The sequence below is a fragment of the Neomonachus schauinslandi genome, chromosome 6 (assembly GCF_002201575.2).
Source record: "Neomonachus schauinslandi chromosome 6, ASM220157v2, whole genome shotgun sequence".
Taxonomy (NCBI): Eukaryota; Metazoa; Chordata; class Mammalia; order Carnivora; family Phocidae; genus Neomonachus; species Neomonachus schauinslandi.
In genome coordinates this window covers 138,899,534-139,043,712 of record NC_058408.1, presented here as the reverse complement: position 1 = coordinate 139,043,712, position 144,179 = coordinate 138,899,534, and the positions used below count along the sequence as shown (strand labels likewise).

Genomic DNA, 144,179 nt, shown 5'->3' with positions numbered 1-144,179 from the left:
ACTATTTTCTAACTGTTGATATTCATATTTTGAAATATACATTCTGTAGGGCAGGAAAAAAAGAAAACAACCCTGTATTTTGCAGAAAGATTACCAGCCTCACTGTGCAGAACTATTTAACGCTTTCATGAGGAAAGGATGCACTGTAAGTCAAATGAGCTACTGAAGTCATATCATGAAACTTCCTTTGATTTAAAACTGTATCCTCTATTCTTTGAAATGTCCTTCAGCCACAGAAGATTTTTTCTTTTAAAAAAATCTTCCAGAATGTAAAGAGAATATCAAGAAATACAGGTTATGGGAGAGGAAGGAAGCCTGAATATGCACAGAGTTCTTTGCGGGGCTGAGAACATCTTGGGAAGAACCACATACTTTAATCTTCAATGCTGTCATCTTTTCGTGAACCAAAAGGTTCCAAGGAAAATTAATTTGTTAAATTAGAAGGAAAAAAAAAACACAGCTTGTCACTTGAAATAATGAATGCCATAATTCAGTTCTTACGTGATTTGTCTTAGACTTGAATATGCAAATAAACCCATCGGGGGTTTTGAATTGGGCTTTTACGCTTGCAGAGCTCTCCTCTCTAAAAAGGAATGGGAAAAATATAAGACAGCCCTTTTTTCTCCCCCTTGCACAACCAATGGTACACAAACCTGCATATGGAAACACTACATTAAACAAGTCCATAACAGCTCTGGTTACCCTCATAAAATCTGCCCTAGGACCTCATTCTTCCCCTGTCACTGCAAGAACACTCAGGCAGGCCCCCGACTTTTCTGGATGCTCTTAGGTAATAAAAAGAAGTCTTCTTATCACTTTAAGCTACCAAACACAGTCTTGGTTTAATAATTAAAATATCCAGTCCCAATATATAAATGCTTTTAAATGAAATAACGTTATATTCTCAATTTAAAAGGAACATTTCTTTCCATCCCCCAGCTCGGGCCAGTGGCAAGGGAGAACCTGCAATTGCAGAAGGAGGGCAAACTTCTGGTCTGGTTTCCTGCCCAGGGGTTCTGCTCCTCTCCCGCTCATCTTGCTGGGGTCCCCAGGGTTAGAGGACAAGGAGGAAGGAGAGATAAGGGGAGCGGGGAAGTTCTTACTTGCCAGATATCCTGGTGGTGATTTAGTATATGAGTTTTCTAAGACTCAGCATGTGTTTAAAACTGACTGCTTTTGGGGTGTTTATGGGGCAGAGGGTTGTCATTTATAGAGACATCCCCAACCCCCATCACTGGGGATCTTGCCGTGTCATTCTCTCCGCAGGATGAATGAGTCCCAGTTGGTTGGTTACTTCTCCTTCAGCTCCAAAGCGACCCCCATCTTCTCAGTAGCTCTGTGTTCCTTCTTCCAGGGGCACCTCTCAGACAAGACTTACGGTGACCCCCACAAGGCTGTCCAGTGCGGGTAATCTTGACTCCACCATCAAAGCAGCCAGCCCAACTGTCTCTCCCCGTTTAGCTGAGAGTCAGGGTCCTGAGGACTATGCCCCCCAGGCAACAGTATTCCCATAGCAGGTTCTTGAAGTGGTTTTGTGAAGGGCCCTTTCCAACCACGCATAAAGGGATAGACAGACCTCCCCTAGGCTATCTCCACTGGGGGAGGGGCAGGGTTCATTCATAGCAAACCAACACCCCTCTCCAAAAATGCTCTCTTCCTGATTTCCAACTTCCACCCTTATATACTCTTATCATGGGTGAATTACTTAAGGGTTTTTCCCCCCTCCTCTCCCCAACCCCCCCAACACCTTTTTTTTAATCCCGTGTGGTGGTCTGCCATTCATGTTTTCAGTTGACAAAAACTCCTATTTTAATCTATCAATGTTCACAAGAATGTTCTAGTTCAATCCTAAGATTTCAAAGAAATAAAGATATATGTCAGGTATTGGAGGCTCCAGATTTTAATAAAAGTTACAGGTCCTCAGTATAACCCAAAGGTAATTCAAATGTGAGTCATTATAAATTCAAGAATGCAAAAGAAAAATATCAGAAAGGCAATGCCCACAAGTTACTTACGGTTCTGTTACTGTCCTATTAAGCAAAACAGTATCAAAGAAAATATGTTGGGAACATGTTCGCTGCAGAAATTATTTACTTTTATCAAACAGTCATTGTTTTCACGCCTGTTGGTCTTAACACTATATTTGCTGCCTCCCCAGAGACAGCCTAGTCAATTACATGGTCTTCCTTTCACATGTCAAGGCCAAGAGTAAACTGTTCCAAACACAATGCAACAGCCTGTTTCTTTTGAAGCAAATAAAATAGGGCCATCATTTTCAATCTTGTCTTTTTTTTTTTTTTTTGCCTGAAATGTGACAGGATAAGAATTAGGCTAAAGAGAGAAGCATGAAGAAACATTTTCTTCCAACAGGCTGAACGGCACTATCTTAATAATACACTTCCTGATCGGTAAGCAGTGAATTCTTTTGTTTACTAAAAATACCTCAATCATTTCTTTTAATGACTTTCATTGCCACTACCTACATAGCGCTGAAGGACATTTCTGTCCTGAATTGTATCTTTCCTCATGTTCTTTATTGTTCAGAACAAGCACGCATCATGATCATGTGATCTTCCTTATTAGCTGTAACTGAAGCTTAACGGATATAATTAATGGATTATTGCAACCCTCTCTTTAGTTCCTCGGTTCCTTTTATTCTTAAAGAGATGAATTCTAATAGTGGTATTATCAGATTCTAAATACAGTAGAGACAGATTAGAAGTATGAAATGCCCCTTATGACTTACCATGTGGCTTATTGAGGTAATAGAATAAATGTCCGTCCGGAGGGATACTGTTAGATTTCTAGCACTTCCCCCTTGACTACCCTTGGAAACTAGAAATCTCAGTTCCAGTATCCTCCTAAGCCCCATCCTCGCTGTCTGAGATGGGCTAGTCACTTATTCTCTCAATAATGTCATCTGTAAAATTACCCCAGCAAGAATTGTCCAGCCTAGATAATTTCTTAAGTCAATTATGCTCCCCCAAACTTTAACCTTTGAGGCTATACTGTATTCCTAACATTTACCTAGGGCTTAAAAAAAATGTCTGGTACAATTATGGGTAATTTTTATCTTATTTCTTTCTTTATCTACTATTTTCTCAGGTTTCTATAATGAACAGGAATTATAATTATAATAAGAAGAAAGTTATTTAAAACGAACAAAAGAAAAAAATTAAAAATTAACAAAAATACATTTGGGGGTCTTATCTACCCCCAAGCTTCACCCAATTATATTTTAAAATTTAAAACAGGGACACTTGGCTGGCTTAGTGCATGGAGCATCCAACTCTTGATCTTTGGGTCATGAGTTCAAGCCCCATGTTGGGTGTAGAGATTACTTTAAAAATTAATGAGTGAAAAAAAAATTCAAAACAACTTGATGTGTAGAGATTACCAAGCTATATTTGAGAAATCTAATCACAAGAGTCCAGATGTAGCATTGTATCAGACTTTAATAACATTTGTAGAAAGTCTGCATGTGGAAAAAGCAAATGAGCAAAAAAAAAGAAAGAAAAAATAAGACAAATCACATGCTATCCCAGTTCCTGGTGCACCAGACTGATCAGCAGACCTGGGCTCAACTCAGTTTGATTTAACCAACATATATTGAGTCCAAGGCATTGTGAAATGAAGAGGAATGGGGAGATGATGGTACAGTAGAAGGGATAGATACTGAAACAACTCCCAAACTAGTCAGACTGGCAAATGTGCTAAAGAGAGGCAGGCATGAGACCCTGGAAAATACTAGTTAATTCTGACTGGGGAGATCAAAGGCCTGGCATGCTCTGCTAAGGGGTTTATATTCTAGGGTGGTCTGTGTGCTGTGTTCCTGAACAAATTATTTAGCCTCTCTGGCCGTCTGTTTTTTCAGATGAAAACTAAAAAAACTGTATTTCTAAATTTCTAATCACATCGGCTGTCAACTTCCAGGAGTCCATGATTTTATAGTGTGACAATGATGAGGTTCCTTTAGCTCTTCCTTTACCTTCTTGCTCTAGTTCCCAGATCACTCACTGCTAATTGTCAGGCTCTGTAACTAAGTCCGACTCTGGGGTTATAGCTCTTCCTCTCTTTGCATTTCTTCCTGACTAAGTGAACTACGGACGCACCCAAGTTGCAGATAGAAAACCCAGTGTTTGACCTGGGTGTGTACAATCAAGCAAATTTGGTTCAGAGCTCCCCTTTCTTCATTATTTCTCTTTAAGGCATATTGATTAAATGTGAGGTGGGGCAGGAGGGAAATTTAAAAACTTGTTAAATTAGCTGTTTTTATAATTAACTGGCTTTGGCTGTTATTCTAATTTAAAGACATGCAGAGTGCTCATACTTTCTTTTTAGTCACAGTGATTTTTCAAGTTTCTGTGAATTTTACACATTAACCTTGAAGCCACATGCCTTTCTGACATTCTTTGAATTCCTTAAATAGATGTAGGGGGTTGGATTCAGGGCTGGCTTTTAATCGCATTACACTCTCAGGAAATCACAGCCACTTTGCTTTCTTTTTTAAAGAGCATTATTATGGATTCATTCAAAGGGGAAAAGCATGTAGCCTGCATTTGATGATCCACTCAAATACCAGGACAAGTTATATATGTATATGAAGCCATCTTCCTGTTATTTATTAAAACACATGTGAAAGTAATGTTTTAATTTATTCATCCATTTAATTAAAAAAATATTTATTGAGCTCCTGCTAGGTGAAAGGCAAAACAGCATTAAACAAAATGACCCATCCTTTACTGTGAATTTATTTTTTTCTTGTGACATTAAAATGATTCAGCCCTTTAAAACTTCTCCAGAAACTGCAGGGGCAAGAAGCTGTTGGATGAATCCTAAAGCTGAAAGGACAACAATTGACTAGAATGTAAAAGAGAAAAGGAAGCTTGAGCAGGATTTTTCAACTTTAGAGCTATTGACATCCGGGGCTGGATAATTTTTTGTTGGGGGGACTGTTCGGTGCTTTGTAGGATGTTTATCAGCATCCCTGGTCTCCACCTACTAGATGCCAGTAGCAGCCCCTCACCCACCCCCAACCCCAGTTGTGACACCCAAAAGTGTCTCCAAACATTGCCACTGTTGCCTGGAGTCCAATTCACTCCTGGTTAAGAACCACTGAGCTAGAATGATTCTGATCATGTGCTACTCACCAAAGTTTATTCCTTTTGCTTCTTAGGGATGATAGCAAAACCCATGCACCTCCATCTGTATCCATTTAGATTTCACATAGAACAAATTCCATTCCTGCACTGCTCACTCTGCCATCAGGAGGTAATAATAATGGGTGCGCCTTAATGAAAGGGACTGAAAAGGTGGCTACTGGCCGGAAGTCAGGATTAGAACTTAGTTTTCCTGAATGGGGGTGAATTTGTATTAATATAGCCACACTGTCTGGTGCAGTCTCTCTCATGACGGATGTGGTAGGAGTGGTATGGGGGACTGCAATGTGGTGCCCCCAGGAACTTGAAGCTACAAGTGTCTTGGGAGTAAAATTCAGAAATTAGTATTTTTATGTATTGAGTGGAAATGTGCAAAGAAACTTCAAGGAGTGGTTGTCACACTTGTAGTGTGTATAGAGATTGCCTAGTAGCTTGTTGACAATACAGATTCTTAGGCCCCGCTGGCAGAGATTCTGATGTAGCCGCTGTAGGGAAGGCCTGAGTATCTGCATTTTTAAGACACATTCAAATGATCCTGATGCATATGGTCCCTGACTTGTCTTTGAAAGACAGTGCCTTGAAGATTGAAAAATAGCTGCCAGGTGTTGACTATGATCTGATTGGAATCATTGCCATGTGTTAAGAAAGGATGAATTCGTCAGTAAGGGCAGAAAGGCAAAGTCAACTATAATCATGTCAAGGAAGGAGAGTCCCTGGGCAAAGTGGATAGTGCCCATCTAAAGTCCAAAGGAGAGAATGACCCTGCCCAAGGACTCAGCTTGTCCCTCCGTTAAGTCAACCGGTGTCCCTGTTGTGGAGAAGGATGTCCTACGGCATCTTGGCCTAAAGTCATTAAACATTGAAAATGTGTAACTAGCTCTTCTTGCCTTCCCTGGGGTATGTCCTATGGCAACTCTCCTTGCTGTAAATTAATAAATGGATATTCTGATTGCATATATATCAGTCTGTGAGCCTGGGTAATAGTCCTTCCCATAGAAATGGTTCTATTCTCAGCATGCTGACAAATCTCAGTTTCTAAGGCTGGAGTCAGAACTTGAGCTGTGGTAAATTAACAAAGGTAAGACCAGTGGGTGTGTTGGTAAATTTTTGACAGCTCTCCAGAAAAAGAAAAAAAGAAAAAACCAACAACCTGGATTTGTAGCATTGGCCTATCTCCATGGTGCAAATACACTTCCACCATGGCCAATTTCAAGCTACTGGCCCAGTGTCAGTCTCTCTGGAGTGAGGAGACAGCACACATTATGAAGTATTGTTGCATATGTATACAAGCAACGTGAATAAACTCAAGGTATAGGTGGTAAAATAATTATGAAGGGAAGAGTGTGGAGTAATTATTACCTTTGTTTTAAATTTATTTAATATTATTACAAGTTCATTTATATAACTTAATTTTAAACAGTGACTGGTTTAAACAACCAATTTACAAGATTCCTGAAGGTTTAACAGTTGGCCCTCATGAGCTGGTATGGGCCAGCTCCAGCATACCACTGGAAGCCCAATCTGTGGGGACTAGTTTGGATGAACAGATCACCTTCCCTGGATGACACCGCTGTTGCAAATGTGCATATTCTTTAGAGTTTCTATGTGGACACAAAACAGGGTCAATCTTATTACCCTCTTGAGCTTAAAAATCACCAACCCAGGCCCATTAATCTCTTAGATGTGTCTAATCCTTTTAAAGTGTACAAAGAGGGGCGCCTGGGTGGCTCAGTCGTTAAGCGTCTGCCTTCAGCTCAGGTCATGATCCCAGGGTCTTGGGATCGAGCCCCACATCGGGCTCCCTGCTCGGCGGGAAGCCTGCTTCTCCCTCTCCCACTCCCCCTGCTTGTGTTCCCTCTCTCGCTGTGTCTCTCTCTGTCAAATAAATAAAGTCTTAAAAAAAAAATAAAGTGTACAAAGAGCTGTCATACACATAATTTCAAATGATTTTTGTAACCACCTCGTGAACAGAATATAATGGATGTCTCCCTCATTTTACAAATGAAGAAACTAAACAGAGAACAGCTTCATTATTTGCTCACACCTAACCAGCTAGTCTACAGAAGAGCAGAGAAGCAAGGAAACTACCATTTATTAAATGTCAGCCTTAGACCAGACATCAACCTCTTGTTTAATCCTCTAATCAAACCTATAATGTAGACATTTTTGAGCAGATTTTAAATATGAGAAAAATCGAACTCAGTGAGATTATGTAACTATTCAAGGTCACATCCCTGGTAAGTCTAAGTCAGGATCAACTACACAGTACTTCTCAAACTCTACTGTACATCAGAATGCCACAGGAGCCTGCTAAAATACAGATTTTACAGCCCACACTCAGGGATTCTGATTCAGTAGATTTAGGGTCAGACCCAAGATTTTGTATTTCTAACAAGCTCCTTGGGTAGGTACCCATGATGCCAGGCTGGTCCACTGTTGGAATAGCCCTAAGCTGTACCATGCAGCCTTATTAAGTGCTTCCTAGGAACCCGGGTGTCCTGACTCCTAGTCCTGTCCTCTGTCCACTGCAATACATTGCACTAGTTTCTTCTAACCTCTAAACTAGCCGAAGGATGATACAGTGTATATATTTGTAAATGTTTATTACATATAATAAATCAATGTTCTCATTTATAATAATTAATGTATATTTTCTTCTAATCAATTGACAAACACATAGTGGTGCTGAGCTTTTGTATAGACTGATATTATCTGGAAAATTCAGTGGTCAGGAAAACTGTTATATGAAGTATTTTAGAACCCTCCCATGGGGCTTTATTATTAAGGTTCTGGACAGACCTAGAAACAAGAAATTTTAAGTCAAAATTTGTCATCAATAGTCCATGTAGGAAAAAAATCACATGTGTTGCAGAACCTCTGGAATCATCCATCGCAAAATAAGCTCCTCTAACTTGCATTTTCAAATTTCAGTTTTGCTTCGGGGAAAACTGACTTCTTACTCCACTGATATTTATACTTGGGAGATCTGCACTAAAGCAGTACTTCATGATAACATTAATTATAATATTTATAAGACATCCTTCCATGAGGCTCTCCAATAACTGCTGTCATGTAATCTTTTTCTCAGTGTGAGCTCAAGAAAGAGACGGGATCATCAACTCCACCTTTGAGATGACAAGCCTGCGGTCCTACACAGACCTTAGGCGTCTTGCTGAAGGTCATTCACAGATTTAGCAGTCAAGAGAGAATCAGAACGTAGGCCTCAGGAATCCTAGCTCAGGATAGCCCCTTATACAACCACTCTTTCATTTAACAGATGAAAAGTGTCTGCACAGAGGGTCGGGGGGAGGAAGGGTGAACGCTGAACAGGGAGACTCAAGCCAACCAGCTTGGTTACTTGGTAACAGCTTCGGTGAAAGGACAGGAGAGAAGGAGTCAAACTCTTGTCTAAAATTAAACTACTGGTTTGAACCACTCGTTTCTCTTTATTTCCCATTACCACAGAAAAATACGAGTTGGCATTTATTCTTTATAGCTTATCAAATCTGACCTGGGAGAACCTATTACAGCTTCTGAAAATGGATGTTTTATAAAATAGCTTCGGTTCAAAGTATCATATTTGTACATGAACAGTTGGGAGGCAATTCAAATAATAGGGGACCCACGAATGTGTACTCAATTAAGATTATCATTTAATTATCTTCTATTGTAATAGATGATTGGGGGAAATCTATTTCAGTTTTTGCCCCACCCCCTCTATTCTTCCCTTTGCCATCCTCTTAAAATACCAAGTATCCCCGCTGAGCATTCATTTTGCCCCCTGCTCAAGGGGGGTGCATCGACTCACTGTATTTCCCCAGACTGTTCATTTCACGGATGACTGAAAATAGTGACAGTGTTTTACCCCTTCCAAATGATGAGCGGCTATATGAGTTGAGGAACTTGGATTCTTTTTATGGCCCAGATCTCCATTATTATTAGAAAGCATGAATCACATCCAGAGAGTTCTAAAGTCCAGACTTTATACTGGTGGGAAGTCTCCCTATCTATCAGGCGCCTAGGCCAGTCCCTGTGGGCCCAGGAAGAGGCTGGACGCATATCCACGGGTGCAGCATTGGGTCTGAATTTGGGAGGAGGTGGAGTTGTCAGGCTGTAGTGAAAATCTCTCTTAATTCTGCTCCCTCCCTTCTTCCCCTTGACACTGAATTAGTTCAGTCTGCTCTCATATCTAAAACATGCCACGTGCCTTATACATTCAGGGGCCACCATCAGCACTCAAATGTGAATTGTTCTTGCTATTGCTTTGCAGTCTTTTAGGACCATCAAGTTTCTCTTCCTCCTAATCAAATTTCCTCTGCTCCAACATAGATGTCTTCAGGTTTCTACCCTGCTTAGAAACCTTCAATGGCTCTCTACTAGTTCCATGAATGTTTCTCAAAGTGCATTAGAATCACCTGGGTGGCTTTTTATACACCTGTACATTATCAGGCTTCACCTGAAACCTAGTGTATCAGACCCTTTAGGAGCTGGGCCTGAGAATTGCATGAGAACAAGCTCGACAGGTGTCTCATCCACTCTATTAATAGTGTGAGACTTACCAGCAGGATGGTGTCCATATGCCTTTGCATGACTTTTATTACCCCTTAAAATTGGGCTCCACTGTCTTTACAGTCTCGCCTCCTGCCACACGGAATCACTGATAGTCCCTATCAGAAAAAAACTGTGAAAGACTTTGAAATGAGAAAAAAAAAAAAATCGGGGGCATCTTGTCTAGCACACCCTGTGGGTTAGTCATGCCTCTCATTGTCATTTAGCTCTTTTACAACTCTGCCTGTTTTATAAAATTGATAATGATGCATGGAAATGCACCGGAATCATGTCTAGTGGAATATAGCTGATTCTCACTCTGTGGATAAACCTGTTTTGCATCTACTTGTAAGCTCACTTCGGCATTCCTCATTGCCTCCTGCGTGGTTCTTTGAGTTCTCCTTTGAACTAGTTGTAACATCTTACTGGTTCCCTCATTAATTAATAAATTTAAAAAATCTTGACATGTGTTCATTTCATATTTGCATGAGGCCATGATTTTACCTTTAAAAGAATTATCCTTTAAGACCCTAAACATGCTATGGTATCTCCCATGTCTCTGTGGGGGTGGTATGGTTTCCTCTGCCTCCTGCCTGCCATACCCACCAGTTTCTCCAGTGATGTCCCTCTTACCCTTCAAGGCTCCACAAAAGTTGTCAAGCATCAGCTTCTCTATCAAACTTCAAGACCAACCCATTCATCCATCCATCCCCAACCGGGCACCTGAGTCTCAGTGCCCTTCTGCTCCTTGTTCCCACCTTGTTTGAACATTTCTCACATCAGATGCCAGGTGATACTTGTGGGAACTGCTCAAAGCCTGAGGGCACAATTATGACCACTTCTCTACTCAACCCCCTCCGGACTTCAGTTTCCTTATCTATAAAATGGGGATGATAACAGCACTGACTTCATGGGGCCATTGTCAGGGTCAAATGAGTTGATCCATGCAAACGCTTAGAGAGCTACCTGGTATTTAGTCAGTTTTGAATAAATGTGAGCCATCACCATTTTCTATTATATTTTTCTAATTAATTGCTTTGGATCCCCCTTGTCTTAGGTGGCAGAAACTGCTAGCTATCCACAAAATCTGCTTCCTGGGGCTCTATTTCTCAGCCCCCGTTCTAGTTAGGTATGATCAAAAATGGTATATGCACATTTCATGTCTGGCCCATAAAAATTCCCATCTGCGCTCCTCCAAGCCATCCTCTTTCACGTGGACTGGAGTAGAGACTTCAATGACCGGAATAACCTTGGAAACCAAATGTTAAAAATGGCAGATGAGCTATCAGCCAGGTTCCTGAATGACTGCCTGAAGCAGCACTCGCCCATCCTCTCTCCCTCGTCAACACCCCAGAAAGTGCAGTCCATTCCTCTGTAAGGCTTCCTTCTCCCAAGACCTTTTAGGCTTTGCTGAGCACAAAGATGGGTCCTTTTTCTTCCAATGCCAAATGGAAACGGAGGCTACCTAGACTGCCATTTCCACAAGAGGTCACAGTCCCTTTCATGATGCCTTTTTACTCGTCTGCTCATGCCTTTTCCAGCCTAGGGGAAAGCACACATGCAATGGGTTTCTACAGGACGAGAGCCCTCTCTGTTTGGGCCAACCTTAGCCAAGGATGTTTCACTTGCTCCAAAGTTACAGCTGTTCGTGATTAGCTCTTGCAGTTCATGCACAGAGCCAGGGGCATATGGGCTTCAAGTGTGGATCTCATTTCAGTGTCTGCTACCTTACAGAACCAGATGTACTGGGCTCCCTTATCTGGGTGACCTTTACCCACCACCCTTTACCCAAAGAGTGAGGCAGATTTTTGAATCCCAGAAAATACAAAGATCTCTTTACACTTTTCTGGAAGGCTGCTCATTTACATAAGGAAGAGTAGCCATTTACCTGGCTTGTCCTTGAACCAAGCGATCTTCATCCTGGGATGATCGAGAAGCTGGAGTTTTGGGTTCAGCCTTCAGTGAGCACCGCAGTTGGATGCTGTCTTGACCAGCACCCTTTTACATCATTACTATTATGTCTTCTTTCTACAGTGAATACCTCAGCAATAGAAGCAATGCATAGCATTTGGAGAAGAAAACACAATTACTATGTTTACAGGGGTCCAGAGAGGGTAGCAATTCCTGGACACCCTTATTGGGTTTTGCTCCATACCCACTCCCTTCTGATAACTGTGAGGACTAGATGTGATTATACAGTAAGGCGCTTCGATTAGCCCTTGGCACATGGTGAACCCTCAGAAGATGTCACCTTCTGTCATAATCGTGGGAGGAGAGACATGACCTGCAGTCCTTCTCTTCAGCATTGTCAGAGTAGGAATACGGACCACTGTGCAGGGTACATTCTCAAGAGTCTGTGTAGGGATAAATGTCTCAGCCTTAAGGGCTTCCTCTAGTCCCTGCAATAGGTCCTTATGAACTTCTGCCAAGTTATTTCAGAGCAGTTACCAAAGCGGGGGTAGATTCTTTCTGTCAGCCAGCCTGACTTCCACATATATTTCTTCCCCCATCTTCCCTTCAGGGGACCCTGCCCACGCGTGCTCGTCACCACCCCATCCCGCCCCCCGCCCGAAGCTGTGAGCACTGGGGAGAGGAGAGAAGACTGCAGTTTTGCCAACCCTTGGCAGGAATCTTTCTATCTTATTTTGTTTAGAGGACAGCTTCCACCAGGGCCTTCAGCTGTGCAAAGATATCGGCATAAAGCATTGTCTCCACAATTACGAGCCAGGCTAGTCAGCACAGTCTTCATCAAAATGAGGTGTCTTTCCAAGAGGTAAAGAAGCAACTCTATTACTATTGGCAATGACTGTGTGTGTGTGTGTATGTGTGTGTGTGTGTGTGATGGAGAGACAGAGGCAGGCAGGTGTGAGGGGTAGGGAGGGGATAAATGAGTGTTCTCTGCAATGATTACAGAAAATTTAAGCCCCTTTCAATATCCAGTTCTAGACCTAAACACCGTGTTACGAAAAGTCAGGCTTTCTGTGTTTTGTTTTTTTCTTTCCCCCTCTGTGAGCATTTTATTTCCTCAGGCTGCTGGGCAGTTACTTAGAGAGCACTTTCCAGAAAGGATGATACAGCACAGTAAATGGCCCAAGGGACTGCTCTGTTCAAACCTAAATCAAAAGTCATTAACACTGTCTGATGGCCATTTGGCAGTCTCGGGAGAAGGGAGTTCACAGCAGCAGCTACCCACCTCCTCGGCTCCCGACAGCTCCGGCCCGCTGACCAGGTCAGGACTGACCCAGTCCCGTGCAACCAGCATCCCATCCCTGTGGCCGACTCAGGTGCCACCTGCCAACCATGGAGAGCCACAGCTCCAGAGACCACATGGTCTGAAGGGGACCCGAGGCCTGACATGCCCAGGCCGGGACAGTGAGCTGGAAGGGCTAGATATCTAGGAACAGAAGATCGCCTTGTCATCACACATATTTGGCCCTCAAAATGTCTACTTTAAATCTTTTTTAGATACATCCCTAGGTAAGAACAAGTGAACAAATACCCTTGCTCTCTTCATACCTAATACAATTAAAATAAACTTATCAACACAGGATGGACCATAAATGATATATAATTATCTGGAGTAACAGGTCTGATATCTATGAACTGAGTTTAAATTACCAGCTTATGTTAAAGATTTTTTTTTTTTAATTTGAGAGAGAGAGAACAAGAGAGAGAGAGAGCACATGAGAGGGGGGAGGGTCAGAGGGAGAAGCAGACTCCCTGCCAAGCAGGGAGCCCGATGCGGGACTCGATCCTGGGACTCCAGGATCATGACCTGAGCCGAAGGCAGTCGTTTAACCAACTGAGCCACCCAGGCACCCAAATTACCAGCTTATGAAGACTTGCAGTGAACGAGGGGGACAGGAGGGAGAGTGTACAAATAGCTACATTTTTAAGCAAATATAAATGTTGGTGAGTGCTAGAAGGGAGTTAACAGGGTACAGAGAGTGAGAGGAAGGGGGGGCCTCACCTGACCCTGGGCGAGGAGACATCTGGGCTGAGTCCTGAAGGACGGGAAGGAGGCAGGTTTGCCAAGAGGTGGGACAGCAGGTGTAAGGACTTGGAGGCAGGAATGGGTTTGGTCCATTAAGGACCAGAGAAAAGGCCCCGGGGTGGCTGGCACTCGTTAGTCAGGAGGAGGGGGGTAAGGCAGAAGGGGAACACATAAGGGAGAGATAGGGGAAGCCGGGGCGAGCAAGCCCCTCATCACCGCAAGAATGGATTGAAGGTACATGAGCACCATGTGGAGAAGAACTTTCCAACAGTTTGAGCCATCCAGATGGAATGGGCTTCTCTGGCAGACAGAGAGACAGAGAAGTGCCCAGCCACCAGAGTTCATCTCCACTGTTCTCAAAAATGTGCTACTCGATTCCTCCAGTCTGGAGTTCGGCTTCACGATTATCCTTATCACATATCATCTTGTTAGATTCAGTCCCTCCCTCCGGCCTGACTGGCTCTTTCCAGATAAGCATGCCTCCGGTGTTTTCATCTGGAAGCCGGGGATGAAAATGTCAGCTAGAGCAGGGCTGAGGACAGCGGGCCGCTAAATCCACCCTCCAGCAGAGGGGAGAGGCTGTTCTTAGGGATGAAATGCAGAGGGTTCATTAGGCAGGGAGCAGATGACCTTTACTATCTGTGACTCCTGACCGGGTCTATGAGATCTGTGTGAATACATCACAAAGTATAACACACATTCTGGCACAAGTGGGTTTTTAGGGGAACGTGTCTTCATGAAGATTCAATATGTAGATATGGGGAGAGCACATTTCTTTTTGGGGGATAGTATTTAAGTACAACATTTTTATTATCATGAATCAATTATTTCTTTTTATGCCAACAACATATTTCTGAAAAGTGTCCCGTATGCCTGGTATCTTGTCTACGATTGCTTCAGCATTCGGCCCCTGGGGGTGGAGGCCAGCCAGCCATCTGCTCATCGCCCAGGGGGAGGAGTGTGTGATAACCATTATGCCGCGGGTCCCTTTTCAACTCAGAAGACGTTTTCATTTTTTTTTTTTTTAAAGATTTTATTTATTTATTTGAGACAGAGAGAATGAGAGACAGAGAGCATGAGAGGGAGGAGGGTCAGAGGGAGAAGCAGACTCCCTGCCGAGCAGGGAGCCCGATGCGGGACTCGATCCCGGGACTCCAGGATCATGACCTGAGCCGAAGGCAGTCGCTTAACCAACTGAGCCACCCAGGCGCCCAAGACGTTTTCATTTTTGCTACCATTAGAACGTTCCTATTTAGGGAAGCCAGGCTTTCAAAACCAGCATTTTGAAGAACCGCTTACCTTAAGCATTGACGCGCCGCAGGCAGAACGAGTTCTTTCTGGCAAATGCAGAGCCTCCAGCCACAGGTCAATATTTTGCACTGTGGGCAAGTCCACCTTCATTCCCACTGCTGGGAATCACCCGGAGATGGGAGCAATCTGGCTTTGGTAACTTGTTCCCCTAAGTGCAGATGTTTATGCTTTGGTTTCCTTGTTTATAGAATTAGAGACATGAGATTCATCTCATAATAAAAATACTAATTTTTTTTTTTTTTTTTTTAAATCCCGTCTCCTGAAAACACAGAAGAGTTAGAGGAGGAAGCTGCCGGTGTGCCCATCTGACCATACAGCGCAGACACAGTTCTGCTTTGGAGGAGACTTGTTATTGCCATTCTGGGTTCTCACTGCCTGTTCCTGAAGAGGCTCTTGTAAGCAGAAATCCCAGAAAAAGACCTTCAACACAAGGCCTTAGAATCTCCTTCTCACATGTTAGATATGCCAGGTAAGAAATGGGATGTGGTCAGAGCCACTTCTGTGTGATTCTATTTCTCAAAGCCTGGTCTGCAGATCACCTGCATCAGAATCACACGGGGTGGGATTCGGGAGATGTTTGTTTGAAGTGAAGATATCCTGGATTCTAGCCCAACCTAGTGAGTGAGAATCTCTGAGGATGGAACCCAGGAATTTGCTTTATTTGCTCAGTTATGCATGTGATTTTTAGACATACTAAAGATTGAGAACCACTAGTATTGCTTTTCTTGGATGGACTTTTTGGTCTATTTTTAGTCTAGTAATTAAAATAATGCCAGATAGTGCTTCTTCTGTGTTAGTCATTGCTCTAAATACTTCTATTTATATATGTATTAATTGGACCCTTACAGAACTTTATGACATAGTCTATTATAATCCCCATCTTATAAGAGTGAACAGAAACACAGAGAGGTTAAGTAAGTTGCTCAAATCACACAGTCAGGATTCAAACCCAGGCAGAGTCTGGTTTCAGAGTCCACACATTTAACCCTAGACCAGGCAATTTTATACCTTGGTTTCCTATAATATGACCACATCCCCCTATGTCCCACCTATCTGGCAAACACCTCTTCTTTCAAAACTAACTTAGCATTTTTGCCTCTGGGAATCTTTTTCCTTCCCCCCATGAGGCAGAATACTTCCTCCTACTGTGTGTGAAAGGGAAGATGGGAGCACAGGCAGGTAGCAAAGCTGCTCTCTTGCCTCTTGGCCTTACCCTTGACACTGTGACATCTACTGCTTGTTAGTATTGGCATGAAAACCACAGTTCTTGCGTTGTTAAAAGTGACCCTACCTCACAGCATTCATTGGCATTGAGTTTGCCTGCCAATCAAACTGCGAAAACCCATGCCAGATTTCCTAGGCGTGAAGTAAAAGTTCCCCTCATTTACTAATCAGAGCAGCTCCATGTGAAAGGCTGACTCTTGTCTGTTGAAGGAGTGAATGAATGAATGAATGAATGAATTCTGTATGACTACGTCATTCTCTGGTGTCTCATCAGTGCCCTGGGGGATCAAGCTTCCTGTCCTTATCACACCTCCTTTCCCTCCAAGCCAGAGGTCCTGGTTTGCTAAGGAGGGTCATTACCTTTCCTTGGCAACTGGAAACGTGCTGATCCACATCGTAATGCCTCATATTACGTAGTGCTTTTATCCGAAGTAGACTGCAAATCCTTTTGAATTGTCGGATCCATCCTACAATAGAGCTGGGACTTGGGCATTATTATCATCCTCATTGTGTATGCAGAACCAGTAGGAAGGAGGGAAGGTTAATGACTTGCCCAAGGTCACCACACGTGAGCCACTCAGCCAACGTCGGAAGCACCTTCCTCACCCACAGGCTCACCCTTCTGTCCTGTGGTCCTTCCTGCTCTCCTGGACTCCCACTGCCATTTGCTTCAGCGTCACCCGCAAGCTCTGGTCCCTTGTGCGTTTCCTGGTATCTGATACTCTTTCACTCCCAACTCTTTCACACACATTTCCAGTGTGACAGTCGCTCCATCAGCCACTCAAAGCAGGAGCATTTGAAAGGAGGTCGGCTATTTTCCATGAGTACAATTATTTATGTGCACAAATAATCGTGCACATAATTGGCTAATGGAGAGTGCAATCGGCCACATGTGGGCATAATTAGCCACTTGCCCCTCATTTGGAGGGTATAATTATCAAAGCAGGCAATTTTATATCTGCGGGTAATTGTACATGCAGAAGAGAATGGTGGATAGGAAATCCGGTCCTTAATTACTTTTCATGTCGTTATTTCCAGAATAGCATTTTAAGATAAAGGTAACTTTCTGTTTTCAATTGCCTGCTGGGATCAACTGTCAGATCTAGTCATGAGGAGAAGGCAGGGAGCAGGGCATAGGAAAGAAATGCGCCAGGATTTTGTGTACCAAGCTGAAGTCTGAAGCTTCCTCGCCAAAAAAACCCCAGCAGCCAATTACCCTGGACATTACACTGAGGCCCACCTAGTGGTCAGCCATCTGCCTATGCAGACAATAAAGCTCAGTTTTTATCCTTCTCCATTATTGTGTATCATTTTTCTTTAGCAGTTTTAACGTTTTCCTCACTTTGTGGTTTTATAATCTCAGAAACGCCAGTTGGCTTGGCACAGTAAGTGATTTTGTTCGCTGCTGGAAGTGGGTCATTTAAAATGCTTTAACAATACCTTTAACTAGTCATTCATCTGGGGATGTACATAGAATAATAAATTGAGAACACGTCTCTTTGTGGTTTTTCCAAGACGTTAGATGACAGAGATTTTAAAGTCTCTGCTGTGCCCCCTGCATTCTGGTTTAAACAGCTCTGCAAAACTTTCCCACTCTCCCACTCAATCACACAAAAATACACTTGCTAACAGCAGATCCTAAAAATACATGTCACATGCGAGCACAAGGGAAATTATTTCTTAACATGAATTGACTCTTTAGGAATATGCAAGCTGAGTAATTTTTTAAAAAGAAACTCCAAATCTCCTATTACACTCTCCTTCATCTCCATCAGAGCCTTGTCTTTAAGGGGGAGAGGGGCTAGTACGCACAGTGGTTGGGGGACAGGCTTTTTGGCATCAGAAAGATGTGGGTTTCAAGCCTGACTCTGCCACTTGCCAGATGTGTGAACTTGGATAAGTTATTTAAAATTTCTAATTCCATTTCTTCGTCTATTAAATATATTGTTCTGAAGATTAAAAGGAATGCAGGTAAAGTACCTAACAATGCTGGGGACATTGTAAGGGCTCAAATAAGTGGTATCTATTATTAATATTAAGAGCCTCATCTTTTAATCTATAGCGTCCCTCACATGTACCAGTCACATGACACTGTATTTCGTGTGTCCAGGCCTCATCTCCCTACTAAATGGATAGGAATGTTGTCTTATCTGTCTTTAGAGTCCACACAGCATCATGCCCATAGAAGATGCTCAATAACTGGCAATGGACGATGGAGCATAACATCCCGTGACTTTTATCACTGACCTTGAGCCAATGTCACACTGCCTTCCATGGCTTCAGGACCTAGATCATAAACTCTATCCTCCAACCCCTTCTCCACAGTCGCCCTCTTAGCTGGAGGGCTCCTTCTAATCTCTGTGTGCACCTCTCCGGCTTCAGGACCTCTGCCATCACTCCTCGAGCCACTCTTTAGACTTCGCTACCCCTCATAGCTGAGGCACCCCTGGATCTTGAGTTTCCTTGGACCTCGTTATGTCCCCTTCCCTACCTTCCACCTTGCGGGGGCCCAACCGTGCACATCCCTTCCCGGCTCTGCTTTCAACGCCTTCACGTCGATAGCTTGAAACTAGTCACTGTGGGAGTATTTATATCGCATGATAAGCAAATGCTACAAATCAAGGCTTCCCCCCACCCCAGGAGGGCCAGTGGTTAGCCATTTTCCAGTATAACATTGTGCATGTTTACATATATCTATAGCATAACCCCGGATCCTTTCCCACCTCATTGTTGTCCATCATCCCCTATTGACTTTTGACTTTCCTATTTTGCATTCCAGGGTCATCTCTTCCAATACACATGCCATGTCCTCTGATGGTCTGTTTCTTCCCTTTTCTAGACTCTCCTTGGGGTAACTCGAACCTTCTCCTCGGATCCCATTCATTCCTTCTGTTACCCATCTCTCATTAACTCCTCATGTGCTCCCCTCGGCTGACATTCTTAACCTTCAGCTCCTGACGCCTACATCATAGGCAGTGTTTTAAATATGGTAAGGCACTGTCTGTCTGCATTTATTGTTCTGATATTCACATTATCTCTTTAAGAGAAGGAGAGAAGGGGTGCCTGGGTGGCTCAGTCATTTGAGTCCTGGGATCAAGCCCCAGCCCTGCATGGCTCCTTGCTCAGCGGGGAGCCTGCTTCTCCCCTGCCCTCTCCTTGCTGCTCCCCCTACTTTTGCTCTCTTTCTTTCTCTGTCAAATGAATAAATAAAATCTTTTTTTTTTAAAGATTTTATTTATTCATTTGAGACAGAGTGAGCATGAGTCGGGGGGAGGGGCAGAGGGAGAGAGAAAAGCAGGCTCCCTGCTGAGCTGGGAGCCAGACATGGGGCTCCTGGAGCTCAATCCCAGGACCAGGAGATCACCTGAGCCTAAGGCAGATGTTTAACCATCTGAGCCACCCAAGCACCCTTAATTAAATAAAATCTTTAAAAAAAGAGAGGAGAGAAAGATAGAGGGGTCACACGCAGGTCTTTTAATGGCTGGCCCACTGGTCCCTTTAGAATTTTTTAACCCAGTTTTAACACTAATGTAATGTTTCTGGCAGTGACTTTCACGTGGCATTTGACGCTGTTTTCACTCATTGCAGAATGGAGTTCTCTACTGTGCATCTTCATACAGCGCTAACCCATGTCAGCCTCCAAGTGCTTACCAAATGGATACAGCTCTCCCCTGAAAGAAGAAAATCATAAATATTGCCTTTTTAAAAAAATTGCAAGTCTACAGTGAGGTGCTTACCCCAGAGTAGTGTTGCTCAAGGTTGTTTATACTGAGCCCATGACCGATGCTCTGTGTTCCTCTGGAACATCTGCTGAACCCGAGCCTGGGCCAGAGGGGGCTGGGGGAGAAGAAAGGACGAGGAAAGCTGTGGCAGAGGATGAAAAAGAATGATTCTGAAGGGCACTGCGCCCTGCTCTCTGGGACCGCTCTGCACATGGCTAAGTGGGAGACAGCAAACTGGGCTGGGTCCATTTGGCCTGCACAGTCCTTTTGAGGGATTTTACCCAAAAACTGAGCTTTCTGGCTTTTCCTGAGAAATCTTCAGTATTGGCCAGACTGGCCCTGCATTTCTGCATGGGAACACAATTGGCTGTCCCTTTAAAACAGGAGTGCACTCTCCAGCTGGAAACAGCCCACAGCACTGCACCCCCCCCAAACCCAAATTGTTTCACATCCAGCCAAAATCACTCATTTATGTTGTCAGCTGGGCCTCTGCAGGCATTTCAGTTTGACATCTAGCCTAAAGGAAGCCCCGGAGCTTACCTACATTTTAAACATTTCCCTACATGATGTTTTTATAGGCTAGGGTAGGGTCTCAGTGTTTCTCTCATCTATGAACCTCCACAGTGCCTGCCACAAAGTAGATGCTCAGCTAACTAGAACGAAGTGCTCACTGAATTAAATGGATTGACCACCCAGGCAGCCTTGCTGGAGCTCAGGCATGCTAGTGTTTCTGGGACATGAGCTGCAGAATGTCACTTGTAACAGGTTAGGCTTTGGTCTCTCAGCAGTGGAGGCGAAGTCCCCTCTGGAGGTGTGTAGAGGACCGCAGAGGCCCTTTGAAGAACGTGAGTGAGAATCAGTTAGTTAGGGAAGCTCCTTTTACCGGACGAATCTATTACTGGATCAAGATTTCAGTGCTTAATGAAAGGACCAGAGCGCTAACTAGTCGTTTAATCCTTAGTTTGCCACATGGGCCTCTGTTTCCTCATTAGAAAAGCAGGACTTGGTGGCAGAGTGAACATTCTGCATGATTCCATTCTGGCTTTCTCCGAAAGAGGGTGTGGCAAACTGGCCTTAATCCCAGCACCTTCACAGCAAATGTCTTTATAATTAGACTTGTTACTGACTTTAAAATAATTTTTCGAATCCCTAAATAAAATAATGAACGTTGTGTTTCTGATGGAGAAGGAAGTGGGAGACTGTGAACATGCCATTTTCTCACCACCGTGACTTGTTCTTGATAACACCTGCCTTAGGTTGGTTAGCACTCTGCATTGCTCGTCTTCCTGGGCTGTTACCTTCGGCCTAGACGCGGCAGAAGCAAAAACCCTGCACGGAAATTAATAAAGATCTCGGTTACACCGCCTTTGAAGCATCTGCCTGCCCTCAAAGTCATGCACCAGCTCTCATACTAATTAGAGCGGAACAAAATGGGTGCCTTTCCTTTTTGGTAGCAAATTAAAAATCAAGAAACTGTTTCCCCCTCTTTTGATGTAACCTGACACCACTGTGCATATGAAGCATCTCCCATACTGAAATGAGGGATAAAGAAAACACCAAGGTGCTAATTGAATTCATATCTCCTCCTCTCCCAGAAGCCAGAAAAACAGAACTAACAGAGCAGTTTCAGGTCGTAGAATCTCAATAATCCAAATGGACCCCTTCTCAAATTAAAGTCCTTTTTCAATATCTGAAATTGTAGCACATCAAATTGGATGCTGTATATTTCTATGGAGGAAATTCCCCCAAAGGAAGCAAGAATATTATTTTCACAAATAATTGGCTTACCACATAACTAATGGTATAAAATCTGTGAGGGCTTAATTAAAAATTGCCCAAAACACTCACAGCAAGTCAAAATAAGTGAACAAAGATGACTTGCTTAGATGAAGACAGGTATGACACATTTCTATCATTTCAAAGCTCTTGAATAGCTGAGAAAATCTATGTATTCCTTTTTTAAAAATTCATCGAATAGTTGTAGGACAAAACTAGAACTCTTAAATAAATCTTCACTTGCAGCTACGACTTGTCAAGTACCTACTCCAATACCAGATGCTATTCTTGACATTTTCCGTACGTTTATTCCTCACTGCAAGCCATCAGTATTCCACCTTACCTATAGAAAAACAGATGCTGAGAGGCAAGGTCATTGAAGGTCATTCAGCAAGTGGCAGCATCGGGATTTGGATCAGGTCTAACTAAACCTAAAACCTATGCTTTAAATAATAGAAAGCATTTATGATGATGAATTTGGCATTGAGCAAGCTTTGACCACATACCATAAGTTGAAAAATTCACTCTTCCTGTTATTTTCTACATCGTCTCTTAAAGTTTTTATTTCTTCCATGGCAGACATGTCTCTTAAGGTCTTAAATTTTTTTGGAATGTATGGCTGAAAGTTGTTACACTATAACATTATTAGCTTATTTTGTTTATCATACCTGTCTTGACTCTTTCCTCCTACTTGTGAAATACTGCCTGTTGAAAATCTACTCTCCTTGGTTAGGCAGTCTGTCATTTTTGTTTCATTTGGGACAGGAGAATTAATGGATGGGACTAAATAAGAGATGGTGGAGGGATGTGAGGTTTAAACAGACTAAGCAAAAGGGCGCCTGGGTGGCTCAGTTGGTTAAGCGACTGCCTTCGGCTCAAGTCATGATCCTGGAGTCCCTGGATCGAGTCCCGCATCGGGCTCCCTGCTCGGCGGGGAGTCTGCTTCTCCCTCTCCCACTCCCCCTGCTTATGTTCCCTCTCTTGCTGTGTCTTTCTCTGTCAAATAAATAAATAAAATCTTTAAAAAAAAAAAAAAAAAACAGACTAAGCAATGAAGAAAACAGGTGTTTGGGTGGGGAAAGAATGTGTAAAATGCAAGATTCTAGAGGAAGTAGCATGGCAAAGCTTTAAGAGTTTCCAGGTTTTCTGGTGGCTCTTAACAGCTATTTATAAAAATACCAAAGCATCTTATTTATTTATTCATGTGCCTGATTGTGAGAAGCAATCACTATCATGCTTCTCCAATATACTACGTCCCATATCAAACTCTCGAAAGAGCATTGATGAAATAAAGACAATGACATTTGTTTCTATGACCATTGATATGAACACCATTGCTGAATTATACTCTTTTTTCATACTTGTGGGTTTACTTTTCTGTCTGTCTGCTTCCCCAGTGAGCAACTTAAGGACCTTAGCATCTCCCGCGCCTAGCACAATGCGTAACGCAGAATTGACACTTGGTGAATTTTCATTGAGTAGAGGCACTGTCTGGAAATCCCTACTGACCACTGGACTGGACCCCAAGAATTAGTTTTGGCCCAGGTCAGGTTCTCCAAGGCCCTCTGAACACCAAGTTTAAAGCTGGGACCCCTCCCCCCAAGATGGATCCAATTCCCCAGCCCTCTCCTGAGCTCCTTCCAGCTTCCTCCTTTTCTTCCTGAATGTCCCCGCCAGCCCCAGGCACAAGGATGTATGGATTATGATACCAACTCTTGAGCTACTCTGAAGACATCCTAGATGAAGGGATGCTTGAACACTGAGTAGGGCGCCAAGTGAGGAGTGTGAAGTGAAAACCCGAGAGGCAGACAGGGGGGCAGTCAATTAAAAAAAGAACTCGAGAAATTCCCTTAGATTAATTGCTAATGAGCTTGGAGGTCACTGTCAAATCCTTGCCATGTATTTAGGAGATGAGAAAATGAAGACAGGTACGTGGATTTACTGAAAAGCTTTGGTACAGGGGAAAAGAGTAATAGGATAGTAACTAGGGGCAAAACCTGGGTCAAGGAAGATTTTGTTGTTTTGGCTTCTGTTTTAAAACATTTAAAAATGTGGAGCAAAGGGAAGACAGAGCCCCTCACCCTCAGAACTCACACTGAAGGGAGACCGTAATAATTTAAAAAGTGATCTGAAGTCAGCCGTGACATAACCTTCAAAGATTACAAGAAATCAGGAGGAGAAGCAGCCGTCTTGGAGAATGTGACCATACAGCTAAATGTCATTTTGACAGCTTCTTTCTTGGAGGTACATTTAAGATTATTTGAATTGTCATTTTCTCTAGGAAGACTTCACTTTAATTATACAAATATTGAATATTTTTCAAGATAAAGATGGTAAAGAATTTGCTTTGAAGTCTTTAGCCTTCAAACACTATCATATGAAATCCTCATTGGCAAAACAGTGAGGAATATGGAAATAAGTGCAATCCGGCCTCATAAATGAGGAACTGTGAATGTTAATGGTGCAGTTTTACCGCGAACCTTTTAAAGGGCCCACAACGGAGAGGCTTTGTTATTTCAAATATCACAGATCTGAGGGCTCCCTGAGGGAGGTAGTGATAAATATTGGTAAAATGCCTATAAAGACAGCAGGGCAGAAAATAAGCCAAAAGTTTGAGTTGGCCATTTAAAAAAGCTGCATAACCTTTCATTTAATTGCCTTTTCTCAGCAAATCAGAAATAAAATCTGAACGCAAAATGTGCTGGTTACCCCTGAACATGCTCAGAAATATCTGCCGTAAGGGGATTTAAAGTGTAATTGCTTTGCTCTCGGCTTAGGGGCAAAATTGAACTGTGGTCTGCGCGGGGCAGTGTGTATCTCTGGGCAGGGCTGGGAGTACCGAGCAGAGGGGAGTCCAGAGAGGGGCTGCTGATGGTGAGCAGCCTGGAATACTGGAAAAGGCAAGACACACATCAAAATCCCAGCTCTTCCACTCTGCAGCTGAGGATCCCGCATAAGTTACCAAACCCTCCTGGGCCTCGCTTTCCTCATCTGTAAGATGGTTATATTAATATCTAACTTCGAGACCTACAGTTAGGATTAAAAGACATAATTCATTCATTTGACAAGTACTTATTGAATACCGTGTGCCAGACTCTGTTCTAGGCCCTAGGAACACAGCAGTGAACAAATCAGGCTGACATTTTAGTGCAGGAAGACAGACAACATAGAAAATAAATGTCAGTGGCTCGGTAGGTTAAGCGTCCGACTCTTTGTTTCAGCTCAGGCTATGATCTCAGGGTCATGGGATGAAGCAGCCCTGTGTCGGGCTCTGCACTCAAGCACAGTCTACCTGTCCCTCTCCCTCCTTCTGTCCCTCCCCCTCTGCCCCTCCCCCTACTCATGCATGCACTCTCTCTAAGAAATAAATAAATAAAGTCTTAAAAAAGAAAAGAAAAGAAATGTCAGGTGAGTGGCACGTGAGGTGAGGAAGAAGTGAAGGAGGTACGGCAGGTTGAATTGTTCGTATATGGTGGCAACAATATCTCACATCCCATGGGCTCTTGTTACAATTTGGCTTTGACCTTTCTCCAATTAAGAGGTGGGTTCTTTGTTTCCTTCCCTTGAAATGGGATAGTTTTGTGACTTCAACCAATAGAATATGTGGCTTGTATGAGATGCAGCTCCCACCTCACTTGCTGGAATGTTCACCTGTGAAGCCTCAGCCACCATATTAACAGTCCACTGCCCTGAGGCCCCCATGCTGCAAGGTAGTTCAAATGATCCCACATGGAGAGTTCACCTGCAGGGACCTGAGACTGTGAAGAGAGAAAGAGAGACCCGCCCAGCCCCAGCTTCTTGAAACCTTCATTCTTCCAGTTCTAGCCACCATCTGACTATGACCAGATGAGAGAGATCCAGAAGCCAGAACCTTCCAGCTGAGCCCTTGCAGAATTCCTGACCCTCAGGGACTATGAGAAATAAAATGTTTGTTGATGTTTTAGCCCACTAAGTTTTGGGGGAGATTTGTTACACAGCAACAGATAACTGGGGCAGTGGAGAAGCAGAATAGAACAATTTTATGTAAGGGAGAAAGAAGCCCTCACGGAGAGTTTTGATTAACAAATTAGGGAAGTGAGGGAGTGAACGAAGATATCTGGGGTGCAGGTGTGCCTGGTGTCTTCAAGGAACAGCAGGAGACCTGATTGTCACTGGAGCTAGGGAGGGAGGGAGCCAGGAACAGCAGGTGAGTTCAAAGACCAGATGGTCTAGGGTCTTGCAGGCCACTGTAAAGACCAGTTTTTACCATAAATTCAGAAGCTATTGGATGGGTTTGAGCCGAGCGATGACAGGATATGATTTATGTTTTAATAGGAACACCCTGGATGCTCTGCTAAAATTGGTACCTTGATTATTACTTTCATTATAGCATCTCTATAAAAAGCAAAGGTCGGCTCAGTAAGGTTAAGTAATTTATCCTAAGTCACTAAGCTCCTAGTGGCAGAGACGGGATGCAAACCCACATTATCTTTTTCAAGATACCTTTTTCTAAGAGAATGAGTTTTACAGAAACCACACCCTACCATAATTTCAGGGCTGGAAGGGGCCCTTACCCCAGTTCCTCTTATGCTGCTGTCCCCTTTTGTGGAGGATGTAAGGCATAGTTGGACTCTGGAGACAGATGGACTTCAAATTCTGCCTTTACCACTCATCAGCTACATGACCTTGGGTATGTCACTTAACTTTCTGTGCCCCAATTTCCTCATCTATAAAACGAGGACAACTCACTTGGTGTTAACTAACTGGAATTTGAATAAAAACTTAAAAAAATAAAAATAAAATAAAATGAGGACAGGGGAGCCTTGTTGGCTCAGTCAGTTGAGCATCTGACTCTTGATTTTGGCTCAGGTCATGCTCTCAGGGTCGGGACACTGAGCCCTGAGTTGGGCTCTGTGCTGGGTGTGGAGCCTGCTTAAGATTCTCTCTGTCCCTATCTATCTGCCCCCTACCCTGCTTGCACGTGTGTGCACACACACCCTCTCTCTCTAAAAAAAAAAAAAAAAAAAAAAAAAAAAGATAATAAAAAATAAAAATAAATAAATAAAAGAATAAAATAAAATGAGGACAACTCTACTTACCTCAGAGGGATCGGGTAAGGGTTGGCAGACAGGCATCCCAGGCACTTAGCCCAGTGCCTGGCCTATAATAGGTGCTTAATCGTGTCTCACTGGCCATAAGCACAGGCCTCCAGGGGCTCCCCAAATTCTGCTCCCTCAACTGTACATTAGAAAATCACCAACCTGCCCTCAAACCCCCATCTCCTGTCCCTGCCACCCACATTCTCCTTCCTTTTTGGCTCAACAGCACCTTCCCTCACCCTACCCTAGGTAGAACTTCTAATCTCATACTCTATGTCCTGAGGAATTCACTTTTTCCATCACTGTGATTTCTAATTCCTGTCCATGACCACTTTGTCAAAACCCCTGTAGGGGAAGAGGGGACCCTAGGGGAACGCACTTTCGCCACCCCCTCAGGCTCTGCTTCCACCTCTGTTTTGCAATAACAACTGCTCTTGGAGAGTGAGTCCTCATCGTCAGCGTGTTCCACCCAGCCCCCACTCTCTTCTGCCTCTGGAACACCTCATCCTCTTGGATGATTCTAGACCCTGGGTCCTGGCCTTTTCCGCTGCTGGTGCCTTGGAAGACTTCCAGCATCCCTGCTAATCATGTTTCCCACACCCTGGCTCACAGTGGGTCAAACTCTTCACGTTTCACCACCTTTATCTTGGCCTCCTGTCAGTCACATCACTGCCATGACAGCATGGCTCTCGTGGCTTCTCACAGCTGCCTCACCTCTGTGATTGTGTTAGTCTGTTCCAGCTATTACAACGATACCTAGACTAGATGGCTTATAAACAAAAGAAATTTATTCCTTGCCGTTCTGGAGGCTCAAAAGCCTTAAGATCAAGGTACCTGCAAATTCGGCGCCTGACGAGAGCCTACTTCCTGGTTCATGGAAGAGTGTCTTCTCCCTGTGTCCTTACGTGACGGAAGGGGCAAGGGAGCTTGAGGAGTGCTCAGTAAGGGTGCTAATCCACTCACGAGGGCCCTTCCCCCAGGTCCTAATCACCTCCTGAGTGCCCCACCTCCAAATACCATCGCTTTGGGGATTTGGTGTCAACGTATGAAGTTTGGAGGGACAGAGTCCACAGCAGTGATCTCTGGGGTGGAGGAAGGAGTGCTGGCGTAAGAATCCAAAGCCTTGGCATTGCTGTGTCTGGGTTTGAGCAGCCACTTTCCCTTTCTGAGTCGTCACTGAGGAGACAGGAGCCAGGACATTGATCTGGGAGCTTAAGTCCTAGCTTATCTGTGTGACCTTGAGCAAGCCATCGAAGCTTTCTGGGCTTTATTTATTTATCCATAAATTGAGGTGGCTGGTGCAGAATGGTCTCTGATGGTTCCTACAAGCCTGAAAACTTCATATTCTCTAAGATTGAAATTCTATTTTTGATCCCCGCTCCTCCTTCCTGGTCTCCCACTTCCTCACTCTGACTGGAGCAGTTTTGTTTTGTTTTGTTTTTTTCTCATTGTGAAAATGGCCTTTCCACCTCCTCCCTATCCCCTGTGCTGAACACTTGTGGGCCCACTTACAATTACCCAGGCATCCATATCCTTTCCCTCTCTGCTTTTGCTCTTGCTGTGACTTTACTGGGGGAAACCCTCACTCATTTCTCCTCCAACACAACTCTGAGTCCTCCTTTACAATCTAGTTCACAGATGCCTCGCTGAAAGCCTTCTGGATCTCCTTGTCCCACCACCTTCTCTCCATCTTCATCACTTCCTGTTTTATCTGTCATTGCCCTCATGCCAGGAGATGGTCTATAATTATTTTGAAACCCAGTATGCTATCAGTCATTTCTGAATCCCCAGCTCCTGAAAATTGGTGAACTGCTACTCAATGAGTGGAGAGATCCCAACACAAGAGCGATCTGACAAGAGTATATGCGCCATAGGACACATGCTACCAGCTTTGCATTTTAAAGAATGACCAAACTTAGAAACTCAATCCTCTCATTTTAAAAGGCATATAGCATAAATGGGACATCTCCTTTAGAACACCTAACCAGGGTGTCACGCTCTGTATTTCCAGTGCTGAATTCACCCTCGCTCCCAGATGAGCCCCTTTTGTATCCCCTATTTTTAAAGAAGTGCTATCTTCTAAAGGCTCAAACCTTGGAACCATCTTTGCCTTCTGCCAATGTTCTTGTCTCATGCTGTATCCTCTCCTGGACTTTCCTACTGGTTTCCTGCTGGGTCCCCAATTCTCCTCTATCATCCTTGAATATACCTTACAGATTAATCTTCCAAAAGTTCAATCCTGATTGTGCCATTTTTCTTTTTAAAAAAGTCTTTGCTGCCTGATAAATAAGATTTAAACTCCTCTGGCTCTCATTCAAGCCTTGTATGATCTCATTCTAATCTCACTTTCCCAGATTAATGGTCCATCAGTGGAAGGAAAAAAATACTGTCTTCAAAGTTGTGGGTCTACAGCTGAGTCTTGAAAGACGGATGGAATTCAGCTTGGTCTGGTAGTCAGAGCTATGTAGATGTGAAGATTCTTAATCACAGTTCTGTCACTTACCATTTGAGTAAAGTGGACAGCCACTTCACTTCTCTAAATCTTAATTTTTTAAATTAAAAACAAGAGTTGTGACAATTTCCCTCGATTCTTTTAGGAACAGAAAAGCTCCCATATGACATGGGAGCACAAAGTTCTTGCCTTCATGTAGCTAATTTCTTTGGTCAACCAAATCTAATATGATAGGCTTTAGTTTGTTTTCTCCCAAGAGAAATCCTGTATAGGCAGTAACACAAAGTCTCCTTGGAGAAGACTTTTTTTTTTTTTGTCTTGTTAATGAGTTTCCTGGGTGGTTCTGTAGCTTACAAAAATGTAGGCAAGTGGGGACCTATTAGTAACATGGTACTTTGCCTCTTGTTAAAGAGTTGCCTCCAGCTGTGCAGAACTTTGGGAAGGGGAGGTGTACTTATTTGTAAGCAAGTATAGGAGCTGTTTTGGGGGTACACTGTATCCCTCCAAAAGACACATTGAAGTCCTAACTCCCAGGACCTCAGAATGTGACTTTATCTGGAAATAGGGTCATTGCAGATATAATTAGTTAAGATGAGGTCAGAGTGGAGTAGGGTGGGCCTTCAATCAAATATAACTGGTGTCCTTATAAGACACAAAGACACGGACACAGAAGGGGAGATGGTGGAGGCTGAGACCAAAGTGTTGCAATCCAATGACTTCCAAGCTTGGCCACAACCACCAGAACCTAGGAAGAGGCTGGGAAGGATTCCTCTCTACAGATTTCAGAGAGAGCGTGGCCCTGCCAACACATTGATTTTGGACTTCCAGCTTCCAGAACTGTGAGAGAATACGTGTCAGTTGTTTTAAGCCCCCCAGTTTGTAGTACTTTGTTATAGCAGCCCTAGGAAATGAATACAGGGGCCTTCTGGAAGGAAAGGAACTCCACCTCTGCTCCCCAAGACTCTAAATCATCCCTGTAGTTAATAAAAGTAAAAATATCCCTGAAATAACATCCACTGAAGAAAGAAGGTGTCAAGAAATGTAAGCCAATAGGGCGCCTGGGTGGCTCAGTTGGTTAAGCGACTGCCTTCGGCTCAGGTCATGATCCTGGAGTCCCGGATCGAGTCCCGCATCGGGCTCCCTGCTCGGCAGGGAGTCTGCTTCTCCCTCTCCCGCTCCCCCCTCTTGTGCTCTCTCTCTCTCTCTCTCTAATAAATAAATAAAATCTTAAAAAAAGAAAAAAAAAGAAATGTAAGCCAATAATCCACAGCTCCGGAGGGGGGCTAGCTCTGGAGAAGCATGTGGTCTAGGCTGGAAACTCCTCTAGCGCAGCCACTTCCACACTGTGCGGGGACTTTGTGGGAACAGGGCTGACCGTGGGCACAGAAACTCAAAAGGATTGTTTCCCAGGACCAACAGTCAGCTGGGACGCTCTATATGTCTACCAGATGTTTATAGCTAGAATTTGTACTAATTGTTTGATGCCCATGCTTTACCAATATTTAAATATTTCGCTATCACACTTGCTGTAAGGAGTAAGTTATTTATTTATTTATTTTTAAAATTTTTATTGTTATGTTAATCACCATACATTACATCATTAGTTTTAGATGTAGTGTTCCATGATTCAGTGTTTGCGTATAACACCCAGTGCTCCATGCAGAACATGCCCTCTTTAATACCCATCACCAGGCTAACCCATCCTCCCACCCCCCTCCCCTCTAGAACCCTCAGTTTGTTTTTCAGAGTCCATAGTCTGTCATGGTTCGTCTCCCCCTCCGATTTCCCCCCCTTCATTCTCCCCCTGTAAGGAGTAAGTTAAATGGGACATAATTGCAGCCTGAGCAAGAAGCTGGCTTGACAAGGTCCACAGATCTACCCAGGACCAGTTTTTGAAAGTGACATCTTATGCAGATGACCACGGTTCCAATCTTTCTCTCCCTGATATTTAGATATAAGACTGACACCTTACAGACCACGTACTCAGTCTCCCAGATTGGGAAAAGGAAGTTCTCAAGAAGATACTGGACTTCCTACTGATGAGGGAAAGTGGAACTCAAACAATTAATTAGAAATAAAAAAGGAATTTTATTCTATCTGTTCTTCAAGTTGAAAAAGTGGGTCATAATGGCAAACACAGAACACAGCGAACAACAAAACTATGTACATGCTTGACTGTGAAGGATAAAGTGTTCCAGAAATAACAGAAGAGAAAATCTATTATTGGAAGGTTCAAAAGAGACTTTTTTCTGAGACCTGTAGTCCAGTTTGTTGAACCAAATCTCTCAATGGACTTCAAATAGAATCTTTCTTCTACAGAAGGGAAGTGATTACTCAAAATCAACCAAGAGCAAAAGAGCCACATTACAGCAGTGGAAATTGGTCAGCTGTTCCCATGCAGAACCGAATTCAGAAAAATATTCATTTTCTCAGCAATAGCTTGTCATTAGCTATAAGTTCTGCTTGGAAAAAGCCAAGTGATGTTAACAGCACAACACTACATGGATATAAAATGGATGCAGTAGCCACTCCTCCATGAGCAAAAGAGACAAGCCAGCAAAGAGTGATTAAAAGAATCATTTGCATCCCCCGAGGACTCAAGATTGGCAGGACAGTGCTTAGCTCTTCATGCCACCTGCTTCAGCTGGGTTCTTGGTGGCATCTGCTGAGAATATTGGCACTGTGGATTTTCTGTATTAAAGTGGGAGCTGTGTGTGTATATAATGATACACACTCAGTAAGTGCTCAAAGAACACTAACTTGATGTTTCTGAGTGTATAAAGGGGGCTTTAAAGCAGCTATTATAATACTAAGGATGGTGGGGAATAAAAATGACCTTCCTATACACAAAAAAAGATCATAAGTTTGGGGAGAGTGACAAAACGTGAAGAGTCACGAGCCGGGAATCAGAATCCTGTAACTACCACCTCACAGTTTATACTGTATTTCTATGTCATGTATCCTGTTTAAGTCATTGATGATCTGAATTTCCCCATTTATACAACGAACATGGCAGCCCTTCTATCTCCAGGGCTACTGGAAGCGTTAACAAGTTCACGTCTGTTTTGTGACTTCAACAAAACTAAGGTGCAAAGAAAGTGAACTAAATGCCAAGTGAAGAAAGATTATTACTTACCTTTTTTACCTTCTTGGGTCGTACTGAGTAAGTAAGAAAGTATGCTTTGTCTACATATTATTCTTTTTTCTTTTTCTTTTTTAAGATTTATTTATTTCAGAGAGAGAGAACATGAGCGGGAGGGGCAGAGGTAGAAGGAGAGAGAATTTCAAGCAGACTCCATGTTGAGCCCCAATCTCATGACCCTGAGATCATGACCTGAGCTGAAGCCAAGTATCAGACAGTTAACAGACTGAGCCACACAAGAGCCCTTCTATGTATTATTCTTATTTGCCCTTCCTTTTCCTGGTTCCTCCTTTTCTTTTCTTTTCTCTCTTTTTTTAAAGATTTTATTTATTTGACAGAGAGAGACACAGTGAGAGAGGGAACACAAGCAGGGGGAGTGGGAGAGGGAGAAGCAGGCTTCCCGCTGAGCAGGGAGCCCGATGCGGGGCTCGATCCCAGGACCCTGGGACCATGACCTGAGCCGAAGGCAGACACTTAACGACTGAGCCACCCAGGCGCCCCCTCCTTTTTTTTTTCCTCTTGATCCTTTTACATGGATATTTACAGAAAACTGACTGTGCAATTTTTTTTTCCTCTTTTTGACAGGAACTCATACAGACCCTTTCAGGGCAAGACCCTAGGAAAACATATTTGCCCAGCTATTCCACACATGCCTATCCATTGCTTTCTATAGATAAGGTACTATGTTAGCTACTGTGGCAAATAGAAAGTTGTTTAGAACATCCTCATTGCCTTCAAGGAGTCTAAAACTCCTTCAGGGCATATAAGGCATGAATACAAATAACAAAATCAAGCAAATATTGTAATAAGATCCTAAAAGATTCGTGCAACCAAGTTCATAGACTTTCAGGAAAAAGGAAAGCTCTTTTTGGAATATGAACTAGCTTTTAAAAGTTGGTTATAGAAATCGACATAAGAAGATGAGTCCATGGGAAAATTCTACCTTTTGAGGAAAGAGGTGTGAGCAAATGGTGTGAGCAGAGACATGGAGAGCTGGTGTACTTGATTTCCACTTTCTGACAGTCTGGTTAAAAAGTGGACTCCCTGTAGCTGGCTAATAGCATATTAGGCTGGAGAATCATTTAAGGTTTGATTGAGGAGGGCATTAAGTGTAAGGCTAAGCCTGAAACAGTACTTTTAAAAACTTGTTTTTAGCTTTTAAAAAAATTTTTTTAAAAATTTAAAACTTGTTTTAGTTTAAAAAAAAAATTATTATGAAATGGTAGCCAAGCTCGTTGGGCTGTAGGGCTTCCTCCCGTTACGCTCACATACTTTGGTGTCTTTAAGGAACGCCATGGAACCCTTAGGGCCCTACAGAGTACCCTGTATTTTGCAGTAGGCAAAGGGCAGCCATAAATGTTTGCAAGCATGGAGATGACAAAATCGGAATAGAATATTCTGAATATATACCTGGCTCACCTTTAAATTAATCGGCAGGGATCAGACAGGAAAACAAAACAAAACAAAACTGTGCTGGTAGAATGGCATGCAGTAAGCATTGGACAAACATTTGCTGAATGAATGAATGAATGATAATGAATGAATGATAAAATGATAATAGGAAGGACCTATAGAAAGATATGGTGAAGGAATGATTGATAGATTAGGGGGACCAGAGAGAAGTTGTGGTGAAAAACGTCAAGGTTTCAAGTCTGAGCTCCTGGAAGAAGTGTGGTAGTACGAACAGGAAACAGGAAGAGCTTAAGAAGAACCGATTTGATGGGAGACATTATATATTAGATTTTTAGCAGGTTAAACACATTGGAGAGATATTCAAGGGGAAATGTCTAGGGACATTTGGAAATAGGAGGGTGGGGCTTAAGAGAAGGACCAGAGGGACTGACACAGATATAATAATGTAATAGAGACCAGTGTAGACAAGATAGCTTCGAGAAGTCAGAGGTGAGGCAGATTCTGGGAAACAATGACATTTAAGGGGAGGGGAGGAAGGAGGAAAGCTAAAAAGATAATGAAATGGTTGGAGAGGGAAAGCATTATTTTATATCATAAAAGCCAAGTGAGAGGCACTTTATTATTTTTTTTAAGATTTCATTTATTTATTTATTTATCTGAGAGAGAATGCACGTGCAAGTGGTGGGAGGGGCTGAGGGAGAAAGAGCGAGAATCTCAAGTGGACTCCCCTCCCCACCATGCGCTAAGCGCAGAGCCTGATGCAGGGCTCCATCTCATGACCCTCAGATCATGACCTGAGCCGAAACCAGGAGTCAGACGTTTAACCAACTGAGCCACCCAGGTGCTCTGAGAGACACTTTAAAGGAGGGAATCACCAACACAGTCAAACACCCCAAAAGCCTAAGAAGAACTGAGAAAAGGTCACTGTACTTGGCCACCCTCAGAGAGACGTTTTAAATAGCAATGAACGGGCCCTGATTATCCTGGATTAAGGAATAAAAGGATGAGGAAGAAGTAGAAATAATGACAGAGTCCAAACCTTCGAGAATTCCAGCAGCGAACGGAATCAGGGAATCAGACAGTAACTAGACTGTAAGAAACTGTTTTCTTCACTTTTTAAAGCCTGGGAGAATCCTGAGCACGTTTATAGGCAAATAGGCAAAGAGGAAAGAGTTGATGGAGGCGAAATTGATGGTGAAAAATATTATAGTCATGTTAAATTTTCTGAGTGATTGAAGCCCTACTTTTCAAAGTTGGAGATACAATTAGTGAACACAGAGTGGCTGAACTGTGAACATAAGTCTCGTAATTGGACAATTATTGCATATGAGGCTGCAGCTTAAGAAATCCCATGATATATGCTTTACCTGGAAGACTGCTCCCGTGCACCCAATTAGTCATCTGGTAGGAGAGCAAGCAGCAGTTCTTTGGGTTGGCACAGAAAACAGAGCTGTTTACTACCTTGAAACACTGTTATGAGCCATCATCACATTAGGCTGTTTGTACAAGCGCTTGAAAATATTGAGCTGTAATGCTTCAAGGAAAGTGCTAACGTCCTCAGACTCTGCAGAGAGCAGATTAAAACCCAGTCCTAGCCAAGAGGAGCCGAAGGGACATGAAAACCAAAAGTAACGTGGTGTCCTGTGGCTTCCTGGAGCAGAAAATGACGTTGGTAAAAACTAAGGAAACCTGAGTAAGGGATGCGCTTTAGTTAATAATAATGTATCAGTATTGGTTCATTAATTATAACAAACGTACCACACTCGTGTAAGAAGCTAATAATGGCGGACATTGGTGTGGGGTATATGGGAACTCTCTGTACTGTTTACTCAATTTTTCTGTAGCTCTAAAACTGTTCTAAAAAAGAAATCTTACTGTAAAAAAGCAAAGAAACTCTGTCCTAACTGGAGGGCCTAGAAACCACACCTTAACTCTAGCTATTTTTGTTCGGTAAGACATTAGAGCATAAATGCATGGGCCACCTGGAAAATGAGTCCAGTTTTATTATACATGAATACACACGAGCAGAGATGTTCATCCTGACGCTCTATTTCTCTGCCTTGGGATTTTCTTTTTAAAGTAAGGTCTGATCACACTTTCTCTTTAGCTATTGGAAAATAGAGTCAGATTTGTGGCCCACCTGTCAATATTGATAGCACCTGTATTCACTTAGGGCAGCGACGGAGAACGTGGACTCCAGATCAATGCTTAGGTTCAGATCTCACCTCCACCACATGTTAGCTATGAAATTGGGCCAGTTTCTCAGCCTCTCTGGGTCTGTTCCTCATCTGTAAAATGAAATGACCATAGGGTCTGGGGGTGGGAGGAGGAGAAATGGGGAGAGGGGTACAAAGTTATTTTTAAAAATAAAAAAAAAACAACTGTGTTACAGATATATGACACAATTTCATTAAAGGGAATGGGAAAATTCGCCTACAAAACTTAGATAATGAGTAGAGACTATAAGACTAAGGACTGAAAGAACTATATAGAAGCACTGGACGGTAGTTAATAAAGTTGTTTCCCATGAGAATACAGGTTAACATTCTGACACCACTATACATGTATTCTGGGATTGAGCAAATAAGCAAACAGAGAATGGACAGTGGTAAAAAAGAAGAGAGAAAATTAAAACAAAATAGAAATAAGTACAACTTGAACCCTTCCTTCATCCTGTGCCAAAAACAGAAGAGGAAACAAGATTCAGCTTTTCCTATATGGTCACATTCCGCTATATATTTTTTTGCTTTCATACTTGTTCTTCCCACTCTGCATAGTCTTTTCTGCTTAATCTACTGAATTAATTTGTACTCCTCAAAAAAAAAAAAAATAGTGCTTACCTCAGAGGTTGCTAGGAGGATTAAATGAGTGAATATATGTAAAGTGCTTAGGCCAGGTGCTTCATAAGAGCTCAGTGAATGTCAACTATTAATTTGTGGGTTTTTTGTGTTAGTCTTATCCTTTGCTTTATTCATTTCCTAGCCTTCATCTTGCCTGTACCCCAAAGTCCTTATTTATTGACTATTCCCTTTATTCTGTCCTTTTGTATATATTTCAGTAGGCCACTTTGAGTCTTTAACCATGTTATTCTTCCCTCAGGTAATTGGGATGACTGATTGTGGAACTGTTGATATTTTTCTTATTAGTAATTTTCTCCATTATTTTTACTGTAGTAAAATACACATTGCATAAAATGTACTTAACCACTTTCCAGTGGCCATGAGTACATTCATCTTGTGCAATCATCACCACCACCCATCTCTAGAAGGCTCTCATCTGTAAAACTGAAACTCTGTACCTGATAAATAATAACTCCCCATTCTCCCCTCCCGCTCCCCATCCCTGGCAACCACGGTTCTACTTTCTGTCTCTGATTTTGACTATGCTAAGTTCCTCAAGTAAGTAGAATCATACAGTATTTGTCTTTTGTGACTGGCTTATTTCACTGGCTTATGTCCTCAAGCTTCAGTCATGTGGTAGCAAATGTCAGCGTTTTCTTACTTTCTAAGGTTAAATAGTATTCCGTTATATGTACAACATTTCGTTCATCTACTTATCTGCCGATGGACCCCTGGATGGCTTCCACGTTTCAGCTATTGTGAATAATGCTGCTGTGAATGTGGGTGTGCAGATGCATATGGTAATTCTATTCTCAATTTTGCTGGAAACTACCATACTCTTTTCCACAGCAGCTCTTTTCCACAGTTTTACATTCCCACCAATAGTGAACAAGAGATCCAATTGCTCCACATCCTCACCAACACTTGTTATTTTCTGTTTTTTCTTTTTCTTATAGTATCCATCCTACTGGGTATGAGATGGTACCTCATTGTAGTTTTGATTTGCTTTTCCCTTTTCCTGTGCTTACTGGCCATGTGTGTGTCTTCTTTGGAGAAATGTCTATTCACTCCTTTACTCATCTTTGAATTGGGTTGTTTTTTTGTTGTTGACTTTTAGGAATTCTCTATATATTCTGGTTGTTAACCCCTTATTGGATACATGACTTGCAAACATTTTCTCTCACTCTGTGAGTCGACTTTTTCACTTGTTGATAGTATCTTTGATGCACAAAACTTTTAAATTCTCACTAAGTCCAATCTGTCTTCTTTTTTCTTTTGTCACCTGGGCTTTTGGTCTCATATCCAAGAAATCATTATCAAACTATTATTAGTAATTTTTTAAAAGATTTTATTTTTAAGTAATCTCTACACCCAACATGGGGCTTGAAGTCACAACCCTGAGATCAGGTGTCACATGCTCTACCAACTGAGCCAGCCAGGTGCCCCCTAACTAGTAATTTTTGAAACACGAAAGTACAAATGTTACACATATGGCTGGTGTTAGGATATAGTTTTGTGTCCTGACATTTGGGACTGAATTTTAATATAATTTGAAAATGCATTTGTGTACATATTTTTTTAAAAAACTAAAACCAGCCTGTTGAATAAAATAGTTCATCTTTATCAAAATCAAAATTCCCAATATAAACCACATCTGTTGGTTCAGTAAACAAGTTTAATCATAAAAGTCTCTAAACAGGTGTACTCTACTAATTTTACTTTGTGTTAATGGATGTCAGAATTCGTTCAACCTTAACTGTGTTCCCCTATGCAAAGTACTACCTCCTGCTTTACGTAAGGTTTAGGGGAACTGTGTTCCCCTATGCAAAGTACTACCTGATGCTTTACGTAAGGTTTAGTTTTCATGGAGCCAAAAGGACTAGTCCACTTATTTTTTAAATATAAAAGGCTTCTACACTGAGTGGGAAGGTTGAGTTCATCATTTGATAAGCCAAGTCCCATGGTAATGCTCCTTCAGAGAGTCAATGCAGAATTTATTAAAAATAAAATTATTTAAAAAATAAATATGCTTTGGAAAAGTGGGTCTGTTTTACAGTTCTGCATCTTTATTTGATTAGTGGCATGGTTGGGTCCAGCAGATATTCTAAAAAATTTTTTTCAGTATATTTAGCATACACAGAAATCTTATATCCGTCTCTATTTAGTATAAGCACTTAGGTAGGGCATAAGCTTATTTCTTTCCCAGTGACCAGCCAGTTATCTCAATACCAATTCTGGCATGAACAATTTTCCCCCACTGGTTCGCCATGTTACCTTTATTTTACATTAAATTACCTTATGCATTTGAGTCTATTCCTGGACTTGATGTCTGCCTCACTGGTCTGTTGGCATATTCCTGCAGCAGTTTTGATTTAATTACTGTCAGTCACTTCATAATGCATTTTAATATTTTATACTTTCCATTACAGAAATTTGATTTAATGTTTCTTAGGATTGGGATCTTTTGCTATACAACACTGGGAAGGATTTAGAATGGTGGAGATGGTTCAAGAGCACATTTTAAACTTTTTATAGCACCAAGCTTCTCTTTAACAGAGTGGTTTTGTTCTTTTTTATCTAAGACAGTTGTGATTTGGGGGAGTGAATGGGAAGAAATCACGAGTGTTCTGCCAGTGAACTGCTTGCCTGCTCTTCCCCCCATTCTGTCTTCATAATATCTTCATTATATTAAAGTTGAACCAAAAACTCTTCATAGTTTGGAGGAGCTGGGCAACCACTCTAGGGGGGCTCAGCACCTGCCATGGTTTTACACTTCTTTGAATCTCCTCTTAATTGTACTCACAGCTCTGATTACTCAGAAATGATCATAAAACATCTCTCTATAAATTTTATTCCATAGAAATATACATGAGTAGAAACAATATCTATTTTCTCTGATGTTGCTTTTCTAAAAATAGGTCGTCTAGGTTGTTTTGTTCTTTCTTCTTTTTCCCTTTTTCCCCCTGTCAGTTTTTAAGTATCTTTTCATTGCTGCTAGTATCCTACCTAACTTGTGCTTTCATTTTTATAATCAATATTTAGCTTTTACTTCACTCAGTAAAAGGTAAGTGATTTCCATGTCTTTCCATTTCCAAGAGAGAAGAGGGAGAGACAGAAATCATAGCATAATTAAAATAGGTCCTGAAGGTACAGAGCCCAGAAAAAGGGAGAGAAGGAAGGGAGGGTGGGATGGACTGACAGACGGATAGATGGACAGAAGGAGGGAATGAGGAAGGTATTTATGCCTTTCCTGTTAAGCTGGTTGCCAGGAGGGGTGTCAAATCCTTCCAGGTGTCAGAGAGTCTATCTGCCGCAGGAAGAAGATGAACTTTCATCTGCCCTCTCCCTCTCCCTCCTGCTAGGAAAGGCCCCTGTGTCTTGCCTTGTAAGGATAGGATGACTTTCCAGTACACTGTGTGCTCCAAACTCTGATTCTAAGAAAGAGAAAGAGAAAAGTAGACCTGGCAAAGATGGAAACATCCATGGGCCCCTGGAGTCAGAAGGCCTTCTCATAAAAATGGTCAGGATGGACTGAGTGGCCCATGGGTCCTTCCAGTGAACCAGTCTCTGAGTAGGTGATGGTGACAGCCCTTTCCTAGGATCCCGTTTCCATGTTGGTATTACTGCTCTGCAAAGAGGATCTGACATCTGTAGGTCCCTGAAGGGGGTCAAACTGCAATGTCAATGAATGGATGTGGGAAAGCTGCCCCAGAGAGCCAGAAGAGCAGACCTAGAGTTTCTCCATCAGCTAGCAGTTCAGAGGCTGCTTCCTACAGGAAGCCTCCTCCACCCCAATGTGGCTCAAGCTTCAGCAGGCATGTCTTTCCCATTGCTCCTCTATGCTTCACGCTCACAACTCGGTCTATTTCACCTCAGGACCTTTTGGAGACTAGGTCCAGTCTCCATCCATTGCTCAGGTCCAGTGGGGCCTCTTTCCTCCTAATTTTTGCTATGTCCATGTTGGTTGGGTACTACATGATTTTACTACTTTCAGGAAGAGAGGAGTAGTCAGCATGCAGTGTGGAATATTATAGAAGATCAAAACAGTTAACAGTCTGTTGTAACTGGCATGTCATCAAAAGATAAGACATATTAGAAAAAGAAACTGTTAGAAGCTCTTTATTAGAATAGCCAATAGACCTACAAGGTAATAGGAGACCCGAAGCTTGATGACAAGAAGTGAAGACTGGTCAATAAAAATTAGATCTGTGGCTCTAAATTCCAAGTTAGAAAAATGAGTAACTTGAAAGAAACACAGTATCAGCTGTACTGAATATATTTTTGCAAGAATAAGAAAGGAACCAGAGAATATTTTGAAGATACTCAATTGCTGAAAATCTTACTTAAATGTACTACTTCCAAAATGAATAGATAGAAATGGAGGCTTGAGAAACAAAATATAAGATCTGAGAAAACATAATCAAATACTTCTCTAAAGAATATCAACACTGAAGCAAGCTCTCTTGTCACACATGGAAAAAAAAAAAATCTCCCTATGTTGGGTTTTGGAGCATTTTCATGCAGTATGATTTGGAAGTTTCCCCGGATATAGTGCTATGAGTGCAATTGTTGACAAAAAGTTTTAAGAACAAGAGCACATTTATTCTACCAGATTCATGCAGGAATAGAGACACAAAGTCCAGCGCTTGAGCTATATCCACACAGGGGTTTATATTCTGCACGAAGAGGAATCAAGTTTTGCACAGTTGTGATCCACAGTCAGAGCTTCCAGCCTCTGGTGCAGGCTTGGGTGGGCAGCGCTCACTGACAATCCCAGCGTCTCTCCATCCCACCTAGGCCACTGAAGACGTGGATCCTGCTCTGAAGCTCAGAGTTCCTCTGATGTCCTGTTGGAACCACGAAGCTTGGGCCTGGGCTGAGCATACAATGTTCAAGAGGCACTGAAGCCCTCCATAAAATGTCTCTTCAGAGAGAATGGACACAGATGCCCAGCGCCTTGTAGTTCCTTTGTCTTTGGGTACTAGGTGATTCCAAAGAATCATTTGCTGTTTGACCCAAAGCAACATGACTGCCTGAGGGAAGGAAAGAACTACCATTGAGCTGAGATCAGCAGTGTTTAAAGACCTGCAAGAAGCCACCAGCACAGCCTGAGTATGCTGAGCGAAGACTGCCTGGCTATTGGCACATCCGTATATCACTCTGTTGAATCCCCTGTTGTCATTCTGACTCGTTTCACTCAGTTTGGGATTACTGCCAAAACTACAGTACCCTGCTCCCCTGCTCCTGGGTTGTTGGTAAGATCAAATGAGATAATGCACCTAAAGCGCTGCATACTAAACCCGGCATGTCATAAGCACCCAGTGAAGAGAGAAAAATCATGGAACATTCTGCAGCAAGTAGAAACAATAGATTAGAAATACACAGAGCAACAAGGATAAATCTTAAAAACCTAGCTGAGTGAAGAAAGAAAGAGAAAGATCTATAGTGCAATGCTATTATATAGATTGATCATACAGGTTGGCACAGTTTGTAAGAATACATGCAAATAACTAAATACACGTGCATTAGAACAATTACCTGTGGGGAGACAGGGTAGCAAGGGGAACAGTCAGTGAGAGAGCAGGCATGAGGAATAAATACATGAAAGCACAGCAGGGACTGGAAAATATAACAGTACAAATGTGCCACGAACTGAGGAGTGTAATTAATGCAACTTCCTGTATCTGAGCTTAAAAATAAAAGATGATAATAGTTATTATTAATAATACCCCTAGATCTTCCACATCCTTTCAACTGTAAAATGTTGGAATATCCTTCAGATGGCACCCTTCTTGAACTTGCTCAGGCAGGGGAGCATTTCCCTCCAGCTTTCTGGGTGATTTAACACATCAGGGAAACGAGTATATAAAAAGGCATGGTGCTCTCCCGTGTAGCCATTCTGGACTTCAGAGCTAAATTGCAAAGTCGGCTCTACACATGTGATTTCATCTATGAAATTAGGGCAAGGTGGGAAACTGACACAGAAAAAAGGTGATTTATTATATTGTTACTATCCCTTACAAGTAGAGGGTCAGATGCCTCTTTTTGCCCATTAGTTTAAGGCCAGATCAACTTAATGCGGCTATTATCACATCCCTCCAAAAGCCCCCCTCTGGTCCAATGTCTACAGTAGCCGTGCACATTCCCCACCTGCACAGACAGGGACACAGTGAGTAATTGTGGCATCTTGATGGTGCAAACTCTCGCACTTAGCTTGATCAGTGCTGACACAGCAGAAAACCATGGATCGAAAAATGTTTGGATTACAAAGGTAACAGAAAGGAGTTGGAAAACAACTACGGGCCAAGCCTGAGAGGTTTGGCGGAGCCTAGTGCAGAACTGTATCTTTCCGCTGACAGCTGAAAATGAGCCTGGCTTCAGGGGAGCTTTTTCCCTTCCTTCCTCAAGGTTACCTGCAATTCTAATGATCAGTTCTCTCGGGAAAGCAAGAAAATGGATTTGGGGGTTGAGGTTTATTGTTTTTCTATCATCCGTTAGAGGATGGAAAATGTGCTTCCCCCACCAAGTTTTCTGCTTGTCACAATACTCTTTTCCTGACACTGCTGCATATGCCCTGGTGGTGGTAGTAAGGGGAGCATGGGCTTAGCAGCCCCCAAAGGAATCGCGTCCTGCCACCTCCAACAGTGTGGCCACTCTCTCCTTGGATAAGACATCTCACCTCTGGTGCTTTGCTGACAAAGTCCTATCCCTGTTCCCCATTAGTCTCTCTCCATCTCTGATTGCCTCTCTCTTTAATGGCTCATTCTGTTTGACTTTCTCCTCCCACCGGTCACATCAGAGACATTCGTGTGTGTGTGTTTTCAGTCTGTGTATAGATACATGTCAGAATCTGGGAATGGACATAGAATTTGAAACCAAAGCAGGACTTTGTCCCCTTTCCTTGATTTCAGTCACAATCTTTAATATGACTTGGATTGGGCGCCTGGGTGGCTCAGTTGGTTAAGCGACTGCCTTCGGCTCAGGTCATGATCCTGGAGTCCCTGGATCGAGTCCCGCATCGGGCTCCCTGCTCAGCAGGGAGTCTGCTTCTCCCTCTGACCCTCCCCCCTCTCATGTGCTTGCTCTCTCTCATTCTCTCTCAAATAAATAAATAAAATCTTTAAAAAAAAATATGACTTGGATTATAAATAATATTCAAGGGAGGATATTAAGTCTTGTGCTCATCAAAGGGGAGGTGAGTTTTTAAGAGTCTAAGAAACCTGTCTCTGTTTGCATATAATTTTAAGGTTTAACCCCCAGCCAGTGAAAAGTTCACTACTTCTGCTGGGCGGGGGGGGGGGGGTGTTTTCCTCACTCTTACTTTCTGATTTCACCTGCTCTGACAGCTTTCACTTTTACTCCCATGTGAACAAATCCTAATTCTCCAGTCCAGAGGCATGCGTACACTCTGCCATTGTCTTCTGTGTCAGTCTAGTAATTAAGAGCGTGGGCTCTGGAGTCAGGCTCCCTGGGTTCAAATCCCAGCTCTGCACTAATCAGCTGGTGTAACCTTAGGCCAACTACTTAATTTCTGGGCCTCAGTGTCGTCATCTGTAAGCTGGGGACGATGGTACTGAACTCGGAGGGTTTCTGTGAAACTTCAATGGGAGTAATACAGTGCCAGGCAAGTAGGAACCGCTCAGTAAGGACTTGGTTTTCTGGTCTCTCTTGCACACACCCAACAAATCTTGCATATAATTTTAAGGGGTTTTCAAGATTGCTAACAAACTCAAGTTCTCCAGGTCCAATGACCACCTCTCTGTCTGGTCTTACTAGTTCCCACAGCAGTGGTGACCAGTCCCCCCTTGAAGAACTTTACCCCTCCAGTCTCAGGATTCCATTGTCCATGGGCTTTCCTCCTACTGCATCGGACTGACTTGGAATGACTAAGGACTCAGAAGCGGTTGAGCCTCTCCATCTATGTGCTCCCAAGACTGACAACCTGATCCTATCCCATGGTTTTAAACACCTGTCATACACCAGAATCTCAGCTCTTCAGCCCCCATCACTCCCTTGAGACTCATCTGACTGCCAACTCATGGATATCTAACACTTCTAACACTTCTCAAACCAGCTTATGCACAACAGTCTTGCTCTCCTCTACATTTTCACACCTGTTTCTCCTCCAGTCTCCTCTCTGCCAGTTGTGCAGAGAGCAGATTTGCACAAGAGAGAGAAAGGAACCCATTGCAGGAGTCAAGAGGCGTGTGTGGCTTGGACTGAGTTGTGCAAAGGAAAGATGAGCAGTGGGCATATCCCCATATCCTCCTGGCAAGTGATGGAGTGAGGAGGAAGGTCTCCCGGAGCCGAGTGCCAAAACACAATGCACGTGACACAGGCAAGGTTAAGAGAGAAAGGCAGAGGACATCAAAGGCTGTTAAGGACAAAACAACAGGGAATGTCCTGGGGGCCCCAAAGAATGTGTGTTTGGCTGCCTATGATTGAATAGGTGTGTGAGAAAGAAGTCTCTTTTCGTAAGACAGGTTTTAAGAAAGCCAAGTTACAGGGAAGGTGGCAGAAAGGGGAAAGTCATCACAGATCGTTGTAACCAGATGTGATCTCCCAGTTCTCTAAATCTTCATGGTACTATATAGACATAGATCCCTTTTGAGATTTTTTTTTTTTTTGAGTAGTCTCTATACCCAACATGGGGCTCAAACTCATGAGCCCCAGATCAAGAGTCCTGTGCTCTTCCAAATGAGCCAGCCAGGCACCCCCAAGATGTTTTTAAATTATAAGGTATTTCAAACATGCAGTTAATTATTATAGACTAATGTTATAGGTATCTTTATTCCTACACCCGGCTTTAATGTATGTTCATTTTTAATGGTACCTGCTATGTAGTACCATGCTTTTATTTATTCACTTTATTTCCTTGTATTATAGAAAAGTACCTTGAGGGCAGGGGTCATTCTCCCCTTTGCATTTTAGAAGCACCTTACGCAGTGACTTACACACATTAGGTCCCCCGAATATTTGCTGAGTTGAATTGTGTTCTTGAAAGACCTTAGAAACCTTCAGGAAAAAGGAACTTGTGGCAAGCAGCACATACCATTCTTACAGATTTGAGGAGCTGCAGCTATTTTAAGGTATATGAATTCAGAAGGAATTACTGTAAGTGAAAATAGGACAGTGGCTGCATCTCGTGGCATATAACAGTGAAAACATATTTCATTTGCTGACATCCTTGGCTAATGTTTCTGATTCTGGAATCAAAGCCATAGGCAACCCAAATCCCAGCTCTCCCAGGAGGCAGTCAATTTCTGTGCCCTCCTCCATACTAAGTGCATCTGATTTATTAAGAAAGATGGTTACCCAATAATAATTTACCGTCAGCTGTAGCGGGTTTATTAGACTATGTTTACACCTTTTGTTAAGTCCCAGTTGCTTTGTCTTCTGCCCTAACATGTCTCTCACCTGCTACAAATCCAGGAAGTATTGTATTGCCCGATGTGTTAGAATTCCTACCGAATCACTCCCTGACGCAGAGCTGCATCAATGACTTACCCAAACCCCCAGAAATCCCAGAAGAATGTGCTGTATATCACGGTAAGCGAGACCTTAACTTAATGGGAGTGGCAAGCTTCCCAGTTCGGGTGACAGTGGCATCGGGTTTGCCCTGGATGGTCCCAGTTTCCAAACTACTGTAGATCAAGTGATGTCTCTTAATTATTTAGCGGTCCCCTCTCACTCCCTGGGTTTAGATGGTAAGTTACATGGTCACCCTATTGATCTCTCCACCTCAACGTTTCACATCACCGGACTGCCTTATGTGGATGGACTTCCATTTTTCTTATCTGTGTGATGTCCTGACAGATGGGTGAAATAACACCCTCTGGTTGTGAGGGAGCCGCACTAGACATCACAAACAAGGCTCCATTTCTGGCAAGCTTTCCCAATGTAACACAAACTAAAATAAATCCGTTCCCCCAGATGTAACCATCCCGAGTTGTGCTGACACCACCACTGCCTTCCCACAGGGAAAGAGTAAACCACCCCAAACAGTAGGAACTAAAACTTCAATTACACAGTAAAAATGTTCAGCATTGAAAGTGCAGGTCTCTGCTGGCTGAATTTAAGTCAAAACCAGCTTAGAATTTTAAAACAACAAAATCCAGAGGGAGCTTTTTATTAGACACAGGATCTCTCCCTCTTTTATTTCATCTGCATCGCTCCAGAAAAGGAAAAATAATACAACATTAAAATAACATGGAGTTAGAACTATATTTTCAGCCCAGCAATTTCAGTCCAATTTCCAGAAGAAATGTTCATTAGAATCAAACATTTCCTAGATGGTTTAAAAACACAATGAAAAGCTGGCACTTTGGGAGCTTATGTGAATACAGCTTTAACTTCTTATTTTCGAAGAAAAATGAGATTTAACATTAAAAAACTAAAGCAATGTCCCTAAAGCTTCTTTAAAAAAAAAAAAAACTCAACTTGCTGTACACATTAAATAATTCAAATCAATGATCCTTTTAAGCCCTTAGCAATGCATGAACCAATGGGGGCAAACAATCTAATACTTCATGCATTTAGGGAACTGCATTAGAAGGACTTTTAGTCTGTTTCTGCTTTTATAAATGCAAATGTATGCAGAGCAGACAGATTGGGATCTGTACAATTTAGCAATGATCAAAACTTGTAATTTTTGAAAATGGGACAGATGTCCAGACTAGTTTTATTAAGATGCCTCTTATTGAGGAATAAACCAAACAAACAATCCAATTCCACCTCCTCCTTAAAAAGGAAACAAATAAACAATGATACCACCAATTAGGATAAGGACTTTTACATATCATCTTGTTTCTTTCATAAATTCATAAAGTTGAGAGGAGAGGCAGCTTAGGGTAGTGGAATAAATATCTCAAGCATGTATCACTGCTCATCCTTAATCATCCTTCTGTCCCTAAGACACAGAAATGGGGTGGGGGGGAAATATTTCTTCATTCAAGGACCAGCAATAGGCTCAAGGTTAACTTAGAGGTCAGCTAGATCTCTGGTTCTGTGTATCATGCTCTCCTTGAACTACAGACAGGAAAGCAGCCTGGATAAAAAGTAAACAGTCAGTAAATATGTGCTGAATAAATGCCCCTTACTTTAGTCACTCAAATTTGTTGAGCGCCCATCATCTTCCCATCCTTGGAACACCACAGCTCCCAAGGTTTATCTGATGATAATGAGAGCCTAGAATGTACCAGGCAGTGGGGAAATAGAGATGAAAACATAGTATTTGCCCTCAAAGGGCCCACAGTTCTGGTGGGGAAAGTGGGTATGATTAAAATGGGGTGCTAAGTATGGTAATGAACGTATATATGAGGTGCTATGACAACCAAGATGAGGATGGATTCATTCTGACCGGGCCATCAAAAAAGACTTCATTATTATAAACTTTAGGTTGAGTCTTAAAATTGCTGGGTGGACAAGGGAAATAGCCACCTTCTGGGCAGAGATTAAGTACAAAGGCACAGAGAGGCAACTGGGAGAGGAGAGGCATTGAGGTTGCATGCATTGGATCAGATCTTCATTAAAGAATGTCTACATGCCAGGCAAGGTGTGAAGCACCAGGCAAATAGTAAAAACTAAAATATGGTCCTTGTCATACTTTATCCTATAAGTGCTAAGAGTTTAAACAGAGCAGCGACACAATCAGCTGTGTTTCAGAACAGCCACTCTGGATAGGAAGGTGGAGGATAAAAGTGTAAGGAAGAGACTGGAGGTAAGGAAGTCCAATTATGGCAACTGCAATGGCCCCGGTAAGAAATGATAAGGGCCAGACAGTGACCCTGGGATAGAGAAAGGATGTCTGGTCATGGGATGGACTCAACCAAACATGTCCACCATTTTCAGACAGCCCCAGTGGTTACAGGGTCCATCTTTAGGCTGAGCTGGGATCAGCTTCATTCCAACTGCCATGGGCTGGCCTAGTTGTGCACTCTGGAAAAATTCAGACATGACAGGTCCTCAAATGCCAGGTCTGTGTTCATGCTTGATTGCTACTAGTGAAATTCAGATAAAATATTTATATTCCTCTATAAACAAAAGAGCAGAGTGAGGGCATACATTCCAAAAGCTTCCTAAATCCCCTGCCCTAAACATTCAGACCTGCCTGGAGAAGCTACGGGAGAGAAGATGGTTTAAAAAAAAATTTTTTTTTTTTTTATGCTTCAGCTTCATAGATGATTGCTAGGTTTTGAAATCTTTCATTTTATGAATTACCCCTCTTCTTATTTTTCAAACTCAACCAACAAAAGGGAAAAGTGTTTCTTCATTGAAGAGAACAAGATTTGTCCATTCCAAGGCACCTAGACCTCTGCTCAATGGCCAGTATTTTCCATGAACAAGGGACCAGGGAGGTCAGTTGTTAATGGTTCAACAATCCTACTCTCTGTTCTTGTGCCTTAGAAATTCTACCTCCTGAAGTTACCACTAGAGACCTACAAGTAGAATAATTTTCTTGGATTTCTATTTACAGTTGCAGAGTCCTTCAGCGCAGCTCAATCTCCAATGCCAGAGCAAGATGGTGAACAGAGGCATTTATCCCTACATTGCAGGTCCTGGTAAACCAGAAGTCTGCCTGTGTGGCAGGAAGGCTTTTCTATTCAGGGAGGCCAGGGATTAATATGCTACTGAGTTTTGTTCAGGAAAATATAATTTTTTTTTATTATGAAAGTTTTCAAACATACATAAAAGCAAAGAAAAAAAGTAAAATGAGCTCACACGTTGCCTTCCTTTAGATTCAACACTATCAGCACTTTGACATGCTTGCTTCAACTCTTTTCCTTTAATCTTTTTTTTCCCCTCCCTCTCTTCCTTCCTTCATGTTCTTTCTTCCCTCCTCTTTTCTTTGCTGTAGTATTTTTAAGCATATCTCTTACATCATGTGATTCTACCTTTATATTTCAGAATAATTCTTTTTTTTTAAAAAGATTTTATTTATTTATTTGAGACAGAGAGAATGAGAGAGAGAGAGCACATGTGAGGGGGGAGGGTCAGAGGGAGAAGCAGACTCCCTGCCGAGCAGGGAGCCCGATGCGGGACTCGATCCCGGGACTCCAGGATCATGACCTGAGCCGAAGGCAGTCGCTTAACCAACTGAGCCACCCAGGCGCCCTATATTTCAGACTAATTCTAAAAAGCGACATGTTCTTGTATAACCACAACACCATTATTACACCTGACCAAATGAATAATAATATTCTCACATCATCTAATTCCCAGTTTCCAGGAAAGTTTCAGAAGTCATAAGGCTTGAGATTTCTATTGCTTCTCTAGAGAAAGGCTGTGCCACAGATTGCCTTAATCAATTATCAAGCAATTTTTCTTTATACTCAGCTTAAATTTTCATCCTATTACTGCATATTATACTCCTGTATCACGCTAAGTAATTAATCTTCCTTTTTAATGTTTACACATTTCAGATATTTGTATACATTTAGCTTGTTTTTCCTTAGTCTTTACTTAGCTGAGCTATACATATTTAATTCTTTTAATCTTTCCTTATTAATCAATGCCATCAACCTCTTAATCATTTTGGAGCTTTGCTTTGAACCTCATCCAGCTGGTTTCCATAAGCCTGGTAATGAGTAGCCCAGAACCAGATGCAGCGCTCCAAGAGCAGTGTCACCCAAATCAAACTGCTCCCCATTTCTTCTCTGAATGCTCAATCCCAAACCACAAGAGCCTTATTTTCTGTCACATTATAACAGAAACAAATGTCTTGTTTTCTGCTTTCATGCCCAGTTATTTTTTGGCATTACAGCATGTGTTTCATTCCTCCCACTAAACATCTGTGCTTCAGATCACTTTTCTCCAGATGTAATATAAACAGTATTTTGGAACCAGAAGAGTACAGAGACCCAGCTCTGCCACGCTGGGTATGCAACTCTTGGCAAGTCACTTCACCCTCAGCGCCACTTCAAGTTCTTCACCTAAATGACAAGTAAAAACTGATCCTTCCTACTTCCCAGGATTGCTGGAGGGTCCAATAAGATGATACAAATGCAAAAGGTTTACTAACTTGAATGGCACGTGTGTTTGTGTGTGTATGTGTAAATATATAGATTTAATATACACTTAATATACAAAAGGTAAACATCTACATTCTCCAAAGACTTTTCCTACTTGCATCAATAGCCTATTGCACCATTTAATCATCTGTACTGTTGGAAGTTCTCTGTTTCAGCTCAATTCTTCCTATCAAAACAGTATCTTACAAAGCATTTTTTGGAATGTATACTTTGAATTCATAAGCCATGAGAATTTCAGGTTTATCCTTCTCTTACATAGAAATCAGGTATATGGCATTTGTTTCTGTTTATTAAGTCCTAAATCATGCTAAACACTTTACCTGAATGGCCTAATTTAGACTTCACAATTCTATGAAGTAGACGCTATTAACATCCCCACTTCACAGATGAGGAAACTGGGGTTCAGAAAAGCTAATTAACTTGCCTAAAGTTAAGAGTTGGTGAAAAGCAGGAGAGTTTGGAAAACCTGCAACCATGGGCATGATTAAATATTTCACATAATTATTGCGAATCCTTAACTATAGATGAAATTCAACAAACCTACTATGTGCCAGACACTGGAGAGAAGTGAGAAGGCATGGCTCCTTCCAGGAGGCTGTTTGCTCACAGAGGAGCTCATGGCTGATTAAAAAGGAACAAGGCACAATGGTTGTTGTTAGCATAGGCAATTATACCAATTACTCAACTCCCAAGAAAATACTACTCTTACACAAAAATTCAGATTCATTCCCTTTAGATAAACTACTTGATGGCTATTGCTAATCATTTTGCCCTCTAATTCCCTGGCCCTCAAGTATCTAATAAATAAATTGAATAATGTCAATTTTCCTTTAAACCGTTCACTCAAACAACCATTATCTGATGATACTCTGGTTTGGAGATTTTTATTATCTCACTCCTGGATCAGTGCACCAGACCCAGTTCTAATTGGGCTCTCTGCCTCCTGTTTCAACCTCTTCAGTTCTTGCCACACATCACGGCCAGATTAATCTCCTTAAAATAAAGCTTCCATATAAACCAGTCCCTCCTCTGAAGCTTTACTCATTTCTGGCTTTCAAGGTTCCAAACGATGTAATGCCAACCACATCTTCACGCAAATGCTCCTCTCCACCGGACTCTTTGCTCACTGCATATGCCTTGTACACTGCCCCCTTTCCTGAACTACTCTCCTCCCCGAATTCCTCAAATTTCTTAACTCTTTGAAAATTATCTATTGTTTAAGGCTCTCATCCTCTATGCACCTATCCTGATCACTGGACATCCTGTGTTCTCCCTCCTCTGTTCTCATTAGGAGCTTAACAGATGTTTGCAGAATTAATTATTGCTCCATTAAACATCACTAGCACTTTTTGGCAATAGCACTCACTGATACTCATGTATTGTCTTGTACCATAGTTATCTTTTTGTATATAGTCAGTAAGCAGAGTAATTAAGTGAAAGCTTTTTAAAGGCCTAGATTATGTCTTCAAGACTTCTTCTGTATGCTATACACTGTTTCCCCATGTAAAGGTACTCATATTTGACAAGTGACGTATTTAAATTATATAAAGCAAAATACCTATTCGTCACCTTTAAATCATATGGCCAATTCCAAGAGCCAAAAGATTATTAATGAATTAAGATATCTGGCCTCTAAGTTCTGTTCTTACTAAGTCATTAATTTGCAGTTGGGAAAAGTTACTTTTCTATGCCCTAATTTTCTCACCTACAATGGAAGAATCCAAAGTCAAATAATTTCAAAGCACCCTCTACACGTGAATGCTAATTTATTAAATGCCTTGCCATGAGTCAATGGATCGACAGATTATTTTCTAAGCCTATAAGATTAACTATCATGTTAGAGTATTGCAGCTCAGATACATTTCCCTCACTATTCTTTAGATATGGGGAGTTCTGTTTCTAGCAAAAACAGGGAACAAAATAGCCTCAAAACCCTTGCAACTATATATGCTGGGAAAAATATAAAAGCATCATTTAAGGTTCTGCTTGCACTTAGGACACAGATAACTTCAAAAGAATGTCAATCCCACCCTAAGAGTGAGAAAAAGCTGGATAACTTTTTGAGCCCATCTGAGAGGTAAAATGAATTCAAATGGGTGACAAGCTCCTCTGACAAGAGATGGGAAACATGAATTGCTTCACTCTTGGCATAGTAGAGAAGAGGCAGTCATCAGAAAAGCAGGTTAAAATAAAAACAACTGAAATTGTAATAAATTCTTGAAGGCCAAGAGTGACAGCTTAGGAATATAGGGAGTCCCTGACACAAAGGAAGTCACTTCCTAGTTCTTTACCATGGGTCTCCATATATTAGCAAGACTGGGGGCAGGGCAGAGACCTGAGAGAGACCCTGTGGGTGGCACAAAGGCATGAAACCCACCCCCTACATGACCCCTTCCCTCACGTGAAGCAAAAGCCATAAACTCTGGGGGGAGAGAAGAGGCCCAGACAAAGATCCATTGCGTCTGAGGGGAGTGCAGAAGTAAGAGCTGCCTGCCTCTACAGGAAGGGTCAAAAATGAACTTGGCTCAGGATCCTGCACTAATACAAAGCAGAGATCTGCTACCACTGGTGAAGGGGCAGAACTGCTGAAAAACTCCACCCCCGAAGTCCAGGAGCACAAGGCCTAAGACTGTGAGGCTGGAGTGAGAAACCAAGAACCACTTCCTTGAAGCCCACCGAGTAACAAGCAACAGCAGTTTCCCCCTGCGGGGGGTGCGCAGTGAAAAAGCGTGGGTCAGTTTCCTTCCGTAGCATAGGTAGGAAGGACTTGTTGAAATGTGAGCATGCAGGGAAAAACTGAGAAAAATCCTTCCATAATCCACGCATCCACTAAACAAAGTAGCAGCGGCAATTAGAAGGCTAGTATGTGGATAGTAAGATTAACAACAAACCCAAACCTATCTCAACTACTGACTAGAGTGCCTCAACGCCCCACACTAACAGCTAGAGAGCAGATGTGTGCCCATTTCCAGATATAAATACTATGTAGCTCAGTCTGTTTTATGCACAATATTTGGCATTCAATCAAGAAATATGAAACACACATACACAAGTGAGGAAAGACTATGTGACAAAGCAATCAACAGAACTAGATATGGCCCAGATGTTAGAACTATCAAAGATTTTAAAATAACTTTAATATGTTAATGGACCTAGTGGAAAGGCAGACAATATACATGAACGGATAGGGAATTTCAGTAGACAGACAAAAACCAGAAAAAAAGAATTAAATCGAAATGCTAGAATTAAAAACATACCAGTGATGAAGAATTTCTTTAACAGGTTTATTAGCACACTGGACTGAGGAAACAATCTGTGAACTTAAAAATAGGTCATTAGGAATTACCCAAACTGAAATACAAATTTAAAGAAAGAGCAGAGCATCCAATACCTGTGTGCCAATACCAAATGGTTGAATATAATAATTTGAGTCCCAGGAGAAAAAAAGAGAGCATGGAGTAGAATAAATATTTGAAAAGATAATGGCTGAGAATTTTCCAAAACTGATGAAAGAAGGGTGCCTGAGTGGCTCAGTCAGTTAAGCGGCTGCCTTCGGCTCAGGTCATGATCCCGGGGTCCTGGGATCGAGCCCCGCATTGGGCTCCCTGCTCAGTGGAGAGCCTGCTTCTCCCTCTCCCTCTGCCTGCCTGCTACTCCCCCGCTTGTGCTCTCTCTCTCTCTCTCTGTGTCAAATAAATAAATAAAATCTTAAAAAAAAAAAAAAACTGATGAAAGAAAACAAACTGAAAATGCAAGAAATTCAGAGGCCCAAAAGGTAAATACGCAGAAAAACACACCTAGACACATCAGAGTCAAACTGCTAAACACCAAAAAATAAAACCTTGTAGTCAGCCAGAGAAACTACACAAGTCAGAAGATAATTAAATGACATCATTAAAGTGCTGAATGAAAAAAAATGGTTAACCAACCCAGATTTATATATCCAGCAAAAATAGCTTTCAAAAATGCAGGTGAAATAAACATTTTTCAGACAAAAGCCGAGAGAATTCATTGCTGTCAGACCTGTGCTAAAAGAGATATTAGGGGTGTCTGGGTGGCTCAGTCTTTTAAGTGTCCGACTCTTGATTTCAGCTAGGGTCATGATCTCAGGGTCCTGAGATTGAGTCCTGCATTCGGCTCCACACTCAGTGGGGAATCTGCTTGGGATTCTTTCTCCCTCTCCCTTGGCCCCTCCCTCTGTTCAGGCGCTCTCTCTCTCTCTCAATAAATAAATAAAGTCTTTAAAAAAATAGAAGAGATACTAAAGGGAGTTACTCAGGAGGAAGAAGTATGATAGCAGTAAATATTTGGTTTTATATAAGAAAAATGAAGAACACTAAGATATAGAGAAATATGAAAGATTTTTTTTTGTTACAATTTTTAATCTCTTAAAGATAACTTCAGTCTAAAGCAGGGGTCAGCAAGCTACAGCATGAGGGTAAATGTATTTTATTGGAATGTAACCACATCCATTCACTTATATGTATTGTCTATGGTTGCTTTCATGTTACAGTGGCAAAAGTGAGTAGCTGCAAGAGAAACCATATACCTGCCAACTCTAAAATATTTACAATTGCATTTTTTACAGAAAAATTTGCTGAACCATGGTTTAAAGTAATAAAGTAAAAACAAAGAACAACAACAAAAGCCCAATATATTATAGGGTTTATATCATATGTTAAAGTAAGTTATATGAAAAAAGCACAAAAGATAGGAGATAGGAAATGGAAATATACTATTATAAAGTTTCTACATAATACATGAGGTGATACAATGAAGGTAATTTGCGATAAACTGAAGATGTATATCATAAATCCTACAGCAAACACTAAGACATTTTTAAAAGAGTTAGAACAAGCCAAAAATGAGATAGAATGAGTGAAATATAATGTAATACTAAAAAAAAAAAAAACAACCCAAAGCTGAAAGCTAATCAAGTGTCCATCATTCAGTAGAATCAATAAAGGGTGGTATATTCACACAATGGGATACTAAACAATAATGAGAATGAGTAACTTACAACCATAGGCTACAAGGTGGCAGAATATCATAAATGTAGTTTTGAGCAAAAGAAGTCAGACATCAAAGAGTATATATTGCACACTTCGACTTATATAAAGCATGAAAGCAAATTAATAATCTATGTTACAAGTGATTACCCTTGGTGGCAGGGTGAAGGTCAGTGGCTAGTGACTGGAAGAGAACTTTGGAGGGCTTTTGGTGGACTAGTAATGTCCTGTTTCTTGACTTGGTTGCTGGTTACATATGTGTTTGCTTTGTGAAAATTCATCAGGCTATACATTTATGGTATATGCAGTTTTCTGTATAGATATTACCAGTAAAAGTAAAAAAATGCATATTGAAACTATATTTAAATATATATGTATATTTAAACTAAAATCTGATGAAAGAACAAGACAACACACAAGAGGGATTTTGAAAAAAAGGTGATATTCTAGAACTTTTCTAAAAACACAATAAGCATTAAAATGAATATATAGGTAAACAGTACACTAAAATAGCAGAAGGAATTCATTATCTGGAAAAGATTCAAGGAAATCTCCAAGCTACAGCACAGAGGGATAGAGAGAAAATACGAAAGAGTAATTAGACACATAAAACAAAATGAGAAGATAAGACGTAATCTAATACGACAACTGGATGGAAGAGATGCAATATTCAAAGAGACGAAGGATGAGAATTTGATGAACAACATGAAAATTCAGGTTACAAGGTGTAAGTTTCTGACCAGAATAAATACACATTTATTTTGTACTCAGAAGCCTACTATTTCAGAGCTGGGAAAGTTCTTAGACTAGTCCGCCCCTTTGTTTCAAAGATAAGAAAACTGAGGCCCCAAAAGATTGAAGTGATTTGCCTGGATCAAAAAGCTGGTTAATAGTAGAGACAAAAATGATCTTAACATATTATACTTTAAGAGTTACGGATAAGAAGAAAATAGTTATTTCTGACCTCAACTTTCCTGCTGGTATCACCATTTACAACAGCAATCTGAAATATTCCTGTTCATAGAATTTAATTCAAATTGAAAATATGAAGGCATTCCTGATTCAAACGCCACATAGTAAGTGTTTAACAAACAGTACTTAATGATTAGGCCAGACTAGGGCTGCCCGCACATAATGTAAAGAAATAGTTTTAAGACAAGTGTTCTACAGATTTGACTACAAGGCCATCATAATGATTTCAATACATAAACTTTCTATTATATTCCTCTATTTAAATTTTTCAACATTTTAGAGTGCTTTTTGAATTACATTTTCTCTATTATATACATAATGACAGAGGGTAAATTACTTTCTTCCTTTAAAATAAAACTCACTATCGAAATGAACCTCTAAGTGCCCACTGTAAGTCTGATACAAATTTCAAACTGGTCAGGAGTATCAAATGTACTGAAGACCTGATATAAAGCATTCTTTATTTTATTTTACAAAATTAATCATTTCTGACGATGGATTAGTAGCCTGTATTAATTCAAGTATCTAAGAAGAAAAGATCCAGTCAGTATAGGAAAATGTGAGTTTAGCCCTTATTCAAATTTTATAATTTTGAATTAGCAGAGAGAAAATCTGTATTATTTTAATGCTCGTGAATTCTAAAATCATAAGTAAAATAATCCTAGGACCACTCTTGATGACTTTTAAGACAAAAATATTTTTCAGAAATAAAAAAACCTAAACGGTAAAACTTAAGTAATTTGGTATGTTCCAGGTTGACACATTTTCAGGAAGTTCTTTTTCTTACAAGCAAAACAACTTTATCATATGATTAAACTTTAGGCCTAGAACTACATAATGAAAAAAACAAAACATTTGATACTTAAATACTAGACTCTTGCAAGAAAACGAATTTGTTTTATCGATGAGTCTTGAACCTTTCAGAGCATCCTGATCAGTTTCAGCTATTTATGACAGTTAAGAATATTTTAAAGTTAAAAAATTTTAACTATTCATATTCATAAATCTGACAACTATAAAAGGGGAATAGTTACTAAAATTAATTTGCAAATGTAGCAAAAATGAAAAATGAAATGAAAATTAAAAACACAACAGGCCATGAAAATACTTCTACCAAATACTTACTACATAAATAACTCATACAAATGTATAAAGAAACCATTAAGACATTTATTTCTATAAATGAACAAAGTATACGAAAAAGTCACACAAAAGCAAATAAGAGCAATTTTGAACTCTTATACTTACTAAATTGCAACAACATATAAAACCCCCACCCAAAGCTGTAAACTTAATGAACTCAAATGGTGCCAATGTAAAATGTTGTAACTCTTTGGGAAAGTAATAAGGCAAACATATTAAGAGCCATAAAACTGTTCTTATTATTCCATTTAATAATCCCACCCCCAGGAACTGATCCTAATAAAACTGAAAATAACTTAAGTGTTCAGCAATAAGAAATTGGCTTAAATAAACTGAATATGAATATGATTAAAATAACTACCAAAACTAAATACAAAATAGAGTCTGACATCATGAAATGAAAAAACAGTCAATTAGAAAATCTAGGTGTCAAGACTGTAATCATGTCAACAAAAAAACAGGAAAACCGGAACATAAAATTAAAGCTCTGAGGTCACTGTATCAGGATGGTGAGGATTATGGGTCATTTTTCCATTTGGCAAAATTTCCTTCAGTTATTTTCAATATAAAAAAAGATACAATCTCTACTCTTCTCCATTAGCAAATTACACATGTCAATTTTTAAGTTGAGAAAGAGGGCACAAATGCCCCGGAATTTTCCTCTACTTGGATCTTATCGGGCAGTGCAGGAAGACATACTAGAAGCCGGGCGGTTCCAGGAGACAGAGACAGCCACCGCCACTTACGGCTGATACGAACCGAGATATGAATAAGTAAAATTGTAAACTTTCAACTTATAACTTTATGTGTTTGGTATGTTATGTTACTGTATCAAGACAGCAAACTCTTTTCCTTATAGTTTTGTGTGTCATACTTAGAATTAGTTTTAATATTTTCATTTAAAATACGTTGCCGAGGGGTACCTGGGCGGCCCAGTCAGTGAAGTGTCCGACTCATGACCTCAGCTCAGGTCTTGATCTCAGGGTCGTGAGTTCAAGCCCCGCGTTCGGCTCCATGCTGGGCATGGAGCCCTACTTAAAAAATAAATAAATAAAAATAAATAAATAAATATGTTGTCAATATGATAAAAATGCTCTACTGAAGCATATAACTTTTTATATTGAATTTATATTAGGTTAACTACAAACCAAATCACATTAGTTTACATGTTTAAATTTTTGAGTTAGAGGTTGAGACAACTACTTTTAAAAGAAAAGCAATCCATAAAAACCTAGAAACCCCTATTTATGCAATTTTCAACTATTCTTCCTTTAGAAACTATACTGATCTGAATCAGTAAAGCAGGATTTGGACATTTCTAAAGATTGGCCACATAATACATTGCTTTCCCATAACAAAAATATGAAGCACTCATTATATATGAAATTTGCCATTTTGTAACGTGACTACATTTTCAAAATAATGTTAAAAAGGGACCTGGAACTTTCGGTAAGCTATTTGAATGAAAACGTTTGAGGGGCGCCTGGGTGGCTCAGCTGGTTGAGCTTCTACCTTCGGATCAGGTCGTGGTCCCGGGGTCCTGGGATTGAGCCCCACATTGCATCGGGCTCCCTGCTCAGCAGGGAGTCTGCTTCTCCCTCTGCCTCTCCCGTCTTGTGCTTGTGCTCTCTCTCTCCCTCAAATAAATGAAAGTGATCTTTAAAAAGAAAAAGAAAAAAGAAAACGTTTGAGAATAACTTTTAAAATATTTAGAGCAGAAGAGATTAACTAGAAATGCAGGGCAGCTATCTCAACATCTATAAATAGAATTTGAAACAGCAAACTAAAAAAAAACCAGAATCAAAACAAAACAAAACAAAAAAACCACAATGTCATGGGGATTAATGCCCTGTAGAGGTATAAATACTAAAAAATAGAGAGAAGAAATTCTAAATTGAAGATACATTCTTTAGCTTACTTTTTAAAAATTATGCTATTTAATAACTTGGTACAGGGTGGTTGACTGTGTTGATGAAATCATCAGGAAAAGTTCACATAGCTGCCAAAATATAAGCCACAGAGCTGTCCTTTGCCCTCATGGTGGAGGTGAATCTAATTAAATATTCAGTCCTCTATTCACATTCTGTTAGTGGTAGCAGCAGTAATTTATTTACAAATATTTATTATAAAAGTTTATTAGTTTCCGAGATCTAAACAAACATACCTATCACCAGAGTTGTACAGCCTCATCAAATAAATGTTCTTAATAATTGTAAACTTCAAAACATGAGTTAAATAATGGCCTTTTCGAACATAAAGAATTTCAATACAACAGAGCCACTAGGAAGCCAAAATAAAGTCAAAGTAACACTAATTTACATTCACATTTGTGACACCAAAGAAACATGTAGCTCGTGTTTCTTTATTCTTTGATTAGAAAATGTGTTCAACTTTTTCAAGGAAAAGACTTTGAAGAAAGATCAAAATCAGAAGATTTGATTTTCCTGAATCCAATCTAACAACATAATAACATCCTAAAAGAACATTTCACAGTAAGGCAAAGAACTGAACAACTAACTGCAAGGCTATTTATAATGTAGAGCAGATAAATTGTACACCATAGAAACTGTAAATGATGGACATTTTTCTTCACACACACACACACACACACACACATCATGCGGGAAAAAAAAGAAATAGTTGTTTGTCTTTTGCACGTAGCTTGTCATTCTGTACACAGGATTCAAATGTCAACCAAGAAATGATGACAATCCCAAACCAATCTTAAGATGTCTTAATTACATCATCTTCTCCCTTTGTCTCACTTAGAGTTATATATTCACAGCTCAAAACTTGTTCATTAGACTCCTCAGGTTTGGATTTTTTAAGTGCCAACTCTGCTGGGAGAAGAGATGAGCAATGTTCCAGAGACTGTGCAATGTCATCAATCGTCCATCTGTCTTCAGGAAGGGCATGCTCTTCTAGCGTAAATGGTCCCTGTTTGGTTCGGGTCAGTTCTAGGACATTGGCACAGGAAGAGAGTTCTATAGCAACAAAAGGGGAAAAGAAAATCCACAGCACAAATGATTCATTATTTCATAGTCATGATCATGTTCAAATGACAGAAGATCTTGATTCAAACCTCTCCAAACTACCCCAAATGTAAAACTATAATAGTCCAATCTAAGAACCAAGAGCCTTGAGATTAAGAAATGATGAAGAAGCAAAATAATATTTAGTAACTCACCTTATAAACTGCTTTAAAGTCTACGAGGAACCGGCACATACTTTTCTTATTTAACCATGAAGCAAGCCCATGAGGTAACTATTCCTCTCATCTGCAGATGAGGTAATCTGACCTGTCCGGTGCCAGAGCTGCCAACAACTTTCTAGCTGTTTGTAAGACTGTGGCTTCCAGTTTAAAAAAAAATTTTTTTACTTATATCAATGAAAGTAACTTTTAGAAGGATAAATCTTTTTATCTTATCCCTTTGAGTTAAAATATTTTATATCTGAAATAATGTTGGTTCTTACATTGATTATTCCCATCTTCATTTCCTGCTCCTCTTTCTCTCCTGTTATAAGCATTTCACGGCAGCTGCTGATGCTGATAATTGTATGCTATAAACCTTCAATGCTTCTGAAGCTGAAGGCAGCAAGAGTACAGTTCCCTAAGGCCAGCAGTCAGAGATATGAAAAATAGAAAATTCCTTCTTCCCATCAAAAAAGAATATTACTCTCTAAATGATAATTCCTAATTCATCTTTATGCTTACCTTTGCCAATGTCACTGACCAAGCTTCTTATATAAAAACCTCCTCCACATTCAACATCTGGAATGTTAACAGTGACATGGTAAATTGCTAACCTCCTATGAAATCCACTTTACATAGAAATGATGCCCCTAAACAAATGTAAAAATGCACTATGCAAACAATCGAGTGATAAAATATTTATGCGCTAAAACATAAATTATTCATCCAACAGCATATGTGTTTGTGAGATTGAAAAGTCAGAGTGTGGAGAAAGCAAACAGCAGAAATTCATGAACACATTTTAAATTAACTGGCAAGTCACACCAACATTAATACTTCAGCCTTGTTCATTTAATAGGTTTTAAATAGTTAGAAATCTCAGCTTTGCTATTATGAGTTGTACATTTAAAAAATATTTTCAGATTTGGGGCGCCTGGGTGGCTCAGTCGTTAAGCGGCTGCCTTCGGCTCAGGTCATGGTCCCAGGGTCCTGGGATCGAGCCCCACATTGGGCTCCGTGCTCAGCGGGAAGCCTGCTTCTCCCTCTCCCACTCCCCCTGCTTGTGTTCCCGCTCTTGCTCTCGCTGTCTCTGTCTCTGTCAAATAAATAAATAAAATCTTTAAAAAAAAAAAAAAAATTTTCAGATTTGTACACCTTGTTCACTTAATTGGTTTTAAATAGTTGGATATCTCAGCTTTGCTATCAGGAGCTGTAGATTTTTAAGAGATTTCAGATTTACACACTCAAAAAATACATCAAACAAAAACCCCTTATCAGGGACAGTAATTATGTTTGGGCAAATATACTACATGGAGAGCTCAGTCTATTTAAATGTTCTCTTGGAAATACTCCTAAAGAAATCATAAAATAACTAAAATTACACAATGTTCCAGAGTGAACGCATATCTAAACATCTTAACACAGTATCTTACGTGTTTATTGGTTAAGAGCAAGACTCTGGATTATTTTTACTCATCCACAAGATATCCTGAATTTCCACACAAAAGCACTACATTCCTGCTGTTTATAGTCTTATCATACAAAAAAAAAAGTTGAGGGAATTAACCAAAACTCACTACTTGGGGATTTTAATTCTTTTTTTTTCCCCATCAGCTCAAGGCTGGGGGCCACTGCTGAGATAAAAAAATGAGCACTGGGATCAAAGCAGGTATATTAACATTCTTGCACTATATTTGACTTTGGTGAAAACACAGCTCTTTCGGCCTGTTACAACCTCCAAGTGAACAAAATAAGTATTTACAACTTAAATGCAATCGGAATAATTCAAGTTTCTCTTCCTTTCATAGATAGTATCAACTGTGCCAACCCAGCTGCTGTATTTTCATGGAATGAAGCACTTTTTAGTTTGTTTTTCTCATTATTCGTCAAACATTTTAGAGTCAGGACACTAAAGGAAAGAAGTGACTTCACTTTTTAACTGTACAAAAACCACATTCTATAGGAGCTTTATATACATTAAATAGTATGTCAAAGCAACAGAAGTTAGGGGAAAAAAAATTTTAGGAAATTATTTCTAAAGGGAATCCTATCTAGTAGGCACTGTGAAATTAAGAGCAGGATCAGTTTAAGGAAGCCTGAGAACTTAGAAGAACTACAGTTTTTGATTCTTCACAGCTCGTATATATGTTCATGACTTCAGCTACTACTTTCTGCAACTAGGAGATCATAAAATTTCCAAACCATAAAAACAAACTTTTTAGTTTTTAAATTTATTTCAAATATAGATTTATAGATAAATTCAAATTGATAACCTGAATTAAAATTTACCGCATGTCCAAGAATATATTTTTGCCTTACCCATTATTTCCATATTGTCAGGATCTCTGGCAGTAACTTGCAGGTAACATAGAAAGGGGAGAAATAATCACTCTGCTATTAGAATTTCTTGTCCAAAGACTAAAAATACTTTGTTTTAAAAGGACAAATTAATTTAAATTTTAAAACTGAATGTAAACTACCAGGTACTAGCCAAAAAGGGGGAAAACAAGCATCCCTAAGATAATAAAACACAAAATATAAATTTTGAAAGTATATACCCCTTATCTACTCTTTTCCATTAGAAATCAAAGGTATGTTACTTCCAACTTTAGAAGATAATATGATATATAAAAAACTCAGTCTATTTAGAAAAGTATTTCCGAACTTCCATGTAACTATCAGTATTTTCATTAAATGTGTTATCAAAAAAGTATTAATAAATCCTAACCTTACTTAAATTCAAATTTTAAACATCTCCAATATACTAGGGATCCATTGAACTACCCAAAAGTAGCCAAATGCGGAATAAAGGTACATGTAACTACAAATGATTTCAAATTTTTCCACCTTACCTAATGTGAAAAATGGTGGCTGGAATTTTTGAAGGGAGAGACTGTATACGGTAACGGGCCTGGCAGGTTTTGCTTCTACCACTTCACCTCTCTTCATCAAGGTTGAAAGTCTCTGTCCATCTTTCTTTAATGCAGAATAGCTTGCAAGATAAGAGAGGGAGAGAGGGAGTGAAGGAGAGAGAAAAGATTAAGAAAGAATGAGACACAATAACTTCAGATTACATCATGGAAAGAAAGGAGGACCAGCAGCCCTTAAATTGAATCTTTCTAAAACATGAACTACTTTTTTCTTCTAATCTACTCCATGATGGTACCAGGGATGGAGTTCCTAAATACCTTTGAAGCTAAAGCTCAATCTGCTACCCAGTGAACAATATTGTCAATTTTACACTTTAACCTTCCCTCTGGAGATGGTCTATTCATGTGTTCACTGGTCCTGGTTCTGGGTTAAGGGCACAAGGCCTCTGGTCACAGTGGTCTCCACTATATCTCCTTGAAACAACTTCCATTACAATAATATTCATTTTCACATAAAAGTTAACAAAATATTTCTAAAATGCAAATCTACCTAACAGATCTTAAGCTTTGTGTGATAAAATTTTATTAGACCACAAAATCCTTGGAATAATCAACAGAAAAAATTTCTAAAACTGCTCTTATAAATGGATACAAATGTGTAATTTATTTTAACAATAATGATCAAAAAATAACATTTATTCATATCCTGCAAAATTTTTTAAAACTTTCATTTGAGGCAAAATTATGAAGACACATATCCCTATAGATATTTCAGTGTTCCTGGAAAAAAAAATCAAGATTTTAAAGTAAAACATAAATACTAAATTCTAGGGATGCCTGGCTGGCTCAGTCAATTAAGTGTCTGACTCTTGATCTCAGCTCAGGTCTTGATCTCAGGGTCGGGAGTTCAAGCCCCACATTGGGCTCCATGCTGGGCATGGAGCCTACTTAAAATAAGTAAATAAATATATACTAAACTCTAAAAGAACTGTCAGTAACTTTTGACATGTAACGATTCAGCCATTTTTTTAAATAAAAAGCAATTTGCTTGAAATGGTAATGCGCACAAAAAATATGGTTAAGTGGTACTCAATATTCTTATACTTTTAATAATTTATAACTCTCATCTGTTTCATTTGTTGCAGAGAATTGTGAAGCGTAAGATTCTAGGCCTAAAAAAATGGTCCCCACCCCTGAAAAAAAGTACCAACTGGACTATGAATCACAGCTCTGACACCAATACTAGCCTGGACTGGTCCCTTCATAGCAATTCCGGGACAACTGACATCTCTGCACTCCAGAACTGCTCTGAGGTAAACAGATGGAATCAGAAAAACCGATCAACACTTGAATAGCATAGATGTCAGGCTGTGGCAACATCCAGAGACAGAGGAAACCACATTCCACTACCTCAGAGACTGTTGGAAGCTCTGCAACCTGTCTCAATCTGGCTCACCTTTACTTGATCATGTTATGTCAGATTAAAATGTGCTTCACCATACATAAAAGGAAGCCCCCTTTTTTTCTCATTAAAGTGATGTTAAACACTGAAAAATAAAAATTAAACATTTATTCAAATTTAATAATTGAACTTACAGGGGAGGTACCTGCATTATATTCCCAGTAAATTTCTGTAGAATGCCTTCAATATCTTCTTGTGTTATTTTATCTGCCAAAAATGAATTAAAAAAATGTAACACTAAAACAACCACAGAAGTACACGTGCTGTTTTCACAGCATTGAAAGTTCCAAAAATTCAATTAAAAAATTTTCTAACAAAACATATTTGTATGCCAAATTCTACCTTGCTGAGATGATAAAATACACATTAATGAGATAAAATGCCAAATTCTACCTTGCTGAGATGATAAAATACACATTAATGAGATAAAAGGGGGAGAAAGTCTTATATTGTGTAATATTAAGACTAAATTTCTTTTGCTTCAATTTTTCTCCAAATTTTCTCCAAAACTGATCCAGTCATCTTATATACATTCAGTTGGTTCTTACTACAGCCTTTAAAAGACCTGAGAAAAATGTTGCATTAGCTATAGAAATAGTACTGCAGTATCCAAAAATGAGGAGATCGGAAAGTAAGTAGAGAAATACAAGTTTTTTTTTTAAACTTTTTTTTTAGGATTTTATTTATTTATTTGACAGAGACAGGGGTAGCGAGAGCAGGAACACAAGCAGGGGAGTGGGAGAGGGAGAAGCAGGCTTTCCGCAGAGCAGGGAGCCTGATACGGGGCTCAATCCCAGGACCCCGGGATCATGACCTGAGCCACTCAGGCGCCCCAGTTCTTTTTTTTTTAAATTTAAGTATAATTGGCATACAATGTTATTATTAGTTTCAGGTGTATAACATAGTGATCTGACAATATGCATTACCTAGTGCTCACCATGATAAGTGGTGATGGGCAAAATAGGTGAGGGGGATTAAGAGGTACAAGCTTCCAGCTGTAAAATAAATTATGAGAATGAAAAGTACAGCATAGGAGAATACAGTCAGTAATATTGTGGTAACTTTGTATGGTGACAGATGGTAAGCACTGAATATCTGTTATCCACCTGAAACTAATGTAATATTGACTGTCAACTACACTTCAATTAAAAAATAAATCAATTAAAATATTTAATCAAAAAAATTCTTAAAAGAGGGGGGCGCCTGGCTAGTTCAGTTGGTAGAGTGTGTGACTCTTGATCTTGGGGTTGAGTTCAAGCCCCACCTTGGGTATAGAGATTACTTAAAAATAACATCTAAAAAAGAAAAGAAAAGAAAAGAAAAATATCCGTAAGTTGCTCAAGTTTCTCCAGGCATCAAATACTATAAACAACTTAATGCAGTATTAAAGGTTATTAAGTATTAAGCACATTAAAAACTTCACCTGCTAGATTACAAAACTGTTCTGTGGTATGGCATAAAACTGACACATTCACATTCAATTCTGTCCCCAAGTGAAGTGGTATTTACCTCTCTCCTTCCATCCCTTCACTGCTCTTAGAATTTCTCTGTTCTTTTAGAAAGACATGTATCATATGATCTCACTGATATGAGGAATTCTTAATTCCAGGAAACAAACTGAGGGTTGCTGGAGTGGAGGGTGGGGTGGGAGGGATGGGGTGACTGGGTGATAGACACTGGGGAGGGTATGTGCTCTGGTAAGCGCTGTGAATTGTGCAAGACTGTTGAATCTCAGATCTGTACCTCTGAAACAAATAATGCAATATATGTTAAGAAAAAAAAAAAGAAGAAGAAGAAGGTAGCGGGAGGGGAAGAATGAAGCGGGGGAAATCGGAGGGGGAGACGAACCATGAGAGACTGTGGACTCTGAGAAACAAACTGAGGGTTCTAGAGGGGAGGGGGGTGGGAGGATGGGTTAGCCTGGTGATGGGTATTGAGGAGGGCACATTCTGCATGGAGCACTGGGTGTTATGCACAAACAATGAATCATGGAACACTTCATCTAAAACTAATGATGTAATGTGTGGGGATTAACATAAGAATAAAAAAAAAAAAAAAAGAATTTCTCTGTTCTTTTAAACAAACACTCCCAGGAGTCTGAGTTTAAAAATAAGCCAGTGCAAAAAAGGAATATACATAGCAAGGATACCATGATTACTAAGCATTTTTTAAACAATGATTTTAGAAAATTTGAATGAAGACATAAAGCTTTCAGTGTCTGTTAGTCATGTTTTCAGCTTTTGTTTAATACTCTTTCCAACAGATTATTATTAACTATATTAACTATATTATTAACTCTAAAATATTATTACTATAATATTAATGTATAGTTCTATAATTTTAGCAAGTGAAAACTGTAACACACTGGAATTCAATATTTGGGTATTTATAGATGACTATATATATTTCATATTCAATAATTACAGAAATATTCTCTAACTTGTTTAGGTCACGGTCAATGGAAAGAAATTACAGTGCCTTTTTTTTTTTTTTTTAAGATTTTATTTATTTATTCAAGACAGACAGCACAAGCTGGGAGGAGGATCAGAGGGAGAGGGAGAGGCAGACTCCCTGCTGAGCAGAGTGCCCTGACATCATGACCTGAGAGCAGATGCTTAATGGACTGAGCCACCCAGATGCCCCATAGTGCTTCTTTTTCACTTTGTAGGAAATTTAGTTAACTTTTTATTCTAATACATACATGCTACATTTGGTTTTATTAAAAAATATTTTTAAAAACTAATGTGCTTTGAATTATTGTTGTAACACTTGAATAGAGATTAAAAGACAGCATGGAATACTGTATTCAGGTTTCAATATCAACACAAGAGTCTTAACCTCAGTGTAACCTGGATCCTCAAGTTAAACACAAACAAAAGACTAGAATCTACTAGACTCAAATAGAGAAGATCTACAGGACTCAGAATTTCTCCAACATCTAGCGGTCCATAAAGACAGATCTCAGATGGGTATTCTCTTCATACTGTTTTTCAAACAGATGTAGCTCATGATATGATGAGATTTTTCATGAAAAATTTTCATTCTACTGCAACATTAAAACAATTACTGGTGGCACCTTAGTGATGCAAAACTTCCAAATCTAGACGGCCAATGCTACCACCAAGCTGACCACTGCTAAAGAAATGTCATTGCTCATATGACCTCACTGATATGAGGAATTCTTAATTCCAGGAAACAAACTGAGGGTTGCTGGAGTGGTGGGGGGTGGGAGGGATGGGTTGACTGGGTGATAGACACTGGGGAGGGTATGTGCTATGGTGAGCGCTGTGAATTGTGTAAGACTGTTGAATCACAGGGGCGCCTGGGTGGCTCAGTTGGTTAAGCAACTGCCTTCGGCTCAGGTCATGATCCTGGAGTCCCGGGATCGAGTCCCGCATCCGGCTCCCTGCTCGGCAGGGAGTCTGCTTCTCCCTCTAACCCTCCCCCCTCTCATGTACTCTCTTTCTCTCATTCTCGCTCTCTCAAATAAAAAAAAAAATCTTTAATCTTTAAAAAAAAAAAAAGACTGTTGAATCACAGACCTGTACCTCTGAAACAAATAATACATTATATGTTAAAAAAAAAAAAAAAAGAAGATAGCAGGAAGGGAAAAATGAAGGGGGGGAAATCGGAGGGGAGACGAACCATGAGAGACTATGGACTCTGAGAAACAAACTGAGGGTTCTAGAGGGGAGGGGGGTGGGGGGATAGGTTAGCCTGGTGATGGGTATTAAAAAGGGCAGGTAACTGCATGGAGCCCTGGGTGTTATACGCAAACAATGAATCATGGAACACTACATCAAAAACTAATGATGTAATGTATGGTGATTAACATAACATAATAAAAAAAAAAGATGCCAGGAAATCATGGGGATACTGACCAGTGTAATTCAGTCCCACAGCAGCAGTTTATAAATTTGATACTTTTTAAAAATAAAAAAAAAAGAACTGTCATTGCTGAGAACACTGCAATACTTCATAACTTAGCAATACATTTTCAAAACAAGACCAAACGGCTTTCTACTTCTGCTAGGCTGGTCTCTTTACTAACATTCCTGACAATGTATACTCCTTTTCCTGCTTCAGTGGCTCTCTTTTCCTGACACTCCCCAACACAAGATGACAAGATGTGCTCTTTGTCATTCTACTTCTGCCAGTGTCTCTTTCTCTGACTTAACATCTCAGGCATTTCTGGTTTGTGCTGTTCATTCTGCAATTAATCATACACAATTTTTAACTGTTACCTACTATATGTATGCAGATATTATCTTACCAATGAAACTCCAAGCTCCTTAAAGACAAAGGCAGTTCTTATGTAATATACACAATTACAGTGGGACTCATGACATTTCTGCTGAATTAGCTGAGGAATGATAGAATGTCAAGGTCAAAGGGCATTTAAAAGTCACCTAGGCCAATCATTCATCTGATGTTTGGATCACTGGACAGAAAACCTATGCAGCAAGTTGTTTTACAATAAAAGTGAATATAATAGAATAGAATAAAACATGATTATTTTTTATCATATGATTATTATATTCACTACATGAGTATGTAGTGAAGCATGCTGGCTATCTCTAAAATGTGGTATTAGTCCAACCCAAATAATAATTAATAATAAGAATAAAGACTCAAGGCACACCTGGGTGGCGCAGTCGGTTAAGTGTCCGACTCTTGGTCTCAACTCAGGTCGTGATCTCACAGTTGTGATATCAAGCCTCATATCAGGCTCCATGCTCAGTGCAGAGTTTGCTTGAGATCCTCTCTCTCCCTGCGGCCCTCCCACCATTTGTGTTTTCTCTCTCAAATAAATAAATAAATCTTAAAAAAAAAAAAAAAGAATACAGACTCTACCTACAAAGGATTTAAAAAGAAATGGAGAATAAAATCTCTAAAGCAGTTATAGCCAATAACTATCCAAAAAAAGTAAATTTGATAAAAGAAGATGGGTATGATAAAAATGTCACAGGACTTGGGTAATTATTCTTCGTTTAGGGACTAATAAATCATCAATGTGCCAGTATTAATTTGAAATTGATTTTAAAAAGTCATTCTCATAAAATTAATATATTCAAGATCATGTCACACATTATTATTTGCTTAAAATTTGTTGGCTCTACTTATATCGTGATAGCTGGTACTTAATTGAACTATGGAGTTAAAAGCAATATTCAACCATGGTAGAGTAAATGGTACTAGACAAGCATTACCACTATAAGCAGCTGTTTAATTGGAAAAAATATATAGTACACAACTGTTTCCAAACATAAGACAACAGACAGCAAAGGCTGTAATCTCTAAGAGAAGGGAAAGAAACAGGGAAGGCCTTTCTGAGGATCACTTGCTTTCACTTGGAGATGCTTTCTGAACCATGGTGCAAGGACGGGAATCCCAAAAAAGCACTATGATCTTGCTAGAGTAGGGAGATAGATAGACATGAGCAGGAGGGGAGAAAGGAGGATGGTAGATAGGAAACTGCCAGGCACCACCCAGTCTCCACCCAGAGACCACCCCATCTCTCATAGAGCAACCTGTTTTGCAACATTTCTAGAGTGTACTTCCCCTTTGCTAAATAAAACCTTTGCTGCTTTAATTCTCTCTCAAGTCTCTCAAATAAATTCTTTCCTTCAAAAAGACAAGAGCCAAGGAATTTTACAATCCACCAACTGGTAACAATTTCACTGAATAAAAATCAGAGCTTGGGGAAGCAGCAGCAGCTGGAATTTGAGAGAACCACACAGACAAAGAGATGTCTACAGGGGTCCACTGGAGACTGGCTACATTCCAACAGGCACATAATACAGGGAGTTGCCACAAAATTAATCAAAGAACTACTACCACAGCTCTTACATGGTGGGCTCTTACAACCATCCAGAATGAAGAAACTTGTTTGAATACCCAGGGCATTTGACTGAGACCTCAGAGAAGCCACATCTGAGGAGTAGGGCTAATGTAGACCTAGAAAACTGTCCCCTTTAGATACCCCCCTAACAAGGAATCTACACAAAAGCGACTCGAATTAGTGAGTTTAGCAAGGCTAAAAGACATAAGACCAATACTTAAAAATTAACTCCATTTCTCTATACTAAGAATGAATTATCAGAAACTGAAATTTTTAAAATTCAATTCATAATAGCATCAAAAAATATTAAGGACTTAGGGATTTCATATACAAAAGAAGTGAAAGATCTACATACTTAAAACTACAAAAATAGGTTTGATATTATTTCAAAATAAAAAGAAAGGTCATAAAGGAATAGTATAAACAACTTTATACTAATAAGTTTAGATGAACAAATTCCTAGGGTAAAAATTATCTAGAATGACACAAGAAATAAAAAACATTGTTTGACATTTAATAAAGAAGCCCAATCCATAATTAAAAACCTTCCTAACAAAGAAAACTCCAGATGTCTACCAGTAAATTCTAGTAAACATTAGAAAAAAGAAATAATGCCAATCTACGCAAATTCTAGGGAATAAAAAAAAAGAAAGCGAATAGTCCCCAACCCATTTTATGAAGTCCACATAACTTTGGTATCAAAACCAGTCAAGGGCATTAACAGGAAGGAAAAATAGAAGGTAATCTTTACTCAAAGACAAAGATGCAAAAATCCTAAACTAAATCTTGGCAAACTAATTCCAACAATTTATATAAAGGATAACATATCGTGATCAATTTGGGCTTACTCTAGAAATGTAAAAGTTGTTTAATATTTGAGTAAGGAGAAAAATCAACAGATACAGAAAAAGTGTTTCATGAAATTCAATGTCTGCTCATGATTTTTTTAAAAAAATACAACAGTTGGAGTGCCTGGCTGGCTTAGTCAGTAGAGCACGCGACTCTTGATCTCAGGGTCATGAGTTCAGGCCACACGTTGAGGATAAAGCTTATTTAAAACAAGCAAACAAACAAAAAACAGTAAATTAGGTACAGAAAGCAACTTCCTTACTCTGATAAGAAAGCTATAAAAAACCTATAGAAAAAATCTTTAAAAAAAAGATAGAAAGGCTTGCTCTTTCAGATATCAAGATCTATTCTAAAACTATAGGAACTAAGATAGTTTGGTATTACCACAAGAACAGACAGACCAATGTGACAAAACAGATTCCAAACAAACCCATGTCTATAAGGTGCTTGATGTGACTAAGGAGGCAATGTAGCAGGGAGAAGGGCTGGGCCATACAGGATATCCATATAGGGAAAAAAAAAAAAAAAGGTGGATTGTAGGTGTAATGTGAAAGGCAAAGCAATAAAACTTCTGGAATATAGGAAAATATCTTCATACTTTTGGGGTAGGAATTTTTTTTTTAACTGGGCACCAAAACGACTGGACTAATCAGAAAGGAAATGACTTGATAAAGTGGACTAAGTTAAAACTAAAAACTTCTGTTTTCCAAGACACAATTAAGAGAGGTAAAAGATAAGCCACAGAGTAGGAGAAAATATCCATAAGACATATAACAAAAGAGCATATATCCAGAGTATACAAAGATCTCTTACAAGTCACTATTTTTTAAAAGGCAACTCAATGCTGGAGTGGTGGGGCGTGGGAGGGAAGGGGTGGCTGGGTGAGAGATGTTAGGGAGGGTATGTGCTATGGTGAGCGCTGTGAATTGTGTAAGACTGTTGAATCACAGACCTGTACCTCTGAAACAAATAATACATTATATGTTAAAAAAAAAGAAGATAGTAGGAAGGGTAAAATGAAGGGGGGGGAAATCGGAGGGGGAGATGAACCATGACAGACTATGGACTCTGAGAAACAAACTGAGGGTTCTAGAGGGGAGAGGAGTGGGGGGAGGGGTTAGCCTGGTGATGGGTATTAAAGAGGGCACATACTGAATGGAGCACTGGGTGTTATACGCAAACAATGAATCATGGAACACTACATCAAAAACTAATGATGTAATGTATGGTGATTAACATAACATAATAAAATTAAATGTATTAATAAAAATCAACCAAATTAAAAAAAATGACATCCAATGAACAAAAGACTTAAAATATTAACATTTCAATTTTCAGTTTTTCTTGTAGTTCGTGCTTATTGTGCAATATTTAATAAACACTGATCTACCTCCTCCCCCCCAAAAAAAGGCAACTCAATACAGAAAGAAAAAAAAACAAAACAAAAACTAAAACAAAAGAAGAGGCAAGAGACCTGGACAATACAAAAAAGAATATGGCTAAGAAGCCAAAGCACATATGATAAAATGCTGAATTTCATTAGCAATCAAATGAAAATCACAACGAAATACCACTACACACTTATCAGAATGGCCAACATTAAAAACATTGTTAATACCATGTGTTGTCCAAACAAGGGGAACTCATTTACTGGTGGTGAAAATGCAAAGTTATACAATTACTTTGAAAACTGCTGACAATTCCCAATACAGCAGGATTACCCTATGACCCAGCAATTCCACCTGGGGGTATATCCAAGAGAAATGAGTACATGTGTCTACCAAAAAACAGGTACAAAATAAACATAGCAGCTTTATTCATAAAGCCTCAAACTGGGGTCAACCCAAATGTGTATCAACAGAAGACTGTTATATATGGGATGGGGCTTGAAAGATGTCTCTAGGAATCTTCTATTTCTTGACTAGACTGGTAGCTGCAGGGAGGTTTGCTTTGTGATAGTTCACTGAGCTGTAAATTTAAGTTTCACTCACTTTTATTTGTGTAACACTTTATAATAAAAAGGTTTAAATACAAATGAAAGGCACCATAAGATGACTGATACCCAGGTACACAGCAGGCCTACTAGAGTGTGTGCCCTATTTGTTTAAGTCATAATTCGAGACCCAATTCAACTTGTCAGCTTCCTCCAGGAAGTGTGGGCAGCCAAAGCGCAAAGAGCCACTCCCATTAGATACATTAGCTACATCCACTCGAGAAGACCTTGGTAACATCTTATCTTGGGACCGGGGGGTTGAAGTGTTTAGAACAGAGGATTAGCACGAGATACCACCTTCCTTTTACATTTCTTGCCTCCCAATAAAAAAGCCACAAAAGAGAGAGAACCTATTCTTATCACAGAAGCAGTGAGGCCTTCCCAGAAGCTTGGCCCACATCTAGGACAGCCTGGGACGCCACGGCACTCATGTCCTGAGCTCAGCGAAGAGCAGATGAGCACAATGAAGCCAAGTGTCTGCAGAGATGCCAGCAACTGTGCCTGAGACTTAATACCTAGACGTGGACAAGAAAAGAGCAGCAGAAGGTAGAAAGATGCTTTGCCTTTTGTGTGACTTAGCTGCAGTCATCTCTGACATGCTTATTTATTGCCTGCCTTATTTATTCACAGGCCATGCTTTATTCTATATGCCACACATTGTCCTAGACATCAAGAATATAGTGAGGACCGAAAGCGACATGGTCTCAGCCCCATAACTTAGGGATTAACACGCAAATGTGTATTTATAAATGGTGAAAAGCTATTTAGAAATAAAAGAAGGTGCCATGAAACAGAATAAAAGGAAGGGTCCTATTAATATGGTTTGAGCTTTGAGTCTACTGAGCCAGACTCATTTTCTTATTCTTCTGAGCTTTCAGGTATCTGAAACAATAGCTAAAAATAAGAGTTTGTCTAGATAGAACAAAAATGACTGAAAAGCATCCATTTGCCATTTACTGCATCCTGCCTTACTGCCTTACCCATATGTCAGTTGTCCGCAACAGGTCAATTAAGAACTGCATTTTTTTACTGTTACAGTGAGTGGGTGGGGTAGCAGCATCAGCAGCATTTCCCAGTTGCTGGATGTCCTACAATATGCAGGATGGGACAGCATGATCAAGCGTTCTGTGTACCACCTAACTTCTGGATGTCTGCCAGATATTCATGTGGATGAAAGCCTGTTTATAATCACCTGAGGTAGAATCTAAGTCCATTTTCCACTGAAACACAAAGTATTTTTTGTACTGTTTTTCATATACTGAATTTTCCAATACTGAGTCATTAATACAACATACCTGTATCAGTCTGCCTTTATACTTGTGGCATTCATATTTGTGTCAACATCTGACTAGTTCATTACAACTTTTAGTGCAGTAACAGCTGTGAATTTACATAGCAACATACCTATTTTATTATAAATTACTTTTATTTATTCTTCATATTCTGTTTATTGTATTATATTGACTTTTTTTCTAACATGTAGGTAGGGGAGAGTATCTCTGAATTTTAGTTCAAGACAGTGAGGAGGGCATTATAAAATACTGGTTACAGGTCTCAGTATTGGGTCTCAGAGGGTTGAGAACATAGGTCCTACTTCTTCATTAGACAGAAGCTCCTTAAGGACACAGGTTAGGTCTCATACTTATTTATCTTCCCTTTGGTACCTGCTATAGCAGCTTAAATCGAAGACAAACATCCGCTAATTTACTAAAATCACACAGAAAACTCATGTCAATAAGCAAAATTCTCTGACCTTTCATTTTCTGGGACTATAAATATTATTCAGTAAACTATAGGGAAGTCTCCCTTTCCGGCCTGAAGAAAGTTACTTGGTTTCTCCATGACTTATTTCAACATATAATGAGATGATTTTAACAAACTAAGTTTCCTTTAAAGTAAGTAGTAATGTTACAAGTTGCACAATGCAAAGTAGAGTTTTTTAAAATTCCAAGATGCTTAAGGGCAGGAAGGAAGGGAATATTTAAGTACAGTTGACTCTTGAACAACACAGGGGTTAAGGGGCACGGAACCCCCATGAAGTCAAAAATCCATGTATAACTCTTGACTCCCCCAAAATTTAACTACTAATAGCCTGCTGTTGACTGAAAGCCTTGCCAATAACATAAACAGCTGATTAACACATATTTTGTATATTACATATATACTCTACATTATATATATAATATATATGTTATATATATTATACATATATTACTCTACATTCTTAGAGTAAAGTAAGCTAGAAAAAAGATGTTACTAAGAAAATCATAAGGAAGGGGCACCTGGGAGGCTAGGTCGGTTAAGCGAATGACTCTTGATTTCGCCTCAGGTCATGATCTCAGAGTCATGAGATTGAGCCCTGTGTGGGGCTCTGCACTCAGCACGGAGTCTGCTTGAGATTCTCTCTCTCCTTCCTCTCCTCCCCCTACTCACAAGCACACACTCTCTCTCTAAATAAAATCTTAAAAAAAAAAAAAAATAAGGAAAACATATTTAGATTACTCCATTGTATTTATTTTAAAACTCCATGTATAAGTGGACCCACACAAGACAAACTTGTGCTGTTCAAGGGTCAACTGTATTTTCATCACCTTGGTCTTCTTCTAGTATCCCCTACTCAATGAATTGCACCATCACGTAACCAACTTTAAAACCTAGGAACCTAGGGTCAGGTTTGACAGTGTCCTCTCCCTCACCACCCCATCCCATTGAGCAGTCTTATCAATTTTACTTCCTCACCATTCTTCTGATTATATAGGTGCTGGCATATACTTTAGCATACTCTGGAAATCTCTGACATCCTTCTATTGTCCTATGCCTCTTTAATCCCTTAAAAGCTTTCTGTTGAAAATTATGGTTGGGTTTCTATTAAGTGAGGGTCTGCTATTATTTCCTAATGACAATAATTTCAAAGATAATTCAACACCTATTTTTTTTAAACTCAAATCAATGATTTATCTTTTGATTATGTTGCTTGATTAATCAAGTAAGATACTATGTTACATATAAATGTTAACAAGACAAGTGAAGCTACTATGACCAAGAAGAAGGTTGGTATGTAATATATATTCAGGACACTCAACACAAAAACATAGGAAAGCCAGATGCTGGACTGGCTAAATTAAAAAGAGGTAACATTATGAGAGACGATGGACTCTGAAAAACAAACTGAGGGTTCTAGAGGGGAGGGGGGTGGGGGGATGCGTTAGCCTGGTGATGGGTATTAAAGAGGGCACGTTCTGCATGGAGCACTGGGTGTTATACGCAAACAATGAATCATGGAGCACTACATCAAAAACTAATGATGTAATGTATGGTGATTAACATAATAAAAAATTTAAAAATAAAAAATAAAAAGAGGTAACATTAAACACAGGCAAAAACAAAACAAGCAACAACAACAAAACAACAACAACCAGAAAGCCTACAAACAATTCACAGTTGATGACATAAATATGTAGGTGAGCCAACTGTACAGAATGGCAACTGCTGTATTGGGAAGAGCACTGTACCCTGAGAATTGCTAGGAAACCATTTCACTTATCTATCCTTACTTAAAGTAGTAAAAGAAGGAATGGTACAAAAATTAAGGTAGGCCCCCGGGAGTTCTGTTTTACTTCCAGAGAAATAGTTTTCCCTCTGTCACATTTTTTTACATACTCCAAAAGCAGAGGAACATGATTAGGTGTAAAGCACTAAACCTGCTACATTTCAAAAGCTAAGAAGTAGCTGTAAAAAAATAAGTCAATAAACAATGACAAAACACAGGTAAAATCCCTAATTCTTAGCTATAAATGTTCTTTTTGGCAAGAGAATTATCTGGAAGAACTCTGAACATTAAAAAAATTGATCACAGGAAAAGAGGCAATTTTGATAAATCTTTATTAACAAACTCATACCAAATAAGTAAAAATGTGATTAACAACTTTCAATCCTATTAACCCAAGGAAATGTACTAAGAACTGTAATAATCACTGGTAATATCCAGTGAGAGATTTATTTTAAAATTCTGAATTCACAGAAACTTTCTCTACATGTTAAAAAAGACAACTACATTAGATGAACATCATACCGTAAGGTTTTTCTTCTGTTACTTTCCCAGTAGAATCTAGCGTGTCAGTAGCTTTCCCCAGTTCTCCAATGGCAATATACCTCTAGAGGAAGAGAAGCAAGGGAGAAAAATAGGCCATAAGGTAAAGAAAAAAACTGTTACGTATGTCTTAAAGTTTTATACACAATTTCACTAATGCTACCAACTTGACACAAAATAAAGGCAAAAATAAGAGACTGCAGCTGTTTTGTTAATTTTTGATATGTGGGAAGCGCTTGTGTAAACTGAGGAGCATTCACAAACTTCCCACACAAGCCAACATGACAAAGAAAAGCCTGATTTTATTGACAATTATGGCTTATAAACACAGTTATTACAAACATATTTCTAAAACCAGTTTTATACTAGGCAGTTTTGACTCTGAAGGAAAAATTTCAAATATGAGTAGAGAGAATGGTACAATAAATTCCTACCTGGCCATCACAAGACTCAACAATTCTACCACACATACAATTAAAATTAATTTAAAAATAAAATCAGTTTACTACTTCTTACATGAAATACTAAGACTAATCTCAGTAACTTGATTAGATATTTAAACAAAAGCTAAATATGTAGAAAGTGGACCAAACTAGTAAAGTGGAGGTACTGTACTTAATATTACATGTGTTTTCTTAATAGAGAAATAGCTACTTCTTGAGTTCTCTGAAAGGAAAAAAGTCACTTTTAAGAACTGATCATTTATTCATAAGTGAAGAATTAGAGCATGCATAGTTAACTGAGGACTATTTTACTTCTCACCTCAGGGCACACTTATATTGCTTTTTTTTTTTTTAAGATTTATTTATTTTTTTGAGAGAGAGAGCACACAAGCGGGGAGAGGGGCAGAGAGAGAGAAGCACACTCCCCACTGCTGAGTGCAGATCTTGACGCGGAGCTCAATCTCAGGACCCTGAGATCATGACCTAGCCTGAAATCAAGAGTCTGACGCTCAACTGACTAAGACACCCAGGTGCCCCTGTATTACATATTCTTTATACTGCTCTCTTTTGGTCAAATTCAAGTTTTACTTGGAACATCACATGAAGCAGTGAGAAAAATGCAAGGAATATAATTCCCACTGAAAATAATCTGTAGTTATGTGGACATTTTTTTAAAGAGGAAGCTCAAAGTACTTTGCAGAAACGTAAGTTTATTAATGACAAGTTTATTACGCTAGTGAAGGAACCAGAGACAAAAATGAGGAAAATATTAAAACTTCATATTCCCATAAACAAGCATTTTATACCAGCTTAAGTGCCCACTGATGAAATCATCTTCTATTATATAGCTCAAAATAATTTTTTTATGATTTATTTATTTTTAGAGAGAGAACGAGAAGGGGGAGGAAAAAAAGGGAGAGGGAGAGACTCTCCAGCAGGTTCCGCACTGAGCGCAGAGCCCAACATGGGGCTCGATCTCAGGACCCTGAAATCATGACCTCAGCCGAAATTAAGAGTTGGACACTCAACCAACTGAGCCACCCAGGCGCCCCCAAAGTAATTTTTTAAAACAATGGGATACAGGGGCGCCTGGGTGGCTCAGTCGTTAAGCGTCTGCCTTCGGCTCAGGTCATGATCCCAGGGTCGAGCCCCACATCGGGCTCCCTGCTCCGTGGGAAGCCTGCTTCTCCCTGTCCCACTCCCCCTGCTTGTGTTCCCTCTCTCGCTGTGTCTCTCTGTGTCAAATAAATAAATAAAATCTTTAAAAAAACAAACAAAAAAAACCACAATGGAATACAGGAGGAAATGTTCCAATGTATTTGAATTAACTTTTAAAAATTTCACTAGTATTGTCAGAGAAAGACAAATACCATATGATTTCACTCATATGTGGAATTTAAGAAAACAAAACAAATGAACAAAGGAAAAAAGAGACAAACCAAGAAACAAACCCTTAACTAGAGAGAATAAACTGAAGGTAACCAGAGGGGAGGTGGGTGGGGGGATGGGGGAAACGGGTGATGGGGTTTAAAGAGTACGCTTGTTGTGATGAGCACTAAGTAACATACAGAATTGCTGAATCACTATACTGTACATCCAAAACTAATATAACACTGTATGTTAACTATTAAAATTCCATTAGTATCGATAAAAATTAGTTTCTTGTAACTAAACATTCAGTCTCATCACCCGAGATGCTCCACTCCTGCTTGCATATTTTGGAACAATCCACCTGGATTAAGCGTACCATGGAGAGAAGTACATACAGCAGGGTGAATGGGAAGAGTGTGGACTCAAAGGTTTGAATCCTGACTCCATCACATGAGTAAAGTAGGTTAAGGCAGTCTTTCCTGCTGGAGCTTTGTTATCCTTATCTTAAGATGGAGATGATAATAGTACCTCAGGAGGGCAGAGCCGAGAACAACAATACTTGGCCATGGTAAGCAACATTGAACAATACTATCATCATTATTATTTAAAAAAAAAAAAGATACAGAATGATTTACAGTAACAGTGGTTATAGTGAGTTCCCATAAGCAACAGTAAAGCAAGAAAACACTCTGATTTTTGCCTTAATCATCTATCTTGTTGCATGAGAAAAACCATGCAATCATGTATATACTATGCCTTGAAAATGTCTGCACTATCCTATGTAACAAGTTTTAACCAGGAATCTTTTAATCTTGGAACATGCTTTCCAAGTATGCAATGTTCATTCTCCACTCTGGACTCCAGGGGTTCTTGCACATGCTACCTCCCTAGCCTTGAGCTTCCTCTCTTTTCTAAGAATCAAACCCTACCCACTGTTCATCTTTCCAAGCCACCCTATTAATTCATCTCAACTTCCAATCACCTAGCTGGCAGCAAAGCTAAGAGTAGGTGCTCAATACAAGTTTCTTATATAAGAATGAAGGCCTATATCAAACCCACATCATGTATTCACTCATTCATTAGTGTGTGCTTTCATTCAATCATGTTTCTTAAGGACTGTGAATGTGCATCTTATTTTCCTAGGTGCTTGTGAGAAATACAAAGATAGATATATATTGATCCTTATCTTCTCTAATTACAAACTGCTAGCTTGGATTTTGCATTGCTGTTCTATTGTGTTTCTTACTAAATGGAAACATGGTAGCCACTTAATAAAAAGTTGATAGAATTATATACATGCTGGAGAAGTTCTTATCTGTGCAATTCTTCGCATTTCACCATAGTTTGGGACATCCAGATTGTATCTGCCAAGTTTCAAATCCTTCCAGGTTCTGTGCTTATGCTGAAATCTGGCTAAATACTGGATTTTTTTTTAAGGGAAATAATACCTAAATCAGCAATTCTCAAACATTGTGGTTTTAAACCCCTATATACACTTGAAAGTTATTTAGAAATCTTAGCACAATTTTTTTTCCATATGAGTTCTATCTGTTGATACTTATTGTGTTAGAAATTAAAACACAAAAATGTTTAAAACACCGATATACATGCACACATTCCATTAACTATCAAAGCCATGCTATCAATCAGGTAACCTCTGAAAAACTCCACAATATGCTCATCAGACTGCAAAGCTATGAAAACAGTTTTGACTTCAACAGACCCCTGAAAAAGCCTCAGAAGTCCCTGGACCATATTTTGTGAATTGCTGATCTAAATCATAGCTGTTTTCTAGCTCTCCCTTGTCTTGGCATCTAATGATAATAATCTTTTAATTCTAGTCAACGGTCCACAGGTGGGGTGCCTGGGTGGCTCAGTCGTTGAGCATCTGCCTTCAGCTCAGGTCATGATCCGAGGGTCCTGGGATCGAGCCCCGCTTCGGGCTCCCTGCTCGGCGGGAAGCCTGCTTCTCCCTCTCCCACTCCCCCTGCTTGTGTTCCCTCTCTCACTCTCTCTGTCAAATAAATAAATAAAAATCTTTAAAAAAAAAAAAAAGGTCCACAAGCTACTTAGAAAAATCCGCCCAGAGAGGTAAGCCTCCAAGAGAAACAAAACCTCACCACCAGGAAGATATGGGTTAGAAGAAAAAAGACAAGGGAATGTGTATACACACACCACCATTTTATCCTATGGGGTCTAAAGTATTTCTGTTTACTGCCCTAAATTCTACACAGAGACAGGATGCATACTTGGTAATTCTGAATTCTATTAAGGTATTCATTACAACATAATTTGACTACAACAAAACAAATGGAGGGCCTATGGAATTCCTAAAGAAGTTTCCAGTGAACTGTGTGCTCTTTGGGATTCATGGCTTCTCTCTGCTACTAGTACTACTCTACTCTCTACTCATCTTCAAGTTCCCTGAACCCCACAGCAAGTTACTAGCTAGACAGCTTTAAGAGCAAATTGGCTTCTGTACTCTTCAGGAGAAAGGAAAATATTTTTATATTACAGAAAGGATACATAATCATTTCCATCTCAACTAGGCAACTGCTTTTTCCGAGGTTTGGTTTGAAAGCTTGTGATCAAAGTTTCACAAACAAAGGAATATTATTTACGATGAGGAAGAACATTTTTTTAAAAACCTACCAAACCAAGAACATGTGACTTCAAATGTCTTCATTAAAAAAGGAATAGCTCTTTACAGATCATAAGTGTAAGCCCTTCAAATTTTCAATATAGTACTTATGAAATGTATGAATATTAATAGAGCGTAAAGACAAGGTACAAACTGGCCTAGCCTCTGGAGAAAACAACAGAAATGCACAAGTCTTGGAGAGTTGGCTTATATTTCACAGGAGCAATATGCAAGTCACACTTCAGAGTTGCCATTGACTGGTTACTCTCAAAATGCTACTGTACAGTTGGGGGAAGGTTACTGTCTTTTGAACACATCCAGGGTGGAAAAGTTTGGATACCCCAACAATAATATTTGGTCAATCGTTGGAGGGATACAAAGCTGCTTTCTGAAGAAATGCTGGCTTTGCCCATAGGTACCACTTCGGTTTATCTCCACAGAGATAGGGGAGTGGCCTTACATTTGGAAAATGCTACTTAGTCTTTATATGGCATCAGTGATTTCATAAGACATCAACCCTTCCATCTGCTCATGTGGTTTCTAAAGCACATATAAGTAACTGACTTTAATCAGCAATATAGGAAGCTAATAAAGGTAGTACTACAAAATCTCATCAAAGTTTGTTACTTCTAAGTACATCTGCTTAGTGATTGGCTCAAAGAAAGTATAATTTAGGGAAGCTGGTAGAGGGACCATGCAACCACTGCCTTCTTCTAGGTATTTAGACCAAGTTAGGCCAAAGGGACACATTAGCCTAACTTCTCTCAGAATTATCTTACCTAAGTTATATTTTATATAGATCCACTTCTATATCTGTTATAAAACTATTTTTGAGAACCACTGTCATGCAATATCCCTCACACTAAGAAATTTCTTTCTCACTTTAACGCCCAGAGAAACTGCTTCTCCCTAAAGAACTGGCAGGTGATGCTTCCTGTTTCTGATGAGTGCCATGTTTTGCCTAGGCTACCAGAAAAAATAGATAGGAAAAAGGAATGAAATTAACTGTACTCAAGGTTTCCAACAGAACTTGCCTAGGTAATATAAATGCCAGTGTCTATGGAACATGTAGTTAGAGAGATCCAATAGGCCTGGAACTCAGCAGAGAGATCTGGGGATACACAAAACACTTGGGAATAGTAGTATTACTGATACTTGAATAACATGGGTTTGAACTGTGTGGGCCCACTTATATGTAATTTTTTATAGTACAGTACTGTAAGTGCATGTTTTCTTTATGATTTTCTTAAATACCACTTTCTTTTCTCTAGCTTACTTTAAGAATACAGTATAAAATTCAAATAACATACAAAGTATGTGTTAATTGACTATATATGATATCAGTAATGTTTACGATAAACAACAGGCTATTAGTAAGTTAAATTTTTAGGGAGCCAAAGTTATATGGTGATTTTTGACTGTGTAGGGGGTTAGTACCCTTAACTTCTCATTTTTCAAGGGTCAATTCTTAATAGGATTTATCGATCAACTTCTGTACTTAAGGCATTATATAGAAAACCTAGATGCTTTTTATACACATTATAAATGTAACTCAAAAGAACATGCAGTGAAAAAAAAATGGCTCAAAAGAAACATGATCACTGGCAAAGCAAAGAGTACTATAAGATAGGAGAAGAAGTGGTGAAGAACACAGAGCGGGACTCTTAGATCACACACTGAGCTGAATCAGAAGGAATGCAAGAAAGGAGTTGGGTGGTTTAAATGGTCTCTGGTCTTCAAAGAATGGAACCAAATCATCTGATGGCATAAAGATTTTATTAAAAAGGTCAGCACTCCACCCATTAATTGGTAGTGGCTGTATGAAGTGGCATTCTGTTGAAATGAATTCTAAGGATGTTTCTTGGTTCAGCAGGAAAGAGTGTTAGGCCATGTTCAATTAGCAATGTCTCTAATCAGGACTGGATGGTGAGGGAGGGATGCTCTGTGATATGGCTGTAACGGGAACACTGAATATCTGCCATCCAAGAACAAAATAATTCTACCCTTGAGGTAACTCTACCCTACACATACTTTAAGACGAATTTTTCTAGTGGCATTGTGATGTAAATAAAATTCATCTGTCAAAGTAGAAAGTGGAGAAGGAGTAAACATTAGGTCCAATGGTAGGTCTGGTAGGTCCGTGCCTAGTTTGGAGGCTGCAGGCACCAATTTTTTTTCATGAAGTAGAAGGAAAAATATCAAGAGTACATTGTACATAGGGTTAAGGCTCTTTGACAAAATTTTTGCTTTTTTTTTTTTAAGATTTTATTTATTTATTTGAGAGAGAGAGAGAGAGAGAGACCAAGCGCCTGCACAAACTGGGGAGGGGCAGAGGGAGAGGGAGAAGCAGGCTCCCCGCTGAGCAGGGAGTCCCACCCAGGGCTCAATCCCAGGACCCTGAGATCATGACCTGAGCCGAAAGCTTAACCAACTGAACCACTCAGGTGCCCCTGAAATTTCTGGGTTTTATATGTGTATGTGTATATAGGGTCACAATGTAAAATTAATTTCTCACTAGGGGTCTTGGTCAAAAAATTTTTGGAAGCAATCTCTAAGATTCCTTCCAGTGCTAAAGACAAAATCTATTTTTAAAAATTCATTAACAATTTTTAACTACTTTTGATAAAAATGTAATATTCCAGTTAAATTTAAATGACTTAATTTTTTTAAACAGATACATAATGTAAAATTAAAAGTGTAAAAAAAACAAATGGCTAACAAGATAAAAATGCCTATTTTTGAAATGTGAAGTATCCAAGAACTAGGTTTCTGTAATAAGATGCACCTGGGATTTTCTATTTAGGATACAGTCATCCGAGGATCAGTGATTTCACTGTATGACATTCAGCTTTCCGAGCTGAATACCAAAATGGTTCGTGATAAATAAAGCTTAAACTACAGCCAATGATGTATTTACATTTCCGGTCATATTTCTGGAAATATGCCTGGAATTTATATGTAAAACCTTTCAACAGAGTGGTGTATTTGTGGTTTTGGGAGGAGGGGAGAGGTGAATAATGAATATTCCAATGAATGTCACATCTTTTATCTTGGAGTAAAAGAACAAATCCTTAATGCAAACATATCTTGTTGGTTATTATTATAAGAGTGATTTGTTCATTGTCAAGATTTTAGAAAATACTAAATAATGTGAAAAAAGAAAATAAAAATCATCCATAATTCTGCATCAATGTAACCACTGTCTATACTTTGGAAGAAGTAACAAATATTAAGAAGAAACAAATATTAAGCAAATGGCAAAACCCTGTATCAAAGAAAAACTCTAAACTCCATGTGTAAGTACTTAAGCACAATGTACAAATTTAGCAAAACACGTCAAACCCTGCCATTCTAACACAATTCCTGTATTCTGTGATTTTTCAACACCAACATTTTAAAGATTACGCAGCAAGACACAGTGAAATTTTTCCATTTATCTAAGGTTTTAAGATCCTTTCCAACTGAAAGATATAGGTTTCTATTCCAATTGATAACTAAAATGGGATGTCAAAGACAGTATGTTCTCGGGGGCTTTTTATTTTAAGAAAAGTGTACTCAGACCATTGCCACTCAAAGTGCGCTCCATGAGACAGCACCCGTGATGAGAAAGCTCAGAAAATGAGGGTGTTTAGAAACTTGTTAGCAATCTGATGTTGCCATAGCATTTAAATTATATTTTACAAGTCATTAGTCTGCAATAAGCTGGAAGTTTTTTTTAAATGGTCTTTGACCATATATACATTTTAAGAAACAATTTAGACAAGTTCACTTGACCAACTATTCATATCCCACTTAGAGGAAGGGTTTTAATTATGCTGAGCGAAATAAGTCAATCAGAGAAAAACATGTATCATATGACCTCACTGATATGAGGAATTCTCAATCTCAGGAAACAAACTGAGGGTTGCTGGAGTGGTGGGGGGTGGGAGGGATGGGGTGGCTGGGTGATAGACATTGGGGAGGGTATGTGCTATGGTGAGTGCTGTGAATTGTATAAGACTGTTGAATCACAGACCTGTACCTCTGAAACAAATGACATTATATGTTAAAAAAAAAAGAAGATAGTAGAAAGGGTAAAATGAAGGGGGGAAATCGGAGCGGGAGACGACCATGAGAGACGATGGACTCTGAGAAACAAACTAAGGGTTCTAGAGGGGAGGGGGGTGGCGGGATGGGTTAGCCTGGTGATGGGATTAAAGAGGGCACATTCTGCATGGAGCACTGGGTGTTATACGCAAACAATGAATCATGGAACACTACATCAAAAACTAATGATGTGGGGCGCCTGGGTGGCTCAGTTGTTAAGCATCTGCCTTCAGCTCAAGTCATGATCCCAGGGTCCTGGGATCGAGCCCCACATCGGGCTCCCTGCTCCGTGGGAAGCCTGCTTCTCCTTCTCCCACTCCCCCTGCTTGTGTTCCCTCTCTCGCTGTGTCTCTCAGTGTCAAATAAATATAAAATCTTTAAAAAAAAAAAACTAATTATGTAATGTATGGTGATTAACATAACATAACATTAAATAAATAAATAAAGTTAGTCCAGGAACTTGCTGAAATTCTTCTCTACCTCCTGCATAGGCATTTTCACTGGTCCTTAGCCACAAATATTATAACCAGCACCTCACTGCCAATTAGAATTCAGATATGATTGTCTCTCTTAGAGCTGCAAGAGATCCTAGAGGGGATCGAATCATTCTTCCCAAGGAAAAACTGACAGGCCCACAGAGGTTAACCCCTTTGACACACTGACCTCTGTTTCAATGCTCCTTCTACCCTGCTGTTTTGCAGGAGGGTTCTCACTGACTGCCTGAAGCTATCCACAGCTCTCCCTGCCCCTGCATAAACCTTCCTCTCTCTCCTCAAGTGCCTTAAAAAGTGCTTTTTGATTCAGCCAAGGTTACTCTCACAGATGAATGACGTAACTTATCATCCCTAAAGAAGCCTCACTTGTCTTTAGTAAACATTTTGTAACCAGTGAACATAGCAGGTCTTTTGCTGAAAAGTGTATGGGTTATAAAATGGTATTGTTTCTTTTTTTTTTAATGGCATTGTTTCTATAAAAATTCCAAGGTTTAAAAAAATCTGCCAATAGAATTTATGATCTGTAAGTTCTAGTTCATCTAAGAAATATATAAAAAGACAATATAATTTTTAAAATGATAAGCACTGCAGAGTTTTTGCTTCTATAAATCAATTTGTTGAAGAATTTCCAATTTATAGTCTCAATATTTTGAATCTCAGCTATCATGACAAATGCAATTAATACTCAGGAATAACACCTGTAAATGCAATGTACACAATTTTTTAATTGATTAAAATCCAGAACATAGGTCACTAAGAAAAACATTCAAGAGAAAAGAAGAAGAAAAGTATTCCAGTGTTCTTACCTTGGACCCTGATAACATACTGGTCAACATTTTTGTTCCCCTTCCAATTCCAACCACTATAAATCAAAGAAAGAAATATTATGACACTCTATTATGAAAACTAGATTTTTGAAATATCTATATATTTTGGTCATAATTTCCTGGCACAAGTAACATAAAGTTGGAAGGAACATATATTTAGCCTAACTAGAGGGTTCCTATTACTCCAATCGGTTGAACCTGTCATGCAACTTAGAAATTCTGAAGAGAGGATGGGAGGGACACTTCTTTTTTTTTTTCTCTCAAAGTGTTAAACATGATAGAAACCTCAACCCAGACAATTACATAATGAAAAGTTCTAGAACAATCTCAGAGAACTAACTGGAATTTTATATATGGATCAGTGAAAAATACACGGTACAATTTAACCACAGTATGATAAAGCCTTTTGATAAAGTTCATTATCAAACAAAACAAAAACCATCATCATAACTAATGAACCATTTAAAAATGATTAGTGTCCAGCAGTGTAACAATCAAGAAAACAGAGGCATAACAGATCAACCAAACACAAAGAAGAATACAAGGTAAAATGAGAGCTTGGGGAACGTATGTTCCCACAAACCACACATTAAGTACAACAATGCCCCGCCTATCTCTTCAACTTCAAACATTTTTTATCCTTATGACAATACATTTCACCAGAAGAGAATGAGAGTTTACAATCATTTCTTCACTTAACAGAAAGCAAATTTTTATAAGAATTGAAGTATTTCTCATCAATGGATACGATTTCATAAAAGAACACAGTATAAACACCACAATTCAGAATTACAAGAAAAAACAAGAAGAAATGACTGACCAGCTAAAAGAATTATCATGAATATTTATAGCAGATACCATTCATTGAGTTTACCATGTATCAAATTCCACTCTAAATGCTTTCCATTCATTAGCTCATTTAATCCTTATAACAACCCTAAAAAATAATATAATTATCCCTATTTTATAGATGAGGAAACTGAGACAGAGAGAGACTAAGAACTTTGCCCAGCATCTAACAACTAGTATATGGTGGAGTCAAAATTCAGACCAGTCTAACAGTAGACCCCCTTCCTTTTTATCCTTCTGCCACCTTACTCATCTAGGCTTTCTTCCCACTGCCATAAGCCTAAATTAGCCTAAACCACTACTAACCTGACTGTTCTACATTCGATCCCTTTCCCTTTCGATTCATACCATTTTATAACCATTTCTGATTACCTGCACAACACACTACAAAGCCCCACAATCCTCAATAGGGGCCCAATGCCTATAGTACCAACTCCCTAGTGTTCAAAATCCATCCTTCGAAACCCAGCTCAAAATCTCAACCCCCACATTAAGTCATCCCAAACCCCCACAAGCTTCTATGATAGAGTCATATTAGTTCAAAGACTAAGATAAAAACAACTGTCTGCCTTCAGTATCCTAGGATGAGCAACATACTTTTCAAATGATAGCTGCTACTGTCCAGGAAAAAAACTTTATATAATAATAACAAAGATTCAACTCAGTTTTGTTCCATTCAAGAATCCCCAGTCAATATTTCTGGAACAGCTACTATGTACACAGTCCCAAGAACAATACTTTTAATGAACAGAACATTTCCTGACTTTGAAAGAGTTTATAACCTCATGGGGAAAATAAAATACAGATAAGGGAAATGGCAAGTGCTCAAAAAAATGGTGCATGAATTAATGAGTGAATAATGCTAAATAGCAATAAGATAGTATATGGGTAAGAGTCAAAATGAACACAGAATAATTGCTGTAGGAGGTCAAAGAAGGGAGTACTCTAAATTGCTAGAGGCCAGATAATGCTCATTCAAGCATTTCAAACAGAGCTTGAGATAGGCCTTAAAGGATGTTTAGAATTTGAACATACAGAGAAGAGAGAAGCATGTTCTAAAAAAGGAACAAACTGCCCAAATACTCAGATGCAAGAATGAGCACAGTGGATTTATCAACCAGAGTGCAGGTGTCTTAGAGAGGCTGACATGTTTGACTTTATCATGGTTGAAACACTGATTTCACTGCTAGGTCAGTGATCCAGAATGATAGAATTTGAAACAAGAAGGCATTTTAAAGTTATCCAGCTTAATCTTCTCATTTTATATCCAAGAAAACCAAGGCCCACTGAAGTTAGGTGATCAGTGAAAGCAGGATTCTAGGAAGACTACTACAAAAGTGGTATGTAGAAAGATTATCTGGAGTTGAGGCCCAACCAACCAGTGGCTTTTCATTCAAGGGACAGTTTACTAGACAGAATTTTTACTCAGCTTCTTCTCATTCAATCATTGAACATTTTATTCAGTACTTATTACACAGGCACAGGAATAAGTAAGACCTGGTTTCAGCCCTTAGTGAGTTAATGTTAGAATAGAATGAAATTTTACACTAGCAACATAAAAGAGCAAAGGTGGACAGGCTACCCATGTAGGAGAGAGCATTTCAGCCAAATCTGGAAAGGTCAGTAGGATTTCTAATACTAAAGAAGACAGAGATGAGCAGTTTGTCTGAAAAGAAAGGCATGAACAGAGACACAACAGTTTGAAAAGTGGGAAGAATTGGGAGAATGAATGAATAACAGGGTTTGCCAAGCACTCTCACAGTGACTACTTTCTTTCTCCATCTCCCAAATTTTCTGTGCTCAAATGTCTCCCTGTAAAAAAATCCACTATCTCCAAACCTATCCAAATGTCCCAGTATTCTATTCTCAAATCATAAAGATAGACTTTTTTAAATGATGAAAGCCACTTCAGAACAGGCAAGGATATGACACACGTAATTCCAAAGCTTTTGCAGTTGGAAGTTTCTATTGCCATTTACCTAATTCTCTAACACCCTTGCAACCATCTTAAAAGACCTGTATCTTTCCACTTCTAGAAATCTATCTTAATAATCCAAAACCAAAAAGAGTTTTATTCATAAAGATGTTCCTCACAAAATCAGTCCTACTAACAAAACTCTACTAAGATCAATGATCTCAAATAGGGAAATGGTTAAATAACTGTATTTGATACAACTGATAGGACAGAACATTATGTCACCCTTAAAAATAATGTTTATTTCCCTCTTGGAACTGCTTTTCCTGCATCCCGTAAGTTTTGGTATGTTGTGTTTCTATTTTCACTTGTTTCAAGACATTCTCTGATTTTCCCTTTCCCATTGGCTGTTCAAAGTGTGTTAACTTCTACATATTTGTGAGTTTTCTAGCTTTCCTACTGTAATTGATTTCTTAGTTTCATACTACTGTGGTGGAGAATATACCTGATATGATTTCAATACTTTAAATATACACAATTATATCTGTCAATTATTCTTCAATAAAGTTAAAAAAAGAAAAATGTTTACCGAGAGTTCTTTAACATAAAAATGATTATGTTATGATGTTAAGTAAAAAAAAAAAAAAAGAATACAAATGTACATACAATAAAACAGCTTACTTTAAAAATTTTGCAGAGATATAAAGCTAGGAGAAAATATAGCAAAAATGTCAGTGACTATTGCTGAAGGTGGAAAATAGATCATTTTTAACTTTATTGTTTTTTATATTTTCTAAAATTTTTCAGTAATTTTATAACCTCTAAAGTTAAAAAAATAATTTTTTTGAAGATCTTATTTATTTATTTGTCAGAGAGAGAGAGAGAGCACAAGCAGGGTGAGTGGCAGGCACAGGGAGAAGCAGGCTCCCTGCTGAGCAAGGAGCCCGCCATGGGACTTGTTCCCAGGACCCTGGGATCATGACCTGAGCTGAAGGCAGACACTTAACCTACTGAGCCACCCAGGCGCCCCCCAAAATAATAATTTTTGAAGTGACAGAAACTGAGATTCCATTTCAGGTGATTTATAATAAATGGGTGTATTCGTTTCCTATTGCTGCTGCAACAAATTACCAACTTAGTAGTTTAAAACAACAAACATTATCTTACAGTTCTGGAGATCAGAAGTCTGAAATTAGTTTTACTAAGCTAAAGATCAGGGTGTCTACATGGCTGCAGTCTTTTCTAAAGGCCCTATGTTCTTCCAAAGACTCTCTCTAGAGTCTTTCTATGGGAGGTTCCTTGCCTTTTCTAGCTTCTAGAGGCTGCTGACATTCCTTGGCTCAGTGACTCCCTCATTCAAAGCCGGCAATCACAACACTCCAACCACTGCTTCCAATGCCACATCTCTCTCTTCCACTTTTAAAGACCCTTGTGATTACACTGGGTCTACCTGGATATTCCAAGATAATCTCTTTATCTTAAAGGCAGCTCATTAGCAACCTTAATTTCTTCTTGTGATAGAACCTAACATAGATTGTGATAGAACCTTCATAGATTCTGGAGGTTATGACATAGGCATATTTAGGGGGCCATTATTCTACTTACCATAGGATTTTTAAGAATCTTACAAGCCCTCTTTATAGAATTATATGTCATATATATCATATATAATATAGGTTAATAGAATTATAAACCCAAATTTCAGATTACATCTTAAATTGTCAACTAAATTCTTAAATCCGTACCATTAATATTACAAAGGAAAAAAGTCCCAGCAAAAACAGTCCACATGTTGAAAGTAAAAGTATATTTTTTCATACAGGTCCAGTTTTGTTTAAAAAAAAAAAAAAAGACCTCTATAAAGCACTTGACAGAGTATAGCTTACATCTGTAGGTTATAGATATTTCATCTGATATTTCAATAAATCTACTGAAAGTTATGGTAGATGTTACTTACCCCTTTCAAGAGATAAACAAATGGAAATTCAGAGAGGGTATAGATTTTTCCCAGGCTGTGTGTACTTAGTAAAGCTGCTAGGTTCACAAACTCATGATGATTAGAACCCAGTGTTTATTCCACCATACAACAAAAATCAACTTCTAAGTCTCCAGAATTACTAATTTAAACAATGAATACCCTTTATTCTGTGACTAAATACCTACATTTTTTTTTACCTTATTCCTCCTTGGGAACTATAGGTATTAGAAAACAAATTAATAAATGTGACATATTGGGGCGCCTGGGTGGCTCAGTTGGTTAAGCGACTGCCTTCGGCTCAGGTCATGATCCTGGAGTCCCTGGATCGAGTCCCGCATCGGGCTCCCTGCTCGGCAGGGAGTCTGCTTCTCCCTCTGACCCTCCTCCCTCTCATGCTCTCTGTCTCTCATTCTCTCTCTCTCAAATAAATAAATAAAATCTTAAAAAAATAAAAAATAAAAAATAAAAAAAAAATAAATGTGACATATGCACAGCTTATATCATCATAAAAGTTCCTGGGTGATCAAATATAAATTAAGCCTCCAAATAGGAAATTATTTCCAATGCAATTTCTTCCACTCATACAAATCTTAGCCAAATGCCAGCCTTTCATAATACTGAAATGGAAATTTCAACAAGATCCCTTAGCTGTAGGGTAAAAAATAAACTTATTTATTCACTGCCTTGAATATCACTACTTTCTGCATACCAGTGAGTAAAAACCACCAGAAATGAATACAATTCGTCTATTCATAAATAAACAGCGGACCTTATCCTATCTCTTCTCATATTCTTGGTGCTGTGCCGTGGAAAACAGTAGAACAGAATGGTTACAATGAATAGGCTTCAACTCCAGGAGCACTGAACTAATAAAAATTGTGACGCCACTTTGAGGACCAGTCACAAAGAATGCTATGACTGCTAGGTAACCCTGCAATGGGGGTGGCAGGAGGGCAGGAGGCCCAAGTATTTGCCATAACAACTTAGGGCAGAAGCTCTGGAACTGAGCAGATCTGGCTCAAAATTCTGACTCTGCCACAAACCATGACAGTGCACTCTCTCTCGGGGTCTTCATTTCTTCTGTAAAATGAGGAATAGTAACACCTACCTTATAGGTTTACAAGAGGATTAAAGTATTTAATTTATGTATGCCCTAAGCTGAAGACTTCACACATAGTACGCTGCTCATTAAATGATTATCATTAGTTACGGTAAGAAACAGTAACTTTAAGTGGTCAGAATTTGCCTATTCAAGTTCTCTAACTCAGGAAAAGGGATTTCCTTGTGTTTTTTTTAAATCTATTTAAACCCTCCGGCACCTAGGTGGCTCAGTTGGTTAAGCGACTGCCTTCAGCTCAGGTCATGATCCCGGAGTCCCGGGATGGAGTCCGGCATCGGGCTCCCTGCTCGGCAGGGCGTCTACTTCTCCCTCTGACCCTACCCCCTCTTATGCTCTCTCTCTCTCTCAAATAAATAAAAAAAAATAAAAATCTTAAAAAATAATAATAATAAATCTATTTAAACCCTCAGTAAAGCTATTTTTCCAAATGAATTAAAAACTAATTTTTGGAAGTGCACAATCATACATTGTTTCTAACTTCCTTGAAAAACAGAATTTTCTTCACCAACTTTATCCTTTTCTTCTAAATAATCATTCATTTCCTTTGGACAGCTTAGATCAGGTTTGTTCTTTGTAACTAATTTTTTAGCTCTAATAAAATGGACTGGACACTGTAGCACAGTATTTTATAAACCGTGAATCACAACCCATTAATGCATGACAAAATCATTAGTGGATTATCAACACTTAAAAAAAAATGAAATAGAATAAAGTACAAGACACCAGACCACGTAAAAAAGTAAGTATTGTCCTACAGAAGTATGTTTCTAGGATATGGGGACACGAATCCCAACATATGTATTTCTGAGACTATGGACAGAATTATACAAAAAGTTTGTAAAACAATTTAAACATCTAAAACATTTGTAAAGTATGTGGATACACACTTTAGCAGTCTGTAAACTTTAGAACCTCTACCAGAGGCATAAAAAAAAAAAAGAATAAAAAGGGATAAGTGATTTTTCTCCTGTCAGTCAATTATACCAATCCGCCTCCACAAGCAATAATGCTCACTGTACCTCTAAGAGAAAGTGTGACTTCCTCTCAGGATCCATTAGGCTCACTTTCTCAAAAGAGCTGATCTCAGAGATGAAATCTGAGACAGGCAAAAAAAAAGAGAGCCAAATACTTTGTCAGGAATCCCCAACACGACACTCCACGTTGGAAGATTCATACATGGCTAAGACTCACTACAGTGACATAGTAACGTTATATAGTAGGATCATAAAGGGAAAAAGACACTGGAGAAATCCACACATAGGTTTCCTTATTCTCTCTTCCTCCTATGACAGGGAAACTAGAGCATGCTCCTTTCTCCAACATGTAAAAAGCATGTGCAATGTTCCTACTCAGGGAAGCCTATTAGAAACTCGGTGCCCAAAGTTCTTAATTGGGGGAGGGGGGTGAGGATGGTTACCCAGACACACCTGCCCAAGTGGTAGGACAAAATTCCAGACTCCAAAAGGAAAGCAGGTGTTCGGCATATACCACACTGTTCACACCAACAGATGAGGCACAGCAAACCACCCTTATCAGATATGGAAGGGTGGGAACATTCTCAAATCCAAGTTCCCCCAGATACCTGCCAAGGGCGAGCCTTGCAAGCAGGCCTTTCTAAACATAGCAATTTCAGGCCTGCTACGTTAACTCTTTTCTTCACAGATACAAATCCTGTCTCAAAGCCCCATCCACACAAAAAAGTGGCTATTTCTAATAGCTTTGTATACCTCGTACCATTTAAGGGCTTCTTTTGAAGATGGCGTTATAAATCCAGTAGATCTGAAATACTCCAAAAGACTGAAAATGGCATGGCTTTACCTGCTCTCAATCAATATTTCTTTCTATAATATGTGGTAGTTACATCAAACTTCCATTCATATCTCTTACCCAGAACTCCTCGGGCTGCACTGTCTAGCGTCCCTCCATGTCCAATTTTCAAAGTCTGCTTTTTCCTTTTGGTCCATTCTGGAGAAGGCATTCCAGCTTCTATGAGAGTAATTGGATGAAAAATGGCAATTAGCAAGACAAATGAAGTAAGATCTACATAAATGTGGGGGGAGGGTGGATGGAGTACTCAAAACAAAAAGGACTGTACAAACTTAACAGATTAAGATAACATTATTAGCAGAGAACAGACTTAAAAATATACAGATACTCCCTAAATTACAAAGAAACAGTATTCCAAAATTAGTTGTGTAGAAAGTGGAATTCATTTTCTAAGGGGAAAAAAAAATTTTTTTAAATGTGAGCAAATATCCAGGCTAACCCTGAAAAACCTAGTAAATTCCTAGGAGTAGTGGGCTGAGAATGATGAAAAGAAGTTAGTTTTTATATAGGCAGCTAGTTTTAAAAGTTCTTGATTTCATTTCTAATTCTCTCGTTTCCTGGTATTCTTTGCTGGTACCCCCAGCTACCTAATGTCCAGCGTACCTTTCAAAAGGCTACCTCTAAGAACACTAATGTTCCAAATTATCTATTTTTGTTGCCCTTCTCTCCAAATCAAAACCCTCAATTCCTTCAAGAAGTTAATCTTAACAAAAGGTTATGTGGGAAGTAGGTAACAGTTAAGTTGCCTCTTAAACTCTGAAGCATTTAGATTTAAAAAAAGAAAATGCCGGGGCGCCTGGGTGGCTCAGTCGTTAAGCGTCTGCCTTCGGCTCAGGTCATGATCCCGGGGTCCTGGGATTGAGCCCCGCATCGGGCTCTCTGCTCGGCGGGAAGCCTGCTTCACCCTCTTCCATTCCCCCCTGCTTGTGTTCCCTCTCTCGCTGTCTCTCTCTCTGTCAAAATAAATAAATAAAATCTTTAAAAAAAAAAAAAAAAAGAAAATGCCAATCTGGGCCATCTCATCTTCCTACTGTAAAGATAAATTGAAATAATGTTATCTGAAAGTGCTTTGGAAACTACATGGCACTCAATAAGTTATTGTTATTACTATCATTATTATTGTTATATATATATCAATACATTGACAGAATATTGGCTACTGAACTTCATATGAGAAAGGAAAGAACAGCTGTATTGATCTACAACTCCCAAACCCATCAAACTTCCCTTATAACCACTGACACGGAGAAGATTAAAAATAGAGCAAAAGAAATGAAACGAGAGGACAGAGAAAAGAAGAGAAAGGAAGCAGAGCAATAATGGAGAAGCCAGAATAGATGGCCAAAAGGATGTGCTGTGTTGCCTGGCCTGACCACGTAATTACAGAACACCATCTGTCTGGAACACAGTCTTCATGCCACTTTCTGATTATATCACCGTGCGTGGAAGGGCCTGCTTTCTCCAAACTATTTTTAAGAATGCAACCATAAGGACAGGCCCAGGCTTCAAACCTTTCACCCTTCACTGGTAATTCATTATGGACCTCTCATCTATAAATTTATAGAAAACTTTTGGAGAACTCTCTGTATTTTTCAACTTGACACTCCTTGGAGTATGAAGGCCCACAAACCTGCTTCTTCCCTTTGTGTCCAAATTTACCTCTTTCAAGTTCGAAGACATGCCACCTCTACTATATTGGAATTTGGTTCATCCTATTGGTAGCATTTATGGAAGAGTATCTCTTAAGGTCTTTTCTGGCTATAAAATTCTGATATTTTGGGCCTTGAAGGATTCAGATAGACAAAGAAGAGCAAGGATTTTAGTATAGCATGAATCAATAAAGGGAAAGGCCAGAATTGTTAATAGAGGCTATGACCATTAACAATGGCATAAATCAGTGGGTGTCAAACCTGGCTGGCATCAGAATGTGCTGCCTTGAAATTCGTATCTTTTAGAACCTTCCCAGGTAGCCTGGTCTAGCTAACATAAAATATAGACTAGACAGTCAAGGCAACATAGAAATGGAGTAATGAGAATATGTGCATCTGAGTGAGAGGCTTCTAGAAGAAAGCCATGCTCAGCGGGGCAGTCTGCTTGAGTCTCTCCCTCTCCTTCTGCCTCTTCCCCCTGCTTGTACTCTCTCTCTCTCTCTCTCACTCTAAAATAAATAAATCTTAAAAAGAAGAAGGAGGAGGGGGAGGTGGAGAAGAAAAGTTCCTGGACTGTTTTTTTTTTTTTTTTGAAGATTTTATTTATTTATTTGAGACAGAGAGAATGAGAGAGAGAGCACATGAGAGGGGGGAGGGTCAGAGGGAGAAGCAGACTCCCCGCCGAGCAGGGAGCCCGATGCAGGACTCGATCCCGGGACTCCAGTATCATGACCTGAGCCAAAGGCAGTCGCTCAACCAACTGAGCCCCCCAGGCGCCCCCTGGACTGTTTTTTAATGGAAAGACAGGCCAGGGCCAAATTCAGGAGAGCCCTGAATATGTAGCAAATAGTTTTATCACCAAAGTCTGCAGAAATTTCTATGCTAGAAGCTCAGTTAAAAGACAGGATCTTTCATCTTCCCATCTCTATAGGCTAGATCTGGCTATTGTAGATGACCAATAAATCTAAGGTTCCTTGATGCCACTGTCCGAAATAATCTACTGGGCTGACGAACGGAGGGATCCTCCAGGCTTTTCTAATATTCTCCCAGTGTACATGAAGAAACAAACAAAAAAGAATGCTCTCAAATTATATTTAGTGTTCCTCAAAATGTGGTCCAAAGGCCACTTAACACCAGAATCACGTGGAGGAACAGTTTAAAAATGGTTTCCTAAAAAATACCCCAGAACCTCAAAATCACAATCTCTGGGAGGGCAGGGATCGGGAATCTGCATTTGTACAAGGGACTCTAAATAATTCTTATGTCCACTATGTGAAAATCTCTGCATTAAAGTCTTGGTTAAATGAGTAATATCTGTATCTCCAAACTATTTTAAGAATGCAACTTTGGGGGTAGAGAGCCAGTGCTTCCTCCAAGAGGGGTTTATCAACCCGAGCCAAACAAAAGGCTCCTGGGCGATCAGATTACAGAATATTAGTTTGTCTGCCCAAGGGAAGAGGTTTATTTGTGTACGTGTGGGGATTTTGTGTTTTGTTTTTTGTTCTTCCCTTGAGAACGACAACGGCCAACTAGGCTACAGGAGTTCACGTCAGGGCAAGTCCAAGCCCGAGATGCCCCAGATTTCTGTTCAGAGCTAATTCAGTGGTCATCCTCCCTTTCCCCTCCTTTTACTTCTCGAGCCACAAGCGCGCAAAAAAAGCCCATTGGCTCTCTGCGGCTTCCGCTCTCGCGGCGACCGCCTCAGCCTGGTCCCCACCCGGGCTGCAGTACCTGCTAACAGCTTCTCCTTCAGCCGATTCAGCAGCTCGGCTGAAGTGGGCCCTTTGGGCTTGTGCACGGCGAACACGCCGCTCAGGGACAGCAGCTTAGTAGCCAAAGCGGCCTTGGAGACCCTGGCTTCGGATCCGGTTCTGGCAGCGGCCGCGACGGCCGCGACTGCAGCCGTCGCTGGTGAGGCGGCGGCCGTTGCTGCGGCTGTTCCTGCAGTTTCAGGGACCAGGGCTGTGTCTGTTTCCAAAGATGACGACGATACCACCGCCGCCTCAGCAGCTGCCATACTTTAGTAGCCCAGACCTATTTGTATCTGGAGTCGCACTCTAATGACGCAACAGGAGTGCGCCCGACGTCCCTCCATCTTTCCCATACTGCGAAGTAGTGCTGGTGGGAGGGGCTGTCGCAAGGGCGTGTGGGAATTGTAGTTCATGGCCTTCTGCTGTAGGCTGCGATGGCTGTACCTTCTGAGGGTTCTGATGGAGTAGTTTTTCTCCTGGAATCCTATCTGCCTCCTAGGTCGGGTTAGTTCGATGCTGCAGGTGTAATTTGGAGTTCCAGTCCTAAACTGCTGAAGCCAAACACGAAGTCTGTGTATATATTTGGCGGGCAATCTCTTTACATCCCACCTGCCCACCCCCCTTCCAGAACTAAAGAGCACCCAGCTTCCAAAAATAGAAAACTTAAAATACTGATTTTGCTGCGGTTTGTGAAGAATCATGGCTCCCTCAGTTCACTGCTTCATTCGATTTATCGTGCCCTTGGATTCACGATTCAGAATTCCAATACACCCAAATGTAAGCTCTTTAAAGAAAGGAAACTACCTCTTCACTGCTGTATCCCCAGCGTCTTACACAGAGTAGGCGTTTAACTAAATATTTCAGAATGAATAAACGGATACGAGTTCTTCAAATTCCCAAAAGAAACTTCTAAGCCAAGCCAATGCTAAATCACTTGAGCTTAATTTGATGCATTCCTGTATACCCCACCCCCTACTACCCCCGCTGTAATTCTTAATAAGTCTTAAGATTTTTAATACTTAAAAGATTTTTAATACTAACTCTTCTGTGGATTGCATCCCTTAGTAACCCATTGCTTACATATCAAAAGGCATTATTGCAATTCATGAAACTAAACTTTACTTTCGATTTGAGACTTTCTCTCTGGAAGTTATTTATACCCCCATCAAAATTCAGGAACATTGTTCTGATCCCGACACAAGGCAGAGTGGAGAAAAAGTCTTCATTTTACTTCTGTTTCAGATACATTAAACGGTATTATGAGTATTGTGGGACAGATAAAGTTTGGCTTCATTGTTTCCCCAAGTTTCCTTACAGCCACCCTTTCTCCTCATCATCCTCTTGCACCTTAAAGCTTACTATACTAATGATGCCTCTCTGCTGCTCAAAATTCCCAATTGTGGAACTTTCCCCATTTATTCAACAAATACACCAAAAAACAGTGTTTCAAATATAGTATTTATTTCTATATTTTCATCCTTCCCCATTTTAGTCAGATCGCCAGACTCTCATTAAACCTTTAGGGTACACAACACTGTAAATGTACTTAATGCCAGAGAAATGTACACTTAAAAATGGTTACAATGGAAAATTTTATGTTATGTATATTATACTACAAAAACAAAAGCCAAAAAAATCTTTGGGGAGTTTTTGCAAGGTGGAAAGCTGAATTGGAAATGGAAGTCACTTAATGTTATAGTCTATTCTAAAAGCCTAAGCTAAATAAAAATATTATGCATGGGGGTGTGTTGAAGGCCAGAAGAGAATAGAATTGTTCTGAGAATAAAGTGAGAGAAAGTGAATGATTTGCAAGTCCCGTGATTACCTGAGCGGATACTTGAGCCTGCTTCAAGATTTTTCCTTTTCCAGGAAGGTGCCACAACTTCAGAAGGGAGGACTGCACCCTGAGAAGCAAAGCATCCGTTAGCCTCAGCACAGATTTCTGTGCTCTCCTCTTGGCGAGAAGCAGAGAGCCAGGGACTTTAAGAGAAAGTTTAAAGCAGGATTGAACAATAGCGACTTGGAGATTAGAGAGCCTTTTCCCAGGGGTCTAGACAGCTTCCCTAATTCTTTTGTGACTCCAGGATGGAGAGAGTGGTGGGAGAACAGAAATAGAGGTGAAATATAATGGTTCCATTTGAATTTTCCACAATGCCAGTGCAGAATCAGAGTTAATTTGATTAAAAGAAAACGGAAGAGCCCTGGGTGTCATATGGAAGTGAAAAATCACTAAATTCTACACTTGAAACCAATTTTACCATATATGTTAACTAACTAGATATGAATAAAAACTTGAAAAAAAAAACCAGAAAAATTGAAATTTCTTGCACATTTTATTTCTGGAATGCTAGGAAACAGAAAAATTAATTCTACTCTGCTATCAAATCTGTACTCTTGGCGTCAGAAGCATCGAGCTCTAATTTTCTGAGGTAACCCACATCTCCCACATCGATCAAGCCTTGAATGTACAAGTTATCTTACTTAATATGTCTATGAGTTAGGATTCTTTGGTTTGGAGTGACAGTAACTGATCCAGTTTAAAATGTATCAGAAGGATTTTAGAAAAAGGATTTATCAGAAGTATACTGGAATGTTAGGCAGAACCTGAAAAGTTCTCTCTCAGGTTCTCTCTCTCCACCCACATCCTCTTTTTCTGCTACTCTCTTGTGTCTTCGTGCTTCTCTTTTGCATCTAACAGGCTTTTTTTTTCTACTCCTCATTCCGCAGTCTGGGTTTAAACCATCCTGTTTTGATCTAACTCCAAAAATATCCTGGATGAAGTCCGTCTTGGTCAACTACGGAACATAGTGCTCCTCTCACTTTGTCCCTTCATCTTTTTTCACTTTCCTGCTTGATTTTTCTCCATAGCACGTTTTATGTGACATACCAAATATTTACTTATTTCGTTTAATGTCTTATTTCCTCCATCAGAACGTAAGCTCCGGATGAGGAATTTTTGTATATTTTATTCATGGCTATGTCTCCAGGGCCTGGAAGAGTGTCACACATAGCACTCAATAAATAGTTGTGGAATAACTGAATGAATAAACATGGCAGCTCCAGCAGAAACCATGTAAATACAGGAGAGTTAGTGACAGTTTCCAGAAAAGTAGAGTGCTCAATACATAAAATAATAGATGTATATTCCAAGTGCAGCCTCAATGCTTTTATCTCCATTTTTGTGTATGTATGGAACTGATGCAAAGAGAAAATATGATCACTTCATGCTATATTATAAAGCCCCAACTTTCTAGACCAGCTTCCATGCTGCCCTCAACTACCCAGTCATCTCCAAAGGTTGTTATTTAATGAGACCTAAAAGTTGATAATACTCTCAGGTTTGATTCCAAATCTGCCACTGGTTCTACCATGGTTGCATTCTTGGGGCACTTCTTTGATCCTTGCCATAGGCATGTATGCCTGGGAAAGCTGTTCTTTACAAAGGCTTCTATTGTCGCTCATTTATATAGCTTCCTATAGACAATAGAAGCATAGAAAATAGTGCTTGGGTGCGCCTGGGTGGCTCAGTTGGTTAGGCATCTGCCTTCGGCTTAGGTCATGATCTTGGAGTCCTGGGATGAACCCTGCTCTGGACTCCCTGCTCAGTGGGGAGTCTGCTTCTCCCTCTCCCTCTGCCTCTGCCCTGCACTCATGCCCTCTCTCTCTCCCTCAAATAAATAAATAAAATCTTAAAAAAAAAAAAGAAAATAGTGCTTGATGAGAACTTCTAGACCATATACTGTAAGACCCTCATTTTAAAACTGAAGCACAAAAGGGTGTTCCTGATAACCAGGAAGAGAGAGCTGGAGAGCTGGCCTTGAGAAAGGCATGTTTTTTTAAAAGTTCAGGGAACAGATGGGCATGTTTCATTACATGAAATTTGAGAGAGCTGAAAAACTCTCCCCCTCCCCCAAAAATCTTCTGTCTCTGCCATTTCAAATTATCCTAATTGAAAAGGAAATTATCCTCATAGGGAAGGTAATTAAAGAAGCCAGTGGTTGCATAAGAACCTCTGCTGTGAACCAAGTTATTTAAAGGAAATACATTTGTGTTTCTTTAGAGTTAGACTTCTTTAACAAAGTTTTATTTTCTAAGGTATAAATATTTTTAATATTTTAATTTTGATCATAAGTTTCATAATTAAGGGAAAAGAGTGGCAATAATGTAAAATTTTTAATTAAGCAAAGAATTTTTTTAAAGAAGGGATAGATAATATCACAAACATGTAGGAAGGAGTAAGGCCAGAGAAGTTAAAGTCTTAAAGATTTGGGACTAGGAAAAAAAAGAAAAAATTCCAGAGACATCAAAGGAAATTTTAAAGAAGATCAAGAAAGATCAATTTACTGCTTGAGGCCAATCAGGTGACAAAGCTCCTATTTTGCCTGACTTCTCCATCAAGGAGATGGTTTGGGGATGAAAATGGGAAAAGTCAGCCACTGATAAGAGGAGAATTAGGTCCATGAGCGGTGAAGAGTTTGGAAGAAGACATCTCTGCAGTAGTTGAGGTTAGATCTTCTAGCCCAGAAATGATATCTGGGGCCAGGGGAGAGGGAAGATATGAGCACTTGCAAAAGAGATTGCTTAAGAGAATATATATATGTGTGTGTGTGTTATGTTCTGTGCTGGCACTTTACATTTTCCTGGAATTTCTATAGTAACTCTCAAGTAATGCTTGTGGAGAAAATAAAATATAGACTGGGTCCCGGAACTTCACTACAACGTAGCTACTATAATTATTATCATCCCCATTTACGGATGAGAAAATGAAATTAAATGAGGTTAGAGCATTTGACCAAGGATATATAGCTAGCAGAGCATAAACGGATGTGTGGGCGTCCCTAAGACCAACCTCAGAATAGACTCTCTAGAAGGACTCATAGAATTCAAGAAAGCTATAATATTTATTGGTCACCACTGATTATAGTGAAAGGATACGGATTAAAATCAGCAAAAGTAAAAGGCGCTTAGGATGAAAGCACCAGGAGAAACCAGGCACAAGCTTCCAGTTATCATCTCCTAGTGGGGTCACAAGGACAGTACTTGAATCTCCAAGTAATAAAATGTGACAACATGTGTGAAGTGTTGCCAGTCAGGGGAGCTCTCCTGAGCTTTGGTATCCAGGGTTTGAACTGGGGCTCTGTCATGTAGGCATACAGTACCTGCATGACTGACCTTAGCTGCTCAGTCTCTAGCACCCAGAAAACAAATTAACATGTGGTCCAGGACCTCAGGTATACAAGAACAGGCGTTCGCCCTAAGTCTTCTTGTTAGCATAAACTATCTTGTCCACCTGATACAGTGTAGCCCAAGACCTCAGGCATCCTAAAACATTCTTTTCAGGCAGGATATGCCAAGGGGTGAGAGGTTATCTCCCGGGAGCCAGTCAAGGACTAGTCTTTTCTTTGGAACGTGCAGTATTAGCACAATAATTCATCTAATGCACATGTAAGTCGTCTAACGACTCTGAGAAGTATGAGTGGCATGTAAAGGCGAGTCAGTTAAGGCTCAAAATGAGTAAGCAGCTTGCCAAAAGTCCAACAACTAACAGTGGCAGTTAGACTTAGTAGAATCCAGGTCTGCTTGAATCCAAAGTCCATAATTTTAACCAGTATTCAGTAACCACTAACCACACTATACAAGCTAGAGAACGAAGCTGAATTGAAATTACTTTTATAGAGGTGAACATTAAATTCTAGATGTTAAAAACCAATTTTCAACCACAAGTCCTAGAAAACATGGCTTTGAATCAACCTAAATGAAAAAGTTTGGGGGATTTCAGTCTACATCGAGTCTTACATGAGTGCACTATAAACTTTACATGAATATAAAATGGCCATAAAAGACATAGACTCTTGGAAGCAATAACGGAATCATTATGTCTAGAATGAGGGAGGTGTCATGGATCCTGATAACACAGCCAACCGTAGGCAATACTTCATACTCCAGATCTTCCCCTCTCTCAGAGATTTCTTGTCCTCTCTCTTCTCAGTTCAATAACAAGGTAATCTCATGAACTATCCCTAAGAAGGTATGATGTTGAATCAAATAGAAGTACTACTTATGTAGGTCAGAACATCTGAATATCAGCAATTTTAATCTAATACTAACACCTGATGATAGTTGAAGGTGTCATTCCTCCGGCGGTATTTGCAATTTAGTGGAGGTATCCAAGAGACAACAGTCCAGATTAGGAAAGGGAGATACTTGTGAATATGGAAACGTTCTTGATGCTTGCCCATCATACCCAACCTACATTTTCCTGACAGTTTGTTCCATTAAGCTATACCAATACCTCCTCATGGCATTGTCAATTCGTGTCCATTCAAATATATTAATGTTCCCATGTCAGCTGACTCATTTGGCAGTAAAAGTTAGTTCACCTGCCAGTGCATTAGCTGGCTCACAGGACCTCTCTATCAAAAAAGCACATTTTCACAGTAATAAGCAAAAAGAAGCCACATGCCCTCCCTCCCCGCAATGTAGCAGTTTAGATCAAACAAATGTGAAAAATTTTAAGGGCAAAGAGATGGAAGAGAGAGGACATGATACAGAAAGACTTGAGATGATAGAAATATGTTACAATGTATACAATAAAAGTACTTGACATTTTCTTGCTTTTTAGGTCCATAAAAAATCCCTGTAATTACTCCTGAGCTCTCAGAACATTCATTCAAAGGGCATAATTGATTCCCTACAATGTATACAATGTTATTGAAGTACGTTAAGGACATTGAATAAATTCTCAAATTAAACCATATCGAGATACATTAAGGACATTGAATAAATTCTCAAATTAAACCAATAGACACAATTGTAAATATTGAATTTGTATCAAATGACATTAATAATATAAATATTTACAGTCTAATGTAAACAAAATGTATGTGATTATATACAGTAGGTAAATTACAAACACAATAGAATAAACTACTCTGGGATTGGTCAAATGCTATCCTTTTAATGCTGCCAAAGTAACCCAGTAGATCTGATTGTTTTTATGTTGCTTAACATTCATTTGTTCATTCATTTGTACGACGGATGTTTATTATGCATTTGCTCTGTGATAGGCACATGAAATAATGTCCATATTGACCACTGCTGCAAATAATGTCATTTATAAACAGCTTGGAGAAAGTATCATCAGTATCAGTTTTTAAGTAGACTCTGAGGATTTGGAATATTTAAAACCATTCTATATTCACATTCCAAAGATAATGTACAAATTGTCTTCATTGATTAATCTATGCTATCATAAGCTGGGGAAATGTCATTGTGTGACTTCAGTTTTCTTTAAACATTTAATAATGGTCTCCACTTGAGGACCATTTTAAGGCTGGACTCAGAGGTGATGGATGTTACCCATTAACAGGTTAAATGAAGAGCCTCTTATTTAGCCTGGACTATGCTTAGAAGCTAGCAGAGGAAGAAGGATTTACCCCCCTGTCATTTGTTATCTGAAAACTCCCGAAGGCTTCAACCTTTCCTATTACTACTTAATTGAATTTAGAAAATCATGATCTTCCTTTTAAATATTTTACAGGTTTTTAAATGTACAATTGATTTCTTTTTTTGTGGGGGGGGGGGGGCTGGAGAATGTTTGGATATGTTCCTCCTAATCTGTGATTTGGTATATATTCCACAATTTAAAAAATATCTTAATGTTTTGGCTAAGTTAGAAAATAAAAATATGTTCTCATTTTTGGAGCCAAGGCATATCTGCCTACGTTTCTTGATTATGCAGATATGCTCTGGCTCCAAAAATTTCTTGACTCTTGTGGTTAGTCTTAGGTATGGAAAAAACATTTCAGAACAAGTGAAGCTTGAGTATGAAATTCTAAAAGTACCTTTTACTATTTAACATTGAATTACACGTAATATATTATACCTTCATTACTCTATAAACTTTATTGTAGGAACCTCAAAAATAAGTTCTGACCTGCATCCACATCTTCTATCAACAATAAATGTTATTTTTTCCTATTCTACTCCCCTACTTTGAACAAACACTAGTTAACCATGAACACCCTGGTCATTCTCCCCCAAAATAAAATTTACGTCTCTTTTACAAAATTTCTTTTTTTTTTTAAAGATTTTGTTTATTTATTTGACAGAGAGAGATACAATGAGAGAGGGAACACAAGCAGGGGGAGTGGGAGAGGGAGAAGCAGGCTTCCCGCTGAGCAGGGGGAGCCCAATGTGGGCCTGGATCCCAGGACTCTGGGATCATGACCTGAGCCGAAGGCAGACACTTAATGACTGAGCCACCCAGGTGCCCCTCTTTTACAAAATTTCTGAAAGGAAATAAAGCAATTCTCTCTTAGTACAGTTAAGATCATACTCAGTGATGCTGGGCTTTGATCTGTTTCTTAAGCTGTAACACAGGAGCCTAGTTCATACCTGGTTTGTGAATTGATCATGACACCTTGTCAGTGGTTGAACTGACTTAGTTTAGCTTATCCTGCTAAAGGTTATATCCCTCCTGTAGGGGAGGAAAAGGTTTTCCTTGATCCTCTTAGGGTTGCTGGCTGGATCTGAAAATTAAACTCACAAAGTAACAGGATAAAAGCTTACAAAGTGTAGTGAATTTTTACGTGTACAGAGGGGTCTTCACAAGAGAAGAAATGCCTGAAGAAGTGGCCAGAACAGGAAGCTTTTATACCTTTTAGACAAAAAAACTAAAAATTTGTGAAAAATTGATAAGACAAAGGGATTTGGGCTAGAGGTAGTAAATAATGAAGAACTAGCTAGAAAGATAAGGGTTAGTTTAAGAAGCCTTGTTTGTACAGATTTCTCAGCCCCAAATTCCCTGTCTCTAGTGATAAGAATGTCTTCCTTCCTCTTGGTTCAGGGAGGGCACTTTTCACATGGGAGATTTATCTCCAGCTTTCAGGAAAGGAGAACGAGCAGGGGAAGGTCAGAGCAACATTTCTGCACCTGCCATTTTCTCAAATTCCTTCAGCTTAAGAAATTCAATATGCCAAGGCGCCATATTTGGGGGTAGCGTATCCTGAACCCCCTCATACCAGCAAATTTATTTTTGATAATAACTATTCCAGGGGAAATATCTCCCTCTCCCTCTTACATATAGTTTTTGGAATAATATTGAGATCCTGCTATCTATATTATACAATAAATATTCCATATTTTATCAGAAAGCCAGGGTACTTAGAGTATTCATAAAGCTGCCAGTCTGTGTAATTCATCAAATGGATGAGCACACCCAGCTATGAAATTTTAGCCTTTCTTCATTTCAGTGTTTAAAACAAGCCAGCTAGTTTTATTAAACATATGTATCTAACATTTACATATATCCTGTGCATAAATTCTATTTTCTGATTACTATGAAGGCATATTTAGTTGACACTGTGGCATATAACAGATAGCGATGTCAGGTAAGAATTTTTAGAGAGAGTGTCATTTTATTAAGAGATGCTTTCTTTTTTTCTTTTTTTTTTTAAGATTTTATTTATTTATTTGAGAGAGAGAGAATGAGAGAGAGCACATGAGAGAGGGGAGGGTCAGAGGGAGAAGCAGACTCCCTGCCGAGCAGGGAGCCCAATGCGGGACTCCATCCAGGGACTCCAGGATCATGACCTGAGCCGAAGGCAGTCGCTTAACCAACTGAGCCACCCAGGCGCCCTAAGAGATGCTTTCTTTTCTGATAAATGGCTTTGGAAGCAGCTCTAAGACTTTCCCTTTCCTCATCTCCCCCCATTTCACAGTGCACCTTTGTCAGGACACCTTTCTTTTTTTTTTTTTTTAATTTTTTTATTCTTATATTATCCCCATACATTACATCATTAGTTTTAGATGTAGTGTTCCATGATTCATTGTTTGTGCGTAACACCCAGTGCTCCATGCAGAATGTGCCCTCCTCAATACCCATCACCAGGCTAACCCATCCTCCCACCCCCCTCCCCTCTAGAACCCTCAGTTTGTTTTTCAGAGTGTCAGGACACCTTTCTAACCTGCCTGGGGAGAATTATAATCTGCAGTGTGACTTTGCCTGCCATTAATCTTTCTCCCGTTTTCGGGATCTGAAAGAAGAAATCCCTAGAGCATGTTTTCCCCTGGCCTCTGAGTCATCCTGTTAGCTTCCTTAGTCACAGATACAAGAGCAGTCTTGTGCGCTCACTGCCGGTCTCTGGGGGCAGGGAAGCTATGCAACAACTCCATAGCTCAGATTTTTCCATGAAGGATTCATGCGTATCACCAACCAGCAGAAAAGCAACCCTATCAACTTCAGTTAAGGTGTCACTATAAGCAGAAGATGTTTTCATGGCCAGGACACAGCTCTGAAAATAAGGGAAGTGACACATGCAATTGAAATCTTAAATATATTATCATTCAGGGTGTGGGGAAAGATTTCTTTTAAAAGCTTTCATAAAATAACATTTTCTGCCAGCAGCATCATTTTATCACCAGTTGCAATAACCAACTCCTTAAATGCATGACTTCCCTTAGAAGCCATGAATAAGCCAATTCTGATTCCTGGGTACATAAATTGTCCAGGATGTCTCTTCCAAGTACCGAATTATATGTCTATATTCTGCCCACAGAAGAGCCCTGAGATCATCTTATAGCCTTGTTTTAGTCCCTGAAATGCTCCACCAAAGTAGGGCAAAGAACACAACTCCCAATCAACATAATATGCAAATGGCACCACTTAAAAGTATCTTCAATGTCTGTCACTAAGTCCCATGATCAAAATTACTGGAAGGTTCACCACTATGTCAACACTCAATTCTTTCTTCACCAAGAAATATGAGTTAAAACTCAGAAGAGACTTTTACCTCATGGGTCACCGGTCACTAATTGTTCCAGTCAACATTTATCAAGTACCTCCCGAAACCTCTCTTTGTTCCAGGCACCTGCCAAGGACCTCTGGGGCAGATGTGCCCTGGAGTGGCCTGATCCTCCCAAAGGCCACGGTAACAGGCCCAGGAATCAGCTAGTGGTTTATCGTGCAGGGAACAGAAAAGATCTACTCTGGGTATCCTAGTGGTGTGTCTGGAAAATTAGTTGATTGTTTATTAATAGCAGCTAAATTTCACTTATTTATATTCACGGTGACCTAAACCAGGGCTTCTCAAACTATTTATGGTAAAGGATCAGTTTTTTAAAATGCTGAATTCATGCAGACTAACTTTGTTAAAATACAATAAAAATGAAGTACTAGAAAAAACAAACTTAAAAATATCCCAAAATAGAATGCTACATTGTATTATTATTATTATATCATCATCATTAGGATATATTATTGTATATTATTATATTACATAATTATTATCATGACTCTACCAAATTGCTATAAAATTTCTTAAATGCTTACTCCCAGTTTCTGGGTTTATCTCATCACAGACTGATAACACGGTTCACCTACTCGTGCTGGTCTGTAGATCAGGCTTGAAGTAACACTGATCTAAATCATAGCCTTTTGTGCTTTAAATATCCTTACATGCTTTAAGTGTGTGGCTTTCTGAATTGTAAGCAAACTGTGATGCAAATATTTTCAGAGACATCTCTTCGCAGAAGAGGAAAGATCACATATTTGCTAGTGCAGTGATAAATATCCCCCAACCCCCTCCCTAGGAACAGAATATAATTGTGGAATCAACATTGGCTTGGGATCCAAACAGACCAGCTTGAATACCAAACCAGTCATTTCATAGCTGTGTGACCTTTAGTGAGTTAATTAACCACTCTGAGCTTTTTTTCCTATCTGTAAAATGGGGTTGTCAGATGACCTCCTCTCAAGATCAGTGTGAAGATTAAATACAATGGTGCCTAAAACACCCCAGGAATGAAGTCCACGTGCAACAAATGGACCTATCATTATTAGGAATGGTAACTCACTAAACCGGGGGCTCCTCTGAGCAGGCTGTGGGCAAAAACCACATTTCTATGTATATGCCTCAGCAACTAGCTCAATACCCAACAATAAATGCTTACGAGAGTCAAATAGAAAGGAAGGGGCAGAGGGGGTGAGTATAAAAGAAAGAAGGAAGGGAAGAAAAAAGAAAGCAAAGGAGGAGGACACGGCCAGCAGAAGTAGATCAAGATTTCTCTCCTTTTCATGAGTTTCCGAAGGTGCTTTATTATAACATGCAGAAATTGGAATGGATGAGACGTAAATTCCTTGGTTTGTAGCCAATGAGGGTTCAAAGTAGGGTCATTACCTTTCATTTGGCATCGGACACCCACTCTGGCTAATCCACAGTGCCACTGAGCAATGTACCCAGCATTGTGCTAGGCATGCAGAGCATGAGGTGGAGTGACTTTGGAACACACCTACTTAATTGGGGGGGGGGGGGAGAAAGATGACATAACTTGATATCATCCTGAAAACTAGAAATTATCCGTAGCTTCAAAAAGAGCCAGGCTTGACAGTTTTTTGTGAACAAATACAAAGAAAGTGTGTCAGTGGTTTCTAATGTGTAACTGAAGTTGGGTATCATTATTCAGAAGGTCGATCTAGTGGAACAGAGCTTGCCTCACAGACAGAGTGGCAGTGGGGGCTAAGTGAGGTTATTTATAACCGCCACAGTTCAGGATTGCTGATGGAGACTGCAGAGTACTATTTCTTTTTGCAGATGACGTCAATTATTTTGGTGTGTGTTCTTGGAATGTGGTCTTTTCTAAATGATTGTTAACTGGCCGCAGCTGTTATAGAAATGATATTGGTCTTTGGCCTTTTGTGATTACAGTAATAAAACCTGTAACTGGGTATTAGTGTTCAATGATTTATTTTAAGACTACAGCCAGTTCTTTGTTCCTCTTTTGTAGGGAAGAATTGCCTTTGGAGAAACTACATTTTATTCCTCCAAAGGAAGAATCACCATTTCCAATATTCCCTGGAAGTATATAACACAATGTCTTTTTTTTCTTGCGCTTAACAAAAAAAGCGTTCCTGTGATTGTTTTAAGTACTTAACTTGGTACTTCCAGTAAGAGGAAGATTTTCGTTTTACTGAAGCTAATGTAAAATATTCCCTATCAGCAATGCTCTATGCTGTAAGAATACATAATATGGTATTTACTTCTCTGGATAGAATTGACAATGGCCTCTTGTCTCTGAAGTGATTCTCTTTTATTTCCAGGGATAGGTAAAGGAAAATAGATAGACTTCCAGGGCACTAAAGAATTCATCTCCATTCCTACAAGAAATTCTGATTTTTATCATGTTGAGTTTAGGAAGTTCTTTAGTTGCCTTTAATTTTGATTTTTTTAAAACATTAATTCTTCAGTTGGATAAATCTTTCTGACTAAATCCAAGAGGGTAAGTCCTAGAATTTCAATAAACGAAATGAAGGCCTTCATAAAAGTCTTCTCGGGGTGTCTGGGTGGCAGAGTTTTAAGTGTCCAACTCTTGGTTTCAGCTCAGGTCGTGATCTCATGGGTCGTGGGATCAAGCCCCATGTTGGTCTCCCTACTCAGCACAGAGTCAGCTTAAGACTCTCTCTCCCTCTGCCCCTCCCCACTGCTCTCTCTCTCCTTCTGTCTCGCTCAAATAAATAAGATCTTTTTTTAAAAAAAAGGTATTTTCCTCTTTGATGCATTAAACATTTGTAAGCATCAAAATTCTATGTGTATGATTAGCGATGTAGAATGTAATGCCTCATCTTGAATAGCTGCATCCTTCAGCCCACCAGGACAAGAAAGCAGGCAAAGCCTGACACTGGAAGAATCAGATTGCCCAGGGGAAAATGATGAGATACATTTTATAGTCCTTTGATTTCCTCCTAATTCAGTGGGTCTTTGATTCCTGGTTTAAATTTATAAGATTTATTATCATTCTACTTGCAGTAAAAATATGTTCATTTTTCAAGTAGTAATACTCTAATTAAGAATTGAGGAAGAAATTACTGTAACACAATGGAATGCAGAGCTTTAAGAGCTTTCAAAAAATTACCAGTATAAACAACTGGCTATTTAGGGTCGGTGATGGATCTTCTTTTGTTCTGGCAAGATATGAGAGAAAAAAGGGTTCCTATAGTTATTTTCCTTTGTTGGTGATAAACAAAGATGGAGATCAAGACCCATCCTGGCATGTATACATGCCATTCATAGTGAGAGTCATTTATGCAAACCCTGGGGCAGAATTTGGCTCTGTGTTGAAGCTGTGATGATCCCTAGCTGGGTCCCTTAAATCGCCTAAGGAAGCAGTGGCCTATGTTTAACATCATCTCCCAATTTTTAATGATATCTGGAGACACCCAAATCACACCCTCTGGATTTGTCTCCAGTGACCATCTCCTGACCTTTGGTCCTGATTTAAGCCTTCAAAAATGAGACACATTCCAGTTGATTTTGTATTGTGTATCCGAAGATCCAAACTATTTCTCTTTCTCTTCATTGCCTTCTGTGGCTCTGAGACAAAGGCTTTGCTGTTTCATTCTCTCAGTAAGTTAATACTTAAAGGGTATGTTTTCATACATTTTGTTTCTTTGTAATCTTAGTGCAAGGTGCTGGGAGAAGGGTGAAGTTGGAGGCTTTTGCTCTTCTCTCCAATGCTGACTGCCCCTTGTATGTTAGGTGCTGCTACCCTTGTATATCCCCTCATTCCCTAGCAAACTTGCCTTAGGATCCCCATTTATACAAAGGTTCAAATAACTGCTCACAACCTAAAGCAATGGTTCTCAGCCCACGGTGCCCATCAGCATCACACGGGGAGGAAAAATTCACCTGCTTTGGTTCTACTCCAGACTTAGTGAATCAGTATTGCTAGGAATGGGAACAGGAATATTTATTTCTTAAAAGACCTTGAGTATTCCTGATTAAGAATTACTGACCTTCCCCTGAATCTGCATTTTAATGGGTTCAAAACCTGCAACTAAAGCCACTCTGATCAACTAAAGAATTTTAAGCAGCCACCAAAGAGAAATGTAGAAAGCAGAGAATTCCCAGGACATAATGGGTGGAGGACTTTGGCTCCAAATTCCTTGCTTATAACAACTACATTTTTTTTAACAATAAAATATTTTATGAAGTTTTTTTTTTCTGACTAAAACCTGGATGTTCTTTACAGGAAACATGAAAAGAATATGAGAAAGAAAATAAAAACTCTAAGACATAGAACTTTTAACATTTTGGCTTATTTCCTTCCATTCTTTAGGCAATTATTTGCATTTTGATGTTTGATTTTTAAAAAATTGGTCTTATCTTTTTTATATTCTTTCCTGCCAGTAAACCTTCATTTTGTTCTATGAATGTATGGTCTACGTCTAGTTCTTTCTCTTTCTCTCTCTGTCCCCCTCTCCCTCCCTCCAACTCCCTCCCTCTCTCTCCCTTCCTCTTTCTCCTCCCTCCCTCTCTCTCTCTCTCTCTCTCACACACACACACACACACACACACACACACACACACACACAGTGCCTAACATAGAGCCTCTCCTATTTTATGTGCTCAATAAATATGTGCAGCCTGAATGAATTTGGTGACCCAGTTTTGGACTCCTATCTGGGCATTCACAGGAACATAGTAACAAAACATTATAATGGTGTCTATTCCTTGCTTTCTCAATCAGCTTCTAAAGAAAATATTTTCTTAGGATAATTGTGTAAAAAATCCATAATAGAATTATCAAATACAATTTGAGTGACTCTTTGATCTTTCAAAATTACTCATTGGCAATTTTTAAATTTGAAAAAAAATCTGTCTTCTAAGAAATAAGACTCTGCTTCTCTCTTAATTTCTTCCAAAAAGTATCACTTCTAATTCCATTCAGCAGCTGCAACAGTCAGGATTAGGTTTGGTTGCATATATTAGTGATCCCAAATAAAAATGGCTTTAAACAAGAAAAAGTCCAAAGGTAAATAATCCGGTGCTGGCAGGGCATTCCCATGGTCTATCAGAGACCACAGCTCCTTCTTTCTTCCTTCTTTACCATCGTTTGTATGTGTCTTTCCTCCTTAAAGTCTACCCACAGTCAAATTTGGCTATTAGAGTACCACCCTTTACATCCATATTCCTGGCAAGAAAAAGGAGGAAAGAGAAAAGGGGAAAAAAGAGAGCATCTGAACTGAGTTAGTGCCTGTTAGGGAGCAATCCTAGAAGACATGCCCATCCATTTGTTTACATCTCAGTTGAGCCCTAGCTTCAAGGGAAGCTGGGAAATGTGGTCAGTTGCTACTAAGAATACAATCATGGTTCTGTTAATAATAAACAATGGACAACAGATATTGTATAGGCAGCTAGCACATAAGAGACCACAGCAAAGTCTCTCTTACGTCATTCAATGGTCAAGATGCAAATAACAAAACACCTACCAACAAGGAGCTTAAGTAGTAAATTTTATCCTAAAAACTTAGAATGGTGCAGGGTTGTTTCAGAAGCTCAAGGATGTTATCAAGGTCTGGGCACCTTCCAACGTTCTGTTATGCCATTCAAAAATATATCAACAATGTCTTTCTCTGTAGCCAAAAAAAAAATGGCTGCATTGTGTCATCACATTACAACATCCAAACCCTCAAAAGGGCAAGTTCTCATCTGTGTCTCTTCAGGGAAGAAACCTCCCAGCTGACTAACTGGGCATCACGTGCCCATGCTTACACCAATCATTAGCAAGCGTACTGGAATTACAACAACTGGTTTATAGTAATGAGTCAGTGATTCCCTTCTGGGCCAGAGTATGTGAGAAGGTAAATACTTGAACAAAATCAGGTCTCAGCTACCAAAGAAGAAAGAAAGTCAAGGCAGTAGGGAGAATGACTTTTGGCTAGATGTCTGCCACACTTATTCTATGTTTTATAAAACACAGATTTATAATTATTCTGAGCAGTACATACTTAGGAAATTCCATGATACCTCATTCATTACTTAATTAGCATTTTCTTTCAAAAGGGCAAAATACAAGCCTGATATCAGACAATGAATCATTAAACATTAACACACAGGCACAGATTTCTCTTTCTATAGTTGGAGAAAAATAAAAGGAACGGTACTTTTTGATGAATACTATCAGTACTCATTAAGTGTTACACTTTTAGCATTACAATCGCACTGGGGAAAAGAAAAAAGTCCCAATTATTCTAAACTTCAAATAATCATCAAATAATTTGCATTTATCCCACATAGATGAAAATACATTTTTATTGGATGTTCCACTTAAACTGCTAAGGACATTAACTGATCAATGAACGTAACATTTTCTTTTATTATCCCCCCAATAATAGCATTGTCTGTGTGCCCTATTGTATGTGTCTCCACCCATTGTTCCAGATAAAGCAACCCACCTTATGTGTTGAAGATTTGAATTTCCTTAGGTCTAAGAGGAAATATTTGACTTGAATTCCTGGGGACAACTGTACCTGTCTCTCACCCATGTGGCCAATGAGAATAAAAATAGCACACTGAGAAGCACTTTCAAAAAAGTTCCTTTACTCTTTGGGCTTTCCCTTCTGCTGGGAGTGAGGAAATCATCCGGCAGCCATCTTTTAACCTGGTGTTTGGAACCCACTCACCCAAGATTGCGGGGCAGAAATAAAGGAAGTGCGTTGGTTCCTGGTGACAACCTGGAGCATTCATACCGGTTCAGGCCTGCCTCCATCTCAACTTCTACATGAAAAATTAACCCTTCTCTATTTTAGCACTATGGTCGGGTCTCTCTTTTTGGCAGAAGCATTAATATCCTAACCAGTTCATGTAACTGCCGCAACAATCTTGGGGGTATTATCATGACTGATCTCATTTTTTTTTTTTTTCATGATGACAGACTGATAAATCATGGGGTCAAAATCCAAACACAGTTTCATCTCGCCCTAAAGTACATACGTTTAATTATCCAGCTATCTGGTGAGCCAAGCTGGGATGGTCTATCTGCTTAGGCAGGGATGGGGTGGGAGAGGGGCAGTGCAGACTCCAGAGCAAAAACCAGGTCACCAGAATCCTAGCAGACGGATGTGTGTGTGCACAGTAACAAGGCCCAAGAAATAGAATCATGTTGATGAACGCAGCCCCATCTGCTTTTTAGTCCTGATCCTTGCACTTGCAGTATTTCTGGGCCCGAAACCTGAAGTCAAAATAAAACACATACCTAGCAGTTAGGTCCCTAACTGAGTTGATGCTGATCCTGGTAAGTCAAATCTCGGAGAAGAAATTTTATCTGAATTAACTAGTTTCATTGTCTGTGAAATCCAAGTTGACCAAATAATTGCAAGTTAATCCTCCCATTTAATGCTGTGTCAAAGCTCCCACTGATGGAAAGGTGCTATTTGTATTCTGGGAGTCCTCTGCCTCTATGTAACAGGTATGCCTCCTGTCACTAGCGTGGAGTACAAACGTCTGGGGACATTTGGCAATGCCTAGAGTCATTTTGGGTTGTCACACCTGAGCGATGTTACTGGCATCTAGTGGATAGAGTTCAGGGATGCTGCTAAACCTCCAAGGCACAGGACACATGCCCTAGCACGGAGAATTATCCAGGCCAAAATGTCAATAGTGTTGCCCTTGAGAAACCAAGCTGTGGTCAAACAGTACTTAGTGAAGGGAGAACTAGGCACTTTAACCTGTTAATGACACTCCAATCAGTGATTTCTGGCTCCAAAGTAGTATTTAAACCTGGCCTCTTGATTCAACAAATTAAGCAGCTAATTGATCATACTCTATTGCATGTTTTCCATTGTAGATGCAGCCAGAAAGTGTAGCTGATAGGCTTCTAAAATCCTTCATCCTTTCTGTTTCAAGTTTTAGTGTTTACTGGAAGGTCATTAAGTTGCTTTGCTTTTGAAGTCCATTTATTACTTCTAAATCTAGTGCAGTCTATTTAGTCCTTTCTTAATGCTGTCTAGTGAAACATTAATGAGGAGCTCACGCATAGTCATAGAATTTGTCTGATTATCTCATTTATTTTTAATGAGCTTGCTGCTTACACTTCAGGATAACCTAACAGAAATTGGATAATGTAATTCTCTTTAGGTGGAGTGCCCCTAAATTTGACTCTAAATTATTAATCATATGCTGAGGACATTAAAGAGTCTTTTGCCTATAAATTTACATAAATCTTTGACTACATAATTCTATCAATATAGTCTCTTCCCAGAAATGTCTTTTAACCAATTATTGTGGCTGAAAACATTCAATTTTCTTCAGCGTGGAGTCCTCAGAATTCAAAATCTGAAAAAATTGAGCTCCATCATAAGATCCAAACTCGAGCCCACTATTAAGCATTACAGTCACATCAGTTTCCCAAGAAGAAAAGTGAATCGGTATTTTAAATATCAATTTGTGGCTTTCAGAATCAAGGTAATATCTTTAATTCAATCTATTTTTGTACCTAGATCACCTAGGCTTGTTATATATGGTTTTAAAATTCTCACCTTATGGATTCGGACACAAAGTTTCATTAATATTCTACTAGTTTTACGGCTAGTGAGTACCCTAAGTCCCATGGTAACAATGATTGTAAGATCACTCAGCCAGTAAAAGTTTATTTGACAACTGGAAACATCTTAGCACAAAAAAGATTACATTAGTTGTCTTTATCAATAAACCCCAAACTTCTGTAACCCAGCCCTTTTCTAAGAACGGTAGCAAATACATCTTTCCAATAGAGCAAGAATAACGTTGAAACTCAGCCTGTAAATGTTACAAAGATTCCTATATAGTCCTGACTCTACTGATCCTAACTCCTCCATCCCAAAACAACCACAAACTAATGCTGTCAATTCATGGCAGCTACAAATCAATTCAGGCTGTGTTTATCCTAGAATCATTACAAAACATGACAAAAGAAGCCTTCTACTGAATTAATCAGCCTCAGCTCATCAACACAAGAGGACAATGAGGATGACCAATACTTCCCAGACTCTCCTAGTCCACCAACATTTCTCTCAGCCAAAACCAGTTGGTTTGATTGAAAGCTGGAGCGATAATGTTGCAGCGAGTATATCAACTCTGTAGGACAACGTTAGTGGAAACACCACAAATAGGGCAGTCATGCTGGTCATTTTGGTCATGGAGATTCACGTATTAGGGCTCCAGTGGACTAATTAGTCTTATTCTTTTGCTCCAGTGGACTAATTAGTCTTTATTCTTTCAGTTCAGAAGTAGACCCAGAAGTCAAATGAAGATCAAAATATGAAATTTATTGCCAGTAAAGCTGGATTAGAGTTAAGCTGCTAGCACCTATGACTAAGTCAGACTTCTTGTTCTTTCCTGAGCTGCACACAGAGGGAGGACCCTCGGCAGGACAGGGATGCCCTTGTGCTTGTCATCTGAGGTGAAGAGTATGTAGCCCTGGAAAGGCTAGTTGAGAAAAGATGGATGCCAATAGCTCAACACTCTTCTAGCAACCCCGCAGTGGAAGGAGCCAGCAAAAGAAGGAAGGCAAAAGCTTCTGCCCAATACTTCCAAGAGCCTGGAAGTTCTTACTTTATGAGCCATGGCTGGAAAGCCAGGACAAGGAGAAAATGATCCCCTATGACCCCCAAATCTCATTGCTTTGCAAAACCAGGGATTGAATCTTTCAGCTTCCAGTAGCCCGTCTTTAGGTATAGAAATAGAAATAGTCTTTATCCTTAAAACAGAGTTTGCTTTTACGATCCTATAAATACACTATGGAATTGATGGCTCAGTGTTGGATGAAATATTTAATTTCATCAACCAGTGCTGTTTTGTATGGAGATGACCAGATTATATTAACTTCAATTATTGAGCAAATCTCTAGTGTCTCCTTGATGACAAGGTTAAGATTAGATACTTAAATAATAGTGTGGTCCTCATGACAAGAAAAAAAAATTCTTTGTAACTATGTATGGTGATGGATGTTCACTAGACTATTGTGGTGACCGCTTTGTAATATATTCAAATAGCAAGAATCATTATGTTGTACACCTGAAACTGATATAATGCAATATGCCACTTGTACCTCAATTTAAAAAAATAGCCACCTGGGTGGCTCAGTTGGTTAAGCATCTGCCTTCAGCTCAGGTCATGATCTCAGGGTCCTGGATCGAGTCCCGTGTCGGGCCCTCTGCTCAGCAGGGAGCCTGCTTCTCTCTCTCCCTCTGTGCTCACTCACACTCTCTCTCTCTCAAATAAATAAAATCTTAAAAAGAAATAGCATGGTAAAGGAATCTTGGAAATAATTTCGAACAGTGGTTCTTAACACTGATTGCACATTCGAATCACCTGATGAACACTAATAGATAAACATGGATGGCAGTCCCCGTTCTCAGAGGTTTTGATTGAATTGATCTCAGGTGTGGCTCAGACATCAGGATTGGAAGAGTCCCCAGCAGGGCTTCCAAATTTGTAAAGGAGTCTCTCCTGGTAAACGCCGCCCAGAGCCAGGAGTCAGGGCTTGGCTCAGGCTGTGCTCTCCACCTGCACCCCTCAGCAGCACTTTTCTGATCATTATAAAGCTGCTTGAGTATTCATATTGGCCCTGTTCCCAAGTTGAGGAAATCTGGAAATTGAGGGGGAACTGACTTGAGGACAGCCATTAAAGTATTGAATTAGAAGCAGCAACCCTGGGGGGCTAGTCTGAGGTCTAACCCTTACAAACTCCATAACCTCAGAGACGTCTGCCCTCTGGGATTCTGTGCTCTCCTGTTACAAAGTATAACAGGAGTGTGGTTGAATCTCTGTTTCAGCTACAGGAACTCTCTGTTTCAGCTAGAGGAACTCTAGGGCCCATTTTGTTCCATCTCATGCAAGTCCTAATACAGGGAGTGTATTAGACTAGGAACTAGTTTTCTACTTCCGGAGGAGGCGTCAAAAGCAGCTCATCCCCCTAAATAAGTGGCTTTTTACCCAGAGACATATTCACAGAGCAAGGATAAAGCAAAGCAAACTTATTACTGACTCTCATCCCCCTAAAACCCATTGGGCAAGAAAGGAGGGGATCCCTGACCAAATCTGGGGATTTATGGGGTACAGAATCTCACCACTCCTGGCAGGATTTGGGCATGCCCAAGGTGAAGGGAATGTGGGGCTGTTCTGCTTGGTCAGGATCCACAGGGAGACGTGCTCCTTTGCTCAAGAACAGAACTGCATCCCTTTGGCAGATCTCTGGAAACAGAACTGGTAACCAGACTGGGGCTTTAGCCACTAATTCTCAAAAGTTAGCATGCGTCAGAATGACTTAGAGAAAGTGCTAAAACCCAGATTGCTGGTCTCTGTGCTCCCATTGCCCCCTCCAGAGTTTCTGATTTATTAGGTCTGAGATGGGGCTTGAGAGTTTGCTGCTTCTGCTCGTCTGGGGAGCACACTCTGAGTACCATTGCTATAGGCCATCTTAGAGCCACTAGGCTCCCCTTTCTGCAAGGCAGTCACATGTGTTTGGGCCACTAAAATCCTCTGAAAACCTCTGAATCCAGTTGTATTTTTTGTGAAAGATATTTCCAAACTTTAGGTTTCATCAGGATTTTTGTACAATATCGTCGTTAACCAAAGACAAATTTGTTATTCCATTAAGTTGGAAAGACAAAACACGCACAAATGCACACGCACAACTTGACCTTCTATTTGACAGATGAACATCACAGATAAAGATCACATTGAGATTTGTTTCTCCATATCTTTTTTGATTGTTTTAAAAGTTCCATATGGTGACTATTAGTAAATATGCCCTTTCGTCCACTTGTAGCCAAAAGACTGTTTAACTTTCTTGCTCTTATAAATAACGCCACAGTGAACATTATTTAAGTATAATATTTCCCCCCAGCATTTTGGATTGCAAATACAGCTACTGTCACACGGAGTGAAATTATCCTTCATGCATTGTATTAGCCTGGGTTCTCCAGAGAAACAGAACCAACAGGATATAAAAGGAGATTGAGTAAGAGGAATTGGCTCATGCAATTATGGAGGCTGAGAAGTCCCACCATCTGCCATCCGCAAGCTGCAGACCCAGGAAAGCCAGTGCTGTAATTCAATCTGAGGTTGAAGGCTTGAGAACCAGGGGAGCTGATGATGTAAATCCCAGGCAGGAGATGAGATGAGATAGCTCAGCTGCAGAAACAAGGCAGAAAAAAGGGGAAAAATTCCTCCTTCCTCTGACTTTTGTTCTATTCTGGTCCTCAACAGAGTGGATGATGCCCAGCCACATTAGGGAAGTCATCTGCTTTACTGAGTCTCCCAATTCAAATATTAATCTGATCTGTGGGCACCTGGGTGGCTCAGTTGGTTAAGCATCCAATTCTTGATCTCAGCTCAGGTCTTGATCTCAGGGTCGTGAGTTCAAACCTCATGCTGAGTGCCATGCTGGCTATGGAGCCCACTTAAAAGAAAAAAAATTTTTTAAATACTAAACTGATCCAGAAACACTCTCTTAGATATGTCCAAAAATAATGTTTGACCAGATATCTGAGCATCCTCTGATCTAGTCAGGGAGACACATAAAATTAATGATCATATGCACATTTAAAAAATTCCTATTCCCAGCAAATGGTTCTAACTATCCCCTCAACTTCCAGTCCTGGGGCCTTGTTGGATTGTGGTTGCACTAAGTATTTAGTCACTCAAACAGTATTTATTGATTCTATAGTTCTGTGCTAGAAGCTAGGAATACAGTGGTAAACAGGACCAGTTATGGTCCCTAGTTTTATGGAGCTTACATTTTTTTTTAAAGATTTTGTTTACTTATTTGACAGAGAAAGACACAGCAAGAGAGGGGACACAAGCAGGGGGAGTAGGAGAAGGAGAAGCAGGCTTCCCACTGAGCAGGGAGCCCGATGCGGGGCTCAATCCCAGGACCCCGGGATCATGACCTGAGCTGAAGGCAGATGCCCAACGACTGAGCCACCCAGGTGCCCCTGGAGCTTACATTTTTGAGAGAGACAAAGAAGAGAGAAAGAGGTATATGTGTGTGCAGAGGAGGAGATAACAAGTAATTGCAAGTTATAGTACCTATGATGAAAGAAAAAATGAGGTGCTAAGATCAAGATTAATAGAAATGGGTGGTTGCCAAGAAAGGCCTCTCCAAGGAGTCATTTGAGCTGAAACTTAGGATAGGGCTTAGCTAGCCATGCTGCTGTAGGTAGGAGATTCTGGCTTAAAAAAGTTGTAAGGGCAAAGGCCCTGTGGTGGGCAAGAGTACCAGGTAGAGAAACTGAAGGAAGAATAGTGCAGCTAGAACCAAGGAACAGTAGAGAGAAAGAAAAAGAGGATACAGCAGTAAAATACTTGGTAAGCCATTGTAAAAAGTTGGGGTTTTATTTTCAGTGAATGGATAATTTTAAGCAGGGGAATTATATAACCAGATTTTTGTTCTAAGAGGATCACTTTTGCTATCAAGTGAAGAATGGATTAGAGAAGGAAGACTAATTAGAAGGTCCTTGTGTTGTCCAGGCAAATGATGGTACAAGGGACTAAGAAAACTGGTGAGTAAAGGACAGAGCCATGGTAAAGGAAATATATTTAGAGATAATCCATCCAGGATTTCCTGATACGTGGAGATGAGACAGTGAAGGAAGGGGAAAAAATTGAGGCTGATACGTAGATTTCTGGCTTGAGAAATGGAGGGAGTAGTTATATAAGTTACATCTCTGGCTAAGACTTGGGCAGGGAAGAGAAGGTTGCCAATGAGGTAAATGAAGTGACAGTAGGCTATCCCACTGAGGCATTCCCGAGTAGTTTTCCAGGACTCCCCCTAAGGAAGCCAGCCAAGTGGGAGACTATGAGGCAATACTCTGTTTTCTCTTCCAATCTCCATGATCTCTTTCTTTTGGAAATCTTCTCCCCAAACCAGGCTGCAGTGTGCAACTGTCTTTCCAGTTTCCTAAATCTCAGGACCAGAGCCCCTCCCATCTACTCTCTCTTGCTACTTCTGTAGCTCTTAAGGATTTCCCTGCTAATTACACACACACACAACAGGTATTATGAATTTTTAAGTTCCAATTCCTGGTTCCCTTCTTGCATCCAGTCATGATAAATGGAAGCCCAGATGAGTTCCTCGCTCTGAGATTTTCCTTCTAAGAGGGGACTTCACCAACTTCTCCATCTCAAACCCTCTTGTCCTCAAAGTTCTCCTTGAACCCAGCCTTAGTTCTGATAGACTGTTTCCTCCTGGAATGCTTCACTTCAGACACCATGGGCTTCTGAAGCCATTAGGTACTCTTTCTTAAATATGTGTATTATCACCTAGAGGGGCCATAGCAAGTTACCACAAACTGGGTGGCTTTACAAAAAGGAAACTTATTCTCTGACAGTGCTAGAAGTTCAAAATCAAGGTGTCAGCAGGCTCTGGGGAGGGACCCTTCTTTGCCTCTTCTGGCTTCTGATGTTCCCTGCTTGTGACAGCGTCACTCCAGTCTTGCCTCCATCTTCACATGGTGGTCTTCCCTCTGCATCTCTGTCTATGTCCAAATTTTCCTCTACTTATAAGAACACCAGTCATGTTGGATTAAGGGCCCACCCTATTTCAATATTGCCTCCTTTAACTTAACATCTACAATGACCCTATTTCCCAATAAGATCACATTTTGAGGTACTGGTGTGGAGCTTCAACATACCTTTGGGGGGGCACAATTCAACCCATAACAGTGTGCAATTTACATTTCTTATGAGTACAGACTGTGCGACATCTCTCTCTGGAATTTTTCCACCTGCCAGGCATGGTGGACCACCGTGGGTTGTCCCATTGAGGCATTCCTTCCATACTTGCCTGGTAGCCTCAGAAACTTCATGGAGATACAGAGGTGATGTGCCTGTAAAGTTTGCTCCACACTATCATATAATCAGGGCACCTGATTATATATTTTTAATATGAAAAATAATCATTAAACACATTGAATATTTTTGTTGACCTGATCAATGCATTTTTTCCATGTACGCAAGCTGCATGGGGAATCAAGTTATCAATTGCTTTTCGGCCTTTTGGCTAAGATCAAGCGTGGAAATCAAGTTATCAGACACTTTTTGGAAAGAATGGAATAAGCTGGGTGGTGGGGGTGGGAGGCAGAAATTTTACAATTTGGGCATTTGGTGGCATCCACCCAAAACTACAATAAGAAGGCAATTAGAAGGACCCCATCTATAATCTGTGTTTAGATGACACAGCTATTCTTATCTCTTGACAAGTGATTTCCACCTCCTTGGCTGACAAAACCCTCCCCTGTCCTGATTTGCAATCAGATTAACGTCCATTCTTGCTGCCTTCGGAACCATTTGGTCCTGTTAAGGTACTTAATAATCTCTGCACTGACCCATTAGGAATTCATTTAGTTTAACTCTGAGAGGGTAACTTTATTTCCAAGATTTTGAGGGACACAGTGACACCACACTACAGGGATTTTGTTTTCCTTTAGTGTCTTTGCCTTCACAAGAGCAGAGAGAGTATATTCAGATGGGTCAGAGGGAGGAAAGGTAACGGTCCCAGTGAAGGGGCTATCTTGTACAGTGCACTGCAAACTCTCGGGAATGCAGGAGGATAATAGGAAGACCCTAAGGAAATGAGAGGCGCGTAAGAGTGAAATGAGAGTGGAAACTGACCTCATCTTTGCAATTCTCCCGCAGAGCCAGTTCTGACAGTATCTTCCTACCCCTTTACAAAGAGCAGCCAGTGAAAACTGAGATGACAACAATGTGGGTTTTTTTTTTTCCCTTGTAAAGCTGGGCTCAATTTGAGATGGAATATTAATGGCAAAAGGCTCAATATCTCATTACCAATCCCCATGGGCTTATAGTCCCCGGAAAAGATAAACATTTGAATAGATGATAATAATGTGTATGGTAATTTGTAGTCAGCTTGCCACATGCATTTTCATCGAGTCTTTTATTTTAAACTAGTGCTTCTGAGTGACATTTGCAATAATTATATACATATATATTTTGAATTCTGAGCTCAGGATTTGATGATCATTAAGCCCACACAAGCCTTCGAAAAAGAGCAGCATTCCTATTGATTTACCCAGGACAGGCAACACATTGTCTAGAGTCTTTCCCTTTTTTCTTTCAGTTCATTGAGTAAAAATAGATTGAGGCTTACACCAGTTTCCTCAAAATTTTGTTTGAAGGTGAACTTGAGGTCACCTTAATAGCTATCAAAACCCTTCTTATTGTCAAGCTTGGAAAACTTTCCACAATTTTCTGTTTGAAATGTTGTCTTTGGGGGAACTTTAACCTTCTTCTGACTTCTAATTAGCTTTTCTTCAATAACAAGAGTTCAGTGGGAAGGGAAAACAGTCAGAGAGGTTGCCTGGGGCACACAAGTTGCAAAAGTAATGGGACTCCTTTCATCTCTTCCTCTGAAGCAATTCCAAGGATTAATATTGTTGTCTTTAAAGTATGCTTTGGAACCAAGCCTCCCAAAGAAGGTATTGACATATACAAGCAGACACAATTCCCAGATGAGCCATTGGTTGATTTATGCTGATCCATGCTTCTACACTGTCACAGATTTGTCTTCAGTGACAACTATTCAAGATGAGTCATTCTTCCATGGACCCTTCATAGACAGCCTATTATAGATCCTTCCAAATCCCTGCAGTCAGTGCATTCAAGAGTCAAGTACTTTTCCATGAGATGGGGAAACGGTCCTCAAGGGGAAAGGGAATCTTCCATTCATTTGGACGTGGGTAAGGATGATTGGTCAAGATGCTTTGTCTCAAAAGTCTCTATTCCAAAAGTTCCTTGCTCTATTTTCACATTACTAAAAGACCCAGCCAAATGATTTTTTAAAATAAAAAAGAAGCATGTTCTCAAGTATATATGTATTTATCCTTTGATTCATTCAACAAGTATTTACAATGTACCTACTGTGTGTCAGGAAAAGGTGCTAGGTTTGAGGTATAACTTTAATCCTCATAGAGTTTACATTCTATTATGGAACATGGATAATAATCAAGCAAAACACAAACAAGCCTAGTTGTTTCCAATAGTGATAGTTTTTTTTTTAAAAAGAAGTGAAGAGGGTAATTGGAAGGTAATTGGGGAAAGAAACTTTATATAGGGTGATCATGGATCACCTGGGGAGGTGACATTTTTGCTGTAACCTGAAAGATGAGACAGTCATCAGAAGTGAAAGAAGAGTCTTCCAGGCGGTGGGGGGGGGGGGGGGGGTTGACTATCAAGAGCAAAGTTCGTGAAGCCGGGAAGAATAGAAGTGAAATTTTTAGAACATGACAAGCCAGCCTGCCTGGCTGAAGTTAGATGAGAAATGAGAAGTATGGGAATTTACTGCGGAAGACCTGGGAGACTGAGGGAGACTCAAGTCAAGAGTCTGGTTTTCTCTAAGGCAATGAGAAACCATTGGGGGATTTCAATCATGGTCTGACTGAGGTGACCCATTCAATAAATTTACCCATTGACCAGAACCTTGTTTTAAAAAAATTATTTATAAAGTTTAGAGCAATATGTAGTGGATTTTATCAGCCCAGCTTTGTACCATCTCAAATTAGACGTGATAGTTTTAACAGCTTTTGAAGATTCCTTGAAGTTTTGGTTGACTGGTTCTGTCTTGTTTCCCTAGCAGCATGTTATGGAATGGTCAGCTGGTCAACCACTCCTGAATGGTTTAGTCTTTTATGAATACATTTAATGTAAAAAATTAGCCATAGCTGATACTTCAACAATGTTTTATGTTTACATTGATTTCTAATCTTGTTAATGAGATTTTAAAAGTATTTTATTTTTCTGATATTTTTGCACTTTCAAGATACTTTCTCCATTATTTCAAGTAACAGATCAATGTTTATTATATTCAACTATTTGTAGCTTGAAATTATTATGTGATGTGTTTGCTTTTGTCACTTTCTGGTCTATTTCTCCATTTTTAGCCTCTTAAGGATTTTTAACCTCTTTTTAAATTCTTTTACAATTTCATGTTTATGATTAAGGTAACTCAAGTTTGAAATATTAATCATACAGTACATTGTGCTATGTTAGCATTCTTTCCACTCAGTTGAATAATTTTCCTTTTACCACACTGAGTCTTTCTGCAAACTGCTACTGTGTCTATGTATACAAATTTGGTGGTTAGAAATAAAACTTGCAGCATTTGGGGCACGTGGGTGGCTCAGTGGGTTAAGTGTCTGCTTTCGGCTCAGGTCATGATTTCGGGATCCTGAGATCGAACCCTACGTCGGACTCTGCTCAGTGGGAAGACTGCTTCTGCTTCTCCCTCTCCCTCTGTGCTCTCTCTCGTTCTTGCTCTCTCTCAAGTAAATAAATAAACTCTTAAAAAAAAAACTTGCAGCATTTAATATATGGCAGGATTGTATAATCCCCTTCTCATTTGTTTGGGATAATTTAATGTTAACTTAGTGTTTGAAAAATAAGAAACAATATTGAAATATTTTTAAGTTTTTCTTTTATAAATCAGTAAATTCAATAAATTTGGAGATGTTCATTTGGTAAATTGTCATTGAGCGTATTGGATTTCTATAAACTGGCATTTGGCAAATGGATTTTCAGATAATTCACCCAGAAGTGATTCGATTTCCATTAAAGAAGAAAGAACACTGACATAAATGTTGAAAATTTATAATGAATTCAAGCCTCTACCTTTTGAGAAAAACACAACCTGCTTAGAGAAATAAATGGGTATATTTTAAATCTTCCAATTATCAAAGTTGCAGAAAATCTTGACGTCTACCTTCAGCCAGCCATCTTTTATATATGGTTTTAAACATTTATAAAATGTCGTGCTTTCCACTAGACTTTCATGGCGGGCTTTTCAAATGCTCACCTTTCACAAATAATCCTTTTCAAGGGTGAAAACTCAGTTACTAAGGACACAGACTGCTCCAATCCAACAGAGACATGCATTAATGAGTGCTTCTTGTGAAATGTTTTCCTGGATTTTTTTTCTCCAACAAAGTTCCTGGTATACTGCCGGATGAATACCCAAAATGCTGTTACAATTGTGGTATTTTATGATTTAAAAGTAATTTAAAAATCAATCCCCTTTGCCATTTACTTTCAGAGACACTCACTTGCTTTGTATTGTTTTGAAATGTGGTCAGATGAAAGAAGCTTTCTCTGGCCCCTGGAGCCCTCCAAGTCAGAGGTTACACCTTCTTCTCACTTAAGTTCCTTCCGTTCTATGAGAATGGTAAATATTTTGGATATGTCTTTGCATTTTCCCTTTTTTTCCCTTCCCTTTCCGAAGCCATGCTAACAAACTGCTTCTGAATTTTTGTCTACCTTCTATTCTGCATCTTGCTCAAATTTTTCTTTCCCTTGTTCTTTTTTTCTTTTTTTCTTTTTTTTACTTTTCCACACTGCTCGGAGGGCCATGTACAACTCAAAGTGAGTACATTTTAAGAAAAGAATGAGCAATATCAGTTCGGCAGAAGAAACAAATGTGCTTGAGATCCCAGTATCCTTCCTCGCCCAGGATAAAGCAGAATGACAAACATCTGAGTTAGAGATACTTTTGCTCAAAAGACAAACATTTCCATTAAATAGATAACTTTAAATTTTTCATTATTGTTATTACAATAGTATTTGTAATATTGTAATACAATATACACAAATAATAATGCAAGACCTTTTTTTTTTTTTAAAGACTTTACTTATTTGAGAGAGAGAGAAAGTACAAGCCGGGGGAGGGGCAAAGGGAGAGGGAGAAGCAGGGTTTCTGCTGGAGCCTCACACAGGGCTCCATCCTAGTACCCGGGGATCATGGCCTGAGCTGAAGGCAGACGCTTATCCGACTGAGCCACCCAGGTGTCCCGACCATTTTTTTTTTTAATGTTCAATGGTAGGCTAAATGATGCCCCCCCCCCTAAAAATGTCCATGACCTAATCCTTGAAACCTGTGAACATCTTGAAGATGTGATGAACTTAAGGAGTTTGAGATGGGGAGGCTATCCTGGATTATCTGAGTGAGCCCAGGGTAATAACAAGCATCCTTAAAAGAGGGAGGTCAAAGTCAAAAAAGGAGATATGGGAGCGTCTGGCTGGCTTAGTTGGTATAGCATGTGACTCTTGATCTCGGAGTCATGAGTTCAAGCCCAACACTGGGCGTAGGGATTACTCAAAAAAGGAGATATGATGACGAAAGCAGAGGTTGGAGTGATGACATTTCTGGAAGGGGGTCATGAGCTAAAGAGTGTGGGTGGCTCTTAGTAAATGGAAGAGACAAGGAAGAAGATTCTCCCTTAGAGCCTCCAGATGGACGCAGCCCTTTACCCTCAGGAAGAACCTTAGATGGTCAGGGTTCTCTACCTGGTGAAATGATCCAAACCTTCATTCCTTCAGAGTCTGCGTCCTCAATCTTCCTGCTTTTTGTTTGTTCGGTACTATAGTTTTCTATTAACCTTTACTATTGAGCATGGAGATATCAAGAAGAACTCTAGAGAATCCTCTGTGTTCCAGGCAGGCCTCCTCACCCACACTGTGTAGCTACAACTCACTTTCCCCTTGGCAATTGGGATCCATGATTCAGCCAGTGAAGCAACATCTTTATCTGCTATTGGACCAGTAGCGTAAGGGGACCTGAATGGCCAAATAGCAGTCTCATCTTTTAGCATGGTAATGAAGGGCGGATTTGGAGCCAAGAGATAATAATAAATTGGTAACTGGCCTGATTATCTGTTTCTCGAGTGAGAGAAGTAGAGTTCAGAGAGGTTGATCGACGTGACTCATGTCACCTGCTAACAAGAAGCAGGGTCCCAGGTCCTCAGACCTCAGATCTGACTGTTCCTTTCTGCTCCTTTAAGTGTGGTAGTTCAGGTAGACCGGATCAAACACAAGATTTAGGTCTGAATTCTAACATTTTCTCACTGTGAGACCTTGGCAACTCACTTACATATTCCGAGCCTCTATTTTCTCAGCTGTAAAACCTAGATAATAGTCCCCAACTCACAGGGTTAGAACGAGAATTGAATGAGTTAACCGTCTGTGAAAGCACTATGTAAACTCCAGCAGATTTTATAAAGGTAGGGTAGGGTATCGTTATAAAGGATTGTACAGACTCTCCATTTACTGCTTACCCACTGATAAGTTTGATTAATCCCTTAGCACTTCATAGTTTATGAGGAATGGCCTCTGTTAAGGGGAGTTGCGGCCCCCCTGGCAGCAAATGGGGGTAAATTCTAAAATCAGCAGGAAACACAGAGCAAATGGACATAGTCTGGTGTAGGAGAAACTGATAGAGTTCTTTGTACTGGTAATCTCTGAATCTCAATTATTTTTGCCAAATATTTCTTTCAAGTCGTTTTGGGAAATGGCTCATTGCCTTTTCCTATTTTATTAAACCTAAGAACCTCATTAAGTCAAACTATCAGTGATGCATTGTGAGCAGGCAGAAAATAGGGAAAATCCTCTTTCAGTGTTTGATCATGAAAACCTTTCTAACAAACCCAAGACAAACACATTCCCCTCCTACTGCCTATTCATACGAGATTAACTATTGTGCTTGCTCACAATATTCAATCATCATTTCTTACCCATTTAAGAGCTGCTTGCATGAATTAGGAGATGGAGACCAGCAGGCTCTAGTGCATCTTTCCACATTCTCAGCACTAGACATATGGCTTAATTAAATGCAATTAGGACATTGACACAGTTTTTATTAAGAAGCTAGGGCTCTCTTCCTCCAAAATAAAGAAAAAGACAGTAGGAGAAATTACAATTTATTTTGCACTCTCTAATACTACTGACATTTTTTAATTGTTCCACATTTCATAGATCATTATTCCCCATCCTGCCTAACACTTCTTTTCTTGCCTTCACTTGCTACACTGAGGGTCTGCACTAGTAACAAGCAGCTGAACGTGTCTAAAAGGAAAAGCACAATTTCAGATGCTAGTGTCATTTATGAAAATGTCCTTTCCATCATTAAAGTGTTACATCATCAAAGTGGGGTACTCCCTTAGTACCTGAGTGCCTAATTTGGTGTCAGGTGCAGAGGCAAACAATACATATTTGTTGAATGCAGCCTTTACATTCTTGTAAAGAACTTGGCTTGCTTCATCAATGAAAGAATCTTATAAAAAGGGTGCATAAGGAGGTCCTAAACTTTCCAGATGGCGTTTAAAATTAACTGGTTTCGTGCTTTAATGCTAAACCAAGATGTTTTTTCAGAAACCATCTTCCTCCTTCACTGTAAAGGTGACAAAAGGGTCATCATAGATTTTTTTGGAAAATAAAAGAAAAAAAAATAAAGAAGATAAAAATCACCCAGAGTCTCACGACCCAGATATAATCACCTTTGGCGTATTTTCTTTCTAGCCTCTCTCTCTCTTTCTCTCTCTCTGTCTCCCTCCCTCCATCTCTGTCTCTCTGATTGGAATCATACAATACACAGTTTTGTTTTCATCTTTTCTGCATAATGTATTTTGAACAGTTTTACTTGCCAGTATACAGTCTTTGAAAATAAATTTGTTTTGCTTTTTTTTTTTTTTTAGATTTTATTTATTTATTTGACAGAGAGAGAGACAGCGAGAGAGGGAACACAAGCAGGGGGAGGGGGAGAGGGAGAAGCGGGCTTCCCGCCAAGCAGGGAGCCCGATGCGGGGCTCGATCCCAGGACCCTGGGATCATGACCTGAGCCGAAGGCAGACGCTTAACGACTGAGCCACCCAGGCACCCTGAAAATAAAATTGTTAACAAATGCATTAAACAGGGAATGGCATTCCATCCTACATCTGTATATACGTATGTATGTATGTATGTGTGCTCCCTCGGGTTGTGTATACACAGACACAGACACATAGGTACGTCGTGCACTCAAACATGCACACAGCTGAGTGAGAGAAGTACACACACACAAAACAAAGTACACACACACAAAACACATACCAACACAAAGTTGAATTTGTTGCCTGCTGTATGGTAAGGGGCAAATGTGCTGGCCAGCCACAAGCTCGAGGATCCTAACAGAGTGAAGATTTTATAGAGGGTTTTGGGGAAATGTGGAGGTCAGGGATTGACAGATTTTTCAGGAGCATAAATAGGTTGACATCAACTCCGGAAACATGGCTGTTCTAGTGAGACCACTGTTGATTGGTTGGCTTTGAGAAGCATATTTATTGGCCTAACTTCGTTCCTGATTGGCTGACTGTCGCTTACTGGTTGGTTTGCCAGAACAGGGTCGCTGAACCAAGTTGCGTAGAATCGTACAAGGGATTTTAAAATGGCTGTAACAGTACCCGGTACCAGGAGGACAGAACGAAAAGCACTTTTCTAGGAACAGGAGAAATATTTGTATTCTCAATACGATAATTTGTTTAATCATTTTCTTATTGTGGAATAATGGCGATAATTGTATTATTTACAATTTTCCTTCTCTTATAAATAATGCTGCAGTGATCATCCTAACCAGTCCTTGAGAACACTTCTGGTTATTTTCTTAGGAAACAGTCTTAGAAGTGGATTGTTGATTCAATAGAAGATTTTAAGAAAATTTTTATAATAGTAATACAGGTTCGTTACTAAACATTTAGAAAATATGGACGCATACAAAGAAGAAAATTAAAATCATCTATAAGCCACCCACCTCCCCACCATATAATCACTGTCGAATGTTTAGTGCTTATCTTTCTAGCTCATTTTCTGTGCTTCTGTAAAAGTATACAAAGAAGCACAAATAAGAATCCTGGTAGTCTTTTTCAGTTTCTTTCCTCACCTAATTAATTGTCCTGGATATCTTTCCTTGCCATCCATCATATAGTCTCATCCAATGACTGAAAAATACTGTGTCTATCTGTATCTGTATATGTAACACAATTTCTTTAACTTTTTCTTCTTGTCACATACTCAGCTTCCCTTTCCTCCTTCTTGCTGTTCTTGCCTGCCTGCCTATCTCCCTGCTTTCCTTTTTATTTTATTAGAATTAATATTATTATACATATTTTAATGCTATGAAAAACAATGACTTATTGCACATATTTGTACCTAAATATTTGCATATATCTCTGTTCATTGTTTTAGGATCGATTCATGGAAGTTGAATTTCCGAATCAAGTATTACGGCAAAGTTTTAGGACTTTGGATAAACACGTCACCCTCACTGGGGGGTGGGATATGCACCATCTTTTGGAAAGGCAGCAGCTCATGAGCTGAAGATTTCAACTGTGGTGACCTGGAAAAATGTCCTGGGAGAAGGAATGAATTTTGAGAGTGACTGATGAGGGGACAGAATGTTAAACTAGAAAAGCAAGAGTTCACTGGTTTGGGGGCGTTTTCCCAGCACGTGGGATTTAACACCTCTGGAGGGGAAACACAGTGTTTTCTTTTTCTCTAACACTACTGTGATGCTCACAGCACTTCTGACACTAGATCTGTAGGTTTTCCACACGAAGCACTTCTGTGAGCCCAGCCAGGTGTCCTACAGTTCAATTCCGTTCTGACACTATCTACCTGGAGTTCGCATCAGATCCCACGAGACTGCCCCCCTTTTGCCACCAATCAACAAGCCTCAGGTCGTCACATATACTTGGGCTATAAATTGGGGTTCCCGTGACTTTTTCTTTGTGTCAATAATTTGCTGGAATGGCTCCACAGAGCTCAGGGAAACACATTTCTTAGTTTATTATATAATAAAAGGTATGATGAAGGAAACAGATGAACAGGCAGATAAAGAGATACATTGGGTGAGGTTTGGAAGGATCCTGAGCACAGGATCTTATGTCCCTGGGGCACTGGGATGCATCACCCTTCCAGCACATAGACGTGTTCACCAACTTGGAAGCTATCAGAACCCAGGGCTTTTGGAATAATTTGGAGGCTTCATCATGTAGGCATGATCAATCATTAGTTCAATCTCCAGCTACTTTCTCCTTCTTGGAGGACAGGGGGTGGGGCTCCAAGTTCCAGGCTAATCATGGCTTGATCTTTCTGGTGACTTGTCCCCATCTGGAAGCTATTCAGGAGCCCAGCAAGAGTTGCCTCATTAGAAAAAAAGATGCCCCTATCACCCAGGAACTTCCAAGGGATTTAGGCACTCTATGGCAGGAACTGAAGGCAAATATTAGAACAGAAGATATTCCTAGTGCTGTTGTCACTTAGGAGATTACAAGGGTTTGAGGAACTCTGCCAGGAGCTGGGGGCAGAGACCAACATACATTTTTCTATTATTTCGCAACACCTAGCAAGAACCTCAGGGGATGGGGCAAACTCACGGCTGGGTGGTTCTTGGAAGCCTGGCAAAAGCAATGACCAACACTCAGAAAGTGGAAATGCCAGAGTTGCCCTGACCAGTGCTTGAGGAAGGGATGCTAAGAGACAGAGGCTAAGAGAAGTGGGCTTGATGGAATGGCTGTTAAGTATAAGGCTAGAAGACCCATCAGAGGATTGTGATCCTCAGAGGGCCCAGAGGACATGTCATTTACCAAAACCATTAGGAATGTGCTGGTGAGACACCAGCATTGCTAACAAGTTCAGTGGCAGTGTTTCTCGGATGGTAGAAAAGATGGTCTCAAAGTTGGGCTTGTTTATATTCATAGGGGCGATGGGGCCCCAAAGGTACTTAGGCTAGGTGATAGCACTTATCCACCAAAGACTGGGCCATAATTACGCTCATAACTAGGATTGTAGAAAGGGCAGCCAAGACGGCTGGATTGTGAAAAATTATGGAAATAACTAATAGGGCATGGCATCCGTAGGTAAATAAAATAAACAAGATGCCAACAAGGGTGTTGCTTAACATTTGTAACCAAAAAAGAGGCAAGAATAGAGGGATAGGGGCACCTGGGTGGCTCAGTTGGTTAAGCGACTGCCTTCGGCTCAGGTCATGATCCTGGAGTCCCGGGATCGAGTCCCGCATCGGGCTCCCTGCTCAGCAGGGAGTCTGCTTCTCCCTCTGACCCTCCCCCCTCTCATGTGCTCTCTCTCTCTCATTCTCTCTGTCCCAAATAAATAAATAAAATCTTTAAAAAAAAAAAAAAGAATAGAGGGATAGTAGGAGAAAGAGACTGTCTCATGTCTCCTCATCAGAACTCAGTGTTAGTTTTAAATGGTATTTACCAATAATTCAGGTATGTTACACTAGGGATTATGCAAATAAAGGCAGAGAGCAAGGTTTCTTCTGTAACATTTGAGCATTTACTGCCTGTTTTCCTCAGAACTTTCCTTTGCTGATTCTTCCTGTCCAAATCATTTGTCCTAAATGAACTTTGTGGGTCTCATCCATTATCCATGCCCACAGATACACATCAGCAGTGGTATGTGTGGCCTCATAAATTTCAGAATCTGACAGAGCAATCCAAAGCCTATTGCCAGATTACCCTCATGCTCTCCTTGAAACCAGGCTCAGCACTTCATCTCACTCAGCTCCCCCAAACCCAATTCTAGAGCTCTTGGTAAGTCATAGAGATTTTGCTGACTGCTCCATAAGGAAATGCAAGGAATGGTTACATGACGAACAATACAGCAAAACTTCATCAGAATCCCCACCTTTGTGATTTGAAACCTGCTTACTTAGGCTTAATTTTTACTGCTTTTCATCGTGAACGGTATCTAGCAGCCGCTTGTGGCTCTTAGGAGTGTCTACACCTTAGCTTTCTTCTCTTTCCACTTGCTATTCTTTCTCTGTAGCGTATTCTTCCTGTCTCTTCTTTCCCAATCTGGATAATTCCTACTCGTTCCTTAGAAGTCATCTTAGATTTCGCTTCTTCTGAGGAGCCTCCCCTTTCCCTCCAAGTCTAGGTCAGGTACCTTTCTGTATGTTCCTCCCACGATCCTCTGCTCACATCTAGTATCGATCAGCCTCCCTGCAAGACACAAATGTGCACTCAAGAGCTAAGGAATTCAACGGGGGATGATAAAGCTACTTCTAAGCTCCTACCCTTAAGCCTGAAGGAGAAAAATTAAAAAAAAAACAAAAAACAAAAAACCTGAAGGAACAAAGAGAGAGAAAGGTGTTACCCTGTGAGAGCTGGGCCATGGAAGAGTAGTCACCCGACAGAACATACAGCCACAGGGGGTGAGAACACGGCCAGAACTGAGGTTGGGCAGTGCTTGGGAGGCTGGGGAATAAATATACTGTCTTCTCTGTCCTCCTCCCATAAGCTGTACCTCACCAGAAGTCAGAGGGCAACAAAGCCTGGGTCAGCTTCCTGGGACGTTGTGTTTTACAGAGAGGTGCAGAGAATAGATGGAAAATAGATAACAGCCAACATTCCTACCGGAGTCCTATATCACATGGTGTTGTGTTTGCTGATGTCCTTATTTTAGTTCCTGGAAGACAGATGTTGCATTCCCAGGCCTAGCACTATGCTAAACAAACATTTAGCTCATTTAGTACACTTATTAGGTCATGTACTACACATGATTAATTCTCATATTAATCCCCATTGCCTAAGGTATGGACAGAGGAATGGAACTACCATTTCTGAGACAATTAATTAATGAGGGGCAGTGTAGGGCATGGCTGAGAGCTCAGACTTTGGAGCAACACTGCCTAGGTTCAGGTCTGGCTTCACCACTTTGTAACTGGGTGACCTTAGGCAAGTTTTCGGTCTTTTGGTGCCTCAGTCTCCCATTACAGAAATGGAAGTAATATTAGACCTACTTCATGGGTTTTTGTGAGGATTAAATTCTTTAATACATGTGAAATGCTTGGAATAGTATCAGGCATATAGTAAGCATCATGAAAAAGTAAGGTGCTTATTATTTTTTTTTTTAAGATTTTATTTATTTGTGAGAGAGAGAATGAGAGACAGAGAGCATGAGAGGGAGGAGGGTCAGAGGGAGAAGCAGACTCCCTGCTGAGCAGGGAGCCTGATGTGGGACTCGATCCCGGGACTCCAGGATCATGACCTGAGCCGAAGGCAGTCGCTTAACCAACTGAGCCACCCAGGCGCCCATAAGGTTCTTATTATTAATGAAATTATAATATAAACATGTAAAATGTCGTAATTATTGGTATTGTATTTATGGCTACAATTGTGGTCCATCTTGAAAAGGAGCTGCTTTTCTAGTATTGAGGTGCTTCTAGAGGTGTTTCTAGATATTTTGGCCGGTATTCACACAGTATAATCACAGTGGCAATGTACATACATATATATAAGTATCTACATAAACTGGTGAGCATAAACTGTCAAAAGGACAGTTTTGTGAAAAATTTACAGAAAATGACTCCATGGATTCCATCTGTGATGCAAAGCCAGCTGCTATAGGAAACGCATGGAATCATGGCCTTTGGGCCAGACAGTCTTATGAGTATTCAAATCCCATCCCTACCTTCCTTACTAGCTATAGAATCTTAACAACACCCTTTACTTCTCTGGTCCTTGGTGTCCTCCTCTGTTAGAATAGAAAATTGCAGGGTTACTACTTTGCAGAGTTACTCAAAAAATGAAGTGAGATAAAGTTAACACTGAATGCCATATTTGATCCACTATTGATATTCAATGAATGTTTCCTTTCTTTTTTTCTGAGAAAATGTTAAAGGACACTTTACATGGGTTTTAAAAAAATTTTTTTAGTAGGCTCTACACCCAATGTGAGATCAAGAGTCACATGCTCTACCGACTGAGCCAACCAGTAGCCCCTAAAGGACACTTTACAGATAAAACAAAATGAAAATAAAAATAATCCATCTATAAGTATCTCCTGAGTGTCTGCTATCACAGATTCAAAGTGTGCTGCTGGGGCTTGGAGAGCCAGGACTGCCACCTGAAAGCTGGGTGGCCTTTGGCAAGTTACTTAACTTCTTTGTGTTTCAGTTTCTCATCCGTAAAGTGGGAATGATAACAGTGACTATGTCATTGAGCTGTTTTGAAATTTAAGCCATTTATAATATGTGGAGTGCGTAGAATAATGCCTAGCATCCATAAGGGCTTAGTAAGTGTTGGCTCTCCCTCCTGTTGTTATTATTATTGTATTTGATCAAAGCCCTAAATTAAGTACTAGAGGAGATACTGATGCTTTATGCAATATCACAAACATCAAGATGATGTTGTCTTCGACCTGAAAAACGCCTTTCATGGAACCATGTCCATGCCATCTTTTTATGTTGCTAGGAAGGTTTTCTTTGACAACCAATAACGACAGGTAAACTACCTGCTACCATGCACCATGGTAGCAAAACCTGGTGCCTTCTCTACACTCTTTTTGCCACAGATTTTATGCAAGCCCTAGCGGAGGGAGAGATGGGGTCTTGCAATCCCCACAGCTACAGAAAGAGAAGAATGAGGGAGAATTATTCCTGAAGGGGCTTCCGAAGGGGCATCAAGACAATCAGTATAAAGGCAATAAAACTGGGCTAATTAAGTGGCATGAACAGCATGGGGAATAGGATCAAGGTGCGTGGTGATTACATCTGAGACAAGATTGCAGTACAGCTGCTGGATTCTACCTTAGCTCTCTTGGCATAAAAATTTTTAGTGTCAAAGAGCTGGCATACCAACACCACCATCATTAATTAATATTGACTAAGTGTCCAGAGTCTGCTGGGCACTGCAGAGCAAGAAAAATTCCTGGCATTAAGATGAAAAGAAGATCAAGACAAAAGGTCAACATCTTCTCATGTCGATTTCCCCCAGGAAGGTGGACAGTATGGGAGGCCATTGGACTCACTTAGGGGTATTCTTATAGGGAAATGGAAACAATCATCAAAATGATGATAATTGCAGCTACATTTATTGAGCTCTTGCCATGTGTCAGGTACTGTCCTAGCACTTTATACACACACAGTGGTTAATCCTCATTCCCCAGTGAACAGAGAGAAGAATGGTGCTAAAACTATTAACCCTCAGTAAGTCTCTGGCACTGTGCTAGGTGTTTTTTTTATACACACTCTCCTTACATCTTTAAATGGTCTTTTCTTTTTCAGCTGAAGAAAAGCAAGTCCAAAGAGTTCATGTTATTTGCTAAGATCTCAGTACTAGTAAGTTGCAGATTAGTGCTTCCAACGCCATTTCGTCTGACCCCAAAGAGTCACGCTCTTTTTTTTTTTTACCATACTTTGTTCTTCTGATAATATTATAGAACAAGCCCCAAAGTTTAAACAGTAGACACATGTAGTTGCCATTAATTTTTGTCAAGACAGTATCTCCTTTCTCTTGAGAAGGGCTCATTCTAACCACATGGGAGCTACCATCTTTATTCAGAGCCTATCTTCTTGGCCCTCCTCATCATACCAGGAACCTTCCCCTAGATTGGCTTTTTTCTTAAGTGAATTCAAGTTGAGTTTCTGACACTTGCAACCTAATGTATTCCAATTCATTCCCACTGAAATTTTAATGATAGGGCAGGGCGTTCATTCATTCTTGGCATATTATGAAGTAAGATGAACACATTACTCTGTACGTGATGCCATTGTAATCAGGTGAATCTCTGTGTGTGAAGGAAACCAATCTTTTCACTAACTTGTCACACATTTCAGAGGAAGTATAAGTTGACCTGTAGAGTTAGAAAATCTATTGTGTAGTGTGTTGAGCTGGGATGGAATGTTCCTTTTATTTTCATCCAATACAGACCAATCAGATGCCTTATCTCTTTTACTCTCAAAGAGAGGCATTATCAACAATTGCTTACTCTAATAGTAAATAATTAGGGCTGTAGGGGTGTGTGTTGGGGGGAGAATGTTCTAAAAAGCATGATGTCTTTGAAACCAAGGAATTACACTGTAGATAAGAAGATAAGATGCACAGATAAGAAAAGACGAGAACTGGCACCATTGGTAGAGACACTCCACAGCTTAGCAATTGCTTTGTTATGTTCCAAATGTCTCTTGGAAAATAGATCGTGTAAAACTCGGACTATTTCCCCATATGAAGAATGTTCTAAGGGTCCTGCTATTTCAGGTATCATTTAGAAAAATGATTTAACCCTGTAATATCACAAAATGATCCCAAATCCTTAGCCTCCAAGGCCTTCCCCAGTCTGGATCCTGCTCTCCCTTCTAATCTCTCTGCTCTCCTTACTTTGTCCACCAACTATATCACCCTGGCCTTCTTTGTGCCTCCAACGCTCTGCTCTGTCAAAAGCTTCGTGCTCCCTAGTCCTTCCCTGGGACCATTCCTTCCTGCCCTAACCCTTGTACTTTCACCATCCCTTAGTCATCCTTCTGGATCCAGCTTAAATGGGACTTGCTCAGGAGGTGTTTTCTGACCTTTAGACCAAATCTTCTTTCTAAACACCACTGCAGCACCACCTGGCATGTCTTTTGTCCTCCTTACTGCACCAGTAGGAATTAGTGTCTGTGTCCTCTCTTGGAGCCTGCATCCTCATCTGCATGATGGAGTGTGTACCATGTGAGGTTGTTATGACGAAGGAAGGAAGGAAATAATGCAAGCGAAGAGCATGGCGCATAGTAGGTTCTTCAACCACGTGAGCTCTTTCTGTCCTATGAAGGAAATAGTGCAAGCGAAGAGCATGGCGCATAGTAGGTTCTTCAACCACGTGAGCTCTTTCTGTCCTGTGAAGGGAACAGAAATGCTAGAGGCTGAGTTCTGCCCAGTCCTTTGCTTAGAGGTGCATGCCTGAGGTTGCTGCTGGAGCTTTTCTGGTTCCCAGGAGGTGATGAGCAGTTGCTGCCCGCCTCCGGCTGCTCAGAACAAGCCGTTGAGCATCTCTTCTGTTCCCAGGCGAAGCCTAGCTTACTGCTCACATTCAGGCCAAACAGGAAGAGCTGTAAACAGCCTCATTACACAAAAGATGTTACAAACAGATAAAGTACCCATACAGACGCACACACGTGTGTGTGCATGTGCTCACGAATGTGATTGACTCATTAGGTCTTGACTGTTTGGGAAATGGATTGGCTGTTGGCTTTTAAGTAAACCTACAAATAAAACAGGTCATGTTTGGATTTTCCAGGAGAGAGAGAGAGAGTTTGTGTCTGTCTCTGTGTGTGTACATGTGTAAGTGTGTGTATATGTGTCTGTGTGTGTGTGTCTCTTTGTGTGTGTGTGTGTGTGTGTGTGTGTGTGTCTAGCAGAGCTGTAAGATGCCCCAGAATGGGCATTTGGGGAGAACCTCTGGGCTAGCCATGCTTGAAATGTACAGACCTTCCTCATTCTTCTTGCTGAGGCTCTGCAGACCACAAGGAACTGCCAGACTAAATTAGTGGCTCTGTAAACCCAGCCTCTGTGGTTCAACAGCTGGGACGAAAATCTTTGAAGTCTCCTACATCCTGGCAGGCTTCTCTATAATATTTACAGGAGGGAGGCAACATGGTAAGCCCGGGGGCTTGGAGATCTGGGATGAAGGCCCAGGATGAGGCTGCCACGGGCCATCTGGGTCATCTTGGGCAAATCTCTTCTCTGAATCTCCTTTCTTTATCTGTAAAAAGTAGTTTAAAAAATCCCTATCTACCTTATAAGATGATCGTGAGGAGCCCTGATATAATCAGTGTCTCAGCCCCTGGTGAAGTGATAGACAAACAACAGGGATTATTTTGCAAACATTGTTCCAGTTTATCTTCCTTACCCTCGAAGGCTTTTGGAAAGCTCTTTGGAGGCTGTGACCTAGTAATCAACTTGTATTTATTTGTTGGGAAGCTTCTGTAAATCAAAGTCATAAAAAGGGACTCAGCTAAGGAAGCATTTCCGCTCACTGGGAGAATGAGTTTTAGGCCCAGGAAGGGGCGCTGGGAGGCCGAAGGGAACTTTTAGGCACATTAAGCTCCCCAAACACTCACATCAGTTCAGGCACAATGATTGTTTGAAGTCCCTAAGCCATCTTCCAGCAAATCATTAACATTCAGCGGGTCAGCAGTTTGCAATTGTTTCCAGGGATTTCTGTTGTTTTTATACTTGCAAGTTTCCTCTGGTCTCCATAAGAATGGAATTTCCATATAATAATTGAGATGGCCTCATGTGGAAGTAGAGTCCTTGTTGCAGCTATTGCAAAGAAAGACAGATTGACAAACGGGAGTGTATGAGCAAAGGCAGCTTTTGTCTTTTTACTGAAACAGCCTTTTATAGATGGTTCCCGAAAGCTTGTCTGATGCCCCTCATGCAGAATCTCCAGAGTACTCCCTTAAAATACAGCTACCTGGATCCCATACAGGATGCACTGAATCCAAGAACGGGCCCAGGATTCTTCAGGTGATTCAATTGCCCAGCTAGTTTCGAAAAAACAGCAGATGGGAGCTTTCCCTTGGATGTTTAGTGCGCAAAGGACCCTTGGCGACTGCTTGGTGTAAATCAGGGCTAGATCGGCAGGGGTCCTGGGAAGGCGAGTGTTTGGCCTCCCTCAAGCCAATGTTTTTAAAATACCGCATTCAACACTTATTTAGAGGAGGGACACCTGGTGTTAAGTGGACACCTTGTCCAGGCTCTACTGCTTGCCGGGAATCTGCTCTTGCCCCAAACCTGCAACCTTTGCTCAGCAACCACATGGTGTGTGTGTGTGTCCATTTATATGAAATGTCCAGAATAGACAAAGCCACACAGACAGAAAGTAGATTTGTGATTGTCTGGGGTGGTGTTGGGGGAGTTAGGGGTGATGGCTAAGGGAAGTGGGGTTTCTTTTTTTTTTTTTAAAGATTATTTATTTATTTGAGAGAGAGAGATAGCGAGAGGGAGCACGAGCAGGGAGGAGAGGGAGAAGCAGACTCCCCGCTGAGGAGGGAGACCGATGCGGGGCTCGATCCCAGGACCCCGGGACCATGACCTAAGCCGAAGGCAGACGCTTAACAGACTGAGCCACCCAGGAGCCCTGGGAAGTGGGGTTTCTTTTTGGGATAATGAAAATGTTATAAAGCTGTGGAAATGGAAGCACAGCCCTGTGAAGATACTGAAAGCCATTGGATTATACACTTTAGATGGGTGAATTGTATGGTATGTGAACTATATCTTCAGAAAACTAGAGACAAGCAAAACTTGACTCAGAGAAACCAAAACCCCACAGTTAACCGTGTTTCCTGCTCCTTACAAGGCAGTTGAGGAACCATTTCTTGATATTCGGGGTCCAGAGATTCAGTAAATCTTGTGTGGGCTCCAGATATCTGGGCAAGAGCTTCTGGTGATTCTGATGTTAGGGAGTGTACACACAGGTATTTGGGAACCACTATACAATTCTCTATTTCAGAGGCGATTTTTCCCGCATCGTTGCCTTTCTAGAAAAGTGTTAGTACCCCCGTGTGTGTGTGTGTGTGTGTTTCCATAAAAATTTATTCACATACGCTTTAGTCTGGCTCTAGTATTTTATAGATGAGATCAGTTCCCCTCTGTAAACTGATTTTGGGGTTTACCTAAGCCAAATCCCAGGGGAAAGAGGTAAAATGAGAATAAAGAACAGGTCACTACATAATTATGAGCTACATGAGATTGCCTG

At 40.0% G+C, this 144,179-nt stretch overlaps 1 protein-coding gene across 1 annotated transcript; it reads right to left on the bottom strand.

Moving 5' to 3' along the window:
* Positions 1–59,962: 59,962 nt before the first annotated feature.
* TRUB1 (TruB pseudouridine synthase family member 1) lies at positions 59,963–99,334 on the bottom strand. The gene is made up of 8 exons (XM_021699895.1): positions 99,044–99,334; positions 95,724–95,822; positions 87,954–88,009; positions 78,095–78,176; positions 65,473–65,545; positions 63,859–63,998; positions 61,529–61,585; positions 59,963–60,797 (listed from the first exon to the last, which is right to left on the bottom strand). Exons 1-8 carry the CDS (start codon positions 99,327–99,329, stop codon positions 60,538–60,540), a joined length of 1,053 nt encoding a protein of 350 aa, XP_021555570.1. The 5' UTR covers positions 99,330–99,334; the 3' UTR covers positions 59,963–60,537.
* Positions 99,335–144,179: the final 44,845 nt, after the last annotated feature.

Bases quoted from the DNA above. Each gene is read 5' to 3' on its own strand.
- TRUB1 (XM_021699895.1), bottom strand. From the start codon at position 99,329: ATGGCAGCTGCTGAGGCGGCGGTGGTATCGTCGTCATCTTTGGAAACA. The intron at 63,999-65,472 runs GTAAGTTCAATT...TTATCTTGCAAG, and splicing joins ATAATGCAGGTACCTCCCCT to CTATTCTGCATTAAAGAAAG. The intron at 60,798-61,528 runs GTAAGCATAAAG...TTGTTGCTATAG, and splicing joins GGTCAGTGACATTGGCAAAG to AACTCTCTTCCTGTGCCAAT.